This window comes from Sceloporus occidentalis, unplaced genomic scaffold, assembly GCF_023333645.1.
Source record: "Sceloporus occidentalis isolate IW3139 unplaced genomic scaffold, rSceOcc1.0.p SCAF_8, whole genome shotgun sequence".
NCBI classification, from domain to species: domain Eukaryota; kingdom Metazoa; phylum Chordata; class Lepidosauria; order Squamata; family Phrynosomatidae; genus Sceloporus; species Sceloporus occidentalis.
In genome coordinates, this window is record NW_028316988.1 from 23,753,780 (window position 1) to 23,891,241 (window position 137,462).

General features: G+C 48.0%; 9 protein-coding genes across 17 annotated transcripts in view; 5 read left to right on the plus strand and 4 right to left on the minus strand.

Annotated features, from left to right (window-relative positions):
* The first annotated feature begins 7,647 nt into the window (after positions 1-7,647).
* ANGPTL4 (angiopoietin like 4) lies at positions 7,648-17,946 on the plus strand. Its single transcript, XM_089536860.1, has 7 exons — positions 7,648-8,094; positions 9,002-9,112; positions 10,355-10,493; positions 14,207-14,320; positions 14,833-14,931; positions 15,119-15,394; positions 16,080-17,946. Exons 1-7 carry the CDS (start codon positions 7,648-7,650, stop codon positions 16,259-16,261), a joined length of 1,368 nt encoding a protein of 455 aa, XP_089392986.1. The 3' UTR covers positions 16,262-17,946.
* Positions 17,947-20,189: 2,243 nt separating this feature from the next.
* RAB11B (RAB11B, member RAS oncogene family) lies at positions 20,190-29,669 on the plus strand. Its single transcript, XM_089535425.1, has 5 exons — positions 20,190-20,825; positions 25,069-25,264; positions 25,914-26,107; positions 26,654-26,734; positions 27,711-29,669. The coding sequence occupies exons 1-5, from the start codon at positions 20,786-20,788 to the stop codon at positions 27,854-27,856; spliced, it is 657 nt and encodes a 218-aa protein (XP_089391551.1). The 5' UTR covers positions 20,190-20,785; the 3' UTR covers positions 27,857-29,669.
* Positions 29,670-33,634: 3,965 nt separating this feature from the next.
* On the plus strand, positions 33,635-38,347 carry LOC149308273 (E3 ubiquitin-protein ligase MARCHF2-like). 3 transcript variants are annotated; one of them, XM_089535427.1, is made up of 5 exons: positions 33,635-33,740; positions 34,943-35,171; positions 35,866-36,061; positions 36,547-36,756; positions 37,088-38,347. In XM_089535427.1, exons 2-5 carry the CDS (start codon positions 34,996-34,998, stop codon positions 37,247-37,249), a joined length of 744 nt encoding a protein of 247 aa, XP_089391553.1. In that variant the 5' UTR covers positions 33,635-33,740; positions 34,943-34,995; the 3' UTR covers positions 37,250-38,347. The 3 variants fall into 3 exon arrangements, with proteins under 3 accessions (XP_089391553.1, XP_089391554.1, XP_089391552.1); XM_089535428.1 differs by having other exon boundaries at positions 33,635-33,735; XM_089535426.1 differs by having other exon boundaries at positions 33,637-33,955.
* A 2,300-nt stretch (positions 38,348-40,647) lies between these two features.
* Positions 40,648-53,570, plus strand: HNRNPM (heterogeneous nuclear ribonucleoprotein M). 2 transcript variants are annotated; one of them, XM_089535430.1, is made up of 16 exons: positions 40,648-40,840; positions 41,665-41,837; positions 44,743-44,795; positions 45,642-45,649; positions 45,743-45,836; positions 46,550-46,750; positions 46,953-47,106; positions 47,854-47,903; positions 48,037-48,097; positions 48,922-49,023; positions 49,723-49,767; positions 50,023-50,097; positions 50,631-50,729; positions 50,940-51,790; positions 52,121-52,172; positions 52,854-53,570. In XM_089535430.1, the coding sequence occupies exons 1-16, from the start codon at positions 40,689-40,691 to the stop codon at positions 53,015-53,017; spliced, it is 2,334 nt and encodes a 777-aa protein (XP_089391556.1). In that variant the 5' UTR covers positions 40,648-40,688; the 3' UTR covers positions 53,018-53,570. The 2 variants fall into 2 exon arrangements, with proteins under 2 accessions (XP_089391556.1, XP_089391555.1); XM_089535429.1 differs by lacking the exons at positions 40,648-40,840; positions 41,665-41,837; positions 44,743-44,795; positions 49,723-49,767 and having other exon boundaries at positions 44,811-45,649.
* Positions 53,571-54,680: 1,110 nt separating this feature from the next.
* On the plus strand, positions 54,681-63,253 carry TIMM44 (translocase of inner mitochondrial membrane 44). Its single transcript, XM_089537042.1, has 13 exons — positions 54,681-54,980; positions 56,893-56,997; positions 57,412-57,582; positions 57,920-58,000; positions 58,955-59,104; positions 59,664-59,803; positions 60,134-60,219; positions 60,421-60,513; positions 60,679-60,803; positions 60,981-61,031; positions 61,889-61,978; positions 62,120-62,230; positions 62,395-63,253. The coding sequence occupies exons 1-13, from the start codon at positions 54,951-54,953 to the stop codon at positions 62,512-62,514; spliced, it is 1,353 nt and encodes a 450-aa protein (XP_089393168.1). The 5' UTR covers positions 54,681-54,950; the 3' UTR covers positions 62,515-63,253.
* Positions 63,254-66,686: 3,433 nt separating this feature from the next.
* LOC149308276 (occludin-like) lies at positions 66,687-76,380 on the minus strand. Its single transcript, XM_089535438.1, has 8 exons — positions 76,242-76,380; positions 74,402-75,179; positions 72,804-72,962; positions 69,508-69,659; positions 68,974-69,189; positions 68,324-68,495; positions 67,786-67,827; positions 66,687-67,425 (listed from the first exon to the last, which is right to left on the minus strand). The coding sequence occupies exons 2-8, from the start codon at positions 75,095-75,097 to the stop codon at positions 67,324-67,326; spliced, it is 1,539 nt and encodes a 512-aa protein (XP_089391564.1). The 5' UTR covers positions 75,098-75,179; positions 76,242-76,380; the 3' UTR covers positions 66,687-67,323.
* Positions 75,125-84,315, minus strand: LOC149308277 (MARVEL domain-containing protein 2-like). 3 transcript variants are annotated; one of them, XR_016282139.1, is made up of 6 exons: positions 83,308-84,315; positions 82,809-82,996; positions 82,155-82,326; positions 81,184-81,234; positions 78,312-78,441; positions 75,125-75,179 (listed from the first exon to the last, which is right to left on the minus strand). XR_016282139.1 is itself a non-coding variant. In XM_089535437.1 (5 exons), the coding sequence occupies exons 1-5, from the start codon at positions 84,313-84,315 to the stop codon at positions 78,385-78,387; spliced, it is 1,476 nt and encodes a 491-aa protein (XP_089391563.1). In that variant the 3' UTR covers positions 78,252-78,384. The 3 variants fall into 3 exon arrangements, 2 of the variants coding, with proteins under 2 accessions (XP_089391563.1, XP_089391562.1); XM_089535437.1 differs by lacking the exon at positions 75,125-75,179 and having other exon boundaries at positions 78,252-78,441; XM_089535436.1 differs by lacking the exons at positions 75,125-75,179; positions 78,312-78,441 and adding an exon at positions 79,940-81,007.
* A 2,617-nt stretch (positions 84,316-86,932) lies between these two features.
* On the minus strand, positions 86,933-113,448 carry LOC149308278 (small conductance calcium-activated potassium channel protein 2-like). Of its 4 annotated transcripts, none has more exons than XM_089535435.1 (9): positions 113,371-113,448; positions 104,597-105,061; positions 104,250-104,345; positions 102,440-102,858; positions 96,523-96,667; positions 95,650-95,760; positions 94,817-94,944; positions 90,624-90,693; positions 86,933-90,335 (listed from the first exon to the last, which is right to left on the minus strand). In XM_089535435.1, exons 2-9 carry the CDS (start codon positions 104,960-104,962, stop codon positions 90,063-90,065), a joined length of 1,608 nt encoding a protein of 535 aa, XP_089391561.1. In that variant the 5' UTR covers positions 104,963-105,061; positions 113,371-113,448; the 3' UTR covers positions 86,933-90,062. The 4 variants fall into 4 exon arrangements, with proteins under 4 accessions (XP_089391561.1, XP_089391560.1, XP_089391559.1 ...); XM_089535434.1 differs by lacking the exon at positions 113,371-113,448 and adding an exon at positions 109,729-109,971 and having other exon boundaries at positions 96,523-96,664; XM_089535433.1 differs by lacking the exon at positions 113,371-113,448 and adding an exon at positions 109,729-109,971.
* A 19,485-nt stretch (positions 113,449-132,933) lies between these two features.
* LOC149308279 (coiled-coil domain-containing protein 124-like) overlaps positions 132,934-137,462 on the minus strand; it is an 11,747-nt gene continuing 7,218 nt past the window's right edge. The window contains exons 3-5 of the mRNA XM_089535439.1: positions 137,115-137,295; positions 136,164-136,278; positions 132,934-134,893 (exon numbers count right to left, since the gene is read on the minus strand). Of these exons, the coding sequence (XP_089391565.1) occupies positions 134,689-134,893; positions 136,164-136,278; positions 137,115-137,295 (501 nt within the window). The 3' untranslated portion in view covers positions 132,934-134,688. The remainder of the gene's footprint in view (positions 134,894-136,163; positions 136,279-137,114; positions 137,296-137,462) is intronic.

Sequence of the window (137,462 nt, forward strand, 5' to 3'; positions counted from 1 at the left end):
TGTAGGAGGAGGTTTTTGGGTCCGGGGACCAGCTGCGAATCCCTCCTGCAGGCCTTGGTGTCCTCTGCATCCGACTTGTGCGTCTTGTCAGCTGTCGGGGCGGATCAAGGCCATGGCTGTCCTGAGGCCTGTTCCCGTTCGGTTGCATTAATTAATCCCAAGAATTCAAATCATTTGGGCTGACGGAGTGCTCTCATTATGCCAGCGCTGACACTTGGGAGTCGGGTGATTAAAAGATAAATTAATGTGAATGAGTAGATGGAGACAGGTCTTTCTTTCTTTCTTTCTTTCTTTTTCTTTCTTTCTCTCTCTTTCTCTCTCTCTTTCTCCAGAGACTTTCTCAAAGGATGATGGACTCTTGCTGCAGTATGTAAGGTTTCCTGGATTGGGTCCTCCAACTTGCAAAGGCTCTCTAAGGAAAGGATATACACTTGTCCCTCCGTATTCGCTAGGGTTAGGGGCACAAGACCCCCGTGAATATGGGAAAACCATAAATAACAAAAACACCATGGTTTTACCTGAGAGGACGCCTCTCTAGGAATCTCTAGGTCTTTCAGTGCAGTTCTGTCCGACAGACACTGACCATAGAACTGCAATGGAAGAGCTACAAACATCTAGTAGAGTGTTCTCTCTAGGAATCTCTAGGTCCTCCAGGGCAACTTTTAGTTCCAGTTGACCATAGAGTTGCACTGGAGAACCTAGATATTCCTAGGGAGAACATATTAATCAAATCTGTGAATCATCAAAACCGTAAATATCAAAACCGCAAATATGAGTGTATTATTTGCTTCATTTTAATAAATTTTATTAATTAAAAAGACAATATAGAAACATATAAATTGAACATTCCAAAATTCATAGAATCATAGAATTACAGTGCAATGTTTTATCTGAATTCCTTTCTTCTTGATCTTCTCTCTTTTCTGGAATTCTGAAATAGTCCAAATCCAAAATTGTCCGCATGGGCACACCTTTACTTTCCGACAGGTCATTGTACACAAACTTTATTTCGGGCACAGAATTATTACAAACATGGTGTACAAAATTACCTTCCGGCGGTGCATATAAGGTGGATACGCAACATACATGCATTTCATGTTTGGACTAGTTGGTTCCCACTTCCAAGAAATCTCATTTGGTAGAGGGAAGTATTTCAACATCTGGACAACTCAAACCCAAGACACTTCTGGCCCCAGGCATTTTGGGTAAAGGAGATTTAACCTGTAGATGTGAGTTTTAGAATGGCAAGTTGTGAGCAAATGCGGTTGGCACTTAATGGATGTTACTTTGGTTGCATCCACACTGGAGAAATAACCCAGTTTGGCACCGCTTTAACTGGTTGTCTGGCTGTAAGGCTATGGAATTCTGGGAGTTGGAGTATGTTGTGGGGCCCATAGCGGAGCTCCCGCTCCACTCTGGGCCCACAACAAACTCCAACTCCCAGAATTCCATAGCTGTGAGCCAGAAAAGAGTTAAAGCAGTGCCAGGTTATTTCTCCAGTGTGGATACAGACCTAGTTATAATCCTTCCAAGCAATGTTATTTTCACAACCATCTGACAAGGTAAGCTTGACAGAGAATGAGGAAAGACTAGCTAAAGGGGCTGGCATGAGGTTTTAGACCATGTGGGAGTTTTGAACCCAGGCCTCTCCATCATTCCAAACTTATCCTTCTCCCAACTTCTGGATTTCCATCATCCCTGACAGCTTTGCCCTGGTGCTACTGATCTAGAAGAGGATAAGTTGAAGAGGTTGGGGAAGGGGAAGAGTGTGTTTGCACCCAGAGCAGCCTCCATTTGCTCACAGAAAGAGCGGCATGTGTTGAGGATGTTGTGTTTCATCCTATCCATCAGCAGTCAATTTCCCCTGACAGCCCCTAAATGCCTAGTGACCTACTTTTCCCAGTTCGTCCTTCGGTAACTCTTTGCAATCCACTTTGCCATCCATCCTCTTCCCTTGGATGCCTTCTTCGTCTTTGTACTTTTGCATTACTACTATTATTATTAAGGAAGCAAATTAAACCCTAGGTGAAACCTGGGTTAAGAATGGGAACGTTTGGATACATGCATTTATACGGTACATTTTGTTGTTGGAAGAGGTCTGGTTCTTCCATGAAATTTGGAGAACTCATACTTTCTCCCCAAAAGCCAGCATGGTCTCATGGTTTGAGCATTGGACTATGACTCTGGGGATCAGGGTTCGAATCCCCACTCAGCCATGGAAACCCAGGACAGAACCTTGAAGGGACCCCACTAGTTTCTTCTCTCCAAAATGGGCAGCTTAGGTCGGAATCTCATTTCTTGCAATTTGCATCTATTGGTTCATGTTTTAGCAGAAAGAATCCATCGAAGCCTCCCTACAAATCCTGCTTCTAGGTAGTTTCCTTGCACCCCTACTTCATTTTTTTCCAGAAACAAATACGGATGGGGCTGCAGGGGTCTGGTGGCCACAAATGTGAGTCTAGTAGCCCACATGTACCATTCTGAAATGAAGGGACAAAGCCCTTGTGCTGGCACCAAATTAAAACCTGTTTTATTGCTCCAAATATGAAAGGATTGCTGTGAGACTTTGACTTGGGCAGGTGCTGCACTGCAGAACTAATGCAGTTTAGCGCTGCTTTAACTGCCCACAACATACTCCAACTCCCAGAATTCCATAGCCTTCAGCCAGAAAATAATTAAAGCAGTGCCAAACCAGGTTATCTTTCCAGTGTGGGTGCAGCCAAGTGCATCCATTCTGCAGTGCAGATCCAGCCTTTTTGGAAAAATGCTCCTCCTCCTCCTCCCCAACACCTGAGTCAACATGGCTGTAGCTGCTGCTTTCGAAACACCGGATAAACTGTTTTTCCAGGGCCAAGGTGACCCGGTTCCCAAATCCGGTCTCTTCCCTTGAGGGGATCCAAAAGCAGAGGGTTTCTTAGGAAAAGAGGAGTTGGTTTCTCGGAGGCCCTGACTGATTTCCCAGCAGACAGGGTCCTAACCTCCTGTATTCTGGGTTTAGCTCTTCCTATTTGCTTAGAATACAGGATGCTAGGACCCTTGTCTGCTGGAAATGAACATATCACGGGTAAGTACCAACGTTCGTTTTCCCAGCAGACAGGGTCCTAACCTCCTGTATTCTGGGTTTAGCTCTTCCTATTTGCTTAGAATACAGGATGCTAGGACCCTTGTCTGCTGGAAATGAACATATCACGGGTAAGTACCAACGTTCGTTTTCCCAGCAGACAGGGTCCTAACCTCCTGTATTCTGAGCAAATAGGAGGAGCTAAACCCAGACTACAGGATGCTAGGACCCTTGTCTGCTGGAAATGAACGTATCATGAACGTTTGTTTTTCCTGGAGAAGCAGGACTTAGGGGTCAAAAGGAGGAGAAGGATGAAGGCCAGGATATGTCCTCTCCCAGCTGCTGAAGATGGCCTTTTCCAGCTGTGCAAAAGTTAAAGGGGGAGAGTGTCAACTTTGCGTGTGCAAATACAGGTCTTCTCCGGGGGACAAGAGCCTCAAAAGATAAGACTTGGGTCAACCATAGCTTTATTATTGTCATGATGTGCCTTCATGTTGACTCATGGAGAAACCCTCTGCTAGGCTTTTCTGGGCCACATATTTTTTTGGGGGGAGGATGTTATTTGACTAGATTTGACCAAGGTCACTTTGACTGGTCATTTGTCCAGTGTCCCCGCTGAAGAAAGAGCGTGTTGTACTTCTATGGGCAGATCGGATCAAGGTTTTGTCAGTGCCAAGGCAAGAGGTGAAATCGGTGCCAAGCACCACACTTGAGAGATTAAAGAGGAAGCATTGGGTTCCCATTCAAAGTTTAACAAAAACACCATTTGACTTGCAGCCCTAAAAAATCACCCTGCAACCATTCTCCCTGAAAGACCCCCTCCACTGTCAGTTGAAATGCTCGAAAGAAAAAGGGCTGATCCAGAGGAGACCCTGCACCCAAAGCCAAATGTTTGGGGCTCAGTGTTGCAGTTTCTCTCCCTCCTTAACACCTGCGGAGGCTTCAAGGGTAAGGTGAATCCGCTCTGAGTTTTACTCCAGAATTGAAAGCAGTTAACCCTGGTGCTGAACATGGTTAGAGGGCATTTTTAATTGTTGAGTGTCCATCTAGTCTAGTAGGAACACATCACTAAAGCACCCCTGAAAGATGCCCATCTCTGACCTCTGTTGAAAGGCTTCCCAAGATGGAGAATATTCAAGCAGAATATTCTATTGAGTCAAATTTACAGTAAAACAAATTAAATTCTTATGTTTAGGTGAAACCTTCGGTTTGCGTTTTAGTCTCTGGAGGAGCAGAAAACAAGCTGGCATCCCTTCAGGTATTTAAAGATGGCTCCTATTGGGTCCCATCTCCGTCTTCTCTTCTCCAAGGCTGAAGATATCCAGGTCCTTCAGCCCTCCCTCCTGAGCCTTGCTTTCCAGACTTTTCAATCCCCTCGTTTCGTTCTCAGTCCAGGGTCTGGAGCAGAAGCCGAAGCGGACGGCGAGGCGTACGTGGCGGAGCGCAGGCGCGCCCAGGAGGCCCACGCTTGAGCCTTTCCCCTTTGCTCCACTTGGGTCCTAGCCAAAGCCTAGGCAACGGTTCCTGATGGGATGGTGGTGGCAAAGGAGCCAAGGCCAGGCAAGCAGCTGAGGGCTGTGGGTGTGTTTGTGTGTTGTGTGCCTATGTGTGTGTAGTCACGGTGTCCAGGACAATTGCTTCCTTTCAGCCCTCTTGCTCAAGGCCCAAGCCATAACCTTCCTGGCCCTTGCGCACAATGCGCCTGCAATGGCATCAGCGCAGGGCCCTCTCCTCCTGCAGCGCAAGGGGAAGGAAGGCGCATGTGGTTCCAATTGCACACTGAGCTGTATTAATACTTCTCTCCATTTCACAGAGGCTTCTATTCTTAACCCACCGCCTCCCTCCTGCCTTCCTTGCAGGAACGAACAACACACCCGGCCCTCCCTGACGCTTCTGGGAGACCTCAGATTTCCCGGCGGCTGCTGTGACCTTTCGCACAGTAACCTCAGATGGATGGAGGGAAGGAGGGAAGAAAAGATGCAGGCTTCTTGTGCAACATCCACCTCCAGCAAACAAAAGGAGGTCTATTATCAGAGGGAAGGAGGCCTTGTTTCAGCTCTGAATGTGTCCCTCGTCCTCTTCATGCAAAGACTCCTTTGCTTTTTGTTTCCAGGGTATTGCACTGAGTGCTCCATATCCACAGATTTTTAAAATGTATTGAAAATATTTTAAAATTATACCATCTCTACCCGACTATAAGTCGAAGTCATATATGATTCGAGGGCAGGTTTTGGGGCCAAAGTGATGGATTTTGATATGACCTGTGGATACGTCGAGGGTAAGACTTAGGGGCATGTAACAATGGATGCAAAGGATGTTGCAAAGGAAAACGATGCCAAAGAACATAGAAAATTCTGGCAGGCATCACTGTGCTCATCCGAAAGGCTGGATGGATGAGAGAGTAGATAGAGGGGATCCATGCTTCTTTTTGGTGCTCCCAGGATGGACTAAGCTCTCACCTTTTACCACTCTGTTCAGAGGAAGAGGATGGTTCTTTTAAAATATAGATGAGAGTTAAAGTTACTTGCATCAACCTGTGGATAAGTCGACCCAGTTTTTCTGGAATCAGTTATCTGACTAAAAATTCTCTCCTTACACATGAGTATATACAGAATACATGCCAAAAAGCAAAGCTTGATTTTGCCATTTTATATCGGGGACACCATTTTACTCTGCTACTGAATTTAATGGGACTTGAGCATCCACAGATGTTGATATCCATGGGAGGGTCCAGAACCAAACGGAAGAAGCAGGGACTTGGAGGGGATGGAAAAGAAGCACGAAGGTGGGAGGATGGCTGGTGCCTTTAGCCGGGGATTCCCATCCTAGGAGCGGGTTCAACTGGATGACCCCAGGGTCTCTTCCAGCTCTGTCATTCGCTTAAACTGTTTTTGCACTTGGAAAGGCTGCCCTGTTGGGTTTTCTGTGGAGGAACCATTGCCTGGGATGGGTGGGTGAGGTGGATGTCTGCTTGGGATTTACCCAGGACTCTTTCCCCAGCATCTTTGAATGTAAAAAGTAAGTCACGCCGCCAAGGAAGCCAGATGCAGGAGACGGCCACTGAGTCAGCGAAGGCGGAGGAGCTTTGGCACGTGGCATCCTCTGGCAACTGCGGGGGCCTCAGTGCCCAGGGTGGGCCAAGCCCTGTCCTGCCAGCCATGGGGTCTGTGAAAGGCCAGTTTTGATATGTAGATGGAACCAGTCCCTCCTTCTCCTCTTCCATAAGTGGATCCATATTTGCAAGCCGCTTCCTTCCATCTCCACTTGGAGCAGGCCTTTTGCAAAGCTAGTGGCCCTTACTTGCCTGTTGACCCCAAGACATTTTGCATTTAAACTGGTATTTAAGCCGGCCAGGAGACGCGAGCGCCACAAAACCCTTGCTTTCAATGCTTCTAGGGATGGAAATGAATGACTACTGTTCTGTGAATGAGGCATCGCTTATTGTAACCCAGGACACAACTGGGAAGGAGAGGAACAAAAACAGGGGACTTTTCGATCCATCTGGATGCAGCGCCGTTCTCCATTTGGCTTGGAGAGGGTTTGGAGCATCCTTCTGCTGCTGTCGGCTACAATTCAGTGCTCCAAACAACAACAACAACATGATCTGATGAGAATATATAGTTCTTCAGTGTGAAAGGGCCGCTGCTAAGAGTATCTTGGGGAGAAAAAGCATCGCCTTTAGGCTTGGCTCTCCTCCCGCACGACGTCTGCATCTTCTTCTCCTGTTCTGGCTTGCCTTTTTCTTTCTTGGCTTTTTCCGGAGCAATCCATGCGCAAGTTTTGTGTCATGCTGAACTTTTCCACACTTCGGGGTTTCAACCGTGGGAGAAGGAACGCAGCAAAGAGGACTGCCTGGGAAGAACAATGGTCATCACAACAATAGTAGCCATGTCACCATCATCATCATCATCATCATCCTAGCATCAGCTCTCCCTCTTCCTTCCCCCAAAACCAACCATCCCTGGATGATGCCTTTGGGAAGAAGCCCTCTAGTCCAGTCTTCCTTGATGCTGGGTCTCTTCAGGTTCATCTTATATCAACCTGAAGGCAAACCCATCATAGAGGTTTGCCACTGGACTCAGTTGATCTACTCCGGGGAAGTGCTTTGAGCGTTGGACAACTACAACTCTGGAGGCCAGGGTTCGAATCCCGGGAAACCTTTGGTCAGGTCACACTCTCTCAGCCTCAGAGGAAGGCAATGGCCAGCTCCTCCTGAAGAGAGCCTTTGGAGAGCCATGGGTCCCAGCAGCAGCTGCCCATCCAGGAGTTGCCTGCCTTTCTCTCTTTGGGTGCCTTCTGCTTGGAGCCCCGAAAGCAGCCCTGGAGAGGCCTGGAGGAGGAGAGGGAGAAGCCCCTGGTTGCTGGAGGCAAGGCCAGGGTCTGGAGGAGGAGGAAGGGAGGAAAGGAGGGCAAGAGAGAAGGAGGGAAGGAGGAGGAGGAGGAGGAGGAGGAGGGGAAGAGCCGGGCGGCGTCTATAAAAGGGGGGCTCGTTCTCCTGGCCTCAGAGCCGGTCCCTTCTTGGCAGGCTCCCTCAGCTCCCTTGCCTTCCTTCCCCGGAGGAGGAGGAGGAGGAGGAGGAGGGGATCATGGCCGGCCGGGGGCTGCCCTCGCTGCTGCTGCTGCTGCCCCTGGGGCTGCTGCTTCTCTGGAGCCCCGGCGGCGCCCAGTCGGCCAAGGGTGGGGGCGGTGGTCCTCCGTGGGCGCGGGCGGAGGAGGTGTCCTTGCTGGCGCACGGGCTGCTGCAGCTGGGCCACGGCCTGAAGGAGCACGTGGAGCGGAGCCGGGCCCAGCTGCGGGAGACGGCCCTCCGCCTGGCCGCCCACAACGCCTCCCTCGCCCGCCTCCAGCGGGAGCAGCACCAGCAGCGCCGCGCCCTGCGCCTCCTCGACCGACGCCTCCTCCGCCTCCAAGAAGGAGAAGGAGAAGGAGATGGAGATGGAGATGGAGATGGAGGAGAGCCCCCGCACGGAAGCCGCCTCCTCCTCCGACGGCGCCCCGGGACACAGACCCACCCCGCAGCGGCAGCGGAGCAGGTGAAGGAGCAGGAGGGTCAGAGGCACTCTGCACATGCCCAAGAGAACCCAGAGATGGAGCATTGGCAGCCGCAGAGGGTTGAGGGCTCGAAAGCACTCTGCACATGCTCAAGGGTGTCCTTGTCGGACCTTGGGAACCCAGAGGGAGGGTGTTCGCCGCTGGCTGGTCAGAGGCACTCCAGACATGTTCAAGAAGGGTGCCTTTGCTAGAGCTGGGAACCCAGAGGGTTTGCCGCTGGAGGCGGTTGGTGGGTGAAAGGCACTCTGCCCACACTCAGAGGTCCCCTTATCACAGCTTGGGAGGAGTGCCAGAACCATTATATTGGACTGTATTAGACTGGTGCAGATGGAGACGGCTGGAGGGCCAAAAGCACTCTGCATATGCTCGGGGGTGCCTTAGTTAGAAGTTTGGGAACCCAGAGGGGGAGTGTTTGCCACTGGAGGTAGTTGAAGGGTCGAAAGCCCTCTGTCGGTGCTCAGAGGAGGCGTCTTTGACAGCACTTGGGAACCTAGAGAGAGAGTGCTAGGACCATCCTGCTAGAGGTGGTGAGAGGCACTCTGTACGTGGTCAGGGACACCCTCCTCAGAGCTTGGGAGCCCAGAGGGGGAGTGTTTGCAACTGGAGGTGGTTGGAGGGTCAAAAGCACTCTGCACATGCACAGGGGTGGCTTGGCTAGAGCTTGGGAACCCAGAGGGGGAGTGTTTGCCACCGGAGACAGTTGAAGGGTCGAAAGCCCTCTGTCTGTGCTCAGAGCTCTGCTCTGGGCCCACAACAAACTCCAACTGCCAGAATTCCATAGCCTTGAGCCAGGGCAGTTAAAGCGGTATCAAACTGGGTCATTTCCCCAGTGTGGATGCAGCCCCTGAATGCCTTTTTCAAGGGGATAAATCCTTGGGTCCCTTTCAGAACCTGGTGAGCCTCCAGAACTCGAAGATGGAGGAGCTTTTCCAGAAGATCAAGCAGCAGCAGTACCGGATGGATAAGCAGAACCTGCAGATCAAAAGCCTCCAGAGCAAGGTAATGCCGCCCTTCCTTCACTTGGAAAGCACTTTGCGCATGCTCAAAAGCACTCTTCTCTGCTTGGTTAATCACATTTGAAGCAATCCGAAATGGCTCTGGGGAGGGAACCCCTTTCCCTTTGGATGCTGCTGGACTCTGCAAAGTCCTACCCGGTGCAGCAAGGTGGTTGTTGTTGTCTTAAAAGCAAGGATTACTCAGGGGTAAAGGGGGAAAGGACATGTGAACTGGTTCTGAAATGTGTGTTGGCACTGTGCCTCGCTCACTGGCCATGCATGGAAAACATGGCTCCTTGGGTCACCCTTTCTCCAGCCGCCTCTTTGGCCAGGATTATGTTTGCTGGAAGGAGGGGGAATCCTTTACCAACTTGGCTTCTCTACAAGGTATAAAACCTGAGCGGCAAGATTTTTGTCCTGCCGCAGTTGAAAACAACAGCCGTCTTACATAAGCGTCCTGGGTGAACTTGGCCTCCCCAACCCCCCGGTCTAGAATTAAGGAAGTCCAGTTTTGCAGAATCCGCAGCAAAGCCGTTTGGCTGCCGGGAAAGGGCCAAAGTTATTGATTTGTTTTAATGGCATACCTGCCAATATGTCACAGAGGACAGCCAGGATTTGTGTGGCTAAGCAACATCAGTGTGTTCAAGAGGGCCAGAGTTATGAATGAGGGAAACAGACAACCTTGGAGAGCCTATGGGAGTCAAAGTGACTTACAATACCAGTTAAAACCATAACTTATGTTGAGTTACACAGTTATTACATAAGAGTCGATTTAGCAAATTCCTATTTATTCTGGTTGGGATTAGTAATGGGAATTAGAGCATGGTGGGAATTGCGCAGCTCTCCAGTTGTTGTGGGGCTACATTTCCTATCCGTCCCACTAGCCAGGTGAAGAATGCTGGGACTTGTAGTCTAAGAACAGGCTCAGTTCCTGTCTTTGGCCCATTACTTTTTGCCTTACTATTAAACAGAGTGATAGAAATGCCTTGGGTTGGCTGCCCAAAGGGTCTCCCGAACCAGGGCAGCCATCACCAAACAGTCTCTGGGCTTCATGACCCTTCAGATCAAGGGAAGAAGGGCTTGTCTTAAAGATCTGGGGTATGGTTCTGCCCCTGTCCCAATGAGTGTTCCCCAGATGTGCCGAACTACATCTCCCATCATTCAGAGAACAGGTTGTCTTTTCCCAGGTGCTCTGCTTCCACTTTGCAAGGGCCCTTAACATTTTCCATGTCTGCCTCCTCCCCAGGTCAACATGCTCCTTCCACTGCATGTCAAAGGAAACGACATGGAGACCTCCAAGTGGAAAGGCAGCCTCCTCCAGGGCAGTCCCGATCGCCCCGCAAACCGTAGCCAAGGTGCCATGGCTGAAGTCTTGGAAGCATCTGGTGAGTAGCTTTGGGAAGTTGGCTCTGCTTTCCCACTTTTTCAGCTGCTTTTAAAATGTCCCGGTTTCTCTCTCCTCCTCCCACTTTCCCCTTTTGCTTCAGTTGGGTGACGTTTGGATTCAGAAGAGAGGAAGGAGCTAAAGCTTGCACTTCCCAGTGGGCTCAGGCAAAAGCAAACCGCTGCAGCCTCTCCTCGCTTCTCTGTCCTTCACCTTAATAAGTTTTGCCCCCTTGACCATGAACTGGTGTTGCTTGGTCACAGTTTTTATATGTGAAAGATTGGAGGGTAAGATTGCACATTTGCAATAAGTGGCGCTACTTGGAGCAGGCCGCATTATCTGACTGGACCTCACTGAGGCCTAGGATCTTGGCTGGGCGACTGGGAATGGAGAGAAAATAGGAGCCTCCACCAAAAGGATTGGGGCCAGCCAGAATAATTTTTACCGGATTTGTGGGGAAAAAATGATCTGCTCGCCTCTTCCCCGCACAGCCCTTGGTGCACATGGAGTGCACTATCGGCCCTGGCCCTGGGCCAAGTGTGCGAAAGGTGACACGTGCAAAGGAGGGGGGGGTTCCCTTCCCCTCCGGAAAAGGGAGGGCTAAAGGCTCTCCAGCCAAAGGGAAAAGCCGCAGGGGTCCTGGCGCCCCTCCAAGTAGGGGAAAGGCAGCGAAAGGCTGGGCTTCCCAAATGATTTCTCCTGGCTTGGGGTGGAAAGGAAATGCCAGTTCCCCATTCAGCAAGGGAGAGCCAAGCCTTGGGGGGAAAAATCTGTATCTCTGTATTGGACTCTGGAGTGTGTTTGCGTTTTTGAAGATTAAAAATAACACATTATTTCAATTTTACACACACAAAAGATAAAATTTGACACGGGGCCAATGATAACATCAACAAAACGGCAGGGATTACGCGACCAAAAAAGTTAGAAAAGGAAAAACAAAGGGGAAAGAAAAGAATTAAAAAATGGAAACATCAAGCCACCAAGACAACAAAATGTCCAGCCTCACCAAACCTCCCAAACTTAAATGGGGCAAGAGGAGGGCAGAGTGTGGGGGTGGGGGTGTTTTGTGGTTTTTGAGACAGCTGCTTTCCTTGAAATGCAGTGGGTCAGCAGTAAAGAAAGTTGCCTGGTAGGTTTAGCTTCCTTTGCGACGGTGGACCTGGGAGGGAGGAATGTAAGAATGCATGGAAGGGGATCGGGGATAAGCAGAAGGACTGGTTTATTATGGCAGGAATGTGCTTTTTGGAGGGGCTGGGATGGCGGTGTTGAGGGGATGGGAAAGGAGGACCCAGCAGTAAAAGGAGGGCTCAATCTGGGCTTCTAGGTTGTTGTTAGTTGCTGTCAAAAGTCCGCTTTGACTTATGGCGACCTGAGAGTCCTGGGTCAGCGACTGTGCTGCCCAGGTCTTGCAAACTCAGGGCAATGGCTTCCTTGTTGGAGTCCATTCCTCTGTAAAGCAGCCTTTGCCTTTTCCTACTGAGTATTAGCAATTCCTTGCTCAGCCATGAAAGCTGTTGAGTGACTGGGGCAAGTCCCACCCTCTCAGCCTCAAGGAAAGGCAATGCCAAACCCTCCCTGAACAAACCTGACCAAGAAAAACCCAGGATAGGTTCGCCTTAGGGTCCCCATAAGTCAGAAATGACTTGAAGACACACAACAATTGTCATCTTTTGAATGGATCGGGTTGCATCAGGATGTGTCCAAGGTATGATAGCCTCAGTTCAGTCATTTTGGCTTCTAGGGAGAATTTGTTTTGCTCTTGGTACCAGAACCGGTGCCAAGAGAACTTTAGCAGTTGAAGTTTAATGCCACCAAGTTAGCTTTGACAGCAAGAGACCTCCAAGAGCTGGTCTTCAATGCACCTCTTCTGCAGTCTTTCTCTTTTCACCACTTTGCATTATTGTCCTTTCTAGTGAGTGATGTGTCCAAAGCACAACAGCCTCAGTTTTGGGCATTTGGGCTTCTAGGAGGAGGCTTGGTTTGCTTTCAGACCCACTTATTGGCCTTTGTGTCTGTCCTGGGTGTCCGTAGATTTCTCCTCCAGGGCCACGTTTCCAAGAAAAGTACACTGGCTTCAATGAAAGCCTCCCCTGCTTCTCCTCTCCAGTTCTCAGGCTGAGTTGTCCTTTTCTCTGGGCTCTCCCAGATCCAATCTGTGGTCTCAACAGAAAGGAAGAGGATGCATCTTAATGTCAGGATGACCGAGGGTGTTTTCATGCACCCACCCACCCATCCAGGAATGTGCTGTGGTCAGGATTTGGTTAGTCTGGAAGCCAGCTTCCTCCGGATGCAAGAGCAGTGACTCATGGCCCTTGTGACGGCAGGCTTGGGGACGGAATCACCAGTGTGTTGTGCAGACGTGCGCAATTTCACTCTCTCTGTGTGTGTGTAGTGGTCCTGGCCCGCTTGGAAGGGACGTTATCAGGATGCCACTGGCCCTGGAGGTGTTTATTACTGCTGTCTCTGCTCTGGATTCTAGCCCAAAAGTGAAACCCCAGCTGGAAACGGGTTGGGGTTTGGCCTCTTCCCTATGACTCCCATCACTCCTAGCATGACCTTATGCGATTTCCAGTTCTGGGGATAGGGACCCAAAATCCCATTGCTGTCCTTTGAGGCTAAGAGAGTGGGACTTTGCCCAGGTCCAGGCAGGATTTGAACCCTGGTCTCCCAGAGGAGTCTGGCTCCAGTGCTCCAGCCCCAAGAACCAGGTTGGCTCTGACATGCTGGGGTAGGTGATTCGTGAACCAAGGACCATGTGCTTTCCCTGCAAGGGTGTTGAAGGGGAAATTCTTTTGGATCTCCTTGCATGGAAGGGGTCACATCTCCCATCCCCTCCTTCCTCATTGGAGTGATGCAAGATGTCTGGTGCATGGCTTGCGCTTCCACGCTTCCACCGCATGTGTTGATACTCAGAGAGGAATTGGGGGAAAGTTCATGTTTACACTCCTGGGTTCTCCCTCCCTCCCTCCTTCTTTCTCTTCTCTGCAGCAGTGTTTGGAAAATCTGGGCTAAATTTACCCAGATCTGAGCATGATGGGAAGAGAGGGGAGGGGAGGCCCCCTTTCCACTGCCACCAGCTTGGATCCGTTCCCCCACCAAGTCCAAACAGAGCCTCCCTTTGTCTTTGCATGGAGCCCATAGGACACACAGGGGGTGTGTTTGGTCTCTTTTCAGTGGAGTAAAGTCCCTTTCCCTCCTGCCACGTCTCTGCCCTTTCAATCAGGTTTCCAAAGGGACTTTGGAAAGGTCTTGCTGGCAACCTCGGAGCAGAGTCCAGGCCATGGGCAAGTTCTGGGCACGTGAATGGCGTTTGCTCCAAGCCAAGGGGCTTAGCCATGTTGGACTGTCCTTGGATAGCTCTCCTTTGGTTTATTTATTAGCTACACTCAAGGTTGCATGTGTGGCTCTCTTGGTGTTGCCCTTATTCTCATATGGGCCCTGCAAGGCAGACCGGGTCATGAGAGGAAGTGATGGGCTGGTCCAAAGCCCCCCTGGGAGCATTTAATGGCCACTGGGGTAGAAAGCATAGAGTTGGAAGGCCATCCAATCCAACCCCTGCCATGCAGGAATACACTTTGTGACTCTGGGTGAGTCACACTCTCTCAGCCTCAAAGGAAGCCCATGGCAGCAAACCACCTCTGAAGAAATCTTGTCAAGAAAACCCTGTGATAAATATCTTTTCTTTTCTCCCTTCCTCCTTTTTTTCCTCCTCAGAATTCCCAGCCAGCTGTCACCAGATTTTCCTTGATGGGGGGCAAAGCAGTGGGGTCTACCAGATCCAGCCCTCAGACTCCCCACCTTTCGAAGTCTTCTGTGACATGACTCCAGGTATCTATCTGTCTAGAAAGAGAGATTGAAAAGGAGAGAATGTGTTTTATGGATTGGAGTTCTGGGTTTGAATCTGTCCTTAGCAGGGAGATTACAGCTTGGACTTGGCAGGGCATCTAATGCCCTGGACTTTATTTTTTGTTAAATCAGAAGTTTAGTCCCTGTTTTTCTCAGGAGAGGAAAGCAAAACCGTTTAAAGCTTAGTTAGACCCCTGACTTTCTTGCTGTGTTTTTAAACAACTCCATATCAGAGCAGAATTCAAAGACACAATTGTTTTAGTATGAAATATCAGCATGCAAAGGGATCTTTGAGACTAGCTGAGCAGAATAAGTGTTCCTAGACTTGGTCTCCTTCCTCAGAATGTGAGATTATGAAAAGTTTATGCTGCAACTTCTTTGAGTTAGTCTCAAAGGTGTGACTTTGCCTAACAATAATAGCAGTTGGTGTTGGTAGATGGCTGTGGATGGCTTGCAAATTGATCTTCTTCCCTTTTGTTTTTTGGGATTCCCAGGTAACGGAGGCTGGACCGTGATCCAGAGGCGGCTAGATGGCTCTGTCGATTTTGACCAGCTGTGGGAAGCCTACAAGAACGGCTTTGGGAATCTTACTGGTAGGTGGCTTAAGGGGTCTTCCTCACTGGGTTGTCCTCCATATGACATCCACACTTAACTCCAACCTCAGTAGGACTATCATGTCTCTTCCCCAGGCTAAACCTATCCAACTCCCTCAGCTGTTCCTCATAGGGCTTGGTAGTTTCCAGATCTTTCATCATTTTGCTGTTTGTTTGCTCTCTGTAGGAGATTTCTGGCTGGGCTTGGAGAAGATCCACCAGATCACGAAGGACGGTCGGTTCCATCTCTTGATCGAGTTGCACGATTGGGAAGGGAACTCCCAGAAAGTGAAGTTCCTCTTCAGCCTCGGGGGAGAGGAGACGGCGTACACCCTCAGCCTCCTGGGACCCATCCTTGGCGAGCTGGAGAACGCCATGGGCGACTTCCCACAGCTGCCCTTTTCCACGCGAGATCGGGATCATGACCTCAAGGGAGACGCCAACTGCGCCAAGCACCTCACTGGTTAGTGCCTGCGGAAAATAACTTAGCCCCAGGGTATTTGGAGGACCTTATATGATTCTGCCCGTATCTTCAGATTTTCTGGGGCATCCTTCTCTCTGTCCCACCATTTCACAGGCACCTCTGACGGGAACATGGGAGATGGGGCCTTCTTGATGGTTGCCCCTAAACTCTGGAACTCCTTTCCTAGAGAAGTTAGACTAGCACCTTCCATGCTATTCTTTCAGAGAAACCCTATTAAGGGCCTTAAATGTGTTGTTTATGATTACTCTTCTTTCTCATGGTCACGAGTAAAGAAAATAAAGCGACAAATTGTGAAGTCCAGGATTCAGACCTTACCCATTGCTGTGAACTCTTTGGGCCAGCCTTTCCCCAACTTGGTACCCTCTAAGTGTCCCAGACTACATTTCCCAATGAGCTGTGCTGGCTAGGGATGGTGCGCATTGGAGTTCCAGACATTGATCGAAGAGTGACCAGTTTGGAAGAAACTTCTCAGGAGGTTGACTGTAGATGGTGAAAGGCTTTCACCAACAGAAATTGACCATTTTTGTGCCATGAGGGCCCTTTTCAATTTTGTCCCTGATCTTACTAGACTAGTAAAAGGTGTTTAGCAGTATAATTTTGTCTTAAAATTAACATTTCCGTGGAAGTTTCCTCGGTTGACGCCTGTCCCCTCTTCCTTCTTCAGGAGGCTGGTGGTTCAGCACTTGCGGCCATGTCAACCTCAATGGCAAATACTTCCGCTCCATCCCGCGCCAGCGACATGAGAGGAAGCAGGGCATCTTCTGGAAGACATGGAAGGGACGCTACTACCCCCTGCGTGCCACCGCCATAAAGATCCGACCTACGGAGCTGGGGGCAGCATCCTAAAGGCACTGCTGTCCGACCGCTGGAGAAACACGGGGTGGCCCTTGATCCTACAACATGTGGCCACGTCTTGTTGCTTCTTTTGGTGGGGATGGGGGATGAGGAAGGGAGTGCCCCACAGACTCCAAAGAAGCCTTCCTTAAATTGATACCAGGCTGCCATGCTAACCGCTGGCTCCTTGGTTGGGTGCAGAGTGGTGACCTAGGAGGGTTGGGGAGAGCCGTTTAGGGTGGGAGGGAAAGGAAAGGACTTCCATGTTTGTTGGAAGGGGTTAAGTGGTGTTGGGCCTTGAAGCCAGGTGCTCTCCGAAAGGATGTTTTTGCGGTTCGTTTGGATGATCCCTGGTGCTGTTCTGTGAGTGTTCCCCCACAGGTCAGGTTTGTCACATTCCTGCAGGTCAAAGATGTGTCTTGATGCTCTTCTCTTTGTGCGTTGAAATGAGAGAGAGGTGGCCAGTCTTTCAGCCACACTTGGCCTCTCCCCATGCATCATTTTTAACAATCTGTGTGCATGTGTGTGTGTGTATGATCTTTCCCTCCCTTCTTGAACCAAAAATGTTCCTGTGGACTGTTGGGCGATGAGAAAGGGGGCACAGGTTCAGCTTCTCCTAAGAACAGAGGTGTCCCATGGCGGAACCAGTTCTGAAGGATGCCCAAAGAAATCTTACCCGCCTCTGAGGCCATCTCTGGGTACAAAATGCAGGCAAATAAAATGAACCAAGGAACAGAGCTAGCCATGGTAAATTGGGCCACACTTTGGATAGCTCTGGTCCTTGGTTTGTTTTATTTGCCTGCATTTTGTACCCAGAGATGGCCTCAGAGGTGGGTAGGATTTCTTTGGGCATCCTTCAGAATTGGTGCCCACATTTTCCCCCCAGAGTGTTCTGGGGCTTTCCCACAATGCTTTGGGTAATCCAGCTGCCTGGCGCTGTGCAGAGATTTTTTAATGTTTTGGAAGGGATGGAAGAAGCAAAGCTGTGGTCAGCCATGCTGATGTTCAGGGAGATGCCTGGTGTTGCCAGGAATGGAGCAGAACATGGAAATGATGCCTGCACATAGTCTAAATCTCCCTGCAATTGATAAAAAACATCATAATAAAGGACCATTTAGCATCTTGAAAGGAACTGTCTTCCATATGGTACAGCTGTCCACTCTCAGACCAACGTTTCCTTGGACAAATTGCTATTTGTTTTGCCTTGGTTGGCATTAGGCTCCAATGACGGAGCTGCCATGAAGGGCATTTTGGTGGAGCTGGCTGGGAACAGGGCATCCCTTGGCCCCACAAGAGGGACCCAAAGTGGCTGCAAACCAAGCTAGGCTCCCCCCGTTTCCTTCCTCTTCCTCCTCCTCCGTATGTGTGCGTATGTGTGTGTTTTAAGTCATATTGACTCAATTGACTCCCACGATAAGCTGCTTGTTTTTGTACATAATGGTTGTGCTTGTCGGTCTACTGGTTTTTAAGAGTGTTTTATCCTGCCTTTTTAAAAAAACCAGTTGTTCCTGTGGTTGAATATCATTGAATACTGTGGTTGTTGTAACTTATAAAAGGTTGCCTTGGATGGACCCATGTGAGGAGAGCAGGATGTCATTTCTTGCTCCTTGCTTTTCCATGTCGTCTTCTCTTTTTTTACATGCTTGACATACGTCAGTGAATTTTTTTTTAATGAATTAAAAATTAATAAACCAAAACTCGTTTCAGTTGTGATTCTGTGACAAAGTACACTGTGGCTGGTCCTTTTAGAGGTAAGTTGTCTACTCTATGCATAGGGTTGTTGTGCCTTTGTTTTGCTAAGAAGCTGCTTTGCAATTTCAGCAGAAAGGCACTCTGCATATCACTCAGAGGAACCATGTCCAAGAGCAAATGTATTGCCCTCTTTGCAGAATGAGCATGCTTCCAAGACCCCAAAACACAGAAGTAAAAACATATCCCTATCCCAGTTCAGAATCTAAAAATGACCGGACTGTGGCATTAATAAAAGCTGATTGTTTCTATGCGTGCTCAGAGGCACTCTTGTCTTTGAGCTTGCTTTAAAAATAAACCTCTCAGGAGATGTGCTCCGAATCTCTTAGAGAAGAAGGTTAGTTTTGTTTTGCTTTTGGGAGCAAGGAGAGTTAAGTTCTGGGGCCAGGAAGGAGGAAAATGCATTGCATGTCCCATCTCCTTGGGAAATAACCAGTCTCCCATCTCCTTTGGAAATGTAGGAATTGGAAATTCTCGTTAAATAAAAGACGCCACAGCTCCGCTTGGTGGACATCAGGTGCCATTGTCTCTGCCAAGGAGCCTCCATTCTGCAGCATCTTATTGATGCTCAAATGTGCAGCTGTTGGGTTTGTGAGGAAGGAGAAAAGCCCTTAGCCATATTCTCCTTTTCCTCTCCAGTTGTCTTAGCATTAATCCTTTGTGTATGGATTAATGTTCATTAGTTCCATGTATATTTCACCTCTCCTGCCACCAAAATGCCCTGCATGGCTTTCTCCTTTGCCTGCTTTATAGAATCATAACAAGGAAAGGCAAACCCAGGAAATTGAAGAGTTCTAAGTGGGAGAGATATTTCAATGTCTTGCTTTTTGCACTGCTAGAAATTTTGGGACTGAAGGGAAATTTCATTTGGGGGCAGAGTTCTTATGGGGGACTGAGAACGCCTTCGTTTGGCACCTCCTGGAGCTCTGCTGCCCCTGAAATAAATGAATTTATTCTGCATCTTAAGGAAGCTGTTCAGATGGTCAGCAAGGCCAGGGTTTAAAATGGCCTCCCTGACCCTCTCCTGGTGGCCAAAGTGACCGAGGGACATTGCAACTTGCAAAATAAAGAGTATTGCCCCCAAAAATCTCCAAATCTGTTGCATTGCAAAGAGTGAGCTGCTCAAAACTCTTCACAGGGTGAAGGCTTCTCTGAGTTTGCCTTTCTTTGCTCTCTTGGCCTGGGCCTTTTTTTTTAAATGGACGCTTAACTTGTATTTCTCAAAACTCAGCTGAATTAACCGACTGCAAAGATAGAAATTTGAGAAGGAAAATGTCATGGTGTGCGTGTCTGTCCCCAAATTCCTGACTCCATTTTGCCACCCACTGCAGCTGAACTCTCAGACTTGGGCTGCATGCATCTGCATGGCAGAAATAAGTGGTTTGGCACCGCTTTTAACTGCCACAGCTCCTTGCTATGGAATTCTGGGATTTGGAGTTTTGTGAGGTAATTAGTCCTCTCTGTCTGGTGCCTCACAAAACTACAAATCCCAGGATTCTATACCATGGAGCCGTGGCAGTTAAAGCGGTGCCAAACTGCATCAGTTTTGCAATGGGGACGCAGCTTTGGTTAGCAGATATATTGCGGTTGGCAGTAGGAAAACCAGTGTGAGGTGTACAAGGGAGCCATGACACACAGTGACCCAATGAATGTGAAAAATCCTATGGGAAACAGGTCTGTGTGACCCACTTCCAAACAGTCTCTAGTTGACAAAACTCTGGAGATAAACCCCTTCAGAGGGGCGAAGAAGGTTTGGCACCGCTTTAACGTTGTCTGGCTCAAGGCTATGGAATTCTGGGAGTTGGGAGTTTGTTGTGGGCCCAGAGTGGAGCTTTGCTCCGCTCTGGGCCCCACAACAAACTCCAACTCCCAGAATTCCATAGCCATGAGACAGACAACGTTAAAGCGGTGCCAAACCGGGTTATTCCTCTAGTGTGGATGCAGCTTTATAATATCTCTGACAGATAGTTCTATGTCTCACAAAACTCCCAGAATCCCCTAGTCTGGAGCCACGGCAGTTAAAGCGGGGTCAAACTGCGTTGATTCTGTAACTCTGAGGCGGCCATAGAAGTAGAGAGAGTTATATTACCATCGAGAACTGTCTCGTATGTATACAATAATATGTATAATATACCTATATACGCATACATAGGTCTAACATAGGTGATATATGTGTAATATGCGTGTGCGTTTCTGTCACAAACGGGTTTATTGAGCTTTATTATCTCTTTAGTGATCGCCTCAGGAAACAAACAAGAAGAAGACGCTCCTCCTAATAATTCCCTCCTTTTTTTATTTTCTCCTCAGGAAACTCGCCCCGCCCCCTCCTCTGTTTGAAAAAAAAAGCCCCTCAGAGAAGAAAACATCCCAACGGCCGCCAAGGCTCCCGCCTCCTGATTGGCTCTTGCTTTCCCTTTTCCCCGCCCTCTTGGCTATATTATTGGCTGCCGTCCAGGCTCCCGCCTCCTCATTGGCTCTCGCGTTCCCATTTCTCCACCCTCCCATTGGCTGCCGCCGAGAGCGACCGTTGCCCTCCCTCTGTTCCCTGATAAGCCGAGGGCGCTGCCACTCATTCCCCCGCTCGGCCGTTCTGCGCAGGCGCCCTCCTCCCGGCGGGCCCCGCCCTCCGCCTGCCTCGGTGCCTGTCTGTCAGAGAGGATCGGCCTGGCCTAGTCCGGCCTCCTCCGCCCGAACCACCTCCCGCCGCTCTTCGCCCCTTCTTCCCGTCCGCTCGCGGAGACTGAGAGCCAAGGGCCCGCAGAGAGAGATTGAGAGAGAGGCGTCGCCATGGGAACCCGCGACGACGAGTACGACTATCTCTTCAAAGGTAAGGAGGAAATAGGGCCCTGGGGCTGGCCAACGCTTCCCCAGTCTCATTGCCCCCTCCCTATTGGCCCTGCAGCTGTGGGAAAGGGGAGGGGCTTGTACGGGACCCCTAGCTCTATGGGCGGGGCCTCGGAAGTAGGAGGGGCCTAGGGAAGGGAACCTTGATGAGGCGGGGCTTAGTTGGGGACCGCCCTCTTTTCTGAGGGAGAAACTTAGGGATGGTGCTTGGCTGAGGACCGCCCCTTTGGCACTGGGATGGGAGGAGCTTAGGTCTGGAGGGGCTTATTTGAAGACCTTGGCTCAAGGAGGGAGGCGCTTAATGGAGGAGGGGCTTATGTGGAGGTGGGAGGAGCCTAGGAGTGGCGTGGAGGGGCTTATTTGGATACCTCCCCCTTGACTCAAGGGTGTGAAGGAGGAGTTTAGGCATGAGGAAATGGAGGCGGGGTCTATGTGGAGACCTCCTTGGTGGGGAGGTGGGAGGAGCCTACAGGGGGAGGGGCTTATTTTAAGACCTCCTTAGTTCAAGGGAGGGAGGAGCTTATGTGGGGACCTCCTCCTTGGTGGGGAGGTGGGAGGAGCCTAGAGATGATGAGGAGGCAGGGCTTGTTTGGGCACCTCCCCTTGGTACTGGGGGGCTTATTTGGTGGCTGGTTTGAGGGAGGGAGGAACTTATGGAGGAGGGGCTTTGTGGGGGGTGGGAGGAGCCTATAAGTGGGAGAGGCTTCTTTGACACCTCCTTGGTTCAAAGGAAGGAGGAGCTTAGGGTTTGGAGAAGATGAAATGGCAAGGGCATGGCATAAAAAGGGGGAGGAGCCTTGTGAAGTGGTGCACATCATGTGGAAAGGGGGAGGGGCTTGTGGGACTGCCCCTTTCCCTGAGAGAGGGAGGAGCCTTTGAAAGGTGGTTGGAGGGCGAGGGTGGGCTCCAAAGTGCCATGTATAAGTCTAGGCATTTCAGTCCCACAACCGGCCCCCAAAACCTGGGCCGACTTATCAAGGAGTCAATGTCAGTGCCGCCCTTGGACTCTTCTCCCAAAAGGAACCATCCTTGGCTCCTGGGGGCTTTGGGAATCCACCTGAGCTCCCAGAAACGCTCCCCATCTGAACAGGAAGCCTTGGGGAGTTCACTTCCGGTTCTGCAGAGCAACGTGTGGTTGGTGGGATACAGGGCTAAGGTGCATGCATAGGCTACTCAGGCCAGGCTTCTGGTGGGCCATGTCACTGAGGGGAGAAGGGAGCACAGTGTTCCCAGCCCCTTGTTCCCTGTGCTAGGCCAGGGTTCTTGGCCTTGGAATGTCAACATGTTTCCTTTGGGCCCTTTGGGTCCTGCCGAGAGATTGTTTGTCTTTGGAACCACCCAAGTCAACACTGCTCCACCACACTCACATTCTTTGGTTGCGCATCAAAGGCTCTGCTGCTTGTCCAGCCTTTCTGAAACAATGGGCCAGCGACAGGGAGAGGAGGGGGTGAGCGGATGATGGCAGCAGAGAATAGAAGGAGGGCTGGGAGGCTAGAGGGTTGGGCTTCAGAGGTACATTGAGGGGGGGGAGTTCTGCAGTGTCCAAACACCAGCTCAGTTCTAAATGACCTCATATATTAAGCCCCCAGCAACTGAGCCCAGTGACATGGGAAGCAGTTGACTTGAGAGAAATTCAATGGTTCCCATGGAAGAGGTGCATAAGCTGCTGTTTGCAGTGTTTTTAAAAGGCAAAAGGGCAACTGCAAGAAGGAGCTAGGGCTCCTGAGACTGGGAAGGAAAAGGGCTTTTAGAAAACAGCCATAAAATGGCAAGTGCACTAGAGAAAAGGGGGTCTTTTTACCCTGGCCATTTACAGCATGCCTTGTCAAACCTGTGGCAGGCTGCCAGGCTCCTGATAGCCCCAGCTCCTGCCCTTGTAATACCAGGAAGGTCTGTGGAGCCACTGGTGGGCCATTGGCAGGGTATGGATTTGCTTTCAGAGTTGGCATTGGGTCTGGGCATCCTAGGTTTGTAACCCATAATCAGAGATGCTTATCTGGTAAGGAATGGTGAGTAGCTACTAGGGAAAGGGTGTTTTTTGAAGTGACATCTGGCTTCTAGGACCTCTTCACCTGGGGCCTCTGCCATGGTCTTCTCAGTGCCAGGTAAAGACTTCCGTCCTGTTTCCCTCCCACAAGTAGGGTATTCAAGAGAGTTTCGAGAGCATTTTAGCATCCTCATTGCACTTAATTCTGCTTTTTAATGCTTGTACAGTCCATCTTTCTTTTCTTATTTCTTTCTGTGCTGGATACTGTACTGTTTGATTATTGGGATTACTGTTGCCTTTGTAATTTATGGCCAAACCTCCAAGCGGATTTATTGGGCTGCATAGAAATTAGGAAAAGGAATGGGCCTCCTCAGCTTCTTCTCATCCATGAAGTGGTTGCAACAGGGATCACCTGCAAAGTAAACATTGTACAGGGATTCTCATGGAAAAGGTGGTGCATCTTCATGTCTGTGGTGAAACTTCCAACTGAGAAAGAGGGGTGATGATGGCTTCTGGAGAGCTGCTGGGCTGAGGCCATCGGGTTGTGTTTGGGCCTGATTTCCTTTTCCAAGGCATGTTCTTCCAAAGGGGCCTTTATGCAGCAACTCCTGCCACCAAGTCTTTCTTCAAGCTGTTTGTGTAAGGGAGGCCAGGAGATAACAGGTCAAAGTACAGGCAGAGAATGAAACCAGGCTTCTGAGGCTGAGATACCCCAAGCAAGGCATGGTTGTTCCTTTTAGTCAGTTGGAAAATCCCTTCCACATTCCAGGTATAACAGAAGGCTTTTTTTATTCTGCTTGACAGACTGATTTTAAAGGATGGTGACACCTTTTTACATGAGGACAAATGGCTCTCTGCAGGAAGCAGAACTCAAAGCGGCAGTATGACTGCTTACAGTATATCGTTCGCCTCCAATAGCCCTTTAGAGACTCAGGATGGCATTGTTTGTATGATAAAGCACTACTGCTAGGTGCTTAAAGCCAGTCTGAATGTCAAGTTCTTGCATGCTTCTAGTGATTTGACATCCCGTGAAAGGATATTCCAGAGGGGTCTTGCAACTGCAACTGCATGGGAATTGTAGGGCATTGCTGTTACACTGAATTGAGAGGATTTGTGTGCATGTCCATAGAAAGCTAGGAGAATGCCGAATGTGCTGGTGGATATAGGACAAAGCTTTTTAACGAACTGTAGCTTTCCTTTCCCCTCTTCAGAAATCAAGTTTTTTGTTCTCATGATGGAAAAAAATGTGTTTGGAAGCAGGTGAGCAATTCTTAACGAAACCAAAAGCATGAACTGAACAGAATTTGTTGTGTTGGAGATTCAGTGGCCTTTAAAGGGTGCCCCCCCCTCCCCGCATTACTTACAAAACTGGCTGGCGCTATGCAAAACCTGCAGCTGTATGCAAATATAAGACAGCTGCATAATTTGTAAATGCCAGAATTTTAGCTTTTTGTGTATGCAGAATCTGGATTGCCTCGGAGATGAATATTGTTCACCTTTTCACCTAGCTCTGGCCATGGGAAGACAGAGCTTACTAGTGTACTGTAATGCCAGCAACGGGAAGGTTGGACCTCTGGGAGGGTGGAAACTGCCTGGATCAGCTGATGGACCCAAGATTTGTTTGCTTGACCTTTTGGCACAGTTCCTTCTCTCTACGTCTCTTGTTGCTCTTTGCCGCAAATGCTTTCAGTGATGCAGGGGACTTCCTATGAGTGAGGAAAGAGTTCACATCCAGGGAAGGCTTTGGACTCACTTCCTTCAGTTTTAACAAGTGGATTTGTACTTACACATTATCTGGTTTTTCCTGCTTTGGCTGCCTTCATCTGTTTCACACCTGTTGTAAAGTTTTGTTTCATCTGCCTTAACTACCTTCTGTGAATAAGAGTGCCCAGCAGGAGGAGGCAGCCATGGCAACTGCTTAATCTTCAGGAGGAGCTGATGGCAACAAGAGAGTCTCTGGGAAACCGGAGGGAAGGAGGGAGGGAACAGCCATAGCAGCTATCCAGGGGACAAGATACAACAACATCCAAATTCCACAAAAGCGTGATATCTTTGTGGGCCAACCAAAGTGCAGAAAATGCACCATGCCAGCTTTTGAACTTTTGAAATGGATTGTTCATTAGGCAAAAGATAGCTGTGCCTGCTTTCATTGTGCTCCTTGTTTGTCAATCCCAGCCTGATTCAAGAAGAGATGCTGACAGCACTATATTCTCTCTCTTTTTCCTCCCTGCCTTTCCAGTTGTGCTGATCGGAGACTCCGGGGTGGGGAAGAGCAACCTCTTGTCCCGCTTCACAAGGAATGAGTTCAACCTGGAGAGCAAAAGCACCATTGGTGTGGAGTTTGCCACCCGGAGCATCCAGGTGGATGGGAAGACAATAAAGGCCCAGATCTGGGACACTGCTGGCCAGGAGCGGTACCGCGCCATCACCTCTGCGTAAGGCCTCCAAACTGCTTTGCCTTTTTAAATGAGTGTCAGGGCTTACTTGGTACCAATTTCTAGTGTCTGCTGGGATTCTTGCAAAGAATACCCATCTCTGCAGACCTTGACTGTCTTTAGCTCTGAAGGCACTGCTGAAGCAAAGGCCCATTAGCCAGATGTTAAATATCATTCTCACCAAGGACCCAACCTTCAGGTAGTGGTGGTGAGCAGCTTGATGCCTAAACAGTTAGTTCTTAGACTAACTTTCTGTCTAGGTAGATAAAACTGTGTAAGAATTTCACCCAGGGTTTGTGTTTGGTAAAATTTCAACATACACGAAAGCAAAACTTGAACACAATGCCCACCGCTACTTATTTTTTAGGCTCTTTCTCAGAGCCTCTTAAGTGACTGACCTGCTTCACCTTATTTTTTCCCACCTCTGAAAGTAGGATCTTGTTAAATGTGAAGTCGAAGGCTTTCAAGAGAGATATCCATAGTTTTTTGTGGGGTTTTTGGGCTATGAGGCCATGTTCTAGAAGGGTTTCTTCCTGACATTTCTCCAGCAGCTGTGGCTGGCATTTTCAGAGAATTGCTGGCATGGAAGAGAGTGGGGTATATATACTGTTGGTTGAGAGGAAGTGACCTTCTTCTCCGATTCCTCCAGCTATTACCGTGGGGCTGTTGGGGCGCTCCTGGTTTATGACATCGCCAAGCACCTGACCTATGAGAATGTGGAGCGCTGGCTGAAGGAACTCCGGGATCATGCTGATAACAACATTGTCATCATGCTGGTGGGGAACAAGAGTGACTTGCGCCACCTGAGGGCTGTGCCCACAGATGAGGCGCGTGCTTTTGCAGGTATGGCTGTCGTTGAAACTCTAGCCATTCGTTTCTTTTGAGCAGCTGGTCCCAGGGAACAGGGTTGTTTAATCCTCCCTCCAAAGTGCCAGCAACTTTGCAAATTAATCACTGGAAGGAATTTATTTATTTATTTGTTTATTATATTTATTTATATCCCGCCCTTATCCCAAGGCTGGGCCTCAGGGTGGCCTACAACATTAAAATACACCATACAGTTAGAAACATACAAAATAGTATATTAAAATAGAATTAAATAGCTACAATAATTAATAATCAAAACCTGCCACGGAACAGAGTTAGTGCAGTCTGCTGATGTCTTGTTATGGCTTTGGGAAGCACCAGAGGGGTGTTGCGCACAAAGGAATTTCAGTTTAGGTTTAGTGTTCCAGGCAAACCAGGGCTGCTGATTCTCTTCTCTGTGGTCTAATGACCTCATCTAAGTTCTTTGGGGATGGACAGATATCTCCTTAGTATCTGGATAGCTGGGGATGGGAATGACAGCACATTCAATTACTGCATTTGTTTCTCCCCACTCTTCTGCAGAAAAAAACAACCTGTCGTTTATTGAAACTTCAGCACTTGACTCCACAAATGTAGAAGAAGCCTTCAAGAACATCCTTACAGGTAAGAATTTGGTTCATACACCTGTCACAGAGAGGGGAAGGGAATGCAGACTTCCCTAGACTTCAGCTCTGGTCTCTGGTGTGTGTGTGAGATGTGTTACAGATTGTCATTTTCAGCAGCTTTTTGCAACTGTGTTCTTCCTCCAACCTCCCATTTTTCTTGGCAAAAGGTCAGTACAGCAAATATAAGAGTGGCTGCTGAGAGGAGATCCTCCCGTTCTAGCATTCACTACAAGAGCCTGAGCTTAAATCCTTCAGCTAAGAAGGATCTAAGAGTCAGGAAATGGTGCATTGCTTCCAGGTATTCATAGCACCTCATGTATTCTGTCATCTTGTTATCCTTGCAACAACTCTACAAGGTAGTTTCAGCATTTTCATGGTAGGTGCTGCTGGGCAGTTAAGGCTATGTGAGGAGGTAGCTGGCCTAAGGGCGGATGGTGAGTTTATGGCTTCTTCCTCATAGCTCTATCTCTCATGGATAGAAGGGGGAGAAGTGTGGTTATGCAAATATAAAGATTAGTCCATGCTAATCACTACTTCACTAGTTCCCATTTAGATTTTAGGCAGAGGCTGTGCATGTGGGGGTGGGGGTGGGGGTGGGGGTGACTGAGCTTTTCCTGAAACATACGATTTCTGTGGGCAGGACTTTTTGTCTATCCGAGGGAGGGTAGGTCCAAAGAAACAAGGGCAGGGTCCTATGCTATTGAACTGGCCATAAATGTTCTGTCTCACACCTCTTCTGGTGGCTGGCATGGGTGGATTACAACATCCAAATCGAGGAATAAAAATCCTTTAGGATTAACAGCAGGAACTTTAGGACTAATGGTTATAATTTAGCATGGATTCTGGTCCCCTTCCTCAGTGGCTCAGCCTCTTCCTTTGAAGTCTTGCTGGTTTTGCTGGGAATACAGCCTGTTCTTTTACTTGTGGCAGAATGCAGGTCCACCTCTGAGCCCCTTCTGGTCTTCCTCTTGCAGAGATTTACCGCATCGTGTCTCAGAAACAGATTGCAGACCGGTCCGCCCATGACGAGTCTCCTGGCAACAATGTGGTGGACATCAGCGTGCCCCCCACCACCGACGGACAGAAATCCAACAAACTCCAGTGCTGCCAGAACCTGTGACCTTCCCCCGGGGGCCGCGGCCTGCCCTTCCTTCCTCTTTGGCCTGTGCTGCGTCGGTTGGAAACGTGTGCGCACTTCTCTCCTGTCACCTAGTGACTCTCATTTCTCCTTTCCTTTGCCCCCTGCTCCCTATCCCTTCCATCTTAGAGCATTATTACTGTAGGGCTAACATTCCTTTACCTTTTGAATCCTTTTGAATGTGTGGTTATTTTGGGGGTTGAAATATAAGCATTGAGCCAGCAGATATACCCCCTCCCCTATTTTTGGTTTATTTCTGTTTCTTTGTTTCTGCATATGGTGGAAAATCCAGCTGGACACTGCTCACCCTAAGACACACACTAACTTTGGTTTGGCTTTATGTTTGTGTGTCTTGTTTGTGAGAAAGAGAGAGAAGGAAGTGAGTTTCTGTTTTTTATCCTAAACTGAAGCAACGGCTGCACTTGAGGAGTAGGGACGAAATAGCACTCTCATTTTCAAGCAGGTTGTTCTGCAGGCACAAGACTGCACACTTTTAAAACAGAGAAAGTACCCACTTCTGGCTTGTTGGAAACACATTGGTGGTGATACTTAGTTCTTGTAGTCACATGCATGAAATCTGTGGAGAACTGGGTTCTTCCCCCTCCCTGTAACTTATTCTTGGTCCCTCTCCTTTGGCTTCTTTCCTGTCTACAATGCCCAGATGCTCTGGCTGCGTAGTTTCCACTTTCTGTCCCTGGAGAGCTTTACTCTTATTCCTCCTTCCCATCATTTTGGGAACAATGAAGTCTGTCTGTCTGTTTTGTGGCCTCCTCAGCGCCACCTCCTCTTCCGGCAGACCACATGAAGTGGCTTTTTGTGATTTCGTTCTGCCTTTCTGTTAATCGGCCTAATGAAGTGCCCAAAGGCATTTTGTGATCTGTACAAATCACATATTTCAGCTTTGCACCATAGAGTACTCCTCCCTCCTTGGGCATCTTCCAGATTTGGTCTCTGCATGTTGCTTTGTTCCTCTCCCCATCTTTCTCTCTTCTCTCCCCTGCCTTTGCCCACCACAAACAACCACCACCACACCCTGGAGTGAGTGTGAAGCAATATTTTTCATGCTATGTACATAACTTGCACAGGTAAGGTTATTTGAATGAATAATTGTAGAAAACCAGATACTTGACGATGATATAACTCCTCCCTTTTGTAACACTTCAGTGTAACCATAGCTGCTTGGATTTTTGTTTTGTTTTGTTACCGCTTTGCAGTTCTCTTGCTTTTAATTCTGACCTCTTGGAAACGCAGGCTCCTGTATTACCTCCGCACCCCCAAGCCTGCCCCTCCTGTGGTGTTTTCCTTGTCCCTCTCTCTTAGCTTTGTACATCTGTTGGTTTTCTTTGAATGATTGTACTACTTAGGATGATGTACCAGAAATCTGACATCATCAGGGCTCAGAACACCACCAAAACTTAAAAGTTGACTGGAAGCTGTTTGTTGCTCTTCGTGTGTGTCTCTGTATCCCTAAAGCCATCCTCTTGCAGAAGAAGGTCTCAGCAACAGTTATTTTCCTCACCTTCTGCAGATTTTTGGACTCTTGGGTCTTAAAGCCAGGATGAATGCTGAACTGTGGGTTGGAGATGCCTCTGTGGGCATGAGAGGTGGCTGGGAGGGATCTTTCTGATGTCCAGCCACTAGCTCTCTGCAGTTTATTTGTTTCTTGGAAACTCAGTCTTACTTTGATAGATGAGTGTGTGTCTGTAGTGGCCTCTGTGACCGCAGAGTCGAGGCTGCAGCCGCCAAACATGGGCTGTGTTCCTGGTTGCATTAAAGTACTTTAAAAGCTAATCTACCCCTGTATTCCTCTAAACTCTTTGTTGAGATTCTCATGTGGGAAACGGTTTTTCAGCCAGTTGAGGTACTAAAAACATCCAGCTCACTTCCATCTGTCCACCAAAGAGTTGTTTTTTTTAAAACCCAAGAAGCCTTCTTAGGAGCTTCCCTTGGTGATAGTTTGAGGCTAGGTGAGCTCCAAAACTTCCCAGGATTCAGGGTGTGCCTGCTGGGTCATAATGTGGGGGGATGGACAGACAAGCTTTTCCAGGGCATGGCCTTCGCTGCTGCTTCTTCTGGTGGGGGGAAGGCAGGATGGAAGTCGAGACAGAACCATGATTAAATGTGATGGTGAGTGAAGGACATGTTTGTTTTCCTTACAGGAGAGACATCTCAGAGGTGGAGAGGCTGTAACTTCTGAATTTGTCAGACCTTCCTGGTTATCTCTGGCACCCAGTACTGTCTCTTGGGGACATCTCTCTCTTTCTCTCTCTCTCTCTCTCTGGCATTTCGAGCTGGCAAACAAGTCAGCAGTGTTTGCTGTTGCCTCAGCACTTTCTGTGTGCTGTATCCTCAGGCTAAGAGAGATTTCTCTCTCCTCTGAATCTTTGCTGGCCTCATCTTGCCTTTAGCACAAACACAGTCATTCTTGCATAATTAGAAAGCTGCAGCATACCTGGTGGAGGAAACCCACATTCGTTTTTGATACACATGTGCCCACTTGTCGCTTTGAGGTGACCTGGATTGGGATCCTAACCTCTCTCTCTCCAGGAGTTGATTTCCTGCTTTCTGGAGAGTTCAAGAGCCTGTTGAAGGGAGAAAAGGAATTCTGTGTGAAAGAAAGGCTTTTCATGTTAACTTGGGACACTGGAAATCACATTTTGTTGAACTCCGGAGAGTCATCCTGACTTCTCTTTAGATCAGTGGCTGGATTGCTTTTTGTGGTGACGAGAAGATCGTAGTTGACACACCTCAGTCAGTCTGACTGTTGTTCTGCCCACTGGGCTTAGGGGAGCATTACACTGCAGAAGAAGCTTTTCAGCCTTGGAAGAAACCTTGGGCAGCCTCTTAGTGCCCTAAAATGTTGTTGGGTGTTGTAGGGAAGGAAAAGGGAAGAAGGTGGGAGGTGATGGAAGAAATGCTCCCTTAACTCCTGAGCATCCGTTGGAAGTTGGGACAATTGCTTAACACATTGCAAGTTCCTTTTTGAAACAGCAGTTCCATAGCTGTCGTTTTTGTCCTGCTTCATACCGTGAGTCTGAAGCCTTGTGCAGAAAGAAGTGGAAGGCCTTTTCTCCTGGATAGATTTGCATGGAAAGAGCTTTTAGACCTAGGAATGTGGAGGACAAAGCCTCTGTTATCCTCCCCTCTCTCCCCCCACAACAACACTGATGAAAGAGGTCAGGCCTGCTTTGTCGACTCCATATTTCGTTGCTACTCTGGCGTGTTGCAGCTGCTTTGTGAGAGCACAGGGGTGCTAGAACGGTTCTTGGTGTTTGGTAAGGTCTGTTGCTATCCCACACTCCACCCTGTTATCAGTGGAGAACAAAAGGGCTCCCCAGGTGCTTTGAGAGACCCACAGCTGCTTTGAGGGGGGCAGTGCAGTGTCCCTTTCAGCCCTGGGCTCCACTGGATGTTTGCTGCTCAGAATCCACACCCAGTTGCTGGCGGCAGGATACTGGGAAGGGCAGATGGCTCTTTCCATGCTTGTTGTTGAGGATGCTGGCTCCATAAACCTTTTGCAGGTCACTGGATGGCTTTAGGCCACACCATTTTGCTTCTTAGGGAAAGGGGGACGTTTCCCTCCTCACTGCTTATTGTTTCCTGCTGAAGCTTCTGTTAAGTGCAATTCCCCTTGTAAATACTCACTCTGATTTTGTGCATGGTTATTATGTATTGTGGATATATAAATATATACATATATATATATATATAAAGATTGCCAAACCGAAAGGTGCCCCTGTGTTGTATATAATGGTGGCTTACATCTGAAGAGCAGAGCATGGCTCCCTGTGTTTCCACAGAAAAGGAGATAGCTGAGAGCGCTCCAAAGTGATAACAACCTCTCCCCAAATAGTTTGGCAATATGGCCCTGAAGGGTGGTATTTCCTTTAGAGCAAAGGTATACAAAATCCCCGAAGGCTTTAGAGCTTTAGCCGTCACAGTTGGTGATTGGGGACGATGGGAAATGTAATCCGACAGCATCTGGAAGGCCATGGGTCATTGCCAATGGTTCATGAAAAAGAAGGGGGAGTACATTACTCTAGTGGCACCTTGCAAACAAATCAGTCTGAAAGGCGCCATTGGATTCATCCTGCCCTTTTTGTAGTGAGACAGACAGGCCACGGGTATTAATGAAATGATTTATACTGCCGTCCGTTGAAAAATCCCAGGGTTGGGGAACAGCTAGGAACGCAGCTTGAAAAAGTCAAGCAGCCCAAAGGATTTTGCCTAAACCAAAACAAGCTGCCATCCCTGAGCCTCAAACCTTTGGCCTGGGAGCCAGGGCTTGGTGCCAAAAGGAGACCAGGGCCGCTCAGCTTCCAAGGGGAGGGACACCAGCTGGACCCTTGTTCCCAACCAAGGCCTTGGGCACATTTAGAAGAATCGGAGCTGGCCGATGGGTCCTTTTGCTGGGTATCTCCCACCTCAGAACATATTTGGACCTGTCTCCCTCCCTCAGACACAGGAACGGCTGCAGCAGCTTTCCTGGATGTTTGTTTGAAAAGTCCACCAGGAAATGAAAGAAGGCATTATTCTGGTTGTGCAGATGGGCTCCGGAGAAGGATGAGGGGCTGCCGCCTATTGAGCCTGAGTTTCCTCAGGGCTCTGCGAAAGCGTGGAGCATCTTTATGAATACCATTTCCAGCGCAGTCTTCCAGGCTGGAAAGGGAATGGGGATAGCATTCAGCCTCTGCAGTGGACCAAGAGGGTCTGCTGGGGACATCGCAGGGACAGATGGGGATCATATTTGGGAAAGGGGGACCCTTGGTTTGGGCCAGTGCTCAGCGCCTGGTAGAGCTGAGTTCGAATGCATCTCCTTCCACCCGTTTTTTAAGGCCAGGTCTAAACGCAGGCCTCGCAGCCTCCGCGATTCTCTTGCATTCTGTCCTTTCCTCAGAAGTCCCCAGCCACCTTTTGCCATCCGTTCTCTAGAACAGTTCTAGGAAACTGAAAAGACCAAAGAGGTTTCTTCGATTTCTTCTCAAGGACAATAAAAATGCTGCCGTAACCGAGATTGGGAGACATTGTTGTTTTCCTCTCATGGTCGTCTGCTTTGTGGGTTGTTCAAAGCCTGGCCCTGAACGCACTTAAACAAAAGCCAGCCTTAATCTGACGCAGAAGAAAGGTCCTTTTCCTTTTGGTTGGAACTAGCGGCTTGGATTATCCCTTGGAAGGTTAGTCACAACTGATCCCTCCCCTCAGGACTTGCTTGTCAAAGACTGAATTGACTTTTACCTGCAAACATCCGTGTACCTTTTTACTACACACAAAGAAACTTGCCAAGAAAACCTTGTGATAGTGTCACCATAAGTCAAAATAGAGACTTGAGGCACACAAGAACTATATATATTATATACACACACCATATACATATATGTGTGTCCTGCCTTCAATGGGACAGTGTGGAGTTTTATTCTTAACAGGCAAGTAAGCGAAGATCGCTCTCGATTTCAAAAGGTAAATCAGGATTTAAAATTAACTGAAGAAGGGCCCAGTTGCTGCAGAGCAGAAGAGGACCGGAAGTGTGTTCGCTTTCGTTGTCGTTCCTCTTTTCCCTTGCCAGGCAGGAGGGGGCGTGGTCTCCTCCTCAGGGCCACGCCCCATGGCAACTCTTGCCCCTCCCTCCCCGCCGTCTTCGAGTCGGAGCTCCTGATTGGCCGGCAAACCGACGCGCTGACCGTTACGGCCTGGGCTGCCCCGTGCGCATGCGCCAACGCTCTTTGCCAGAAAAAAAGGGGCGGGTGCTTCTTGACCTTCGAAGCGGCCGATTGGCTCTTCCCGGTGCCAGTCCCCGTGTTGTAAGAGCTGAGTGGGCGAGGCGGAGGAAAGGAAAAGTGGGCGGGCCCCCGCCGTCCAGTCAGGTCAGGTGCGCAGTTCCTCCGGCGGAGAATACTGACGGAGGCGGCCGGGGCCGCGGCAGCCTCTCCTTCCTCCTCCTCCTCCTTCCCTGCGCTCTCCTGGGCGGAGAAATGGGGCGGAAGGGGCCCCTGCGGCGCTGAGGGGGAGGAGGAGGAAGAAGGAGAAGAAGGAGCGAGGAACCGGACGGAAGGGCGGGGCCCGAGCGGAAGGGGCGGGGCGCAGGTACGGAGGGGCGGGGCCTGTGCGTTGAGTGGCAGCGGGAGGGGAGGGCCCCCTCCTTTGGGGTCTCAAGGGAAGGGGAGGGAATGAGGAAGGCCCTTGGAGCCCAAGGAGAGGGGATCGGAGGAGGCTGGGAATGGGAGGGGCAGCCAAGGCCCTGAAGCAGTGGCCTCAGACAGCGCCCTTTAAGGGCATTTTGGACTTCAGCTCCCAGAATCCCAGGCTATTGGCCAAAACGGCTGAGGCCTCTGGGAGATGAAGTCCAAAACTCCTTAAAGGGCACAGTTTGGGGACCACTGCCCTAAAGCATACATACATACATACATACATATATGTATCTAGTGAAGAAGTACAGATATGTTCCCGTCTAAAAGTCGATAAGGGGTTCCCAGACTTTGATCCTCCAGATGTTTTGGGGCTGCAGCTCCCAGAATTCCTGGGGCTTCTGGGAGCTGAAGTCGAAGAGTGAGTGTGGGAACCAGTGCCCCGTGAAGCTGGTGGTGACAGGTGACTTGGAGGCCTGTGCGCACACTCAGGCCCCTCTGAGGGCCTTTTTGGCTGAAGACTCAGAAACAGCCTGGGAACAAGAGCGTTTGCCTATTTGGGAGTTGTCCAGACTCTTAAGGAATGTCGGAAGCCCCCCTCCCTTTAGTGATGCCGTGTGGGAGCTAAGGAGGCCTTTCTGGGTCCTGCATCCCTTTTACCCCACAGCAGCCAACAGGTTGTCCCTGAAAAGAAGCCCATCTTCGTGGTGTGAGCGCACCTGCGCCTTCCTGGTCATACTTGCATTGAGACACACACGTTCCCTCCCGCCACAGGGGTGCCACCCTGGCCAGTACCTTTCTGATCCTCCATGATACATGCATGATCCCCTCGCCGCATGATATCCCTGCATAGCAAGTGAGGGTTCCCTTTCAGCTCCGGGGTGCCCTGATCCCTGACTCCCTATTGACTGGTGCCTTTGCTGTTTCTCTCTCTTTTTCCCTTCAGGCGTATGATGATTCTTCCCTCCTGTCGCTGATGCCTGCATCTCCGTGGTCGCCATGACAACGGGCGACTGCTGCCATCTCCCCGGCTCGCTGTGCGACTGCCCCGGTGGCGCCGCCTTGTCCAAGTCGGTGGAAGAGGCTGACCTCGGCCGCCCCCAGTATGTCACCCAAGTGACAGCCAAGGATGGGCGCCTGCTTTCCACGGTCATCAAGGCCTTGGGGACCCAGAGGTGAGGCTGAGGCACACCCAAGTGGGACCAACAAAACACTGTCGGAAACAGGGGAGACCCTCTGTTTGTCTGCCCACTCCCCACGATCTGGCTCAGTCCATGGCAGCTTCCTCATTACTCTGAAGCTGGGGTTGTGGAGTCAATACACCAAACCTTTAATTCTACCTGGTAATAAATCTTGGGCCATAAAATAGTACATGAACAACCAAAGAGTAAAATATTCCTTTAGACAACCAGTGCAGTTAGCAGTCAAGAAAAGCGCTGTCCCACTGAATTGGGTGCACTGGGAACCTTCCCTGATCTTCCAGCTGGGAAGGCCTTCCTCCCCACCATCAAGCACCTCCTGTCACTTCAGGGCAGAAATATTGGGTACTGTCTGTGTGAGGAAATCATGTGGCTTTCCAAAGATTGTTGGACTGTGTTGGCCATCAGTCCTTAGTCTAACGTGGGAAGGAAACAGGAAGTGAGTTAACATTTCTCGTTGTTAAAAAAGTCCCCTTAAACATGGTGAGGATGCCCCCCCCCCCCCAGAAACTTAGAGGGCATTTAGGGACCTTATTTCTGCCAGGGAGGTATGGCTCTCTGAGGTCTCCCGGAGGGCCTCCCACCGTTCCCCACCCCTGCCATAGTCCACCACCCCATCAGCCTCTGGTGGCAGTTTCATCCCTGTGTGATTCCTGGCTCTTTCCCACAGTGATGGGCCCATCTGCCGGATCTGCCACGAGGGGGGCAGTGGTGAGACCCTGCTGTCCCCCTGTGACTGCACTGGCACTTTGGGAGCTGTCCACAAGAGCTGCCTGGAGAAATGGCTCTCCTCCTCCAACACCAGCTACTGCGAGCTCTGCCACACCGAGTTCGTTGTAGAGCGGCGGCCCCGGCCATTGACAGAGGTAGGTGTGTATGCACCATCCAGCCCTGCCGCTGATTTTCTCTATCTCCTTCTGCACTGTACAATGCTTGGGAGTCCATCTCCTGTCGGGCTCATCCTGGAGGGGCTGCAGCCCAATCCAGGGATTCACCATTTAGCCAGCCATGGAGGATTGGGTGGGCCAGCTGGGGACAGTCGATAGAATTATTTGTTTGGGGGCCCAGTTCTGTCATTGGCTGTCAGGAGATACTGGAGCCCATCGGATAGAGGGCTCAGAGGCTTCTCTGCTGCACTATTTAGGAGTGCGTATCAGTATTTGGCACCAAACTGACTCTTTTGGTGTTGTCTTCTTAGGAGAAGGTGGGCAAGGGGAAGCCAGATGGAACTAACGTCCTGCTTGCTGCCATGCCCTACCTTTTGGGTAATTTCTCTCTTGCTCATTCTTCCCCCTTTCATTCTGATCCAACCATCTTTGCCTTGCTTCCTCCCTCTTCTCCATGGCCATAGTGGCTGAAGGACCCAGGGCCGCGCAACGAGAAGCGAACGCTCTTTTGCGACATGGTGTGTTTCCTGTTCATTACGCCGTTGGCCGCCATTTCCGGCTGGCTCTGCCTTCGCGGTGCCCAAGACCACCTGCAATTCAATAGCCGCTTGGAGGCCATCGGCCTGATCGCCCTGACCATAGCACTTTTCACAATCTATGTCCTCTGGACGCTGGTGAGTGTCTGCTCCTGTTTGTCTTGGGCGCTTCCCTTATGCTGTTTTCAAAGTCCTCTCTTTCTTGTCAGTCGCGCAGAGCAGAATGCATTCTCTTCTTGCAAGAATGGCCCTTGTTCAAGACCATAATTCTGTGGGCTGGAGGATTATTTTTAAAATTATTATTGTTGTGCCCCTGCCTCTGATGTGCTTTGCATGGAGAGCCCCAGGCATCTTTCTCCCTCACCTGAGACGTGCATGGACTGGTCCCCACATCTGCTTGTGTTGTTTTAATTCTCTCTTCATTGTTTTCTCCATCCGTATCTCTCACTGCCTCCCATCCTCTGGCCAGGTTTCATTCCGCTACCATTGCCAGCTGTATTCAGAGTGGCGAAGGACCAATCAGAAAGTCCGCCTGATGATCCCAGACTCAAGGCACCCTCCGCACCCCGTCCCGCACTCCCTGCTCTCTGCCAAGCTGCTCAAGAAGAAGGCTGATGAGACGACAGTATGAGCTGGGACGGGGAATCCTCCTCTTACATGGCGGCGTGCGGCAGAAATAGCACTTTCCTCAGCGGCGGCAAAAGCTGTGGCTGCGGCAACCAAGACTGAACAATCAACTTGGCCGGAGGGGAGCTCACCGCCTGCTCCTCCTGCTAGGCCAGATCCCAGAGAGACAACCAAGCTCCGGGCGCGTGCAATGATTGTGGGTGGCAGCCACCCGCCAAAGAGCGTCCGTTGGCCAGGCTCCATCCTCCAGGCGAAACGCGGCGAGGGGAAGGAAAGCCCCTGCCTCTCTCCCCCTATATCCATATATCTATCTTATATTATCATAATTATTGTTGTAATTATAATTTTATTCCTGTTCTCCATTTTCACCCTGGTTAGTTTCTTCCCTTCAATGTCCCTGCCAGGCAGTCTGTGCCAGGGCTGTTGTCCTCTTGGCCACTTTCCACTTGGTGGAGCTGCTGCTGGGAAGTCCCCCCCCCCCCCCCGCAACTCCTGCCTCATGCCATGCGGTGTGGCTTCCAGATCGTGCGCCTTCTCCCTCTTCTCCAGTGATTTCACTGTGGGCACTGGGGAGAGCTGTGGGGCTGTGGCACGGAGTTGGGGCACCCCTGCTAGAAATCCTGTAAAACAGGTGAGGCAAGTTAAAAAAACAACAACAACCACCACAAAATCACTGTGACCTTGTGACATCTGAAAGGAGTTTGCAGATCTGCCTGCTGTCTGTTCTCATTCTGGGAATGAATTGGTGCTCTTACGAAGAATTGGAGGGGGAAGAGTTTGTTCCTCTTTTGCACCCCAGCCCCTCCCACATGTGTCCCTGTGCCCTTTCCGTGTTTTTGCACTACATAGATTTTGGGAATGGGGGGGAGGAGGCTGGGGGGGGTTCTGTTTCCTTCCCCTCCTGTCCCCCCCCCTCTTGTTTTGTCAGTGATGTTGCTTTCCCCGATGTAGAGGATTCTGTGCATTTGAGAATGGATTGACATATAACCGTTGTCCCAGGAGGAGTAAAACAAAGAGACAACAAAGAACTCCCAAATGTTGAACTGGAGGTTTGTTTTCTTAAGAATAAATAAATGCTGTAACCACCTGGTAGTTTCTGAGAGGTCACGGCACCGGGCTGCGTCTTTTCCTCTTTGAATCCAGAGGTAACAGAACCTGGACAGAACTCACAGATGCCCACATCTTTGTTCCTGATCTTCCTTCCTATCCCAGTGTTTCCAGGGCCTGATCCACTCCATTTCCAAGCTGTCTAAGGCTTGAGGGTCTGTCAAAGTGAAGCAGAGTCACAGTTGCACCAGAACAATGGTTTCTTGAATGCATGAAGGTGTGAGGCAGGATGCAGGAATGAAACCCAAGGCAAAGTTAGCTCACAAGTAATTGAAGCAGTCCTTTGTCACTGCTGCTGTACGCTGGGCTCCCCGTGATGGACTAGACACTACCCCAGGTTTTTGGACCGGAGGGGGGCTGATTTTGGAACCCCTCTGGAGGAGACCAAAGAATCTGATTTTTCAATATCCTTTCTTCCTTGTTTTGGAAAGCTCACACTTTTCCAGGCAAATGGGGGGGGAATATCACCCCATCCTAGCAAAGGAAAAGATTCCCATGCATTCTAAGGTGGAAACGTTCTTATCTATCTCCACAGCGTGAGCCGACCTTACACAGCCTGCTAGAGAAAATGCAACAACTGCAAGGCATCTTACCATTAATTTTTTCTTACAGGCCTGTTTTATCGACTAGTAAATGCCCAGTTACTATGTCGTTGTGTGCCTTCAAGTCATTGTGGCTTCATCGTCCCTAAGGTGAACCTGTGATGGGTTTTCTTGGTAAGATTTGTTTGGAGGGGTTTGGCATTGCCTGCCTATGAGGCCAAAGAGTGTTAGTTGCCCAGGGTCACCCAGTGGGTTTCCATGGATGGACATGGATTTGAACCCTTGTCTCCAGAGTCGTGGTCCAGCGTTCAAGCTGCTACACTACTCTGGCTTTAGTTACTGTTATGCGTTCCTAAAGCCTATAAAACATGGACAGGATGAATGTGAGCGTTAATTCATTCTTCAGCACTTTTGCAGAAAGTCCTTACAGTCCCCAACCTTTATCTCAGGAAGTTTGATTTAGGGCAGAGGGAGCAAACGTTGCTCCGATCAGATGAGAGGAATCGGAAATCTCTGCCAGTTTGCTAGAGATCCACCAAGAGACCATCGGCCGATAAAACCAAATCATGTGTTGTCTGTGGCTGTGTCCACACTGGAGACTCCACTGTAACTGCTGTGGCTCCATGCTATGGAATTCTGGGAATGGTGGTTGGTTGTGTGGCACCAGAGCGGAGCAGGGAAATGAAGACATTGCCTCCCCCATGAAATGTCCCTTTGGACTCGGGTCCACCGTGGCTTCCTGCGTTGACATACAGTCAGCCGTTCGTATTCACGGATTCTGCATCCGCGGATTCAACTGTCCATGGCTTGAAAATATTCGCACACAGACCAGAACTAAAAATCCAACCCTTGCTTTTGCCGTATTGTATAAGGGAACCATTTTCCTATGCCATTGTGTAAGACAATGAGACTTGAGCCTCCATGGACTTTGGTCTCCTGGAACCAAAACCCCGATGGATAATATGGGCCCACTGTATTCCCAGTCCCAAATAAAATGCAGATATTGGGGGAATGAAGTAAAAGAAAATCAAGTTCATCTGAAAATTAATTTTCACAGTCCATCTTCTGAAACTGGGCTTTGTGTTGGAGGCTGCATCTACACTGTAGCAATAATACAGCTTGGCTTCACTTTAGCCGCCATGCTCTGTTCTACAGAATCGTGGGATTTGTAGTTTTGTGAGGAGTCTGAAGACCTTGCAAAACTACCAGTCCCAGGATTCCATAGGGATGGAGCCATACAGCTGCACCATTTCTTAAAGGAGCAGGGATGCCATTGATACCTAAATGGGAATAACTTCCTAGTTACTATTTTGGCTTTTATTCTTTCAAGGCAGACAACAGAAGGGATTTTAATCAAGAAACAATGAACTTTGGTTGAAGGCAGGGAGCACTTCCGGTTGGGGCCGGAAGTGGTTTGCTCCATGTCTATGCCTGCCTGCCTGCGGGTGAGGACGAAGAGAGAATATGGAAAAGGGGGCGTGGCTCTCTTGTCTTTCCTTCTCATCGGCTAAGAAGGAGTAAAGCAGTCTCTTCAGCGCATGCGCAAACGTGATGGACCTCAGAGAGTAAGCGTGGCTTGAAAGTAGAATCAGCGCGTGCGCAGCAGAAAGGGTAATGAACCGGCGCATGCGCAGAAAGGAGAAGTTTTAGAGAGAGCGCGGGTATGGCTTGAAAGTAAACATTCTGCGCATGCGCAAAGGCGAGGAATCGTAGGGAGCGAGTGGGCGTGGTTTGAGAGGGAGGCGGTGGCGCATGCGCAGTCTGCTCCGCGCGGGCGAGAAGGAGCGAGAGAAGATGGCGGCGGTTGTGGCGTCGGGCGGCTCTGTGTCAGTTTTGGAGAGCGGAGCCAAAATGGCGGAGCACGGCGGCGGCGGAGGGATGGGGCCGGCGGGAGTGGCGCCGAACGGGGCTGGCAACGGCTTGGGCGACGTCGGGATGCCCAAGAGGTGCGAAGGAGAAGGGAGCCTCTGGTGGGGAGGCCTCCGTCGGACAAAGCGGTCGAGAGAGAGGGCCTGGGCGCCGTCGCTCTTCCATAGCATCATAAGTCTTTTGTTTTGGGGGGGGGGGAGAAAATAATAATGGCACCCGGATATTTCCAACCTTGAAACCTCTGCCAGCCTCGCCGCGGACCCTCGGGTCTAAATGGAAACGCCGCAGATGACAAAAACCACGTTTTTACCCGAGAGAACACCTCTCTAGGAACCTCTAGGTCCTCCAGGGCAGCTCTATGGTCAGCATCCGCTAGAGATTGACCATAGAGTTGCGCTGGAGGAGCTACAGATGCCTTAGGATTCTGTGATTCCTCTCTAGGAATCTCTAGAGCCTTGGTTCAGGTTGACCATAGAGTTGCGCTGGAGGGCCTAGAGATTCCTAGAGAGAACAGATTAATAAGATCCACGGATTTTAAAGCTGCAGATGTGGAGGGATGAGTGTATCTGTGTGTATGGAGTCCAAAATCCACAGCAGAGACCGCTTTGCCTGCCTTGGCTCAGTGCTAGGGAATCCTGGGAATTGTAGTTTATTGTGGCATCAGAGCTCTGACAAAGAAGGTTCTTGTTTTAAAAATGGTCTTATTTCAGAGACCACACAACAGCGTCATCCTATTTTCTTTTCTATTTGGTTGCTTGCAGACTTATTTAATTAACGTTAGAGTTCTTGCTTTTAAGCATCTGCCTCTTAAACTGTGGACAAGGCCAGCCCTTGTGGGGTGAAGGCTGGGGCTTTGGGGTGCCTAAGGTTCTGTGATTGTAGCCCTCTTTCCTGTTTGCAGTGAAGGGGACCGTTCCAACATGAACGAGAAGAGGAAAGAGAGAAATGCCAAACGGGGAGGAGGGAGTCGCTTTGAGCCCTATGCCAGCCCTTCCAGAAGGTACCGGGCCTTCATTACCAACATCCCCTTCGATGTGAAGTGGCAGTACCTCAAAGACCTGGTCAAAGAGAAAGGTAAATGGCTCTGCGGGGGCCTGAGTTGGGTGCCTGTGCTCCTTCCCTGTGACCGATTTCTTTGTCCAGGAGGCAGGCAAGTGCCTGAGGTGATTTTGAGTAGCTGTATTGAGTTTGAGCAGCCAAGGGTTTTTGAGCGTAGGCTCTCTTGGCGTTGCATGCTAGCTGCTGGGCCTTCCTCGCAAGATACATCCTTTGTGTGCGGGTGTTTGGCAGTGGCTAAGAAGGCTTCAGAGCAAAAGAGCCATTTTAGTATCTTGGAAGAGTCAAGCCTTTTATTATTGGGGGCTTGGTGTTAGTTGCATTTAAAAAAAAGAAGAAGCTCTTTTGAAGCCTTTCTGGACAATTTGCCCAGTGACTACTGAGGAGGAGGGCAGCAGTCTCCTTTGTGGTTGATGCAATCTTGCATTCGTTGTGGAATACTCCAGAGCCATTTCAAGAGTTGAATTCAATAGGGAGATGGATGGATTGGCTTCTGTTACTTTTCCCTCTTTCGATTTTGCAGAGGGTATGCATTACAGTTGGCTTACTGTTTTTCCCATGTTTATCCTTTTACCAAAACATCATAGATCCTTCAGGGAAATTTGGCAGGGGATGTGATCCTAAATATGGTCTCAAAAATTGTTTTCACAACTCCTCTTTCCCTCAAAATAGTCAAAGCAGGCAACACATAAATGGAACCCACCTATAATCAGTTGGGAAGATCCAGAAATAAAGGGAAATGAATAAAAATCTCCATCTTCCTGGAGGATATCTCTTGAAATGTTTAAATTGGGAAAGATATTTTTGGGCCGCTCACTTTGAAGCTTAGGGTCCAGTGTGCACCTGTAGCTTCAAGTGGAGTATCATGGCTAATGGGTGTACGAGTCCAAGGAAAGCATTTCAAACACACCGACCTGTGAATGGTGTGTGGGCCATTCATAATTAGATGTGAACACTCACCAGGGTGTGTTTGACGCACCAGAAAATCCCAACAGGGCTCAGCAGTTGCTGGATGATTAGATGGAACTGTCCAGTCCTCCTTCCAGTGATGGTTTTGTTACATTAAACTATGAATGGAACATTGCTTGGGGGGTGGGCATGACAGTTCTTGACCTTACCCTATGTGTGAAACATTGGTGAATAGGAGTGTTTTGTGTGCCTAGATGTGTACTCGCTGCCAGCGGCACATTGAACTCGTGCCAGCTGTTTCCTGGCCTTTTTCTCAAGTTCACCTGGGCGCAGGATTCGGATGCGAGACTCGTTTCCTCTGCTCAACTGATTATCCCTGCAGGCGCTCCCAGGAGGCAACGGGAGAAGCCTCTTTCTATTCTGTGCAGGGGAACTGAGTGTTTTATGTGCAGGCGGAAGTGTTATTGGGCTTTGTGACTTACAGCGCAGATTCTGCGTAAGTGGCATTCCTGAAAGATGCTTCTCCAGCCCTCCCTTCTGCCAAATGTTTGCTTAGGCAATCTGAAACAAATATCTTTTTGAGACAAATCTTCATAGCGCCAAGATGTGGGAAGGTGGCTCTTAAAAATGGTTAGAATTGGTATGTAAGAATTACAGGGCCCTGGCTGCAGGTTTGGGAGGAGCCGATAAATGGAGGCGACAGACTGCTCTTCCATCGCTCAGCAATCGTGGGATTCTTTAACGCCTTTAATCATGGGAGCCTCCCTGACGTGTCTTGGTGCCAGTAAGTATGGTTTAGGAGTGTTGTGGTCTGTTCAGAACTCTCACCTGTTCAATAGTTGCCCCTCTTGGTGAAGTCATTTCAGTTTATCATTTGTTGGTGAAACTTAAGCATTACAGATGTGCAGTATGTTCTCCTTATGACTCTAGCTTTCAGACCAGTGTTCTTGATATTCTTCCAGCTGACCTCATCCAGAATTGAATCCAGTTAAGATTCTTTGGGGTGGTTTTTTTTAATGCATTGATACCAATGTAATTATACCAATAGTGTCATTTGGGACACTTTTCTCTTTTTAAGTGTTACTTTAGTCCAGACTGAAGAGAATTAGAACACATAGCAGGAACCAGAATTCCAAGTTGGCCAGTTCTTAAAATGAGACAGGCATGCGTTCCTGCTTTGCAACCTTCTTATTTTCCATGGCTTTTGTATCCTCAGTTCATTTTTAGGTCCAGGTTGAGGATAGTTTCTGTAGATGTGGAAATGGGATGTAGAAAGAGCTGGGTGTTGTGTTGGCTACAAGTCTGAAGTTGGGTGAGAAGGACCCAAGTTTGGGTTGCTTTCTTGTTCTCCTCTGTCTCAGGGTTGTGGGGATGAAAATGGGAATCTGAATGTATCATCTGTATCACTTTGGAAATAAGTAAATAGGATAATCAGTTAAGTTTGTGATAGACCTATACATGCCAGCTTTTAAATTATTTTAGCAGAGGACACATTGTGTGTGGAAGATCCGAAAAGCTTCATGGCTGCCTTGGGAGCAGAAGGAAGCCAAATCTGAAACTGGATATTCTGCTTCCTGTACTGCTTAAGGCAGTCTTCACCTTTTCAGATTGGAGGCAAGGCGTGCACACACACAGAGCTAGAATGGTAGTTATCAGTGTTGGCACATTGGATTTCAAAGATTTGTCTAAAGAGCGCTTGTGAGCGATCCATACAGGCTTCCTATTTCTTGGTGTTCTGGCAGCTAGCAGGCATTGAAGAGCCCAGGAAGACAGAAGTGGGAATGGAATATGTGTCAGCGAAGATGGAGAAAATCAAGAATCCGTGTTGACTGGTTCACCCAACATACTGCACAACTGTAATGCCAGGTTGTAGTGGATTGACAAACGTGGAGTGTTCTTGGGCTTTCTAATAAGGCAGAGGCTCCATATAAGGTTGTTGACGACTGTTCTAAATCCCCCTTGTTTTCTTGGCTTTCTCCCTTGGTCTATGTACCGTCTGGAATCTCATTTGTAGTTGGTGAGGTAACATACGTGGAGCTCTTAATGGACGCTGAAGGAAAGTCAAGGGTAAGTCTTTGAGAGCATTTCTTCTGTGGATTTTTACTACATGACAAATGTAACTGTTCTGGTGGTGTGGAATCCAATGAACTTGGGCAATGTAGTGTGTGTGTAGTACACCGGTTCTATCGTCGGCGCTGCCCCGGGGCTACAGTGTGGTAGCGGTGGTGGGATGGGGAGGAGGAGACAGAGGAAAGGGGCTTGGTAGGCCCAGCAGCACCCCTCTGCTGCACTCCTTTGGTGTTTGGCTGTATGACTTAAGCATGGGTCCTTGTGCACACTCACTGGTATATGAATGTTAAAAACCTAGCTTAAATGTTTTCTTGTGGTTCTTGTCGCTGACCTTTGTAAACTTGATGTGGAAGAGAGGTTGCATAAATGTCAGAACTCCATGGCAGTCTTGTGTCTAAATGTAAACATGGAAGAAAAGAGTAGCTCTTGTAGGCGCCAGTGCTTGTCAGCTCAGTGGGAGACGGTCTCCAAATCTTCCCTGAAGGCTGATTTCTGGACTAGAGTGGCAACTAGGGGCTTGGTGTCAAGTAGGAGCTTAGAAGAGTGACTGACGTCTCTTGAGTGGAGCTGGAGTCTGTGCTGCCCTTTGCCACTTCTGTGTCTGCTCTCTGGCCACGTAAAGGTAGTTGCTGGAATTCAGGTAACGCGGCAGTTGTGCTGTTGTTTCAGCAGCAAACCTTTGACTGAATGATCCTAAAAAAAACCCTAAACAACTGTTTTAAAATAACTCTTTTTAAGATTGTTCTGCCTTTAGCTCTTTACTGACTTTTGTTTCCCCCTCCCTTTCCCTCCCTCCTTGCTCTCTGCTCTTCTCTGCATGACATGGAATTTCTGCTCCAAAAGGGATGCGCGTAAGTATTCTCCCCCCACCCCACTGATCACTGGGACACAATGTTTTGAGCATTGTTGGGATGGACTGACTTGTCCTTGCATTTTGCCTGCAGTGTTGTTGAGTTCAAGATGGAAGAGAGCATGAAAAAGGCTGTGGAGGTCCTCAACAAGCACAGCCTCAGCGGGAGGCCCCTGAAAGTGAAGGAGGTATGGCTTGGAAGGCCAGCTGTGGCCCTTGCATAGCTCTGTGCATTCTCTTGCATCTTGTTCTGCCCTCATGGCTCACTTTCACCAGGAAATATCGCAGATGAGGTATTTGGACCTTGCTGGTTCTTCTTGAGATGATTGACTTGTGCCTGGTCTGCACTGACACAGTGACAGTGACACAAATGTATTAATGCTGCCAGCCTGCGTCTTAACGCCTTCAGTCAAAGAAAATATCTCCTCATGAAATTCATCCTAAACCTTCATGACCTCTGCTTAGGGAATCAGGTTGCTGCTTGGGTCCTCTGAAAACAAGCTTCTCTTGATAGCATTAAGCCGTCTTCATTTCAGTGGTACGCCAGTATGCAAGAAACACTTGCTCTCATTGTTGCCTCCTTCTCAGTTTTCCTTAGGATGGTAGTACCTGCAAGAGCATGCATCAATGTGGATCATTTGCTGCCTTAAGAGATGCAGCAGAAACAACTTTAGAGTATGAGACCATAGCTTTTATGGGCTTGGCTCAACCTGCTGTGTTCTGTGCGGCCCACAGCCTCTTCAGCTGATGAGCAAGCTTTGAAGAAGGTGCCCCAAGAATGCCATTCAGGTGCAGCCAAGCTCTCTTAAAGGATTTTTCCTGGCTTGACCCTGAGTGTCATTTCTGTCTAGCCATTCCACAGTCAGACGCTTGAACTCAACCATTGCCCTTTGTCTTATAGGATCCTGATGGAGAACATGTCAGGAGAGCTGTCCAGAAAGCCATGTCTGTATCCGGCAGTGGGATGGGGATTGGGCCTGGCCCCGGGGGCCCTGGGATGGTCAACATCCCTCCCAGCATCCTCAACAACCCCAACATTCCCAACGAGATCATCCATGCCCTCCAGGCAGGCAGGCTGGGAAGTACTGTCTTTGTGGCCAATGTAAGTGACCTCTGATCCTGTGCTCATGTCTTTCATGGTCACATATGGGCTGGGGCTGGTGGCAGATAGCTCCTCTACTTGGAACCTATAACACTAGTGCCTTGTTTCCTATTTTAATAGTCCGTAAGCTATTGAATCTTTTATCTTGAAACACCACAGCCTGGTTCTTTACTTTCTTGAGTGACGTATTCTCTTCCCTCAGCTGGATTACAAAGTAGGCTGGAAGAAGCTGAAGGAGGTGTTCAGCATGGCTGGTGTGGTTGTCCGTGCAGACATCCTTGAAGACAAAGAGGGCAAAAGCAGGGGGATTGGCACTGTGACCTTTGAACAGGCCATTGAAGCTGTCCAAGCCATCTGTATCCTTTCTCATGGGTGTGCTTTAAAAACAGACCAGTGGGATCCCTTCATGTGGACACCAGCTTCTGATCTAATAGATCCTTCTTATCTCTCTTTGGTTTTTGAACTTGCTTTTCCATCCTAAAAACAAAATAAAACAAAAAGTAGCAGGTTCTGTCTTTTCGTTTTCTGCCACCAAATAGTCTGACAATTCAGACAAAAGAGAGTGCAGGAAAATACCTGGATGTGAGAAATACATTTGTACTTTTGTGATTATGATGGTTTGTTTTGTTTTAAATCATTAAAGCAACTCCAGCAGGTACTGAGCCCACTTTTATGTCTCAGAACCTTCTGGGGGTTGCATAGACTACTAAAATAAGAAACAAAAACTACAGAGTTGCCAGAGGTCTCATAAATGAATGATTTTTGATATTAGTGCAGACAGGCTTTGCTGCCTATTTAAAAAAGAAATTCATGCTTCTGAGAGCAGCAGTTCACTCCTCTCTCTCTGGCTATAAGAAGGTTGGCCTGATGGGTCTGGGAATCGTGAGGCTGCCAAAACATTTTTTCAAGGGTTACCCACTTTACCCATTGCAAATGTGAAGTGTAGTGTGGAAATTCCTGTGGACTCTGACCTTAGACAGAAACAGGGAAGCATTGAGATGAGGACAGAGGAATGATGGTTGCTGGATGCTCTTACAACTGCCTCTTTCTCTGGGTTTCCCTTGGTCCAATCTGTGCTGTCTTCTCCTTGACCTAAATGCCAGCTATGTTCAATGGGCAGCTTCTGTTCGACAGACCAATGCATGTCAAGATGGTAAGGATAAGTTTTAAAAAATATAGTTTCTTAATTTCTTGAAAAGTTTTCTCTCCTTGCAATGCACTGTACTTCCCCCCTTCTTTTCTTCTGTCTCTGCATTGACATCCTTGTGTTCTGCCTATTTTTTCAGGATGAGCGAGCCTTGCCGAAAGGGGACTTCTTTCCTCCAGAGAGGCCACAGCAACTTCCTCGTGAGTATCACCATCGTGTAAAAGGCATGGCTAAGATAACTGGAAGCTCTTCCTCTGGGAACTCTTGGGGAAGCCAGCTCAAAACAGGTGCCCTCTGCATGTTTTGGACTACAGCTCCCATGATCCCACCCCACTGTTGCTCCTTTCATTGGTGATGAGGGAAGGACATGCAACTCCCATAATTCCTTACCACTGGCTGGGCTGACTGAGGCTTATAGGACTTCCAGTTACCTTTGTAGGCCTACAAGTTGCCCTTGCTGTAAAGCAGGGTGGGCAAAGGTCAGTCCATGAGCTGCATATGATCCAGGGACATTTTTGTTGCTTACAAATTATATGTATGTGTGTGCGTGTGTGTGTGCGTGCGTGCACGTGTGCATGCATGCATCTAAATGTTCATTTCCCACACTTTTTTTCCTGCCCTGAAGAGGCCTTTTAAAAACAAAACAAAGCACGGACTTCCCGTTGTTTAAAAAAAGGCTTCTCCTGGGCTTAAAATTGCCCATGGGGGCCCTAGAAATGTGGCAGAAGTGCTCCCCACAATCCCTAGTGGGCATTTAGGGACAATTTTTTGTGTGCGGTGAGAATGCAGTCCTCCAAGATTTCCCGGGGCCAATGATATACCCCCTCCCAAGCCTCAGTTGCCAACCCCCACTGTACAGAAACCCTGATTGGTTGCCTTTCCCTAAACAAATCCTGGGAGTGGGATAAAGGGGTGTGTTGGGCAGTTCTTTGCAGTCCCTGCCTCCTTGCCACCTGAAACTTGTGCTTTGCCACTGAGGGTTTGCATAGATACTGACCAACGGCTTTTGACCTTCTGCTTCCAGATGGACTTGGGGGCATCGGCATGGGCTTGGGGCCAGGAGGGATACCTATCGACGCGAACCACTTGAACAAAGGGCTGGGGATGGGCAACCTGGGCCCTGGGGGTGAGTGAGGAATTGTGACCAGCCTCCTTATTTAAATACTCCCCTCCTTCCCCACTGCTTCCCTGTGTTTGTTCCCTGCTGCTTTCCCTCATGTGTTTGTCATGCTTCAAAATATCACAACCTCTGTTCTGTTTCTGCTTCAAGAAGCTATTCCTCATGGTTTTGAATGCTTCTGAGAGTTCAGACATGCTTCCATCTTGGCAGATTTGGCTGGTATTTAATTTGGAGAGGGGAAGATTGAGATGTGACGGTAGCCATTTTGAAATATATGAAGGGATGTTGTGTAGAGATGGAGTCAGCTTGTTTTCTACTGCTCCACAGACTAGAACAGTGGATTGAAATTCCAAGAAAAGAGATTCCGCTAAAATATTAGGAAGAACTTCTTGGCTGCAAGAGTCTCTTCTTGGTTGCAAGATTGTTTGATTCTGTGAATGTGCTTTGGCTGCTGGAATAAGAGTTCATATATTTTTAAAGATGGCTGTCATGTCACCTCTCTAGTTTCTAAGTTAAACAGGCACAGCTTCCTAAGTGATTCCTCACAGAACTTGGTCTCCAGACCTTTAACCATCTTGGAGTCCTCCAGAGGTCCCTGTTGAGGAGGGAGGAGGCTCCACTGGAGAGGGCTCTTTGGGCCAGGCCCAAACTGCCCACCTTTGGAGTCTAATTCCTATTCCATTGGTTGTCCTCTTTCTTTTCTAGGCATGGGGATAGAAGGCTTGGGTTTTGGAATGAACAAAATGGGAGGTAAGTGCCAGGGCTTGGCATAAAATGCAAATGGAAAGCTTAGGAGATGATGTCAGAACAACTGCTCAAACAAGTGCTAAAACATCTTTCAAGTGTGTACATTCTTGGCATCTTTAATGCATGACACCTCTTCTCTCTCCTCACCCCAGTCCCATCCTGTGGCCTGTTTCCTCTGGTTTTCTGTACTTATTTTCTCTGTTCAGTTTGTTATTTGCACTATGTGGGCAAAATGTGATATGTTTTTCCTCCTGTCAGGGATGGAAGGCCCTTTCACTGGCATGGAGAACTTGGGCCGTTTTCCTTCTGGGATGAACCTTGGCAGGATGAATGGTAAGAACCTCGTGCGATGTATGGATGGGTTGAAAAAGAAATGTTTAGATGGTCCAGCGCTGCTTAAGCAGAGCTTTGGGGAGTGAGTAGAGTTGGCTCATTGAGCGAAGAGTGCAGAAGGTTTCATAGCTGAAAACCATTAACCTGATTCCTTCCACTGCTGCAGAGGAACAACCCAGCAGAGCTCTTTTCATGTATTTCTTGAAAGCTTAGGCAGAATTTAAAGTGAATGGGAATGTTGGTATCTGCTTGTCTGCTTTATTTTGAGAATGGAACTGAGCAGTGGCAGTCTTAACGCTGTGGCATGTACTGGAGATGATGAGAAACAGGCTGCCAGTCCAAAAGGTGTTTGGTTGCCTGTAGTTTTGCTAGAGGCCACTGACTCCCCCTTGTTGGAAGCAGAATCTAGTGTGTGGGTTTTGCACCTGATTCAGCTGGCGGCTGTTTCTGGGCGAGTTTGTTTGGTGTTTAATGTGTCATGTGTGTGTTCTGGCATAAGACTAATATATGTCCTCCTGTTCATTCCTTTTGAGAAATGGACCGTGCAATTGGGGGTGGCTTTGAGAGAGACTTCCCAAGAAACGAAATGGGAATGCCCCGTAGTTTTGGAGATACTCTGGAAAGGGGAATAGGTAAGCCAACCGCCTTACTCTGTAAGCACAGCTCCCTGTCTAGAGCAAATGTCACCATTTGCAGTTGAAAATTGAGATTGGGGTGGGGACAGATATGGAAAACAAAAGCCATTCCTTGGGGCTATTTGCCAGAAAGCAAAATGGGGCCAGCCAGTGCTTCATTGTGTGTTTTCTCTCTCTTTCTTTGTTCGTTCCTTCTGTCTTTTCCAGGTGGGGGTGGTGGAGCCAGCCTCCCTGCCATTGATCGGATGGCTCCAGGCCTTGATCGCATGGCCACCGGCCTGGAAAGGCTCCCCTCTGGCATGGGGCATGGGATAGAAAGGGTGGGCTCTGAGATGGACCGGATGGGGATGGTGCTGGACCGGATGGGTTCCGGCGTGGATAGGATGGGGTCAGGCCTTGACCGCATGGCCCCCCTGGGGATAGACCACCTTGCCTCTGGCATGGACCGCATGGGGGCAGCAGGCATGGAGCGGATGGGGGCTGCAGGGATGGAGCGGATGGGAGCTGCTGGGATGGGTTTCGGCATGGACCGTATGGGCTCAGCCATCGACCGTGTGGGCACCACCATGGATCGGATGGGGGCTGCTGGTGTAGAGCGGATGGGGGCTGCTGGCATGGACCGCATGGGTCTGGGCATGGACCGCATGGTCCCGGCGGGGATGGGCCCAGTTATGGATCGGATGCCAGCAGGGCTGGAGCGCATCGGGGCTGCTCCTCTTGATCGGATGGGCCTAGATCGCTTGGCAGCCACCAACATGGACAGGATGGGGTTGGAGCGCATGGGAGCAGCCGCTGCAGCAGCCGCCGCAGCTGCCGCCACTGGCATGGAGAGAATGGGGCCTGCCATGGGGCAAGGCCTGGGTGGAGCAGGGCTAGACAGGATGGGGCTGGCCATGGGGAGCACCTTTGAGAGGACCATGGAGATGGACCGGGGAAACTTTGCCGCTGCCGCCGCCGCTGGGAACTTTGCTGGAGGCCTGGGGTCCGGCGGACCTGTTCCTGCCACTGCTGCCACCGTTGGGGTTGCCAGGAAAGCCTGCCAGATCTTTGTGAGAAATGTAAGTTGGGGCAGCACAACACATCACATCAGAGGAGAGGGTTGTGCTCTTTCCAGTCTGGTCCTTCAGAGAAGCCCATGAATGGGGTGGAGGGGTCCTTAACCTGAGCCTTGGGAGAACATGTCAGCCTTCCCCAACAATGTGCCGCTTTCCCTTGGTTGAATTTCATTGTGGTTGCAGGAGTTGGTTTTCAGGTTGGGGAAGACTGGAGTCCACCTGGCCAAACGTAGCAAGCCCTGCATGAATGACATGAAGCATAGTATTTGGAAAAGGAAGCCCCTGGAGGGCAACGGTTTGCTGGATGATCATCTTGGTTTTTGTTTTCCCCAGCTGCCTTTTGACTTCACATGGAAGATGCTAAAGGACAAGTTCAATGAGTGTGGTGAGTAACTGAACTGTAGATAAAGCTTGAATTGTTGCAAGAACAAGGGAATTTCATTTGCTTCTGAGTGGGGAAGAGTGAGGTGTTTCATAAAGCTTTGGTTCTCTGTTTGCAAGCAGTTTTGGGAGATCTGTTGGTCCCTCCATTTTGGCCAGATGGCAGGACATATGTGCCTGTCAGTGTCTCACTGACTATTGCTTCCTCAGCAGCTCCTTCTAAATGCTTCCCCCCCCCCCCCCCTTAAATATTCCTTCCATCTCATTTCTCAGTTTTCAGTGAGGAGTGTAGAAATTATCATGGGTGCCACCCTCAAATGAAAGAAACCAGAGCAATAAACATTTAAGAATTAACATTTGTGAAACCAGGGGCCTACTAAATACCCTCATGGTGGCAGATCATGCCTGATCTTGGTAGCTAAGGATCAGGCAGGATCAGCTAAGGAGGGTCAGCCCTGGTTAATACTTAGATCAGAGATCACCTAAGAAGTTCCTATGGGGTAACAGTAAGTTGACAGGCGACTTCCTCAGCACAGCGTTCCAGGTATCAGTAGTACAGTTTACGGAGTCATGGTAGTGTTGATAGTAATTACTACAAGTTGACAGTAAGCCCTGCATTTTTATTGTTAAAACGTTGACAGCAAAGTTCAGGCAGAGCGGGGGCTAAGGATGAGTTTTCCGGCAGGTCATGTCCTGTATGCAGACATCAAGATGGAGAACGGGAAGTCCAAAGGGTGCGGTGTGGTCCGCTTCGAGTCCCCAGAAGTCGCAGAGCGAGCCTGCCGCATGATGAATGGCATCCAGCTCCGTGGCAGGGAGATCGACGTGAGGATCGATCGCAACGCTTAAAACTGGAAATGTTTAAAAATACGAAGGCGGGGAGGTGGGGAGAGAGGAAAAAGGGTTTGGTTTGTACCTCTTTTCTTGTTGATACTTTTAAAAAAACATTTGCCTGGATGTAAAGGTAGTGAAACTATACTCAGTTGCTTTCTGGAGTAATTTTAATTCCCTTTTTTAAAATAAAATTTTACTGTCTTGGGGTTTTTTGTTTTTGCATTGGAGCTGTAAACATGCACTATCCTGGTTCTTTGTAGCTGTCACGTTTGTTCAGTTTGATGACGTATTCCAGTATGATTTTGAGTAATGAAATTTTGCCCGTAAGCCGTAGCTTTTCTATCTTCCGCTCATCCCCGCCTGACAGGAGAACCTCTGTGGGGCCGAGGGAATCTTTTCAAGGAAGCAAGTAGTGAATCGCCCTACTCTGGAAAGTAGTTTGTTGGGAAATTTCTATGAATTTAAGTGTATTCGGGGGGGGGGGGGGGGGGGAGAGACTGTATGGTTAGGACACAAAGTCAGACCAAAACCACATTTGTATGTCAATAATAAAAGTGTTTTTGTGTGACTTAGTATTGCACTGTGTTGACTTTTGTCCTGTAATTTGAAGAGTCGATGGGTCGGGGGATTCATAGGATAAGAATACAAGATGGAAAGAACTGCAAGGTCTGCTTAGTCCAATCCTTGCCATGGAGGAATCGCCCCTGAAAGAGGATGCCAAAATAGGGGAGTCAGCTGTCATCTGAAGTAGCCTGTTCCACTGTGGAGCTGCTCTTACGTCCAAGAAGTGCTTCCTCACAGTTGGCTGGAATCTCTTCTAATTTGGACCCGTTGGATCCTGCCCTGACACTGAAGTACTACTCTCCTGGGCTGCAGATGGACCTTGAGTAAGGGATCTGGACCTTGGCTGTAGTGCAAACGGCGTATTTTCCTAGCGCAAGTAAAGTTAAGGAAGTATTAAGCCTGTCCCACACAGTCATTTGGATCAAATGCTTCATGTACTCTCCTCCGGAGCAACAGAATAAGTTTTTGTGGACTATGGAGTCTCAACTAGTCTGGCTGTTGGACTGGGCTGGATGGGAGATGAAGGCTGCTGCGTTCATGCTGGAGAAATAACCCAGTTTGGCACTGCTTTTCAGCATCCTGGCTGAAGGCTATGGAATTCTGGGAGTTGGAGTTAGGCCCAGAGTGGGGCAGATTCATATGAGTTCCTATGGCAGGCAGAAGCCATCTTAGGCAGGGTCAACTATTTAGTCACTCCTATTCTAATCATTTCAACCCCTTGCAGTAGTAGGGCTGCATCCACACTGCAGAGTTAGCACCGCTTTAACTGCTGGAGCTCATTGCTGTGGAATTCTGGGATTTGTAGCTTTCTGAGATATTCAGCCTTCCCTATCAAGAGAACCCAAGCATCGCAGCAAACTACAGATCCCAGCATCCAACAGCCCAGCGCCATGGCAGTTAAAGCAGTGTCAAACAGTTCTTTCTCCTGTGGCAGAAGCCCTGGGCTTTACATACTGGTGCCAGTATATCATTTCCTAGTATGGCAGTACTCTAGGTCGCAGGCACAAGGACAAGGTAGCCTCTGAGCATGGGCTGAGAGCCCAGGGTTTGGGAGCCGAAGGGCCTCAGAGCCTCTAAATGGGGCGAGGTGAGATTTGGTTTAGGCCCAAAAGGAAAGACCGACAGCGTTCGTAAAGATTTCTTCTCTCATTCCCATTGCCTTCAGCCTCCTTCAAGGGAGACTACATTTCCCACAACGCTTTGCGAGTATGACGAGGTTAGCCGCAATCCTATTGGCAGAGGGTTACGGTTGCCGGGGTAACCAGAAAGGCGGGAAGCGAGCTGGGTGACGTCACAGAGTCTCCTGGACCCCGTCTCCATGCCGTCGCGGCGCTTGTGACGTCATCGGGAGGCGCCGGCGGGGAGTCCTCATTCCCTGTTAAAAATGGCGGCGGCCGCGCTCTGGGGTTGCCGGGTAAGGATGGGAAGGAGGAGGGGAGGCGCGGAGGGCCCCTGAGCATGTGCAGAGCTCTCCTTTCCGCCGTGGAGGAGAGCCGGCTCTTGAGCGCGTACAGAGTGCTCCCCTCTCTGAGTGCCCCAGAAGCGGAGAGTGCCACTGCGCATGCGCAGAGTGCAGATCCCGAATCAGATGCAGATGTGGATGTGTCTTTGGGAAGTTAGGTCCAGTCCGCACGGCAGAAACAATAACCCAGTTTGAGACCGCTTCAGCTGCCCAGGCTCAAGGCTAGGGAGCACTGGGATTTGTAGTTTGGTGAGCCATTGGGGGCATGATAAACTACAGTTCCCAGGGTTCCCTGGCAGCACTGAGCCAGGGCAGTTAAAGCGGTCTGAAACTGGATTATTATTTCTGCAGTGTGGACTGGGCCTTGGTTTCTGATGATGCCTGGTCTTTGGAAAGAGGGGGCATCCGTCCTTTCTTGTCCTTCCCAGGGCCATGGCCATGTGGAGGTCTTAAACATTTTGAATGTGTTGGTCTGGAAGCTGGTATATAAACAAAGCAAAGAAAGAAGGTAAAGAAAGAAAGAGGAGGACAGTGCCACTGAACATGTGCAGAGTGCCCAATCTCTCTCTGTCTCTCAGTCATTTAACACTGTCCCTTTGACTGGAGGCACAAGGACTCCTTGCCCACTGAGCAACTTGACTGAGGCCTCCACCAAATATGTATAATAGATGTATTTATTTTCAGCATCCTGGCTCAAGGCTATGGAATTCTGGGAGTTGGAGTTTGTTGTGGGCCCAGAGCGGAGCGGAGCTCCGCTCTGGGCCCCACAACATACTCCAACTCCCAGAATTCCATAGCCTTGAGCCAGAAAGAGTTATAGTACAGTAGTGCCAAACCAGGTTATTTCTCCAGTGTAGATGCAGCCGCTGCCTCCCCATTCTCCCTCCCTCCTCCATCGCTTCTCTGCTCTTAAAGCTTAGAACAATGGTTCCCAAACTTTGGCTTGCCAGGTGTTTTGGTTTTCAACTCCCAGAAGCCTCAGCCAGCTTGGCCAACTGAAGTCCAAAACATCTGGAGGACCGAAGTTTGGGAGGACCAGTTTATAGCAAGGGTGGGAATTGCTCGACGCCTACTAGCTTCCTATCCTACGTTGCCAGCAGTATGCAGAATGCTGGGACTTGCAGTCCAACAGCGTCTGGAGCGACGCAGTTCCCACCTTTGGATTAGTTTGCAAACCTTGAGAGCCAGCGCTTTGAACACTGGACTATGACTCCGGAGACCAGGGTCCGATTTCTTGCTTGGCCAAGGGAAACCCACTGGGTGACCTTAGGCGAGTCACATGCTCTCAGCCACAGAAAGTGATAGGGTTGCCATAGGTTGGAAACAACAACAAAGAGGTAGCGACCTGAACTTTTATGCTCTGTAAAGCACTTTTGCAGAAATGCACCATCTAAATCAGTGCTTTCCAAGCTATCTGATGTGGATGACTGGCAGTGCAGTTATTTTCCCGCTCCTGTCCAGGGACTGGCACCACATTTCTGCCCATTGGCTACTATTGTTCTTTCCTTTCCTGCAAACCTGCCATGGACTGAGGACCACTTACTTTGAGTAGCACTGGTTTAAATAACAAGGACATCTTTTCATGACGTTAAGGACGCCTTTTAAAAACAGGCTTTCTATTTGAAAGGGACTTAAAACAAAACAGGAAAGTCAGACCATGCTTTGTTTGTCTCTCTCCAGATTTATCTGCTCGGAGGGAAGGGGACTTAGCTGTCCCTCTTAGCAGTGGCAGGAGCCCACCCTGGCTTCCCTGTTCTCCGCCTCTAGTTCAACTTGCGATTCATCCCTCAGAGGGGTTATGCATGCCAAGCGAAGGGTTTTGTAATCGTTATTAAATGGGAGCTTCTTGTCTTTTGAATCCTAGAAATGCCTTTTAAACATTTGGCTTGCATCCGGACGGTATTCAGGAGCAGCGCGACTTGCCATCCTTCCACACCAATCCAACAGGCCTTCCTTACAGCTGTACCAGGTGCGTTTACGGCAAATCAAAGTAAAGTATTGTGACATTGATCCTGGGGTGGGAAGAGGGTGCTGGAGTAACCCTTTTGGAAGAAGACGCTGCCTGAGGACACACTGGAACTGGAGCAGAGAACAAGAACTGGTAAGAGGATGGGTAAACATCCTGGCAAAGGGCCGGTTCCTTTGACTGGAGAAAGAGCTGCTGTTTCAGTCCCTGTTTCCCTCTTCCATCCCCATTCCTTTTTCCATTTGTGTTCTCTCCAAGGGATTATGAACTTACAGACCAAAGTCTACCTTTATCTTTTGATAGGAAAAGAGAGGACTTAGGATTCATATGAGCCCAGGAGAACCTGGGAGGGAAGTGTATGAATCAGGAATGCTCTCTCTGTTTCCTCACGGGTTTTAATGGCTACCTTTTCTTTAGTCTAGATGCTATTCCTCTGGAGGCCGCAAAGGTTTTATATCAGGCTTTGTGGAGAACATCAAGCAGGAGCTAGCTAAAAACAAAGAGATGAAAGAGAGCATTAAAAAATTCAGAGACGAAGCGAAGAAGCTGGAAGAGTCAGAAGCCCTCCAGGAGGCGAGACGGAAATATGTAAGTCTGCTGGTTTCTTCTGTGGACATAACTTTCAAGTAGATGCTGAAGACATAGGCTGCTGCCACACTGCAAGAATAAAGCAATTTGATACCACTTTAATTCCCATGGCTCAATGGTATGGAATGCTGGGATTTGTAGTTTTGTGAGATATTCAGCCTTCCCTGTCAGAGCTTTGGTGCCCACCAAAGTACAAATCCCAGAATTCCATAGCAACCTACTGCTGTAGCTTGCATAATTATGGCAGTTCATTAGTATTATTATTATACACAAAGTTAAAACTGACGGTGAGAATAACATCTTCCAATTTGTTCTGGAATCCCACCCTTCTGTACAGAAAACCATTGAGTCTGAGACTGTTAAGACTTCTGAAGTCCTGAAGAAGAAGTTTGGAGAAATCACTGGCACAGTTAAGGAGGTACGTTTGCGGCTGTTTAACATATATTTAGTTTGCTTTCCTGACTTATTCTGTGTTTCTGAGTGTCCCTGTCTTGAGGAGATTTGGGGCAAGTAACAAGGAGCTTCAAGTGGGATAGCAAGTCAAGAATGAGGAAAGACATATGGGTGCAAACTTTATAATTACTTTGTAATTTGAACCCACTGGCTCTTGTTCTGATCTCTGGAGCAGCAGAAAACAAGTTCACTCCACATCCCTTCGGACATTTAAAGATGTCTATCATGTCACCTCTTAGTCTTCCGTTCTTCAAGCTGAACATACCCAGCTCCCTCAGTTGTTCCCCATAAGGCTTGATTTTTCTATTCCTCCTCCTCCACACCCCTGTTTTCAGATTCTCCCCTTTCCCATCTGTTGCTCAGCATCCTAGACCACTAATGGTTTCCCGCTCTTGTTGGGCTTTATAGTGGCTCCTTTCCTGAGCATGGAAAAGTGGTTTTTAAAGGACTTTTTGAGGGAGGGTTACCTCGGTAGACCTTGGTGTTTTCCTCCAGGCCTGTGTGACACTGTTTTGGCATCTTCATGTTTGCTCCTCATGTCAAGGACAGCCTCCTCTAGTTGTGCCACTCCAGATCTGTTGGACTACAACTCCAGTAATTACTGAGCCAGCTGGATCATAGGAATTGTAGTGCAGACACACCTGGAGGGGGAAGAGGTTGTTGAAGGCAAGTGTGAGGGAAGGTTAATTGAGGAAGACGGTGACATACTTGTGTGAGCCTCGGTCTCTCCACCTGTCCTTCTGGATGCGACTTGAAGTGTATATATTTTTATTTATTATTCTCTTTCTGAATCCGGGGAAAGAAATGCGCTCTCTCTCTCTCTCTCTCTCTCTCTCTCTCTCTCTCACACACACACACACACACACACACACACACACACACTATAGCCTTGACTGATCCTTCTCCCCTTTGGCCACAGAGCTTTGACGAAGTCAGCAAGAGTGAGTTCGGCCGGAAGATTAAGGAAGGTGTGGAAGAAGCAACCAAAACTGCCAAGCAGTCTGCCGAATCGGTATCCAAAGGGGGAGAGAAATTGGGCCGGACAGCAGCATTCAAGGCCATTTCTCAGGTAGGTCATGCCCTCCCTGCCCATAAGCACATGGACCTTATGCATCACCCTTATTCCCTCCCTCCCCCTTATGCATAGTCCCTCATTTCCTTCCATCACTCAGCATTTGAGGTGAGACATCTTTCCCAGTCATACTTGGAGATGCCTTCTGCATGAAGAGCAGTGGCATTTATTTGCCCCTTAAAACAAATGTTAGATCCCAGTCCTTATGGTTCTGAATTAAGAGGCTGGATGAAACAGGGATGTAGAAAGAGTTAAAAGACCCAAAATGTATCTGAATAAAAAGGTCTTTACCAGTTGGCAGAAGGAGAAAAGAGAGGAGTGCCCACCTTAGTCTCCTGTAGGAGGGAGTTCCACATCTTCCTAGGAGCAGTTGCTGAGAAGGCTGTGCCTCCCTCCTCCTCACCAAAGCTGCCTGTGAGGTGGTGGGTTGGAGAGCAAGCCCTTCCCTGAATATGTCAAAATTCAGGCAGGCTCATTTGCTATCAATGGTGACTTGCTTTCCTCTCCTTCTATTGTGTCAGTTCCAGCATATACTAAGCTTTTCTTTTTCTTGCAGGGAGTCGAGTCGGTCCGGAAGGAGATCGATGAGAGCGTCCTGGGGCAGACAGGGCCTTACAAGCGCCCAGAGAAGCTCCGGAAGCGGACAGAGTTTGCTGGAGAAAGGCTGAAAGAAGAACGGATATTTGAAGCCAATGAGTGAGTTATCAAGGCAGCTGATGTGTGTCCACCCAAAGTGCTCAATGGATGGCCGTTTTATGTTGGAAAAATGGGCTTTTCTCAAAATAAAACAGCTACCCATTGACTATTTGGAGATGTGTCTCCTTCCACCCCAATGGATTCTGTTGGGTGGTCTTTAGTTTTTGCCACTCCCAATAGCTCTAGGGAGACAGTATGTATAGGGTAGAGGCATGCAGGAGACACGTAGGCTGCCCAAAGCCGCCACTGCCCTCCCAGCAAAAGAGGGAAAGAGGTGGGAGAGAGTTGGCTCCGTTGAACAGGATTTCCCAACCCTCCTTTTTCTTGCAGGGAGGCGATGGGTGTGGTACTTCACAAGGACTCCAAGTGGTACCAGCAATGGAAAGAGTTCAAAGACAACAACATCGTCTTCAACCGTAAGTGGTTACCTGGAAGTAGGCGCTTCCTGAGGAGGCTTTTTTGGGCAACATTTCCCCTCCCTGAGTACCCTCTGTTGTGCAAATGCTTTGGGGTTGTTTATTTTGTATCCCAGGTCTAACATGGTTCCCCAGCCTTCCTTCCACAGTTGCCATAAACAGACCAGTGCAGCTCTCGTTTTCTCCCCCTCTCCCTTCCAGGGTTCTTTGAAATGAAAATGAAATACGACGAGAGCGACAACGTTGTCATCCGGGCCTCGCGTGCCGTCACCGACAAAGTGACGGATTTTATAGGTGAGCCTTTGCGCTTTTCGCTTAATCTCAGAGCTGGGAAGGAGAATGGCGTCCTGTCTTTTCCCAGCCAAATCTCCGGAGGGTGTTTTCCTCCTTCCCTTTTGTGCTTCTCTCCCTGAATTCCCTCCTTGCACTGATGCCCCTCTTCTCTTTTCTTCATGGCAGGAGGCCTCTTCTCCAAGACGGAGATGTCCGAGGTGCTGACTGAGATCCTCCGCGTCGACCCAAACTTTGACAAGGACCGGTTTCTCAAGCAGTGCGAGGAAGACATCATCCCCAACATCCTGGAGGCAGGTTCTTTAGGTGGGGGGCAGACATGATGGGGGAGTGTCCTCTCTCTCTTTTGGGCAGGATTGGAGGGGCCCCATGTCTTGGGAGAGAACCCAGAGAGGGAAGGGCTATGGGCATGACTCTTTCTGTGTGCCCTTCTCCCTCACTCTCTCTCTCCTTCCCCTTTCTTTCTTTAGGCTATGATATCAGGGGACTTAGACATTCTCAAGGACTGGTGCTACGAAGCAGTGAGTACCTACCTTGCAGGGCTGGTGTCTGCATTTGCCTTTTTCTCCCCAATTTGATGCTGGAGAGTCCTTGTAGAAAAGAGTTTAGAGCCCTCAGGAGAACCCTCCTGGATGAGGTCTAGAGGCATATCTACGTCCATCACTTGGGAAAAGTTACTTTCCTCCTCCCTTTTTGGACTACCAACTCCCAGGATGCTCCATCCAGCCTCTAGCTGGTCAGGCTGCTTTTCTCAGCTCTAATTCCTTCCCTTCCACAGGGACTCCACTTAGCAGGCCTTCTCCAGCCTAGAACCCTTGAGGCATGTTAGACTGCAAATCCTATCATCCCCAGTGAGAATCAGTGTGATGTCATGGTTGAACATGCTGGACTGGGTTAAATACAGGCTGAGTCTCCCTTATCCAGAATTCTGAAATCTAAAATAACCCAGAATACAAGATTGTTCACATGGGTGGCTAAGATAGTGGCACCTTTGCTTTGCGATGGTTCAGTGTACCCAAACTTTGTTTTATGTACAAAATTATTAAAAATATTATGTATAAAAATACTTCAGGCTTATTTGTATGAAGTGCATACAAAACAAGTGAATTTCATGTTTAGACTTGAGTCACATCTCTAAGATATGTATATATGTATGTATGTATGTATGCAAACATTCCAAAATACTGATGGTCCCAATCATTTTGGGCAAGGAAGACCCAACTTGAAATAAAAACAAAAAGACTCTCAGGTTCTATATTGCCAGTTCTAGATCTTATGTGGGTTGGTAGAGAGATTATGCCAAAGTTGCCTCTTTAAATTTGGGACACCTTCTACAGAGTATTTTGGAAACCCAGGTGGATTTTTTCCCCTCTTTCAGACTTATAGCCAGTTGGCACATCCAATTCAACAAGCCAAAGCCATGGGCCTTCAGTTCCACTCCAGGATTTTGGACATTGATAATGTTGATGTAAGTGACTGTCCTGGTCTGGACTGCCTTTAAAATTACACTGCCCTTGACTCTATATTGATCTGTCTGTCAAAAACAAACAAGCTAGTGCTTATGGACTAATGACTTGATATTTCCTCTCTCCCTTTTGTTGTTTTGCAGCTGGCAATGGGGAAGATGATGGAGCAGGGGCCCGTGCTGATCATTACTTTCCAGGCCCAGCTAGTGATGGTGATTAAAAACCAGAAAGGGGAGGTGGTCGAAGGAGACCCGGTAAGTTCAAGGACCTCTGAGTCGGGCACATTCTTGACACTCTTGTGGTCTTTGCATGTGTGAAAACAGCCATTCCATCATCCCCATATGCATGTCCTCCTAGTCTTGCAGTGGCTGTTTAAAGGGTCCATCCCTAACACTGGTTGTTCCCCTTTTGTTTCCAGGAGAAAGTCCTGCGGATGTTGTATGTCTGGGCTCTCTGCAGGGACCCCGATGAGCTGAACCCTTATGCCGCCTGGAGACTGTTAGACATTTCTGCTTCAAGCACAGAACAAATCTTATGAGTCCGGCCCCTCTGGCCGCCCCATTCCCTCGTCCCTCTGACAGAACGCCTGCCTTGACGTGAGGGTGGCCATTTTGTGTGGCCGTTTGATGCCTTTGTGAGATGCCTGCTTTTTCCTGAGGGCTTGGGAACAGCTGGCTCTGAGGCAGACAGAGCGGAGAGACTGGGACGGGAGTGCTGAAGGATGCCAGTCTTTGGTGCTTCCTGGCCTGCACGCATGGAGTGGCGTTGCTTCTTCCACAGTGCCCTCTGTCCTCGGTTCTTCGACCTGGTTGTGCTACTAAGACTGCGCCTGGGTTTCACTGAAGCAGACCCTTCTGGTTTTCTCTTGCGATTAGGGGCACTTGTGGATCATACCTCCCAGACCCGCAAACCCTCTGCGGGATTGGAGGTTGGTGATGTGGCGGCCGGGATCTCTGTTCATGATGCTCTGGGCAGCAAAGGAGGGTGCAGTTCAGGAACAGAACTGGGGGTGCATTTTGGGGAACGCTTTGGGATTGATGGGAGGATATGTGTGTGAAATGGGGAAGTCAAATGGTCCCTTGGCACCCCCTTCCCAAAGAAGAAGGGAACGGTTTTGGTCAGCTGTCCTTCTGGGGTGCTGGCTGAGCAGAGCTGTCTCGAGGAGAGGAGGAATATCAGGAAGGTCTGGGAGCAAATCTGGTGAGTTTACAGCCAGTGTGAGAGGGCTGGTATCATGGCAAAATCTTGTATTGTCTCTATAAATTAAAATGAGCATAGCCGGTTGTTCTGTCCCTGTGTGTCTGTTCAGGGTTTTTTTTGGGGGGGGTGTTACCCAGTAGTTGATAAAATGGCTTCCAATATTGCCTCTGGATGTTTTTTAATAAAGGAAGAAGGGGAGTTGGGACGGGAGTGGTTCCCAGTGTCACTCAATGTCCAAGGCAGTGGCCCTCCACCAGGATGTGCTGGGGATCATGGGTGTTGTAGTGGCCCTCCAGAAAAGAGCCTATGGCGCGTTATAGATGGGCCTTTAATACGCCCCCGTCACGTGCTAGGGGTTGGCTGAGGACCTACCATCCATACCGGCCTCACCCCTAGCACGTGACGAGGGCGTAAAGATGGCGGTGCCCTATACACACAGGCGCCGCCATCTTTACGTGTCAGACGCATAGCGTTTGCACGTCGCACGCCGCTTATGACATTGCGAGTGCGCCATTGGCACCTCGCAGCGTCATAACCGCCACAGGAAGAAGCTCCATTTTGGAGCTTTTTTGCTCCACGCGGGAGTCGCGCGGTTTGGCTGCTGTGGCTCCCTTGCAGAGCAAACAGCAGCACCGGCAGACCGCCGGTCTGTAACGCACCAATGTAATGTTGACTCTGAGAGAAATAAGCCATGGGTAATAGATTATTATTATTTTGGAGGCCAGTGGGTGTTCCCTGGTATTACAAGGCTGGTGGTTGCATTGATGTTAAGCTCCTCTTCCCTGTTTTTAAAACTATGGAATCATAGAGTTGGAAGAGACCCCAAGAAGGGCCCTGATCCAGTCCAACCCCATTCTGTCATGCAGGAACTCTCAATCAAAGCATCCTCATTGACAGATGGCTATCCAGCCTCTGTTTAAAGTAATAGTAATTATTACTACAGTATTAGTTTAGGAGTGTCTTTCTGGACTAGGATTAAGCTAACCTCCACCCTACCCTCCCTCACCCCATCCTGCTCTGGCCTGGTGTTAAGAGGAGATGTTTGTTTGCTTTAAATGAACATTACATTTGTCAGTGTGGAAAGATCTGCCCTGCTGCCCTGTCTTTCCTTGCCTCTCTGAAAGTTGCCCTTTTGGGAGGGAGGATTAAAATGGTGACCTATGGAGCAAATGCCTCTTTGCCTTATGGAGAAAGAGACTCTCAGCAAGGCTAGACTAAGTGAAGGTTGGACTGCACCTCCCAACATCCCCAACCAGGACACTCAACATTTTGTTTTCCATTCCTGCCTTCAGGGTTTCAAGAGGGAGCTTTAGCCCACCTTTTTAAAATGTCTGCTCCCTTCACCTTTACCCAGTTGAGGGCCCAGTGGTGCAGGATGATGGGGTAAGAAGAGTGGCCTTGGAGAAGCTCCAAGGGTTTTGAGTTCAAGTCACAGCTGGGAAAGATTTTGCCTTAAGGCAGCTGAAGGGCTTCTTCTCCTTCTTCTTAAAGCTCACAGTTTCCGGCCTTAGAAGCCGCAGGCAGTAGTGCTCAGTGGTGGGAGCTGCAGGGGAGACCATTCCTGAATGGAGGAGGAGCGGTGGGGGTGGCGTAGTGGTTAAAGCCATGGCCCCCCACCATTAATAGGAGTGCATCCACCCCTCTCTCCCCAATGGGACTGGAAAGCCCACATAAAAGAGATTGCGCTGCTGGTCTGGAAGATGCCAGGCTGCCAAGGGAATGAAGATGCCAGGGTGTAAAGGGAATGGAGTCAAAGGGGGTTGGAGGGCACTTCCCATCATCCCCAGGCAATGCAGGGGTCGAGGGAGGTCTCCATGCAGCCTGTCTTTGCCCTGGGCCCCTAGGCTCCTTCCTGGAAATCCCCAGCATAATCCCTGAGCCCTGCAGGGCAATGGCTATGAGGCTGGCATGAGTCCCTGCCCCTCTCCGCCACCAGAGGGCGCCCCAGGACAGGTAAGAAGTGCTCACTTTTAGCCATAAGGGGGCGCCCGAGAGAGAGCCAGGAAGTTGCTGGCACATCCTAAATCTCCACTGCAAAAGGGCAATCGATCCCAAAAGGCGAATCGCAAATGCGTCTCCTCGCTATTTCGGTTCCCATTCGTCGACTTTATAGGCTGAGAAAAGCCTCTCCTAAAATGGCGGGAATTGTCTCTTAAGAGCCACTCTTTTGACATGAGAGAAAATCCCCCCAGTTCCAAAATCCTTATTTCTGTAACGCCCCCGCCTCCCAACTAATTATTACTGTTGCACTGAAATTATATATATATATTCCATGATCTATGCAGTTTGCTATAGTGGAGTGATCCCCAAACTTTGCCCTTTAAGAGATTTTGGACTTCATCTCCCAGAAGCCTCAGCCACGTTGGCCAATAGCCTGGGATTCTGGGAGCTGAAGTCCAAAATCCCTTAAGGAGCACAGTTTGGGGACCACTGCCAGTCCATAAACCATCCAATATCTCCTAATAGCCACCCACCGACTAATGAGCTCAGCAAGAGCCTGGCTGCTTTGAAACACTGATATAATAAAAAGGGGGGGGGGGGAACCCTAGGCTTTTGCACTATTTGTTGTTGAAGTGTGCCTTTAAGTCGTTTAGTCTCCCTCCCCTGGCGCCCTTTTAACTCCCTTCGGACAGACAGGAGGAAATGCTCCCTTTCCGCCACAAGAGGGCGCTCCATAGGGACGCCAATGGAAGGACTTAGTTGGAGAGGGGAATATGCCCAAATGCAGCCACAGGAGGGCGCCCGAGAACAAGAAATGAAGCGCTTTGGAGCCTTATGGAGACCGACAGGAGAGAAGGCATTCTTTCAACCGCCAGAGGGCGCTCCATAGGGACGCCAATGGAAGGACTTAGTTGGAGAGGGGAATATGCCCAAATGCAGCCACAGGAGGGCGCCCGAGAACAAGAAATGAAGCGCTTTGGAGCCTTATGGAGACCGACAGGAGAGAAGGCATTCTTTCAACCGCCAGAGGGCGCTCCATAGGGACGCCAATGGAAGGACTTAGTTGGAGAGGGGAATATGCCCAAATGCAGCCACAGGAGGGCGCCCGAGAACAAGAAATGAAGCGCTTTGGAGCCTTATGGAGACCGACAGGAGAGAAGGCATTCTTTCAACCGCCAGAGGGCGCTCCATAGGGACGCTAATGGAAGGACTTAGTTGGAGAGGGGAATATGCCCACATGCAGCCACAGGAGGGCGCCCCACAGCTATCCTCCAGTGCCCTCCTTGCAAACTGGCGAGGATACTAAGGCAGGCGTTGGGGACATGGACAACCATGACAGAGTTGCAATGATTGCAGATGTGTATACCAAAGGCATAATCCTAGCTTGCAACTTCATAACCGCTAGACAGAATGTCAGCCATGACGATTGTATTTTTGGCCAAACCTGGTACACACTTGCCTTGGCGATAGCAAGCAGGGAGCGCCATAAAGAAAATCAAAACGCTATGGCCAAAAATGCGTCTGCCTGGTGCTTTGTACAAAATCCAGCAGTGGCTCTCTTTTAAAGAAATCAACAGTGAAGAGCTCTTTATTCATTCCTTTACAACAGAAAACAGAAATTCTGGCGAGGGTTTTGGAAGCTGCCATTGTAGTATTCCGCGCCAGGAAGGACATGCCACCCATGCCGCCCTGCCATGCGCTGCAAGGCTTCTGAGCAGAGCGGAGAAGGGGGGCATTTCCCTAAACGGCTTCACCTAAATGGGAATACCTTTGCAATAAAACTTTCTGGACAGTTCAGGCTACAAGACCAGCCCCTAAAACAATTGCTTTTAAAAAAGAAGAACTTTACATGACGCAGATGATTGGAAAGATAATGGATACTATCAAGATATCGTTCCAAAAAGGAAGGCTGTCTCTTTTTGGTCTCTAAAAATTAAAGCAACCAGCTCTCTGGGATGAAACTGTGCAGCAGGTTTGTATTTTTTTCCCCCGGGATCCTTTCTTGAAGTCCTTTTTCTTTCATTTTTTGGCACAATTGAGTGTCCTGGTGTTGAAGAAGAATCAACCTGGAGTTAGTCTTCGCTCTGGGAGGTTGGCACTTCGACGGGGCGTCGTGCGTTGATAGAAAGGTGAAAGACTTGCCATCCATCCCATTGATATTGCCTTTGGGCGGCAGGGATCCGGGCATCATCTCTTTGGGCGCCACTTACCCTCTGTGCTTGTCATAGTCGCTCACCATCTTCTTGATGTGGAAAAGCTTGTTCCTCAAGGATTTGGTCTCCATTTTCTTGGTTTGGTAGTCAGGAGTCTGCGGCGTTGGCGAAAGAGAAGGAAAAAGACATCAGGAAAAGAGATCATTCATTGGAGTCCTTTAGCTTTGCAGGGAGGAAAAGATCCCAAGAAAGTTCACCCCTTCCCCAACTCAAATCCTCAGAAAGGATGAAACCCTGGAGAAAACACTGACCTAGAAGAGTCCCAATGTCTTGACAAAAACCAGCTCCTTTTATTGGGAACCATGAGGACTAGCACTTTATTGGGAACCATGAGGACTAACACAGGTACGGTCCCTCCTTTGCACACAGAGGGGCCCTAGCTTTGGAACCCAGGCATGTGCCACTAATGCTGGGACGGATTCCTATAATCTACCCATCTGTTGTAGGATACTCACTCGCTTCAAATCCTTCAGACGGTTGTATTCCTCGGCTACCCCCTGCAAGAGAAAAACACCAGAGTTAGAAGAGGACTAAGACCACGAGAAAGGAAGAGAGAAGCGCTATGATCAAGGGCAGTCTGTCACTGAGTAGGGCCAGCATCAGCATCAGACCCTCCAGCTGTCCCTATCTGGCTCCATCCAGCCTCTGCTGTCCCACTTTTTTGGCTGTCCCAATTTCTCCCTTTTCCTCTCACTTCCCCCCCTTTTTGTCCTCCTCTTACTTCACTTACTGCAAACTGAGTTCATAGTGCAAAAATAGAGTTTTCACTCAATTAATTCAACAAGAGGAGAAAAGGGAAGGGAGGGCTTTTGTCTCGCTGCCTTTTGTCTTTCTTTGGAAATGTGGTCAGGACCCAAGAGAAGGACCTCTCCTGATGATCTCAAAGGCTCATACGAGGAGATACAGTCTGCCAAAAAGCCTAGACCTGATCCATATAGGGCCTGGAAGGTCATTGCCAACACAATCTCCCCTTCCCCAAATCAGGTGGCGAACCTGGTACTGCAGGCTGTCTTCAGCCAAGAGGTCCAGCTGTTTGCTGAGTTGGTTGATCTGGTCGTTGACACTGTCCATTTCGGCACAGAGCTGCTTGTAACGCTTAAGGTCGGTGTCAAACTCCTGTTTATACGTCTGACGGACGCCATCGGATGTGATGGGAGGGTACAAGCTACGGAGGAGAACGGGGGGGGGGGGGGAACCAGGTGAGAACTTGGTAGGGATGGGGAGCATCTTTGGAAACGCTGCACACTCACAGGAAGGAAGAACCAGTACTCTTAGGACATGCTTAGCCATGAAACCCACTTGAAACCCACATTTTCCTTCTGGAATGAATGACAGAAATCCCAAACCTTTGGGATGGAGGAGAGACATTTGAAAAATTCCATCCAGCACCCCCAGAAAAATATTCTTAGAAGATATTACTAATTACTTCAAAAAGTAGCATGGATCCTATTTCTAACATTGCTTTTGACAAGTGACTTCATAGTTCCACTTGTTATCAAAAAAGCAGGGAGACGCAGAGGTAACTGCGTTCTCAACCCAATTGCGACTTCCAACTATAAGAGACTGGTCAAGTGGTAGTGCGACGCTCATACATTTCAATTCCTGTTCAAGATGGCGGCACTTCCCCCGCGAAGGAGACGTACCTGCTCCAGTCGTCCTGGTTGCGCTCGTCGCTGGACTCCACGGCGGTGGTGTAGTCCGTCTCGTACTGGGATTCGTCCAGCTCTGGGTTCCTCCGGCGTCGCCTCCCGCGGCGGATGGGCGGCTTGCTGGCGCTTTCCCGGCTGGGCTTCTCTTCCAAAGTGCTGGTGCTAAAGGTCCGGTCGGGCTTGCCATCTGTGGGTGTCTGGAACGGTGGGCTGGAAATGCCCCAAAAAAGGCCGTGGGGGTTACAATGTGTCCCGGGATGTCAGAGAGGTCTGAACCCTATTAGCAGACCCCTCTTTAACTTTACCATTTTGGCAGGCAGTTCTGATTAAATGTCCCAAGTTCTCTTTCCTTCTCCCACTTTCCCTCTTTATTGCCCTCTGACTTCAACTGCAGCAAACTGAATTCAAAGAGCAAAAGTCCAGGGCGAGGGGAGAAAAACCCCAAGAAAAACATCATCTATCCAGACTTTCGCCTCTCTACCTGCTACTTAAGTGATGGGCAAAAGTCACAGCCCCTTCCTTACCCACCTGCTTGGCTTTTCTGGGGCATAGTAGCCATTTTCAGGGGGCCGGTAGTCATAAGAGCTGGCCAAGGCGTTGGCGGGGCTTGTGGGCTTTTCTGAGTAGGCCAAGGTGGCTGTTTCGTCATGGCTGCTCACTCCACCGTTCACGTTCTTCACCTAGGAAAGGAGCAAGCGTGGTTCCAAAGTGAGCACAGGAAACAGTCTCACCCCACCTTCTCCATGGCTTCCCTTCCAATATTCAAAGATAGCCATCAAGGCAAGCTAAACATGCCCAGGTCCCCCAGTCGTTCCTTGGTTTTGAGAGCTTTGACCATCTTGGTCCACCTTCTCTGGACACCGTCCAGCTTGTCCACATCCTTCTTGGATGATGCAGGCCAGAACTGTTGCTTTAGGCTGGGACTTCAATGAGCTGTTTGAGGACCAGGGAAGGGGATGTTGTCTGTTCTGCCCACTTTTGTCCTTCCCTTCCTGGTCCCTTGGAGGAAGGCGCACTGCCTTTGCACCAGGAGCATCAAAGAGCATCGGATCTCCAGACAAAGGAAGCCTGTGCTCAGAAATTTACCAGGAATTGTGGTTTGCATTTAACTCATGGAAACTGGTGCATTTTGGAACACCAGGAGAATCCTAAACTTGGATCAGACCAACAGTTGTGGCCCCTAGAAATAATTTTTATTACTTTTCTTTCATGTAATACATTTCCATCACTCATGGCAATGTTTGAATTTTCTGCCATTAAGGTAACTTGGTTCCTTGTCTTTACTTTTTGCATTTCCTTGTGGTTGTTTTATTAACGTATACAATGCAACCTCATATCCATGGGACCAGTATCCTCAGTTTTGCTTACCCATGTCCAGAAAAAATGCTCTCTCTAGGCATTTTCTAGTCCAGCGCAATTCTATGGTATGCTTCCAATGAACCTTAACCATAGAGTCACAGTGGAGGACTTAGAAATGCCTAGAGAGGTGCTTTCTATGGGAATCTCTAGGTCCTCCAGCACAACTTGAGCCTCCACTGGAAGTCATTTGTTTCAATAAAGTGTGCTATTATCCGTGGTTTTGCATTTCCACCATAAGACCGGGAAGTATCCCCTATAGATACGGGGGGCATAGTGTACCCCGCTTTCCCCCAAATAATGGGACTCAAGGTGGCTTAGAATTATTAAGAACAATACAGTTTAAAAACTAGACAAAAACATCAATAAAAAGTATAAATATAAAAGTGATTTTTTAAAAATGAACAATTCATAACGTTAAAGCCATTAAAAGACTATGTAGAAACCAATAAAACTGAGCAGCACATCATTAAAAGCTCATCTGAGTCCAGCTTCTAAAAGCCACTGTCTGTTAGGCTTGAACAATGTTAGATGTTTGGACTACACCTCCCAGAACCCCAGGGCCAGCATTTAGGGGTGAAATATAGCATATAGGGAGTATTCAGAAACTTCTAGTTCCAAAAACAAAAGGCGGCAGCTTTCCAAAGCTGTGTGAGAGGGAATGTATCTGCTGTCCCTCCATCCTTGAGCCCAGCAGTTCTTGTCCTTTGACCGTCCCGACCCACAGTCAGAACATTTGCCTCCTTGCTTATCTGCTGTTTTCAAAACATGGCACAGAATGTAATGAGGCTCTTATCTTGTTGAGGGAAGGAGGATTATGGCAACCTTGAACCCGGGTGAGGCTGGAGGGCACATGCTTTACCTGGGCATCTAAGACGAAAATACAAATGAACCAGTCTCCCAACACAAAGGCAAAATTTTTGCAACAAGAGACGATTCGTTTTGGGGTGCGTGCGTCTGTGATAATTTTTGGGGGGAAACTCTGGAGGAAAAGAGGAAGACAGGTGGATGGACCCCATCAAGGAAGTTTGGGAAGGTCTTCTTTCCTTTCCATCCTGCTTAGTTGCGTGCAAGTATTTTTTTGCACTTTTAATAGTTATATTATTATTAGTAGTAATAGTAGTAGTACTAGTAGTATTCCACCCTTCTCCCAGGACTGGGACTGGGACTGGGACTCGGGGCATCTTACAACATTAAAAACAATACAATTAAAAACATACAAAAATAGTACATTAAAACCAAATTAAATTAGTACAATAATTAAAACAGATTCCATGCTAAAATATCAAAAAACTTTAAAAATATTATTATATTTGTATTTATTACACACACACACACACACACACACACACACACACATACACATGCATACAGTGGGCTTTCTGCATATGCTCACACCCCATTAGAAATAATGGGATGCATGTTTGCTGCGCAGTGTAGCGCATGCACCACAGGCATGTGCACCATTTGCCAATTGCCACGTGGCTTCAGCATAAGCTTGAATCCGCGTATGGGGCGCCCGCGTATGGCGCAAGTGTACTGTATTTATTATTATATGTATTTATTTATTTAGTTTGCAGCAATTGAAATAAGCTGAAGACAAAAGGGGACCAGTTTGGAAAGTGGGATGGCAGAGAATTAACTTTGTCTATGCAGATGATATTCAGATAATCATCCACAGCAAGACCAGAGTTCCAATTCCCCAGCCTTTAAATCCAACATTCGGGTTAATGGGTTCCTCCCTTGAGGGTAATAAATTTGCTTTCTTGAGTCTGCTCTCTTTGCACAGGATGCAAGAAATGTCCTCTTGGATAGAATCAAAGTCCGTTTTGCTGTGCGAGGAGGATATTGGCAATGGGTTTCATTGGGATCTAGGTTCGAATTCTTGAGTAATTCACTCCTTGTGAAGGAATTTTGACAGGTGTGCATTAAAAAACAACCTTTTTGGGGATACACCGATGTCTTCCCAGGGCAACTTGTGCCTCTCATGCCCGGAACAATGTGCCGGATCTTTTGGGGATAGTTTTTGTGGTTAATCATTGACGCAACCGAAACTGACACATATCATAAGCAAACAGGCGATATAGAAATCTTTTCTCTTACATACACCACACACACACACATCAGTCCTAATTTTATATATTTATTTTTCCCTCTGCTCTCGCTGATAAAGCCAGCCGTGTCCATGAGTCATTCAGAAGGACATACAATGGAAGTCAGAGAGACACCCCACTTTTTTCAGCCCTGGGTTCCCCATTTGTTTTGCCAGGTGCCCTTCCAAATCTATGATTCTACCCCAAAAGGTAGAGACTGAAGCCTTTTGACTGGAGCTAGAGGGTCATTTCTCAGGGATGTTTTAGCCATGGATTTTCCCAATGGCGGAAAGGGCGTTAGACCAGATGACCCCTGGGATTCCCATCCAACTCTACCAAGGACCAGGTTCTCCCAACTAACCATGGTTAACTCACCCATTCCTCCACGTTGGGGCCCTCCTGAAACGCCGGTGGTCTGTCCCAGTAAATGTTGGGTTCCCCATATCTCCAAATTTTCTGGCGGGTTTTGTGAGCGAAGAAGCAAATGATGCAGAGAAGGATGACCAGGAGGAAACCACAAACAATAGCAATGGCCTGGAAGGAGGAAAGGAGAAAAAGAAGGTGGCAAGGTTTATTTTGATTTTCATCCTGAAAAGCCACCAGGCAGCTCTTCCCAAACTTTGCTCCTCCAGGTGGTTTGGACATCACATCCCAGAATTCCTGGCCAAGATGACTGGGGCTTCTGGGAACTGAAGTCCAAAGCACCTGGAGAATCTAAGTTGGAGAAGCAGCACAAGGAATTCAAAGTGGTGTACCTTTTATATACCAATTAGTTAAACCTTTTGGTCCCCCCAACGATGACCGGATGCTGTAAGCAGCTGGGTCTCAAGGGAAGTTACTTTTCTCTTGTTTATGGAGACAACATTTTATTATCTGTCTTTAATTGACATTTTATGACCTGTCAGTCAAGGGCCAGAAGAAACATCTGGACCACAAATGAATCCAGAGAGCAACACAAGGCAGGTCTTTGGGGCGCCTCTTATCAGCCTTATAGGCCAAATTCTAGGTGTGCGCCACTTTTCCTGCTGACTAACCAGCTCCAATTGTTTTCTGCCCAACCCTAAAATGGTTCCCGTCTCCAGATAAGTTCCCTTTTTCTTGCTTCTGAACAACAACAAAAAAAACCCTTCCTTCATGTTTGCTTTAAAACAGTACGTGAGTTTTTCCTGACGTCAACAAACTTGGCCCACGATCGCAGCAATTGGGGTTGCCACCTTCTGAGTCTCCCACGTTGTCATGGATCATCTCCAGGCAAGAGGCAAGGGACGAGTTGTAAAGTAACTCCAAAAAGTAACTACAACATTCCTCATTCTGCTCATGGAGTAACTCTGGGTGCGTCAGTGGTCTGCAAACTTTGGTCCTCCAGGTGTTTTGGCCTTCATCTCCCAGACTTTCTGACTGTTGGCCAAGCTGACTGGGTTTCTGGGAGATGAAGTCCAAGACAGCAAGAAGATTAAAGTTTGGGAAATCACTGGTCTAGAATGCAAAATTACAGCCCCCTCCTCTGAAGGATAGCACATACTCAGTTGAGATGATGGCAATGATTACAAATGGTGGTGAAGACAGGTTTGTATTCTTGCGCCCAGAAAATTAGGATGTCCTACCCACTGGGGAGAGCACTTCATAGGCAGCAGAGGAGGAACCACTGAAAAGCCCCTGTCCCTTTCAATACCATCTGCTCCAAGCTTTTGTCAGAGGACCAGAGTAGCCAGTGTACCTGTTACTGGAGGAAGGAGTGGTGAATCCACTTTGGGCTTCCTGTCCAATCCTCCTACAGCCATGCAGGTTGTATGGCAGCCATTCCTAACAGGGAGCTGTACCAGCACTGAATGTCTTGCACAGACTAGCATCCCAATGGCAGCCCGGAAGAACTAGAAGAAGACTAGCCATAAACCTGAGCATGAAGCCACTGTCCCAACAGCGATGAATCTACCAGTCAAAAGACAATGGAGGAGACCCTTGGCAGCTCTTACCTCCTGCGGGTCGACGATGCAATAGTGGTAGAGGTACTGGTTGAAGTAGGCCCCGGTGGTGTAGATCTGGTTGCACATGGCCAGCATAGGGTTGGTGTTGTAGTAGTAGCTGCCCGACATCTGGGCCCGGGGGTTGACTCCCATGACATAGACGATGGAGGCGATGAGCATGATGAAGGCCAGGATGGCGCACAGGATGAGGACCACCAGGTAGAACCGGCGGGAGCGCGATCCGCTCGACTTGGTCAGGCTAGTGATGGCAAGGGCCAGGAGGGCGATAAAACACAGCACTGACATGGCGATCATGAACCCATTGGCTGAGCGAGGGTTCATCATGCCCCCGTAGTAGCCTCCGAGGCCACCGCCATAATAACCACTCCCGTAATAACTGTTCCCATAATATCCGCTCCCGTAATAATTGCCCATGTTTCCTCCGTACATCCCACTGTAGCCGTAGCCGTATTCCCAGGCCAAGGTGGAGGCCACACAGGCAAAGATGGCCACGCAGAGGAAGATCCCAATGCCCTCCAAGATCCGTACGATGCCCGGAGGAGAGTTCCATTTGTAGAAATGCTGGGGCACGTCTTCCACATAGTAGGAACCAGGGGCAGGAGAGTGGATGCCGTACCCATAGTCATCTTCGGGGGGGCCGTAACCGGCGGGTGCCCCCTCGTATGGCTTCTTGCTGTTATACATGCTTCAGAGAAGCAGGCGCTCCACACCGTGAATGGACGGATTCATAGACGGAGCGGACGCCACCCACTGTGGGTGCAGATGGCTAGGGATAAAACAAAGATACACGTTAAGGTTCAGGGGATGGGGCTAAGTCCCAGGAGCAACTGTAGAGCATATGGGGGTCCAGGGATTCCCATCTCGCATGACCCATTTTCCCAGTCAGGCCACACCATCCTGTTTCAATGCACTGGGAATGACTGGGTGCCATTTTGTTATTGTTATCATGGCTTCTTTTGGGCAGGGTAGCCAGCATGGTATAACGGTTTGAGCATTGGACTACAACTCTGGAGGCCAGGGTTTGAATACTTGCTTAGCTATGGAAACCCACTGAGTGACTCTGGGCAAGTCACACTCTCTCAACCTCAAAGGATAGCAATGGCAAACCTCCTCCAAATAAATCTGGCCAAGAAGACTGTGATAGCAGCAACAGCAAATATTCAGGAGAAATGCATCACTACCCTTGCAGTTAGTTTTGGAGTGAGTTTGGCAAATGGTTTTAAGAAAAAACTGTTTTAATAATGGGTCTGGGAATTTAATGGCTTCAGGAGCTACATGGGCCTTTAGCACATTCTTTGCCCACCCCTGTGCCAAGTTATGGTGCACGGATATCTCTATTAGACCTTGTTTTTTTGAATAAGTATTTTATTTATCTGATTGCATTTATTAAAATATTTACATGCCATGAGGCCACAGTATTCCAATTGTATTTTATCTTTTCCCATTTAATGTATACCCTGCCTTTCTCTCTGCAGGGGAGCCAAGGTGGCGTGTGACGTTTCAAAAGCACAATGCAGTTTTGAAAAGAAAGTTCTGCGTTAAAACACAATTAAACTCATCTATTTTAAAAACGCAAGTGAAAAACAGCCTTAAAAGATGTTTACAGACATAATAATATAAAAACACTACTGTACACACACACACACACACCCATTAAAAGCTTTACAGAAACTTCTTTTAGAGCTAACAACGCCCAACCCATCTGCACCCCAAAGTCTGTGAACCCGGTCTCGCCACTGTCTCTGAAGCTTGCACTCCACTGAGGTTTGTGGCAACCGGCTCCAAAGAGGTGGCCCATTGCTCTACCTGCTGCCCAGGCCCTCCTTACCCACAGCGCTGTCCGGTTGCCCACTGGCCCTTCCCACAGAGGTCAAGCGTCCAGCCGGTCCACAATCCCTCTCCTCCGGCTAAGAGCTGGACACATCTGCGGCTGTGCAAGACTTCAAGGCTGTTCCTTGAAAACACAAAACAAAGCTTCCAGGAGTGGAAGCCAGCCTGGCATCTCGCCTTTCACCTGATAAATAAATAATTCAGGATGGGGATTTTATTTTTTTTAAAAAACACCCTGCTTTCTCCTCCGCAGCTGCCAAGGAACTGCCTTTGAACTTGACACACAAAGCTTCCTCCCCTCGCCCTGCTGTTGTTGCACACAACATAGGGTCTCTTTGTTCCTGTCCTCCTGTAACACAAACACACACACACACAGAGCTCAAGGCCTGGTCCTCACTCTCCAGGTTCCATGCACAATCTCCCAATGAGAGTTGCGGTTGCTGTCGTGTGCCTTCAAAGTTGTTTCCAACTTATGGTGTCCCTAAGGCAGACCTGTCCTGGGGTTTTCTTGGCAAGTGTCTTCAGAGGGGGTTTGCTATTGCCATCCTCTGAGGCTGAGAAAGTGTAACCTGGCCAAAGCGACCCTTTGGGTTTCCATGGCTGAGCAAGGGCTCAAACTCTGGCCTCGTGGAGGGTCAGATTTCTTCCAAAGAGCCCTTCCTTTGAGGCTGAGAAAGTGTGATTTGCCCAAAGTCGCCCAGCGAGTTTCCAAAGCAGGGTGAGGATTTGAAGCTTGGTCTCCTGGAGTCCAGTGCTCAAACCAGCACAATGCCCCCATTATCTTTGCTGGGTTTCTTCGGAGGAGGTTGGCCTTTGCCTTCCTGTGAGGCTGAGAGAGTGTGACTTGCCCAATATTGTCCAAGCAGCTTCCATGGCAGCGTGGGGATTTGCACCCTGCTCTCCAGGCACACTAGGCCAATGCCCAAAACCCCACCGGCTCCCTTGTGATAACCACACAGTCACGGCCATTATCACAAGGGCTCCCCACCCACTGAGGGTGGAAGTGAAGATAAAAGTCTATTTTTCTTTTCACTGGCCTGGGTGGTTCCTGCCTTATCCTTTCGGCCAAGGCCTTTCGGGTTTCGAAAAAAGGAAAGGCAACAAATATTTATTTTACAAAGCACTCAGGGTGCCTGAGGCTGGGGAGGAGGAGAAGGGAGGGGATGTTTCAGAAACAATGGGTACGTTTCTCACCACCATCACCACCTCCACCACCGAGGCCTCCTCCTGCCAAGTCCCTTCACTGCCTCCCAGCCTCTCGTCTGCCAAATTCCTTCCAAAGGCACACATTCCTCCATGCAGAGGGTGGGAGTCCTGCTTTTCATGTCTTACATTTTGCAAAAAAAAAAAGGTCAACCTGCTGCTTTGAGGGCTCAGGGCACAACTTTGGCCCCCAGGTTTATCCGCCTGAGGTTTGCAATTCAACATCCGCATCCCCTCCAAGATATCCCTCCAGTCCCTTCCAAGATGTGGATGGAAAACAGGACACGTGTGGCCAAGGAACATCAGAGTCCAGCCAAGGTGCAAAAAGTTATCAGTGATGAAGAAGAGATATGTTAGGAAAGGTTACCGTAGTTTTCTTTTGCCCGACACAACTGGGAAGTCATGCGGCTCTGCCTCCTCTTTTCTTCTCCCCCTTTGTTGAGTTAATGGCTCACAAACTATACTGTGTCAACCTCAGTGTCTGTTTCTTTTAAGCTAAACAGTCTCAAACGGTGCAATCGTTCCTCACAGAAGGGTGGTTCCATCCTCTTGGTCATTTTTGGTGACGCTTTTCAGCATTTCTCTCCAAATATCCCCTTTTTGGGATTTGACAACGGAGTCCAATACTCCATGTCTGGTCACAGTGAAATTTGCCTTTTTGGAGTGAGCTTTGTTGGAGGAGCCAAACGTGTCCCACCAAAGATCACCTGCTGCAATAAATGTTTCAAAGGTACCATATGAGGACCTTTGGCCCTGGGTCTCTTTTGTGCACCTTGGCCAAGGAAACCTCTGGAAAGTTCCCCCATATATATATATACCACAAAACCACCTTCACCACCATCCAGATAATTTGGTTTTTTCTTACCTTGACTTGTCCTTGCTTTGGCCTTCCACCCGAAGGGGTTGTCGATCCCCTTCCCACGCAATTCTCCGTTATTTTAAAGGTTGCAATGAGGAGTCATAGCAGGAACCTGTTTTCCTCTCCAGTTTTGGAGCTGTCGATGGATTACACTGTTCGGATCCAAAGGCTTTGGCTCAAGTGGATTTCCCCTCCCTCTCTCCGAAATATACACACCTTTGCGATCTTTGTTTTTCCCCTGCACACCTTTCCCTGTTCCCTTTAAAACGGCCGTTGGAGGATTAATGATTGCTAGCCAAACCTAATCATTAAATCTGGGCATGTGAACACAAAACACACACACACACACAGAGGCCTTCTTCCGCCTCCCTTCCGCTGGAGCCAACTTTCTAGATTGCAGGAGGTTGGTACGGAAAAGCACACTCACAAAGGCCTGGCAAGCAAAAAGGGGATTTAAATCTCTCCCTCTTTTTTCACTACCAGACTCTTTCCCCCTGAATGCCAATTCCATTCCGCAAAAGCAGCCACCTTTTGCTTAAACCCTCGGCGGCCTGACCTCTGCCGTCCCATTCCGCTTTCTTAACCCGGCGGACAAAATCCGAACAGACATTTTGGGAAACCAACCCATTTTTGTTGTTGTTGCTGTTTCCAGAAAAATGCCCTACGGCTTGATGCCAATCGTTTGAGCCGAAAGCACCAGCTGAGATGTACCAAGCCACCACTCCAAACTTAAAAAAATTAAAAACTAGGAGAACTACAAACTAGATCCTAAGCTTTTAATCCCCAAACCTTTGGCTCCTGAGAGGCCTACACAACCACAACAGAGAGAGGGGCAGTGGAGTTGCGTCAAATGGAGGATTAACATGGAGCCACCTGTGGCAATGGCGCAATACTTAGCAGAGTTGCCAGATCTCTGGCCCCGAGTCTCCAGTTTCCATGGGTCACCTACATGCAAATCCACCACCTTTGCTGGGCTCAGCAAGCGGAAAGGGTCAGGTGCAAACCTACACCTCGTCTAGGAAAACACTAGTTTGCTACTGTTTCCAAGGATTAATAGATTTGTTGATACAACTTGCAACTCTGTAGTGGGGTCTATGCATTTGCACTTTCCTCTTCTCTTTCCCAGATGCTGTAGTGCCAGGACTCACCCTCCACTCTGCTTTACATCCACCTTCTGACTAGAAGCAATAAAGTTAGACTAAATTTTCCATGTCCTAAAGTTAGGGGTTAATGGTTGGGAGGAAACAAGAATAATAATGTTTATAACACTCTTTCCTCCAAAGGGCAGGAATGAGGATGAGAGTCAGTGTGAAGTACTGGTTACAATGCAACCTCCCTCCACATACACTATGACAGTCCCAATATGGCAGGGAGAATCCCAATTAATCCTCCACCATCTCACTTTTCAGCTGCTTTTAAAATGTCCGGGTTTCCCTCTCTTCCTCCCGCTTTCTCCCTTTCTCATCAGCTGACTTCCATTGCTGCAAACTGAGATCAAAATGCAAAAGTAGTCTGCACCTGATTAATCTTGCCCTTCTAAAGAGGTTCAGGCAAAAGCAAACTACACCAGCCTTTCTTAGCTTGGTTTTACTTATGAGGGTTTAATTTTTCCTTGTTTCTGATATCTTCAATGTCTTTGGGCCTAGTTCCTCTTCTTATGAGGTGCCTTCAGGTCAACAGCTTATTATGGCAACCCTCTCCCAGGGTTTTCTTGGCAAGACTTCTTCAAAGGAGGTTTGCTCTTGCCTTCCTCTGAGGCTGAGAGAGTGTGGTTTGCTCAAAGTCACTGTGCATGAGATTCACACCCTGGTCTTTGACAGTCCTAATCCAAAACTTAAACCACTAGACCATGCTGTCGCCTACTTTCATGGCGACCCTCTGAGATTTCTTCAAGGCTGAGAGATTGGGACTCGCCCAAGATCAGTCATGGTTGAATGGGGATTCGAACTCCAGTCTCTCAGAGTCCTGGGCCAATAATTAATATCTGAACCATGCTAACTTTTTGAGTCCTTTCCCCCAAATCTCAGGCTCTGGGAAGGATGCCCAGGTTGGATGTTGCCAGATTCGCTCAGCCCTCCATCGCCTTGTGACTCCAGGCCTGGAATGTGAGACGATGCCGTGGAAGTTGCCAAGTGTTTGAAGCCCACCCTGGGGAACATCTTGGCATCTCTTCGTGGGCACCACCTGCTCAACAAACCCTTTGCCAAGGAGAACATGTCTTTGGGTTTCCAAATTACAACTTTCTGAAGTCCTGAAAACATCGGATACCAGTCAGCCTTTGCTCTGGAACTTTCTCGACTCCCTGATACCCCCCCTTCCCAGGAAAGATCACATATATATAATCATGTGTATGGAGTCATCATCAATGTTTAAATATACAATTTATAAGAAAAACTTTAACTAAAACAAGCAGTATTTTAAATGCGGGGAGAGGTGGCCTTTCCTGGGAGACCTGTGCCATTCCTTACAGCCAATGGCGGTGATGTTGGTGGAATGCCAACCAGTTTTTTGTTTGAAGCCACATCCTTTTCTATGTCTAATGCACCCGTCACATGCTGGATCTGTGTTAAGGGCTTAAATCAGAAGTAGATGGACCCCCCCTCGCTGGTCTCTCGGTCGTAGGCTTGAATCTGGGCCTTGAGGTGAGCCAGCTTCCTTGCGAGGTAGGCACAGCGCTCCTGTTTTTCCAGGAAAGCCGGATCCTGGGACCCAGAGACAGAGGGGGAAAGTGGTTTTATAAAAAGAGGAGAAGAATAAATGAAGAAGAGGAAGAAGGGGAAGAGAAGAAGGAGGAAGAGAGGAAGATGAGGAGGGGAAGGAGGAGGAGGAAAGGAAGCAGAGGAGGAGGAAAACAACAACAAGAAGAGCAATCCCTCACCTTCTTCTTGCTCCTGTATTCTCTCCAGACAGCCGAGACCCGGCCTTGATCCTGCAGAGAGAAGAGCCGTTATATGGAGAAACCTTGAAGTACCCACATTTGCAAAGAACCACAATCTCAAGCCTCCTGTTGTGGACAACCGTTCCCACATACAGTATGAGCCGTTCCAGCCTGCAAGAGGCCCTTCTCTCTGCTCCATCGCAGACGGGAGACAAGGCCTTCTCGGTGGTTGCCCCAGACTCTGGGGCTGCATCCACACTGGAGAAATAACCCAGTTTGGCACTGCTTTAAGTCTTTTCTGGCTCAAGGCTATGCAACTCTGGGAGTTAGGAGTATGTTGTGGGGTCCAGAGCGGAGCTCTGCTCCGCTCTGGGCCCACAACAAACTCCAACTCCCAGAATTCCATAGCCTTTAGCCAAGGTAATTAAAGTGGTGCCAAACCAGGTTATTTCCCTAGTGTGGATGCAGCCCAGAACTCCCTTCCTAGGGAGACGAGAATGGCCTCCTCCTCAAGAATCCTCCTGTTGGCTGGCAAAATGTCTTTATGCTACCAGGCTTTTCAGCACTTAAGGTTTAATAAAGGATGGTTTCTAAGGGGTTTATCAGACAAGGGAAATTGGAAGTATAATCCAATGTCAATCCGAACACAATCATGGGGTTTCACGTTATTGCGTGATAGACTACCACATGCAATTTCAGGCAATGGCAAGCTATTTTGGGGCAATGGGAAGTCAGTTCGAACGCAATTCGAATTCACGTAAATTCGCTGAACTAGTTCTGGCCCCACTTTCCTTTCATTCGAAATTAAGAGAAATTCCTCCCGTGTGATAAACTCCTAAGAGGGTGCTCTGTTGTTGTTGTTATTATTATTATTATTATTATTTACTCTGTTGCTCAAGACCATTGTTTGTTCTGCTCCTCAAGATGCTTAAGAAAAACACCAGAGGCACCGATCCTGGTTCAAGAACTACCTCCAAGTCCAGTGAGCGGTGAGGAAGCTTGGACATCATGGCTTGCAGTTCTTTGAATTTCCGTAGCGCAGTTTGGACTTCACCATGAAGCTCCTTGTACTCAGCGTATTGGTCATTGAAGACGGCTTTGTACTTCTCCCGTTCCTCCGCAGTCTTGATGCTGGGATATTTCCTGCCCAGTGACAAAATAGGACAAAGCTGTGGCAGGGGCAAGGAAAGTCATGACCCCAAGCCAAAACTTTACACTTTGCTGGCTTTTAAAACAACTGCCCAAAGTGCTGAACCCATGGAGGTGGTAGGTTCAAAGCAGGGATGCCCAAACTCTGGGCCTCCAGGTGTTCTGGACTTCAGCTCCCAGAATCCCATTGGCCAAGATGGCTGAGGCGTCTGGGAGTCCAAAACACCTGGAGGCCAAGGGTTCAGGCATCATTGGTTTAAAGGATAGACTCCATTAAAGTTTGCACTAAAACTCTGAGAAAATTCACCATTAATATGGAAAAGACTAGCTGCAAATGCCCTCAATCCATAACAACTGAAACAGAAGTCAGTCTTGAAACAATGGCTAAGAAGAATCCAAATCAATATCATGGCTGGACACAACCTCCTTCTCTTACAAATGTGTTGGAATGTTTTAGTAAAGTGTTACAGACTTACAGAAGATAATCGGGGACAATGTGGGGTTTGGGGGTGTGACCTGTTGGGATGGCACAGCTCAGTGTCTCCGGGGCCTCCACCTTTTCGGAGAATTCGACATGCCGAGTTACTTTCCCTGCTGGAGGAGAGTCATGGCAGGATTCGGAGAGATGTGTCTCAGGTGCAACTTGCACGAGGATTGGCTTTTGCTGTGGAAAAAGAGGGCAAGAAGGGTAAAATGGGATATCTTTGCATCTTTCAGAAAAGGGAAAGATGGGTATATTTGCATCCAGAGGAAAAGGATCTCACTCATTATGGAGGTGGAAGTAATATTAATTTCTACTTGTTCCATTGGCAGAAGAATGGGTGTGCTACACATGGGGGGTTATTCTCTCTCACATAATTGGCGTATCCTGTTGGCAATGATGGACGTGGAATTGCATGTACAGCAAAGTGAAGACACCTCACACTATTGTCCCAAAATGTGTGTCCACTTTCTCCCACACATAAGCACACCTACCAATAGCTCCTCATTGTAGGGTCTTGCCACAACCATCTCAGTCCTCCTTGCAGCTTCATGCTTCCACATCTTGAGGCAGACAAGAGACCCAGCCAGGTAGAGCAAAGTGGTAAGGAAGAGGAAGGCAATGGCGGCTATCTGTCCCCCCTCAACCCGGCACAACGCCACAATGAGAGGGTTGTAGGCATAGAAGGAGTAGCACAGTCCGCCCCGACTGACATCGTTGACGTAGGCGATGGAGGCGGCCATGTAAAGCAAGAACATGAGGAGGTTGAGGCCAAATTCAGCCAAAGGCCACCAGTGGGAGTGGAGGAGGATGGTCCTGTAGTACATGGTCACACCAAGGCCGAGCAAGATGACAGTCATGAGCCACGCCAAGCTGGCCACCACCAGCACGAAGGGGGTCATAGGGCCATAGTAATTGTACCCGTACCCCGTGAGCCCGTTGTAAGGCATAAAGGAGTCTCTGTAGACAGCAGACCACTGGTAGTCCTTCTGGATGTAAGCCGCCGTACAGGCAAAGACCATTCCACCCAGTATTAGTTCCAGTCCACCCATGAGCCTCAGGAGGCCTGGCCATGACTTCATGTAGGAATACTTCCGGTCGTAGGCCTCCAGTTTTTCCTCGTAGCTTGGCGGAGCAGTCGATAAACCCCCTTGGCTTGTAGGGGACAGGCCTGTCTTGCCAGACTTTGGAGGGGTGACCGAGGGTGGGAGGGGTTCCTTGACATCTTCCTCGTCCTTATCACTGTTGCCCAAACTCTCCTCTCGGCCAAAGATGGTCCTCTGATGGCACTCCAAAGATGAAGAAGCTGGCGGGGAGCGTGAGATGACTTCTGGGGAGAAGGTTAAAAAAGAATTCTCCCTCCAGGGCTGCTGCTTCCATCTCTGGAAGAACGTTTTCCAAGAAGGGGGTATGAAACGCCTAATGGGCTTTAGGTATGGTACCTCTGGGTCTGGAGATATATTAGCAAAGGCCGACTCCAAGCCATGAGAGGAACTGGCCATGGTGGAACATCAACAACCAGGGGAGGTCTCTGAATTTTTTGTCCAGGCTTCCATTGAAAGTTGCAAGCTTGAGGCGCTCAGAATCTCTGCAACACAAGAAGGACCGTCTTCTGAGCACTTTGCTCAAAATGGCTGCTGGAGCAAATCTTAACTACTTCCCCATCATCCTTCATGTGCCTTTCTTCCCAGGCAGATTGGCTGAGCTTATTGCTTTCACTGCAGCAATTTAGAGGGAAATCAAAACATCTGGGTTAAAATCTGGACTGAATAACAAGGCTAGATTTTAAGTTAGCCTCTTTCACCCACCGACAAAATCTCAAATATATCCTATTTTCTTTTTAATATTGCCTTTCTCCCAGTATGAAATCCAATAGACTTTCAAACAAAATGTTGCTACAACTACAGGCAATACAAAAGTTTCAAAAGCGAATTCAAACATTCATTTAAAATGCGTTCAGCACAGATTAACATTTATTTGTGCCCCTTGACAACAATTCTTTCTTTATGTCCTGGGAACCAGCAGACAACAGCTATGGACTGACAGTGGTCCCTAGATCATCACTTTGAGTAGCATTGACTTACAATGGTTGGCCTTCCCTGGCTGTCTCCTTTCCAAGTACTCACCTGCCAGACCCTGTTTCGGTCCCAAAGTCAGAAGAGATCTGGTGCCTTTGGGATTGTAGGCATCTCCTCCACTCAGTGCCTTCACCTCTTTTTTGATTTTCAACCCCAACAGTGCTTCTGAGACGGAGACGGTGGTGGGAAGCAACCCGACGTTCAACCAGGCAAAGGATATGCTGCGTTTCCTCTTGGTCGGGCTCAGCATGGAGCCGTCTCTTGGATATGAAGGAATCAAAAGCAGGCGACTGCAAAATAAATCCCTCTCCAAAATAATACCGCGTCAGGCTCCAGATTTAGTATGTTATCAGCCCCTAGTCGAGTTAAATATTAACTGTAGGTCATGTCCGGAGGCTGGCTGTGAGACCAGCGTTACACAAAGAATAAACTGAGAACTGATAAAAGCTGTGGGTATTTTACAGAAAAATCAACACAACTATGCCCAAGATTGGAATTTCAAAGTACTTTTGTTTTCAGGCAAGCTTGTTCTCAATTTATCTACACTGGGGTTTGGTTCCTAGACCTGCCCTGGACGAAAATCTATGGATGCTCAAGTCCCATTAAATACAACGGTGTCATGAAAAGGAAAGGAAGGTAAGAAATAGAAAGGCAAAAGGCAAAAAGGTTTTAGGGTGCTTCAGAGCAACACAGGTCTATGGGACAAGGGCACTGGGGCATTGTTTGGCCATTTCTTCTTGCTAACTGCTGTCAGTCTGAATGGAAACCCTATGAATGAGAGACCATTAAGTCTATCATCACCAGACTTCCCTAAGTCTTGCAAAGTCATGGCTGTGGCTTTCTTGGAGGAGTCTATCCAATTGCAATGCAGTCCTCCTCTTTTCCTATGGCATTCCCCTTTGCCAAGAATTGTCCCCTTTTCTAGTGAGACCTGGTGTCTCCTGATATATCCAAAGTACGATTTATTTTTGTTAACTGTCTCCCAGTTGACGTTGACATCTTGCGACCCTAGGAATGAGAGACCTCCAAGACCCCTGGTTACCAACTGTCCTTCTCAGGTCTTGCAGACTCAGGGCAGCCATTGTGGGAGGTTTTTGATGGAGTCCAGCCATCTGGAATGCAATCTTAGTCTTTTCCTACTTGTTAGTTTAAAATGAAAACTTTGAAGTACCTTGAGCTGCTCTTCCTTTTTTGTGTGGTGCAGGAACCTGTCCCTGTTCTTCCCATGTTATGTCTCTGCCTCTTACACCAGATCTATCTGTTGAAGAAATCATGCGCACAAATACGTTTATGTGCTGTTAAAACGCAGAAAGCTTGGGCTGTGTTGGCAGAACATGGCCGATAGAGGGCAAGAAAAGACCAGGGAAGAACCCATTCGGATGCATTGATTGATTACAAATGGATCCAATGTGTTGAATTGAATACAGTTCTTGTATGCCAAACACTCCTTTAAGGGAAAGCAAAAGGCTACAGTCTCTGCTTTTTTAGCTGACCCAGTTCTCCCAGTGCTCCCTGTTTGGTTCTTAATGTTCCTATCCAGTGATGTTATCCAGGTGTTTTGGAATGGACTGGTCATCCCCACAAGCTTCTCTCAAACCTCCATTGGGGAGTGGTTGCAAGGGAAGGGGGAAAAAGAGGCCACAGATCTCCCCAATAATAATTCAGACCCCCAAATTTATAGCATTTGCAGTACCTTAAAGTTGCACTTGAGCACTGAGAAATACATCCTAAGAAATGGAGGAGGCACAATGTTCCTCACTGGCCTGTAAAACCTCTCCAATTGCTATTTAGCCCCCCTGCCCCAGGAATACCAATGTAGCGCCAAAGCTTGCAGATTTCCCCTGACAAAAGTGGGATCTCCTTGTCTTCTGAGCTTTGTCTCTCTATTGCTAGGATGCAGGCATGTCCAGTGAAAGAAACATTCGCTGCTTGCACCCCCATAAAAAAAGATAAACCCCCCATAAAAAATGTAAGCACATACCCCAACAAAGCGTGATGGTTTGCATGCAAAGAAGGTGAGGAGAAGGAGCGAGACCAAACATGGATTCAGAGTATTTTATTACATCAGTCTGTAATTCTGCATACGCTAGCAGTGTACATAAAACACTGTGGAGAAAAAAAAATATTGAATATTCCTAAGAAGAAATACTAAGTCCGTATCCAGAGCTGAGTATACCCTCCATCCCCTCCCCTTCCCCAAACTATCCACCGCCGCTTTCTGGAAAGACAAGAGAAGAAGGAATTAAAAAAAGAAAAGAAAAAAAGATTGATCATTGGAATTAATTAAAAATAAAGAACCGAGGCATAAATTCCCTTTGGGTTCCTACCTCTGTCTCTTTACCGCTACACTAAGAATAGCACAGATTACATGGTCAAAATGTTATTTTATTTTTATTACTGTTATTGTGTTGGGTTTTTTTTGCATACATTAATATTTTTGCATACAGTCATCTCAACAGCCCTGTAAGGTAGATCAGCATTTGTGTTTTTCTTTTATAATCCTCTGCAATTCAGCAGGAAGGAAGGGGTAAGGAGGGAAAAGATTTGCGGAGTCTGTGAGGGCAGAGGCTGCATCTACACTGCAGAAATAATGCAGCTTCACACCAGTTTAACTGCCCTGGCTCCATCCTAAAGATTTATGGGATTTGAAGCTTGGTGAGGCATTAGCACTCTGGCAAAGAAGGCTAAAGACCGTGCAGCACTAGAAATCCCAGGATTCCATAGGATGAAGCCATGGCACTTAAAAGTGCTGTCAAGCTGCATCATTTCTATAGGATAGATGTATGAGAGTTGGGATTTGAATTCAGGACTCACAGTGGACAAAGTGAAATAGAGGGGTGGGAAAGGGGCCTGGTCCCTTCCAGCTGAACATCACCAAGAAGCCTTGGGGGAATCCTCGCTCCTCACCCAAAGGACAGCTGAAATAACCCGCTGTCTAAACTGCGGATGGAGATCAACTGCAATACAGTCTCTCCCACTTGGGGTAACGGTTTGGATGAGTGTTTGGATGAAGAAACTCCACTCTTCTTTGAGGGATCACTTCAGAAATGTAATGCACCAACTCGCCTTTGTGTCTCCCATAGAGCTCTGTGCAAAGGATGACAATAGCCCCCACTTTGCTCTATTTGGGCACAATCAAAATCCAGCATCCTCAGAGCTGAATTGGTGCCCTTGACACCCGACTCCCCTGGGTTTCCCATTTTCTGGCATTTTCCATTTAATGCTTCTTTCGGGATCCTTTTCACATGTCACAATTAAAGGTCCTATAGCTGCTATGGCAATGAATCAGGGGGTCTCACTCTCACACACACACACACAACCGCATGCACCCAACATACCCTTGAAAGCCCATTCTTCATCCCAGATGGAGTAGTGAGTCTGCCGGAGCAGGGCATCCACTCTGGGCTTTCATCCAGATTTTTTGTCAGCTCCCAGGTGCTAAACCTATTTTGTGGGGTACAGTATCATCCAAAACCACAAAGCAGTGACACCTTTATCGGGCCAGCCAAAAAGCTTGCAATGTGTATAATGTGCATTTTGGTTGGCCCAATAAAGCGTGTCATTGTTTTGTGAATTTTGGATGATAATGGACTTTGCTGTATGGCCAACATGGCTACCCTTGGATATGCTATTCTGTGGGAACAGAGCTCAGCTCAGCACCATCTTTCCCTCTTTTAAAAGTTCACACTTAAACCTCACACTCACAAAGGAGACAACCCCTCAGCTGCAACACGGAAGATCCCACACTAACCGGCACAAGTGAAGGAAATAAAAGAGTTAAACAGCACCTATTGCCCAGCGCCTGCTCCATCTAGAGTGCCCCACCATGCACTTCATACCAGACCCACCCAAATTTTAGATATATATAATGTATATATGTGTGTGTGTGTGTGTGTGTGTGTGAATGAAAAACCAACACCATCCTTCATTGGCAGGAGGTTTGTACCTGGCTTTGAAGGCGGCTGCTTTTTAATGGGAAACAGAAACCCCCATGAGGCTTCTTGGGAGAGAACATCAACCTGTTTTTAGGCAGTAATGCATTGCTAAAATCTTTCCTAATCTTTTTAAAAAATGACAAATGTGTGTTTCTTTCGCATCAGACCTGCCCACGGTTTCAAATATCATTCAAATCCCAGAAAATAGAGCTTACTCTTTCATGAACTGGGATGTAACCATGTCAGCTTCCTGCTTCCAACGTATTATTGAGATCTGCTCTTCTCTTTTTTTCCCCTAAAAAGAAAAGAAAAAGATTTCCATTCCTTGCTGGTTCTGCCAAGAGAGTGGGCATTTCCTTAATGCTAGAACCAACTATGGTACGTATTAAAATACTGTTAAAATCTCAGAAGATGCCACATCAGTGGTACTAGAGCACCAACCCTCCGCCACGAACAGCAGCATCTTGTCAAGATCTTGTGGGTTTTTGAAGAAATAATTTCCTTCTTTTTCTTGCTCATTATGGAGAGATGTAGAATGGATTTCCCTTTTTTTTTTAGCAAAAGGGTGGGCAAATGGACTATTAAATGTTCTGAGAACAGCCATTTTGAGAAGGGCCACAGAGAAAAATGGGGGGACTTGGGCTTCCTGTGGGAAGAGGTACAGCCCATGGAAGGATTGGGGGGGATTTGGGTCTTGGCCCTCAAAGAGTTGCCCACCCCTGCCTTAGTACTAGTCCAACATTTAAAGCTGCAGAGCTTAGTCAGGAGAGAATACCATGTTTCAGTTTTCAATCCCATTAAAAACCCATCAAGAACCAGGCTACAACCTTATCCATCCCTCCTGCCCCCTTCCACCACCCTGAACCTCAAATTTCCTTCTCCTTTTCTACAATGGATCTGCATGACATTTTTAAACAGGGGTTCCCCAACCTTCACCCTCCTCCAACAACATCAGGATTTAATTTTTTTAAACAGAAGAAATGGCTTTGTGGGATGTTGCATTGGAACTGGCCCGGAATGTCAGCCCGTCCTGCGCATCCATGGGAGCCTCCATCGCCCCTCTCGCACCTGCGTCCGTCTCAGGGCAAAGCATCCGGGAGGTTGTCGTCCGAACTGTACAGGGCTTTCCAGAAAAAAAGCTCTGAGAGGGGAGGAAAAAACCGGCCACACAATGGCCATAGATATAGATATCTAGATGCGCAAAGGAGCGAACGGGGCCGGGCAGGTGAGGCGCCATCAGCCGCTGTCCGAAGATGTGTGGGGGGCGGTGGAGGGAGATTTCCGCCGCCGGGTGGGAGTCCAGGAGGAGCGTTCGGAGCTGTTGGAGTTGCCGCACGTGCGGGCCAGGGCCCGGTGCTGCTGACGTATGGCTTGGCTAACAAGGCCCGGAAGGGCATGGAGGGTGAGTCCCAATAGGTCAATTTTGCCCTCCAAGACAGTGATCCGCTTCTCCAGGTCCTCATTGCGTTCCTGCAGTTCAGACACCATGTCATACATCACATTCTGCGTCTGTTGGGAAAAGAAAGCAGGGCTGGGTCACAGGCAATGGCTTGGAAGGAATACCGCAAGCTCAAAATGGTTTTGCAGGCATACCTCTGGTTCGTAAATTTATTCATTGAAATATGTATGGTTCAGTTTTCAGTCCCATTACACTCCCACACTGGGAAAAAGGGGGCATATAAACACAACACTAAGCAAACAGACACGGTTCTGGCAACCCTGAATTATCAGCTGCTAATTCCCAGTCAAGGAATGCCTCTCTCCCTTTCCAAAAAACAAACTCAACAACCAGCTGACCTTAGACAAATCCACCAACGTGTTTGCCTGGTCGCTCAGCTTCCGTTGCTCCATTTTCACGCTCCTCAACCTGGAACATAAAATAACAACGTCAAGAATTAAAATGGGGTATTGGAAGAGCAGGCAGCATCCTATCGATGGGATGAAGTAAAAGAGAGAAAGAGAGAGACTCCACCATCACGGAGCAGAAGACGGACATGCATACAATCCTGGATCTGGCGTGGCCAGATCCAAAGGAAGACGTGGACACATGCAGCCAGCCAATGTAGTGGAAAACCATTGGCGTGTGGGACAGGGGAGCTTAAAAGGAACCGGGGGGGCTCCCTAGACCAGGGCAGTCCTCCTTTGCTTGAGGTTGTACCTGACAGTTTTCACCTGGATGAGGAGATGCAAGGAAGATCTGCATATTTTCCTCCTCCTTTATAGAAGAGGACACCTTGTCAAAAAAGGGTGCAACTGATGGGACTCTGTTCTCCTGACATTTTGGGAAACAGCTAACTGCTGTTTCCATACCCTCCCAGGAAAGACCTCTCTTGCAACATATCCAGGGGTAGCCATGTGGGCCTTATAGCCAAGTACAGTACCATCCAAAATCCACAAAACAGAGACATCTTTATTGGACCAATCCAAATGCACATTGTACATGTTGCATGCTTTAAAAGCTCCACTGGCTCTGTCTAATGGGATTTAAAGTTTACTTCCTGGACTGAGTCTCCCAGTATCCACTGGGCCAAAAGGAGGAGGGTGTCACCTGCATGAATACTGTTTTGTACTATCTGCACTGAGGACAACAACCACAACATCTTAATCAAATGCAGGGCTATGACTAACATTGTCCATTTTTCTTCCTCTTTCTTTCTGCAGTATGGTTTTTAACATGAGAAAGCAGGGAGAGTGGGTGGGTTATTTTTCTGAAAGGTGTTTGCATAACAGAGAGTGAGCATGGTTTGGGTGTTGGACTACCACTCGAGGACCAGGATTCGAATCCCTGCTCAGCCATGCAAGACCTTGGGCGAGTCACATACTCTCAACCTCAGAGGAAGAAGGCAAAGGCAACCTCCTCAAAAAAATCTCCAGAAACCCCCTTAGAGTTGTCATACATTGGAAATGGCTTAAAGGCACACAACAGCAACAAGGTTGTCTCAATGCCCACTTGCGTGCGTGCGTGCTTGATGATGAAGAGGAACGGGAAGCCCATTTAAAAATGGACACATTCTCCAAAAACAATAACATTAAAAAAATTAAAACAGATGCTACATTGCCCAGCCTCTTTTATACAACCAGATCAACTCTGTTGTATGACACAGGCAAAAAGAAGTGGGAGAATGACTGGGAAAATGGGGACAAAACAGCATTTGTTTTGCAACTGCAATGCGGCTCGCATGCTACAAATCCATACTTCTCTCTCTCTTTTTTTTTTTTTTAAAACATAAGAATAGTCATAATCTCACAGCCAAGTTTCACACAGGACAAAATTTGGGAGAGCTGACCAGATGTGACAAGTGCAAGATGCAAATATGGGTGACCGGGAGGTGGGTGAGAAGCCTGCCAGGTGGGAAAAGAGGGTGTCCCGTGGGCTGATGAAGCCACGCTCTGTTTCTGCCCAATCTGCTGGAGGGACCAGGCTCGACCCTTTACAGTCTGGAACAAAACACAGAGCGGATTCCCTTTAAAAGGGCCATCTAAGATGCTGTCCTTATTTGGGAGAGGCTTCAGCACTTTCGAGATTGATATCCTAAAAGCAGGCAATAAAACTCAGTGCCCACAGGGTGCTCCCCAAGGCATTGAACCTATTGGGCTGGATCAGATTTCAGCACCTTAGAGATCCCACTTCTTAGTGGTTTTAATGAAGCTCTCCAAGGTCCTAAGTCCCCTTGGAGGGAAAGAGTTCAGCACCTTGGGGAGCGAATTCTTGGGTGGTCAATGGAGCCCTCCAAGGTGTTGAACCAACCTGGGCAATAGAGTCCAGCAGCTTGGTTAGCAAATTCTTGGCTGTTGTTGAACCATCTAATTAAAAAGACTGTATGTACAGCACTGTGTAAATTTATAGCACTATATAAATAAAGCGTAATAATAATAATTCCCCAAGGTGTCAAGCCTACATGGGGAATAGAGTCCATGGGGAATAGTGTCTTTGACGGAGCTCTCCAAAATTCTGGATCTACCTGGGCAATAGAGTCCAGCACTTCAGGCAGTAGCTCTTCAGGTGATGCTGACAAAAGTCTCCAAAGTTCGGATAGCAGAATCCTGACTAATTTTAATGGAACTCTCCAAGGTGCTGGCCTATTTATTTGTTTATTTTATATCCTGCCTTTCTCCCAATGCAGAATTCAGTACAACAAGGTACAGCTAACAAGTGTCATAAAAAACAATTAAACAATTAAACAAAAACAAGCTAAAGACACATTTTAAAACATAATAGATACAGACACACTAGAGCCACTATAAAACCTTCATCTGTTTTAACAAGTTAAAAACAAAGGCCTGACTAAATAAATATTTCTTTACAGGCTGATGGAAAGACAACAGGGAAGGAGACAACCAAATTTCCTGGAGACTTTCCACAACTTGGAAGGGGCCACCAAGAAGACCTTGTTTCCTGCGTTCCCATTAAATGTGCCTCTGGTGGTGGTGGGACCATGGGAAAGTATTCCACCAAAGTGCGAAAAATATAAATGGGTGGAGGAATAAAATTCAGCATCTTGGATAGCTGTTTCTTAGCTGAGTTTAATAGAGCTCTCCAAAGTGCTGAACCTATTGAGTAAGGTCAGTATTCAGCCCTTTGGATAGCCATCTCTTGGATCAGTTTAATGGCTCTGTCCAAGATAGTGAAGCTGTTTTAGGCCCAGCATTCAGCACCTTTGACAGCAGGTTCAAGGAATAAAACCCAGCATCAACCCACTGTCCCCCTGACATGGAAGCTACTGGGCATGCACTGGCCAGTGTGTGCGCACGCACATGTGTGCCTTTTCTGATAGCTTTCTAGAGTGTGGGAACCAAATGGACAAACCATGCAAAGAAAGAAAGAGAGAGGAGAGAGAGAGAGAGAGAGTGTTGACATTCGAGGAAAAAAAGGCAGCTCTGAGACACAAAAATCAACTTACTTCTGGGCTCTGCAAGTATGGGGTTGGAGGGAGGGGCAAAATAGAGACAAAAAAACAACAACAGAGGTTTAAATAACACAAGAGAAAGAGGGGGCAGAGGGCAGACATGTAGGCAGACAGACACAAAAGCAGCCTCCACCACCAACACCCCCCCTTCATCCACAGACCCCAAACCCTGCCCCTAAATGCCAGGAAAAAGTCCGACACCCCACTTTCCCTCACTGATCCCCAGCAGAGGGGGAGAAGCAGAAAGCTCCACATAGACATAGCACACAATGTGCAGGGCATGAGACTGGAGGGGGCAGGGAGTGGGGTGGAGAGAGAAGGATGCTTACTCCTCTGAGTCATAGAATCGTCAATTTGGAAGGGTACCCTGATGGTAATCTAATCCAACCCTTCCTCCTGTGCACAGAATCCAGAGCTAGATCCTCCCCAGTAGATACACACCCAAAATGATCCCTTCAGAGCATATCCAGAGAGAAAGATTTAGGAACTAAGGAGGGTACCCTTAAAAACTCTATGCTAGGTAAGGTTGTTGTAATTCATAGCCAGGGTGTTATAGTGGTGAGAGCACAATGAGGGTAACGGGTAGCCTTCCAGCTGTTATTGGACTACAAGCCCCATTGGACTACTGAGGGATGATGTGAGTTGCAGTCTGACAACAGCTGAAGGGCCACAGGTTGCTTGGCATTGCACTTTGCTCATGTCTTTGATTGTGGTTCCATGGGTGTTTGCGAAAAGTTACAATTTTGGACCTCAACTCCCAGCATCCCTCTACCAGCATGCTGGCCATGGGATGTATAGTTCTGTGTTTAAGCAATCTGTGCAGCTCCTGGAAGTTCTTTTCTGGCCAACTCCATTTTTGTTCTATATCTAATGTGGCCTCTTGCAGGGGTCCCTAGAGACCACTTCTCTGCTTCTTCCAGTGGGAATGGTGACTACTTAGTAACTCATTCCTGTTTTTCCAGCTAACATCCCAAAGCTCTGATCAGTAGAGAGGGGAGGAAGAGGGTGGGTTTATGGGAGACAAATAGCAAGCCCTGGGGTGGGATTGGGTAGGATTGAAGCAGGTAAACATGTTTGACTTACTGATGAATGGCTTGGAGGAACTTACGCTGGTGTTTCCGCACTTTGGCATGGTCGACTTTCTTCACCAGCTTTGTGTGCTTATAGATGAGCCATGTTTCCCTGAGTACGTTGGCGGCCGAGTTTTTCACCTGAGGAAGGAGATGGGGGAGATGGGGGAAGGGGAGGATCAGGGATTTTTGAAAAGAAGGAAAGAGGGAAGGGGGTCAGAAGGGGGACAGGCATCAATTGGGGGAAAGAAAATAAGTTACACACATTTCCAAATATATCAGTTTCAACAAGGATGCTTGATAAGCTGGAGTGTGTCCTGAGCTCAACCAGCTTTATCAAAGGTCTGCAACCCACGAAACCCTACAAGGAGTAGCTTAGGGGGAGGCAGGTATGTTTAGCCTGGAGAAGGGAAGACTGAGAGGGGTGAGAAGAGAGCCATTTAAAAATATTTGATGGTATTTCCCGTAGACAATGGAGCACATTTGTTTTCTGCTGCTCCAGAGCATGGATTCAAATGACAAGGAAAGAGATTCCACCTCAACATCAGGAAGAACTTCTTGGACTACAAGAGCTGTTTGAGAGTGGAAAAGACTGCCTCAAAGGGCAATGGACTCTCCTTCAGAGGTCTATAAGTAAAAGTCAGATGGGCATCTTTCAGGGGTGCTTTAGCTGTGTATTTCTGCTCCAGCTATGCCTCAAAATTCCCTTTTCTCTGCTATGTCTCCTTATTCCCCCCCCCCCCCCCTTGTTGAAGACAGCCACCTTATAATGCCGTCCAGCCCTCCACCCCTGCTGGAATCTGTCGGTGCTAAGGAGGGAGACCAAAAAAAGACTTGTTCTCTTACCCGCTTGGTTAGTTGCGTATCCATCATGAAATTGTGGACGTGTTTCTCGGCTTTGGTGAGTTCGAGTTTCCGAGCAACGACAGCAACCACAAGGGCCGTGCACCCAGCCCCCTGAAAATAGAGAAGAGAATTTGCAGAGATCATGGGTGGCACATGCCCTGGTGGTGCAGTGGTTAAATGCCTGCACTGCAGCTACTCACCCACAAACCATAAGGTTGCGAGTTCAATACCAGCAAAAGGGCTTAAGCTCGACTCAGGCTTGCATCTTTCCATAGGTGGCTAAAATCAGTCCCCAGATTGTTGGAGGCAATTAGCTTACACTTTGTAAACTGCTTAGGGAGTGCTTATGTGCACTGATAAGCAGTAGAGACATGTACTTGCTATTGATATTGCTTGGGGGGGGGGCTCTGTTTCCCTCAGATTCTGTTTCACTCAGCAGCAATTGGTGAGTCCCATTGTATTTTATAAAGTGCACCCTGTTTTGCGTATCATTTATGCCTCTGAAATGCTCCCTGAACCTTGCAAATGTGTCCATTATCAAAGCAAATTGTATTGCTCCTCTTTTGTTGTGTGCCTTCAAGTCAATCCCAACTCACTGTGATCCTAAGACTAGCCTATCAGAGGACTTTCTTTGCAAGATTTGTGTGTGTGTGTGTGTGTGTGTGTGTGTGGTGTCTCTGAGGCTGAGAGAGTGCGACTTGCCCAAGATCACCCAGGTGGGTTTGCATGGGATCCAACCCTGATCTCCAAAATCCTAGTCCAACTGCTACACCTTGCTGGATCTCTCAAACAGTCCTGGGACATGTGAAAAAGGAGGAGGAGGAAGAAGAAATATAGGAATAGAGAGAAATCAGATATTGTGTGGTCCCTTACCATGATTCCGGTGAGCAGACAGACCCCTTTGCCACAGTAGGTGTGTGGGACCATGTCCCCGTAGCCAATGGACAGGAAGGTGATGGAAATGAGCCACATGGCACCCAGGAAGTTGCTGGTCACATCCTGTTTGTCGTGGTACCTGCTCCGAAAGGGTCAGGGGGAAGAAGGAAAGTCTCCATCAAAACCTACTTTGCTTCTCCTCCACTCACAGGGCAAATGCTGAGATAGGGCCATGTCATCCCTCACAAGCACAATCCAATCTTTACCCCTTGCAAGTTGCCACTTGGAAAGGAAGCGGGAGGAGCCTTTTGCGATAGACAAATATCAATATCAATAATGCTTGGAGCCAAGGTAATGAATTTGAACCGGCTAGCGGTCCATTTCTGGGAATGATAGAAAGTGTTGGTTATGACCTTTGATGGCCTACGTGGCTTTGATCCAGACTCTCCAAAGAACCATTTATCTCTCTTTGAGCCTGCCTGGGACACGGGAGACAGGGCTTTCTTAGTGGCTGCTCCTAAGTTGTAAACCCATGGGAGACTCTCTTGGCCTCTCTTTGCTCCCTTTTTGCTATCAGGCAAAGACCTTTCTATTCAGTCAGGCCTTTGAATCTTAACATACTGTGGCAGATGGGTCTTTTAATGGGTTGCGTTTCTCATGGACTTCTTCTGAGGCTGAGAGAGTGTGACTTGCCCAGGTCACCCAAGACATTTCCATGACTGGACAGGGATTTGAACCCAGGTATCTTGGAATCCAATGCTCAAACCACTACACCATGTTGGCTCTCACCAGGGTAAACATGTTGTGTTGCTGTTGTTTTGTCTTAAATTATGGTGATGCTCTCCTAGGAGTTTATTGGTCAGATTTGTTCAGTGTGGGTTTGGCATTGCCTTCCTCTGAGGATGCATCCACACTGCAGAAATAATCCAGTTTGACACCATGTTAACTGCTATGGCTCCATGCTATGGAATCCTGGGATTTGCAGTTTTGTAAGCCATTTAGCCTTCTCTGTCAGGGAACTCTGGTGCCACAACAAACTACAATTCCCATGATTCCACAAAATGGAGCCAAGGCAGTTAAAGCAGTGTCAAACTGGATTATTTATGCAGTGCAGATGCAGCCTGAGGGAGTGAGACTCGTTCACGGTCAAGGAGAGGGGATTTGAACCCTGATCTTCCACAGTCCTAGTCCAACATAACAAACCACCATACTACCCTGGCACTCTGCCCCAGGCACACACAGACACGCAGACACACACAGACACAGACACAGACACACACACAGCCATTAAAAGACCCTTCTGCATAATAAGTTAATCACCAAATGTTGGTTAAAATTTAAAAAAATGTTTTATCTGGATTCTTTTGTTTCTTAAGGCATTGTCTTTCCATTAGGGATAAGGAAGGCTCTCAGCACATGTCTAGCAGTTGCAGAGCTTCCCTTTGAAAAGGGAATGCCCCTTCTCACCATTTACAAAAATATATCAATTTATAGACCATCCCATCCCATTTACATGTCAGTTCCAGCAAAGGCTCCTGTCTTCCGCCCCATCCTTGTGGCAACCTGACATTCCCCATGGTTTTCCAAGCTAGCCTCCCTTCCACAGCTTGCTCTCTTCAGAAATTCAGACAAACCTCATTCCACTAGTTTTCTAGAACTATTTCAAAGCAATGAAACTGAAGGGTTTTGCTCTTTTTAAAAATAAAAACCAAGAAGCTTCTTTGGTCCAACTGCATGTGCTTTTGAAACCAAAATACTGCCCCCCCCCCCCCAAGCAGTGGCTGGTGCCTTCCATGTCATTGGGGCAAAGAATCCATTCCAGGACTTTGTCTCAACCTCAAAGAGTTGGTTCAGGAAAGCTGCCATTAATGGCCACAATGAAACCTGGACTGGAATCTCTGCACAACTAACATGGAAGCCCCAAACCACTGTGGTTTCCTTTGCTTCAGAATGCTGTGAGACTCAAAGCTTCTGGATGGATTATTTGGAAGGAAGTCCTACTGCGTCAATGATGCTTACTCCCAAGTATGCAAGCAAAAAAATGGCCAGCCCTTTTTTTATCCACTACCTAATAAAAATGGCCTCATCCAGTACAAATCATATTGTGGGTTAATACTTGATTCAGGGACTCTTTTGCAGGGTGGCACCCCATCTCTAGAATGTTCTCTCAAGAGAGACTCACCAGGTATCTACAATGTTCTGTAGAACTTCAGAAATTATTTCTTAATGCTTTTTAGATTTTACTAACTAACCTACTGGCTCAGTTTAGTGGCAAGTGATGTGTTAGGTTTTCATGGACTTTAACGCATGAATAAAATAAGTTTTAAAAGGCCTCAAAATCAGAGGGCTCCCAAAAAAGGCAATGCATTCCTTAATAGAAGTTTGAATCATGTAGGAAATGACACACACATTTCCCCTTGCCAGATCAACGATACAAAGAAGGAATCTGGTCCATACAGTTGTCTCGTTGTGGTGGCCATGTCACTGTGAATCCGCACCTGGTCCTAGTCTAAACTGTATGGGAACTATCCAGGGTCCAGGATCTATCCAAGGGGATGTGAAGAATTAGCAGCTTGCATCGATTTTTAAAGGAAGTGTCCAAGCGAAGCTCAAAAGCAATGATCAAAAGAATCCTCCACAATGCTGAACATATTTTAGAGTCCGTGTTTCAACACCAGGGTCAACAAGCCTTGTAAAGTCCAGAAGAATACAGTACAACCCCCCTGCCCATATCCCCAGGGGCTCTGAAACGACGGATCATAGCAAAGCCTATTGAAAATGATTGATTTCTGGCAGAGGGTGACCACAGAATTGTGCATCTCTCTAGGCCTTTCTGGTTTATGTCACATCTATGCCAGCCTTCTCCAAGCCCAGATGTGTCGGACTAGAAGCCAGTGTGGGCCAACGTATTTGAAAGGCACTGGGTGTGAGAGCCATGTGGTCTTAACAGGGTCTCAAATGCTGCGTCCCTGTTCCTCCCAAAACCCTTCAGCAAAACCCTTCAGTGCAAATTTTGGCAGCCAAAAATGTGAACATAAAAAAGGGAACAATGCTAGGTGGGAAGGAAGCCGGATGAGTGAGAGAGAAAGCGAGACTGAAAATGATCTTGAACATGGAAAGAGCCAACACAGAACACGGAAAGCTTGGGAAGATGCAACCAGTGGTGCTGTGGCAAATCCTGAAAAGCAGCCTCTCACCAAGACAGTCCCTCCAGCAACACCCTCCAGGAAACTCCAAACATGCAAGAAGACATTTAATTTATATTTTTGGGGAAAATAAGCTCTTGTGGTTTTCAGGTCTTTTGTAAAGCCAATGCATCTTGCTAACTGAAGACCAAGCCGTCCCCAAAATATTGTGGATTGCAACAGAGACAAAGTTTATACCAATCTACTGTTGATGGGAAAAACCAATTTGCCTCCCTAGGAGGTTTGACATTAACTCAGAGGAGCCTGAGAGGTGGCAGATGGATGTCATAGTCCCAGCATTTTGGCCCTGGCTCCACTACACCACTGGATGCACCTCAAGAATTGTGGGAAAGGAAAACATGCAAAAGGAAGGAGGAAGAAGACTGGGGAATTTAGGCCACCCTAGGGAAGAAATAACCAAAGCCAAAGAGGAACAGAGAGGCCCAGGCAAGTCAGATGATGCCAAGCAAGGCAAGAGGAGGAATTTAGGATTGCTGCTCCCCCCCCCCCCCCACTTTGCCCCAGACGCTGCTCCAAAGACCCAGCTAGAACCCAGAGCTCTTCTCCCTCACCATGTCTCCTCTTTGCATCCCAACTCTGGTCTCCCATCACCAAGATTTTGGTCTTTTTTGCCCAAAACCAGAGAAGGGGTGCATCCCTGCACACCGCCTAAAGCTTTGCTTGGAACCTCAGATCACAATGCACCAAGGGTAGAGATGTAATGGAGGAAGCATTGTGAGAAACTTCGGGAAATGATAGGGCCAGTTAGGATCAGTGGGGAAGAGATAAGATCTGAATAGGGTTTGGGGATCTGAGGTCAGTGAGAAGTATTCTTTATTTGAAACTGGGGTGCTCCCATGTTCTCTGTGTGGAACCAGCATCACCCTAAATGTATACAGAGCTGTCACTAGGGGTTGCGGGGGGCTTGGATGCACCAGGTGGCACCTTAAGGGGGGTGACAAATAAATACTGGCCTTGGAGAAGATTTCCCATACAAATGGAATTTGTATCCCAATGCTAGCAGGGAGGGGTTCTCCAGAAACCAAAGCGGAAAAAGATGAAATCAAAATGAAAAATATGAACGGATGGATGGATGGATGGATGAGGAGGATGTTCCTTCCAAAAGCCAGAGCCTTTGGGATTCCTTCAAGATTCACCAGACCCTCACATTGGGATGATTACCCCCCTTGCTCCCCCCCCCCGAAAGCTGGACCCTCTTTTTGACCACCCCCTCCAAAAATGGCAGCTAATCTTAAATTCTAAGCAAATTTCAGCTTCCGTGCATGGAGCGTGTTTGCTCAGCAGCTACGACACAGAACTCACAGTTTGTCCCTACGAGAAGCACAGCAGTTAGAGAGAAGGAAAAACAGAAATAAACAACAGCATGGTTACTGAGCAAGTTTAAGGCTGGAGGAAGACAAACAACACAACACAGACACGCTCACGCACGACACACACGCACACAGCAAGGAAAAGAAAGCAGATCCACACACAGCACCAAGAGTCAGAGTTGGTCAACGACACCCTTGATCTGGGGCAGGTGAGGGAAAAACCTAGATCCTTTCCCCTTGCAGATTTTTTCAAGTGCCATTTCTGACCTTTGAAATAAGTAGACGTATATGCTGGAACTGTTTCAATGCCCTTGATTAATGTTGAGCCCATTAAAGAGAATGGTGGTGTTGATGCCACTTTTCTAGAGAGGATGAGAAGGCCTCCTGGTTCCCCTTCGTGGGAACTGATTGGTGTTGTTTCTTTTTTTATGCTCTTCTAGGGAATAATTTGCATAAGATGGGGATAGCAAACTCCCACTTGAATGCAGGGAATGGCTAGCATTGCATGGACCTTCTCAGTGGTCTAGCAACAATTTGGGAGGTCTGCCAACACTACCACCATGGTTGCCCCAGACCCTTCAGCGGTCACAACACCAGTTTCCAAATTCCACTTTCATTAAAAGTAACATAAATCAAGACTGAGATTCTATGTTTTATAACTTTACAAATCTGTGCCTCCGCTGTAGAAACACAATTAAGCCCAATGAGGGAATGGCAAGAATGCTGTAATGCACAACAGGTACTTCTGATGGATATTTCCTAGCATTTTACATCAGGGCCACAACTGGGAGGGTGCTGGGTGTTGATGTGTCTTGGTGCCCATTTTACATCAGGGCCATGGCACATAGGTCACTCTACTGGCTACTCTATGGTCAACCCGATGGAAATATAGATATCTCGAAACTATTCAATTCCAGATACACTGCCTGAGTTAAAAACAGCACAAAACAGCAATCTCTATCGGCAGATCTACCCGGAATTGTTTTAAATGATGAGTTTTAAACTACAAATTTACTGCTTTAAATGTTTTTACTGTTGCTGTGTACCTTCAAGTTGTTTCCAACTTAGGGTGACCCTCCCACAGGGTTTTCTTGTGGATGTGGCTGAGGTTTAGGAAAGACCCACTAAAAGCAAAGGAACATTCCCAAACTCAGATGGTGAGGCTTATAAAAGGAGGCAGGGATAAAATAAGGTTTTGTGTGTTGATGGGGTGGTTCTCCTTCCCTCTCTCATTCCATTAGGAGCCAAATCAAGAAACATGGCTGGTTTCTGGTCCGAAAGAGCTGGGTTTCTCTTCCACTGCCCCAGGGGGGTGCCAGCGGGGACACCTCTGGTCCCACCCCTCCCTCCTTCCCACCCTTCGCCCTTCCAGAGACAGAGCCCCTCAGAGGCCCTTACCTTTCGCAGACACGGACGGTCCAGGCAGCGATGATCCAGGAAGAGATGCTAAAGACCAGGAGGACAGTCCCAGGGCAGATGGTCATGAGGGTCTTCATGACAAAGCGGGTGTTGAAGTTGATCTTGTTGAGGGCCCCGATGCTGCGGGAGGAGGCATCGGTAAAGAGTTTGCTGTGGAGGAGCATGACCCGCCCAATCAAGTAGAGCCGAAGGAACATGGGGATGGAGAGGATGATGTCCACATCAGTGTGAGCCTCTGAAGTGGTGTAGGTGAAGGCCAAGCGGGTGGTCCAGGTGAAGAAGTATTGTCCAGGGATGGGGTGGATGGCGCAGACAATCAGCTCCAAGCTGATGAAGAAGATCCGCTCATACGTCATGGCAATACGCCAGTCATCTGCGCCGTTGTCCACCATGAAGAGCTGAGTGGGGAGCAGGGAAGGGTGTCTAGTATTATTACAGGATGGAATCTTCTATTTTGGAAATAACTCATTCCAGGTTGAAGTGATCACCAGAATAAACATGGTTCAACTAGATAGCTCTTTGGTATTTATTGTTATTGTTGCTGTTGTGTACCTTCAAGTCATTTCCCACTTACAGTGACGGTAAGGCGATCCTATCATGGGGTTTTCTTGGCAAGTTTTGTTCAGAGGTTTGCCATTGCCTTCCCCTGAGGCTGAGAGAGTGTAATTTCCCAATGCTTTTCCATGGCAGACCAGGGATTCAAACCCTGATCTCCAGAATTGTAGTCCAATTCTCAAACAACTATGCCATGCTGGCTATTTAGCGATATGCATATTGCTCTGAGCAAATCATGCCAAGAAAACTCCTGACAGGTTTGCCTTAAGGTTGCTGTAAATCAGAAACAATGTGAAGGCACACAACAAAAACAGTAACAACCCAATGTTTCTCCTACTTTTGTAGCTAAACCCCTGTCCTCATCCTCCTTTCTTTTTTAAAAAAAGAGATGGAAACTGAGCATAACTCTGAGGATCAGGATGCCAGGAATCACTCTAGGGAAAATGTGAATTCACAGACAGTGGATGAACCAAACAGTGTGGGATCACTCTGGTCTCCGGGGAGTCTTTCTTCCCTCAGCTGGTGAAGGGCAAAGCAAGGTGAAGAACAGTCTGTCAAAGCAAGATTTATGTAGCCTGAAATTCAGGGCACACCTGTCTCTTCCCTCCACCACCATCCCCTTGGCACAAAGGCCCCTTCCTCTGCCTCGCTGTGGGCACCTCTGCATTCAGCCATGAGCCCTAATGACCATCTTAATGGGAAATCTCTCCTTGCTGTTTAACCTCCTGCCAAGTTGGTACCAGACGCCTGCCGTGCGTCATCATGTCTGCACACACGCTGGGCACCTCAGCCAGGAACGGTGGCAAAAACCCGCTCCTGCACAGCTGGGTGTGTGTGTGTTTGTGTGTGTGTATACTCCGTCGAGTAATGGCTTCGGGCTCCAGCGGGCTGCGAGGAGTCATGACTGGCCATCTGCTACTCTCTGCCTGCTCTTCACAAACACTGGGAAGCAGTACAACCTATACACACACAAAGAAACTATACTCGTATCTGGAGTACATGCCCTCCAACTGTCCTGATTTGACAGGGGCAGTCTCAGTTATTCTTCTGCCTTCCCACGTTTACAGCTACTCTTAAACTATCCCAGTTTCTCTCTCCTCCTCTCACTTTCCCCCTTTGTCCCTGGCTGACTTAGAATCGTAGAGTTGGATGTCCCAAGATAACATCCAGTCCCATCACTGCATTAATCCTGCAGTGTAGATGCAGCCTCAGACAATGCGTCTGTCCCTCTTACCTGGATCTCTCGCGCATGGTACATGATGATGAGGCCCAGGAGAATCATGGTAGACAAACTGATAAGGCATTTCAAGGCGAATGAATATGAAGACTCCTAGCAAGGTGAGAGAAAAGGAGGAAAGGAGGATCAGGCAGGAGATCAGTTTAAGCCACACGGCTGAGTTTACATTTGTAGAAAGAAAACCATGTATCATAAATCAGCCTGTTTTGTTCAGAGGTACAGGAACTTTCCGAGTGCTGTTTGGCTTCCCGCTAAAATTTCCCAAGGGAAGTCCAAATTTGACCCTAGTTGAGAAGCTGACCAATTTCTTTTTCCTCTTGATCCCAGATTTCCCCCATTCTTACCTTCGTGTAGACCCCCCAGGACAGCTCCGTCTCCGTCACCATCACCACGATGCCAAACATGCCAAAAATCAGGGCGTAGTCACTCAGCCGCTTCCGCTTCTCAAAGAGGGCCCGCCGGTGACCCAACCGGTAGCCAATGTTTTGGTTCTTCTTGTGACCAGGGGGCCGGGCCTCGGCGTCTTCTTCTGGGCACCCGTCCGAGGCCTTGCCGTGCTCGCCCTTGGAGACCACCACCTCCAGGCCTGAGTCGTGGAAGGTCTGGAGCGGCTGCGTTTCAGCATCTAACTCGTGGACGTTGCGGTGGGAGGAGGCGCTGAGGCTGCTGAGGGGACGGATGACGCCTCCGTTGTACCTGCAGCTGTTCATGGCTATCTCTGCAAAAGGGCTGGGCTGGGCAGGGGCGGCGGCAGCGGCGGCGGCACACTTGAATCCGGCATGGCTCAGGGTTCGAGGGTCAGCATGGACCTGGAAAGAAGGAAATGCAAAGACTTTAATTCCAGGATCGAAAGAAAGGAAGCATCTCGTCTCCTTTGGATGTCTGTCTGAAAAGAAGGGCTTCCTTTGGTCTGCTCAGGTTTCCTATATCAGTGGGGTTTGTAATTTGGGGGTATTACCCCTTATGGGTTTACTATGACTTTGGGAAAATCACAGTCTCTCAGCCTCAGGAGAAGACAATGGCAAACCCCCTCTAAACAAATCTTGCCAAGAACACCCTGTGATAGGGTGGCCTTATTGTTGTTGAGTGCCTTCAAATCGTTTCTAACTTATGGCAACCCTAAGGCATGGACTTTTCTAGGCAAGATTTGTTCAGAAGAGGTTTGCCTTTCCCTCAGGTTGAGAGAGTGTGACTTGCCCAAGGTCACCCCATAGGTTTTATGGCCAAGCAGGGAATTGAACCCTGGTCAGCTTATGGCAACCCCATTAATTCTTTAGGCGACGAATCCTCAGAGGTGGCTGTGCCATTTCCTTCCTCTGAAACCGAGATTCATTTGGATCCATTGGCGCTCTCTCATCCAAGTACTAACCAAGGCTGATCCTGCTTAGCTTCCAAGATCAGAGGGGATCTGGTGCCTTGAGGGTATTTAGGCCTTACATGACTCTCTAGAAAAGACAATAATGCTTGGTAAGGCAGTAGGAAAAGACAGAGACTGGATTACGGATGGACAGACTCCATCCAAGAAACCATGGCCATCCTGAGCCTGCAAGACCCGAGCAGAGCTGTGGATGATGGGGGACTTGGAGGTCTCTGCTTCATAGGGTCACCATAAGCTGAAGTTAGCCATGAACAGCAACAGCCAAGCTGTGCCAGAGGGGAAGGGAAGCAGAGGAGGAGGGAGAGAAAGTGACAGGCAGGCAGACTTATTGCCTTCATATCCATATAAATTGACTTTGCAATATCTCCTTGCAGAGCGGCATTTTAGTCTTCTGGAAAGTCAGGGACTGCAAAGAGAGCCTCCAGCCATATTCGGGGATGTTTTGAACTGATTAGGAACTGGACTTTGAATGGCAAGCAAGAAGAAGGGGGGCAAAAATACCACCGCTAAGTGTTTTTAAATGGAGATTGGTGTTACTGCTGCACAAGTCTAGGATTTATTTATCCCATGGATATGTTTGATTTATTTAAAACATTTCTGTATCGCCTCCCAGCCCACAAAGGCTCCCGGGTTGATGGACAAATAGAAACCAATTAAAACAACACAAAGAGAAAAATATTTTTAAAACATATTAAAATCCTCTTTTAAATCTCCCGAAAGCCATCTAAAAAACAATCCTAGAGTGCATGTTTCAAACACTAAATGACATGCAGAACAGCACTGTTTTGGAAAACTAAAAAGAGACAGTGGCAGCCTAACTTCCTTGGGCAGGGAGTTTCACAGTTGAGGCGCTGCTACAGCAAAAGCCTTGTTACATGCACCCACCAACCTAGTTTCTATAAAATAATAATAATGGTCCATGATTGAAGCAGAGCTGGAAGAGGGCCCTACGGATACCGGGGAGTGCTAAAAAGGCAAATGAATGGGTCTGAGAGCAAACCAGACCCATCTCAAAGCAAAGGTGACCAACCTGAAGCTGTTGTAAGACAGCAAGATTACTAGAAAAGGCAATAATGCTTGGTAAGAGAGAAGGCAGTAGGCAATGAGGAAGAAGACCGCACTGCAGGCAAAGAGACTCACAGTCAAGAAGGAGGCCCAGGAGCAGAGTTTGCAAGCCCTCAGCAGGGCTGCTGGAAACAGTTTGACTTGGAAGAGGAGGAGAAGGAAGAAAAGATAGAAAGAGGAGAAAGAGAAGGAAGGAGGAGGAGGAAGGAGGGGGAAGAGGAAGAAGGAGAGGAAGAGGAAGAGAGAACAAAAAAAGGAGGAGGAGGACAAAGAGGAGAAGGAATGAGGAGGAAGAGAAGGAAAGGAGGAGGAGGAAAAGAGGGGAAAGAAGGGAAGGAGAAGAAGGAGGGAGGAGGAAAAGAGAGCAAAGAAGAGGAAAAGAAAGCAGGAAAAGGAGAAGAGAAAGAGGAAAAGAAAGCAGAACAAGGAGGAGGAGGAAGGAGAGGAAAAGAGGAGAAAGAAGGAAGACGAGGAGGAAGAAGAAGAGGAGGAGGAGGAGCAGGAGGGAGTGGAAAGAAGAAAGAGGAGGAGGAAGAAGAAGAAGAAGGAGAGGAAGATGAAGATGAGAAGGAAGGAGAAGAAGAAGAGGAGGAGGAAAAAGAGGATGATTTTTTCTCCCAAAAAAGTTTAAACTCATTACATGCCTCTGCCATATCTCATATATGTCTCACCTCCAATTAAGGCAAACCAACACTGAAGTGTAATGAGTCTGATGACGACAGCGATGATGATGATGATGATGATGATGATGATGATGATGGGAAAGAAAGGCACTTATATTCTGAACAGACCCGTCTGCTCCAACTCGAACCCATCTCAAAAGAGGAGCAAGAAGGGAATCTCAGTTAGAAAGGAAGGAAGAACCTTTCCAAACCTCATGGAGAACCAAAGCTCTGTCTAGGGAATGGCCTTTGCCAAACGTGGATCTAGAGAGCTTTGGGTCATTTTCTAACAAATGAAACTTTGCGGCCTCTCAGGCCATTGGTGTGCACACAAACATATACGCACACACGATGGCTGCTGGCATGGTATCATTACGGATGAGACCCACAAACTGCAGTTTTCAAATAGCCAAGAAATCTAAAACATGTGAGGGGTGGGAGGAAGCTAAAGCACTTGAAAATCTTTCACTGTTTCGCTTGTTTTCGCCTCGGTTTTCGTGGGTTGCTATAAGCAGCCTCTGCAGATGCACAGCAGCTCTCTCTTCCAAAAAGAAAAATCCTGAATGGAGGGAGGAAGAACATGTGAAGGAAGGGGCCAATGCAAATGCACCACAAATCTCTTCTCCATCCCTTTCAGAAAGATAGAAAGGAAAGGAAATGGCACATTAAGGCTGCATGCACACTGGAGACATAACCCAGTTTGGCACCGCTTTAACTGTCCTGGCTCAAGGCTATGGAATTCTGGGAGATGGAGTATGTTGTGGGGCCCAGAGCCAGGATGCTGAAAAGCAGTGCTAAACTAGGTTATGTCTCCAGTGTGCATGCAGCCAGAGATCCCCAGGTACCAAAGACCTGTGGAAAATGTGGGGATGAAGGCATGGAAAAGGCCCAGTAGTGCCCATAGATGGAGGAGGGCAGTGGGTCCCTTCAGTGCATTAGATTTATTCTGCCATAGCTCCTTTTGCAATTTCCCCCCAAAGGGCAACCGGGACCCAGTCCACTCCTACCTGGCGCATCATGGTTCTCATAAGGAAACATGGCTCTTCAGAGGAATAACAAATTTCCCTTTTTAAAAGCACGAAGGACCTGGCGAAACAGAGGCGTTTAGATCTGCAGAGACGGTGGCAGCAAGTGTTTCCCTGATGCATCTGCAGATACAGATCTCTCTCGCACACCAAGAGAGAGACACATATATAACTGTGTACAGAGACACTGAGACGCATATACATTGCGCACAGACACACACATATGACACTCCTATATACACACAGAGACACACATGTGGCAGGGACAGAGGCAAACACTGCTCTATATGACTGTGTCCAGACACACGGAGAGGCTTACACATTGCGCACAGACACACACATGTGGCAGAGACAGCCACACACACACTAATCTATTGCCTTGTATACCAACACAAAGAGATGCATGTAGAGGGAGTACAAGAACGCACATGTGATGGGGATAGAGACACACTCACATGTACAGAATTGTGTCCACACACATAATACAGGTGCATATGTACACACATGCGGCAGAGACAGAGGCACAAATTCATAGAATCCCTGAGCTGGCAGAGACCCTAAGGGTCATCCAGCCTGGCCCTCTTCTGCCATGCAGGAACTTCCTATCAAAGCACACACACACACACACACACACACACACCAGGACAGACAGACAACGCACACACGCACACACACACACACACACACATATATATATATGCAACTGATCATATTGACATGTGGCAGAGATAGACAACCACTGACAAACACACACATATCTGTATAGGCACAAGAGGGAAACCTATGGAGAGATAGGTGGATAGATAGATAAGCTGATAGACAGACAGACAGATAAGTAGAGAGAGAGAGAGAAGTAGATGGATGATAGATGGATAAGCAGATAAATAGAAAGATAAATAGGCAGACAGACAAGTAGAAAGAGGGAGAGATAAGTAGATGGATGACAGATAGATGATAGATAGATAGATAGATAGATAGATAGATAGATAGATAGAGGAATAGTCAGAGAAGTAGGTAGTAAAGAGATAGAGAGATCAGTAGATAGACAGATAAGTAGATAGGTAGGTAGAGTAGATAGCTACAACCCATAGTTATGAAAGAGTTGAAGAAGGGAGCCACTCCGCAGCCCTGTTTTGGGGCACAGCTTGGATCCCAGAATGATCCCATGGAAGGCAACCAGATTTCATCAATGACTGAATGCCGGCATTACTAGCAATCTCTCTCTCTCTCTCTCTATATATATATATCTATAGGCTCTTCCTCCAAAGAAGAAGGCGGGGGAGGGGAGGGGTGTGTGGGGCAGACCCCCCAAAGCCCCTGGCCCCCTCCCCGTCTGGGGCCCTCACCGCCTGCTTGCTGCTGGCCTGGGCGCCTAGTGGTGGGAGCAGTTGTGCCGAGGAGGAGGGCTGGTGGAGGAGGGAGAAGCCGGTGCGGACCAAGGCGGGTCGGGGCTGGCAGCAGGGGCAGCCCGGCCTGGAGCGGACCCTGATCTTGGGGGGCCAGTCGGCGCCGCAGTCCGGGAGGCTCCGCGGAGGAGGGTGCCAAGGAGGAGGATGCTGCTGCTGCGGAGGAAGAAGAGGAGGAGGAGGAGGAGGGTGCTGCTGGTGCTGCGGGCGCCGCCGAGGCCAAGGCCCGGGAGGAGCGAGAGGATGCTGCTGGTGCTGGTGCTGGTGCTGGTGCTGCTGCCAAGATCCGGCGCAGAGGGCTTGCAGGGAGAGGAAGACCAGCTGCCCCGGGGAGCGCCGTCCGGGGAGGAAGGAGGAGGCAGGAGCAGCAGCGGGGCCTCGGGGACCGGACCCCACCAGCACCCCCGCCGGCATCCCCCTCGCCACGGCAGGGAGAGCGGCGGCACCAACACCGCCAGCAGAAGCAGCAGCAGCGGCAGCAGCAGGAGGAGGAGGAGGAGGAGGAGGAGGAAGGCCCGGCCCCCATTGGACGCCCAGGGCCACGGCGCCGTCACGCCGCACAGACAGCAGACCCCCCTCGCGCCCCAGGAGGAAGGCAGCAGGACGCCACGCGGAAGGGAACGCAGACACGCACCTGCCTGCCTTCCTCTTTCGTTCTTTCTTTCTCGCTCTCTCTTTCCTTTTCTCTTTATTTCCCCCTTCCTCTCTTCCTTCCCTCCTTCCCTTCTTTTTATCCTCCTTCTCTCTACCTTTTTTCCTTCCTTCCTCTTTCTTTCTTTCTTTCTTTCTTTCTTTCTTCCCTCCTTCCTCTTTCTTTTTTCCTTCCTTCCTTCCTGCTTTTTTCATTCCTTCCTTCCTTCCCTTCTTATTCCTTCCTTAGTGCCTTCCTCCCTCCCTTCCTTCCTTCCTTCCTTCCTTTCTTTCTTTTCTTGCTTGCTGCCTCACCTTCCCTCCCTCCCTTCTTTTTTTCTTCCTTCCTTCCTTCCTTCCTTCCTTCCTTCCTGGAAGCCTGAGAGGAGGCAAGGAAAGAAAGATGGAGAGAGAGAGAGAGAGAGAGAACACGGTTCTCATGTTCCCAATTCACAGGATTTGCCCGTGGAAATCCAGGGCTTCAGGAGGCACAAAAGGTTTCTGACATGACTGGGAAAAAGGAGGAAAACAGAGGTGTCAAGGAGTGCCAAGGGATCTCATGGCACCTTCCTTCCTTCCTAGTCTAAAACAGAGCTGGGCAACCTGAGGGCCTCCAGATGTTGTCCCTGCATGGCCAAGGATGATGAGAGCTGCAGTCCATAAACACTAGTAGGCCCACACAGCATTGCCTGGGCCCAGTTTAGGAGGACCAACATGTCTTGGTGCACAGTGGCTTCTTGCTGTCTCAAAGCCAGATCCCTATTCTGCCACCACAAGGACTTGGCACAGATTTAGGAAATCCATCTTCAGAACCATGAGGGCTAGGAACATATTTCCCACCTTCTTCTTCCCAACAAAGGCACTCAAGGCTGCACCACTTGGACAGTCCTGGCATTGCTACCATCCCTCACCCTCTTTCTCTGCATTTGGACCACGCTCCTGGACTGGAGGAGAAGGTCCCTGGGCGCCTCTCCAAAAGACTTGGCAGATTTCGTGGCACAGTTTTGATCAAACCCGCCAAGTGGGCAGCCAACATCCGCCTGGGGTTTGGCTCCGACTCCCTCCTTGCTCTCCTCGATGCCACTCTAGGAAAGCTCACCCGCTCAGCCATTGAATTGGCATCCCAGCCTTGGCCAATCTAGCCCAGTGTTGCCAACTCAGACTGGCAGCCGTGACTTTCCAAGGTTTTAGGCAAAATGTGCCCTATCTGAGACCCCTTCTTTGGGACACTGCTTCCTCTGGAGCCCCACCTGGGACCTTTGCCACGTTGTTTTAAAGTGTTTTAAACCCTTTTGCCTTTTAAAACTGTTTTTTAAAATTCTTTTAATATCCAGTTTTAATATTGTAATAATTCAATTCTGTTTTAATGTACCATTCTTGTATGCTTTTCATTGTAGTGCTTTTTTAATATGGTAAGCTGCCCTGGGTCACAGTTTTGGGAAAAGGGCATGATATAAATAAATATCATCATCATCATCATCATCATCATCATCATCATCATCACCACCACCTGAGGACTTATCTGGGACCTTCTGGCATTCCCTGATGGTGCATCTACACTATAGATTTGTAGTTCTACAAGGTCTTTCGTTCCCTCTGCCAAAGCATCTACAAATACCAGGATTCTCTAAGATGGAGCCATGGCAGTTAAAGCGGTGTCAAACTGCCTTATTTCCGCAGTGTAGATGCACTCTGGATGTCTCCCGTCCGACGAAGAAGCTTCCTTATAGATGGAGTGGCACCCTTGGCCTTCTGGCCCAACTCTGACTGGCAGCAGCCACTGCTCTCAAGTTCCAGGGTAATAATTCAGCAAAGAAAGAAAGAAAGAAAGAAAGAATCTGCCCTTTAAAAATAATTTGTTACGCAAACTCATTGCAAAGATCAAAAAAGTAACTCCTCACCCTCAATATGTCTAAATGCCTCTTTCATTACATTCCTTGTTCAGAAAGGAGGAAGGTGGAAATCTAGAGAGAAAGCTCAGGAAACGACCGATACTCTTAAATGCACCCAAATTTTCAGGGAACACCTTTCCAAAAATTGATGCAAAATATCTACAGTGCCTTTGTTACACTTTTTTAAAAACACACACACAGAAAGTCACAATTCAGTCAGTAGTTATTAGGGAGGCTGGCTTAGCACCATCTCAAACCCTGAGGTTGGTGGACCAAAACTTGGGGACGTGGGCCCTACAGGTGGCATTAAGCATTGCGCATTAAGTACACAGCCTCAGAGGAAGGCAAAGGCAAACCTCTTCTGAACAAATCTTTCTAAGAAAACCCCGTTATAGGTTCTGTCTTAGGGTCGCCGTAAGTCTGAAAATGACTTGAAAGCAACAACAACAAAGTACTAACCCTAGCTGCTCATGGCTTGTCATCCAAATGCACACACAGAGAAGATAACCCTCTCTAAAAGGCTTGCTAAGACTAGGATAGGTTTGGTTTAGAGGCACCATAAGTCGGAAATGACTTGAAGGCGCACAACAAACAACACCATTTGCCATTGTATTTCATGGGATTTGAGTGCCCACAGATTTTGGTACAGAACCAGACCCCTGTGGATACCAGAAGGCTTCACTGCGTAGACCTTTAAATTCTGCTCTCATAAACACAGCCGAAATGAATTTGCATGCATATAGTTTCAAGTGGTTAAAGTGCAAAGATGTGGTGTTTTTAAAGAAAACTTTAAAAGAAAAAAAATTAAAATTTTAGTCCAACCCTTTTAAATCTTTACTGTTTTGAAGGGACGGAGGCAGGTTTTTGGGGAGCAATGGTTTCACCCCCACTTTGGGTGTTACTCGGTGTGGTCTGCACTCCCTGCACCCCTTTTGTGATGCCTCTGCAGACATGGAAGCCATTGAAACTGAGTCCCTCTTACGGCTGGGCCACCCCTTTCATGAAATCCCACTGCAAAGGTGGGCTTATCCATGGGGAAGCCAGGTGATGTGGGGCTTACCTGCTCCACTCCAGTCCTGCATGGTTCGGAAATCCCTTTGTTATTCAGCGGTTCTTCAGGCAAGTGGAAGAAGAAAAGAAAGAGGCTGGGCTACCCGATTTATCCCAGAAGCCATGAGGTTTTGCTAGACACCTATTTAAAGGTAAGAAAAAGAAGGGAAGGAAAAGGTTGAATCAATGAAAAGTGTTATGGATTGATTGATCAACTGCTTGATCGATTTTCAATTACAGTCAGCCCTCCATATTCACAGATTCTTCATCCACAGGTTCAGCCATCGATCACTTGCAAATATTAAATATAATTCCAAAAAACCAAAACCTTGATTTTGCCATTTGATATCCGGGGACAACATTTTACACCACCGTTGTATTTAATGGGCCTTGAGCATCTGTGAGGTCCCACTGTATTTGTGCAGCACAGAGATCACAAACATTTCAAAGCGGTCCACGTCTCTAATTGCTACAGAGTTCTGGGAATTGGAGTTTTGTGAGACATTAAGCCTTCTCTGTCAGAGAGTTCTGGTGCCACTGCAAACTACAAATCCCTGCATTCTATAGCATGAAGCCATGGCAGTTAAAGCGGTGTCAAAATGGCGTCAATGCTGCAGTGTAGATGCAGCCTCTGTCATTTGTAAAGTCCCAGGCCCCTTTCATAGGCAGAAAACACTGAATTTCTCAAGATATCTCTGTGCTGGTACATTGGAAAGGTGGGAAAAAAACCCATTAGATGCCAATTTTAGTCTAAATTTAAAAAGTTTTGCCTTCGTTGCCGAACAAAGGCCAGACTCAGTATTCCAAGCTTTGAAAGCAAAGTCCGTCTGGCCAAACCGGGATGGTCTAAGCCTTGAAATTATGTTTTTTTTCCTGCCTAAACTCTGGAGGCCGAAATATTTCCAAGCCCTCCAAAAATGCGCAAGAGCCGAGGCCCTGGCTTGGAGCACTTCCTAATTGAGACAATTAAGGGTTTTAAATTAAGCACATCAGAGGCCCTTTGCCAAAGCCAAGCCTTGGGAGAAAGGCGAGAAGAGCCAAATTGGCTAAATTTGGAAGATACTGAAGGTGCAAATGCAGGAGGGGAGGAGATAAGAAATCTCATGGTTTGCCCTCCAAAATGCATGCTCCCAAATATTATCACAAGGTACAGGAATCGCCAGGGAATCAGGCATTCGATGCCAAAGCCAAAATATCCCGCAGCACGGAAGGATTTGGCATGTGCAGAAATGCACAGCTAGAAATCAGCATCCGACTCGTACATTGGCTGAGTTGGAAGGGAAATCCAAGGGTCATCTAAACCAACCCACTGCTCAATGCAGGAATACTCCACTGAACTGAAGCCTTCCTGAGAGATGACCCTCCAACCTCTGTTTAAGGGAAATGAGTTCACTTCCCTTCAAGGTAGTTCCTTTTTGTGAAAAAAGGAATTAAAGCAAAAGTATGCTTTTGTGTTTATGTGACTTCTGGTCGCCTTATGGCGACCCCCTGAATTTCATAGGAAATAATTTCTTGGCATTTGGGGGGAAATGCACTATGGTAAGAGAACGACATAAACTGAAGAAAGGAAAACACCAGTCAGCACTTATCTAAAAATACCCTTTAAAAATAACTTGTTAAAGTTTAGATAGAGAACTATACCCTTGGGTCTTAATTCTGTCGGTCAAATGTATGTGATATATATAAATATGTGCCTTCAAGTTGCCTGTTCAGAATTTTTTACATGGTTTTCTTAAGCAAGGTATCCCCAGAGGTGGTTTGGCCAGTTCCTTCCTGTGAAACAGAGCCTCCAGCACATGATGTTCCTTGGCGGTCTCCCATCCAAGTACTAACCACAGCTAACCCTGTTTAACTTCCAAAATTAGATGAGATCTGGTACCTAGAATAGATTCACTGCATCAACTGTGGAATGGTGAATCAACCCCATTGATTCAGTGGGTCCAGTGAGAGAAGGTGCCTTGCTGAAGGTCTCCCATGGCTGAGTGGGGATTCGAACCCTGATCTCCCAGAGTCCAAGTTCAACTTTCTCAACCACTGCAACACGCTGGCATTTCCATGCTATTTATGAACCGGCTTCCATCCTTGGTCTCTCCATCCTTCACCTTCGACACACTCTTTTTTTCCATTCACGTTTTAAACAGAGGCAATCATCTGCATTTTGGGGTGGTCACTATTCCAGTTCAGTTAATCCTGAGCTAAGATGCCTGTACCCCAAAATCCCACCTCCCTTTGTGCGTCTCTCCCCTCTGCCTCACTTTTGCTTCTCTTTTTTTGCTGTTATGATGATGGTTAATTACTTTTCCTTAATTTATTTTCACGAGGGCAGAAGCTTGAATATTTCATGGGGCTGTTTGTCCCTCTTCCTTCTGCTGTAACACCGGATAAATTACTTTCTTATTAGCCTGATTAATCTGCTCATCTCTGGGGAGGATAAAACGGGTTGAGCAGGCTGAGACGATGCTTATCGTCCTTCTTCCCTTGCATAAAGGAACCCAATTGTTCTTTGAGCAGAATCCACAAGCTTTTGGGGTTCAGACGCAAGGGACACCCTTGTAGGCAATGCAATGGATTGCCATTTATTCTATTTATATTCCCACTAGCCAGGATTATCTAAAAGAAACAACAGGGTTTGGGGGGTCTTTAAAGACTGCTGCCTTTTATTTGGCATTCAAATAATTGAAACCGGCATCGCATCACCGGCCGAGGGAAAAATCATTCTTTGACTCTGCACAGGCCTTGCACAAAATTGAGAAATGTGCTCCCTTAGGAATAAATCAACCCGTATAATTTGCAACGGAGGCAAAGGATCTCATAGCAAGAACAGAAGGGAGCAAATCTCAGATACATAGGGTTGTTGTTTTTTACATGCAACAGACCTTAACGTAAAGGGAACCCCAAAAACCTCTCTGGATTCTTCTCCCAGACTGCAAAATATAGCCAACATGGTGTAGTGGTTGGAGCATTTCGTACAGGGCTAGGGAAAGGGAAGGAAATTTCACTTTTCGGGGGCAGAATGGAGGCATAAAGCCCTCTTCCTCTCCTCCACAGCTACACCTCCAAGTTCATCCCCAAATTCAGTTTTTCCTCCCTTTCTCTGTGGTGGCAAAGTCAGAGTAAATATTTCACCAGGCAGTCCTTGAGCACTTGTCTCCCTAATAGGTTATATTGATGTCAACACAAAAGGAAGGGCTTTAAATCTCTTGCTTGACCCAGAATGCCAATAAAACAGATCCTTCTAGGGGGAGGATTTATGTGCCACCCACATCCCAGGGACAACTAGCCGTTTGAACAACGTTGGACTCTGGAGACCACTGTTTGAATCTTGAAACCCACTTGGTCAAGCAAGCCACACTCTCTCAGCCTCAGAGGAAGGCAAGGGCAACCCCACTCTGAACAAAGCTTGCCAAGGAAACCCAGTTATAGGTTTGCCTTCATTTTGCCCTTCCATAGAGAAACTTTGGTGCAACCTTGCAAGGTAGGCCAGTCTACGAGATACAACAAACTGGACAAAATAGTATGAGGCTGTAGTAGCCACTGTACAGCACTCTCCCTTTGATTTTTCCAAGCAGGTTTCATAAGCGGCTCCTACATCCCTCTTCAAAATGAAATCTGAACTACCCCATTCCTTTAACACCTCACAAAGAGAAACCAAAACATGTGTGGCCAAGCAACACCAGCAACAAGATGGCACACATTCAAAGATAGGTAGAGAGATCTTGTGGCACCTTTGAGGCTCAATGAAAAAAAGAAGTTGCTAGCAGGAGCTTTCAAATACTTCAGTCTATTTCCTCAGATGCATTTGGTGGAGTGGAAAGCCAGGGACTGACATATATATACCATTGGTATGTGAGGATGTCAAAAAGTTATGAATGTGGACAAACAGATAAGCCAGAAGAAGCTGCAGCAGTTTGCTTTTGCCTGATCTGACTGGGAAAGTCCTCTTTTCCCCCACTGCCAGCTTATTTGAATCCAAACAATTTCAAAGTTTGCAGCAACTGAAGTAAGTTGAGAACAAAAAGGGAGGAAAAGAGAGAAACTGGGACGTTTTAGCAGCAGCTGAAAAAATGGGATTGTAGAGGATTAATCGGGAGCATCCCAGCCAAATTGGGGCAGTTGGAGGGTATGGTACCCAACCCCTGACTCCCAAAATCCAACTAGAGCAGAAGCTGGTTTTGGAAAATCTTTCTCCGTTCTCTCTAATGCACTCAGACAGAGAGAGAAGGGCACCAAAGGTTGAAGTGTCTCCAGCCGGCCACGCTCTGAAGGCAACCACCAGACCCCTCCGGGGTCAGCTCAGAAAAGGTCAGATCATGCTTTAAATAGGAACTCGACTCAAAAGGCTCTCACTCGGGTTTGGCTGACTAAGAGAGAATTAATTCCACACAGATTGTGTTGTGTGTGTGTCTGTGCCTTCCGCACTCGCCCCCAGTATCATGAAAGAGAGAAACCCAACAGAAGGTAAGAAAGAAACAGAATAAAAAGAGATTGTGGGGCACAAGGCAATCTGACAAGTCCTGGATGCTACTTAGGCTTTCTGGATCTCAGGGCACAGCCATTTTTTCATCCTCCTCCTCATCTTCATCATGGCAAGAGACAGGGGTGCAAATTATCCAGTTTTCCTGGACTCAGCTCCAGGCCAGAGGAATATCTTGATGCAAACCTCCAGCTCAGCTGGGAGAGCTGCCTAAAGTTTGCAAGGATTAACTGATTTGTTGCTATAACTTCCAAAGACTCTCCAGGTACTTTATGTATTGACTTAGTTAGCTTGTCCCTTCCCTCTTAGTTGTTGTGATACCAGGGCTCACCCTCCACTCTGCTCTGTATCCACCTAATGGCTAGATGCAAGTCAGCTACATTGAATGGTCCTTATCCCATCCTCCCAGGTAGATGAGGAGGTGATCAAAGGCCTTAAAAGGAATGACTTTAAGGAGCTAGGTATGGTTATCTTGGAGAAAAGAAGCTGGAGAGGGGAGATATGATACTGCCATTTTAACTCTCTTAAAGGATGTCATGGAAATGATGGAGCAAGCTTGCTCCATAGACTAGAACAGGAACAAATGAGTTCAAATAACAAGAAAAGAGATTCCCACCTAAACATTAGGAAGAACTTCTTGACGATAAGCCCTGTTTAACAGTGGACTGGACTGCCTCGAATGCCTTCTTTGGAGGACTTTAAACAGAGGTTTGGATGAGCATCTCTTTTAATTGCTTTAATTGTGGCTTCCTGAAGGGCAAGGGCTTGTATAGATGGTCCTTGGGGTCCCTTCCGCCCCTAAGATTCTATAGATACTGTGAAAGTTTAGATTGAAAGATTAATCTTTCCCACAACTTGGAAAAACAAAAACCAATAATCACATTCAAATCTTGAAATGGAAGCTGCCATACCACTGCCATAGAAAGACTTACAGAGATTAGTCAGGCGGGCAAAGCACCCAGTTCCCTCCACACCTTGGTTGCAATGCTGCACCCTCTCTGCATCGCACACACAGACACAGAGTTTGCTACAATCCCCAGAGGAGCAAACAAGACCTCGGTGCCATTCACCCATCTGCAAAAAGCTGACATTTTGGCATACATTTCTCCTCTTTAGTCAAGGAAGAGAGGAGCGCATACCTGTGCCAACACCTCCTCTTTCTCTTGTTCCTTCCCTCATTCACACTGCAGTCCCTGCGCCCCCCACTGACTCAAAGCAAGGCTGCCAAAATGTGTAGCTCACAGGGAGTTTGGCTGCAAGAAATAAAGAATAAAACAAATTGCATTGAGGTCTCACCTTCCTCCTTTCCCACTCTGGCTTTGCTGCACCAAAACTGGGGACCTGATCCCCTCTCTCTTTGGTGGCTGCACCAAAAGGATGTGGAAACATCACACCCACCAAACCAGGGAAGTAAGATGGCATTTACAAAGAGAGAGAGAGAGAGGTTGAAACACAAGAGTGGAGCCTCAGAAATGGTATCTTTTCGAGGGTTTATTTTATTTATTTATTTATGGCTCCATCTTCTTTCAGTTTTGGAAGGATTCAGGTTGCCAGATCTCATGGACCTTCCTGAGCCTTCAGTTTTCACAGGCAGGAGACGATGCTCCAGTTTTGGGAGGGATCCATTTTGGCACCTCCCGGGAAGGGCATGGTTTCACCCCATTCTCTCCTCTCCACATTGCTGAGTTGAGTGCAAAATGGCCTTTGCACTTTGAACACAGTTTGCAGCAATTGGAGTAAGTTGAGGACGAAGGGGGAAGGTGGGAAGAGGAGAAGGAAACCGGGACATTTCTAAAGCAGATGAAAAAGCAGGAAGGTGGAGGATTAACTGGGACTCTCCTTGCCAAATTGGGACAGTTGGAAGGTATGCAGCTAAACAAAGCTGAGGACAAAGGAGGAATGTGGGAGGAAGAGAGAGAGAAACAGTAATGTCCAAAGCTTGGAAAAAGTACTTTGGGGGGATGATAACTCCTGGAATCAGCAACCAGCTCCGATGTTTCTAAATCTGGGTTGTTGCTTTGTTTTTCTGTTTGGGTCAGACCTATCCTAATGGCACCAGTTCTTTCCTTTCAGAGGAACCAGATCGGTTTAAACAGATTGCATTTCCCCCTTGCTTTTTCCATTATTTGTTTTCCAAAACAGGCTTGATAAGGCTAGGGAACACCGGGTATATTTTGGGCACCACATTCGTGTTTCCCAGAGGAAGGCATTCAGGCGGGATTAATGACACCCCTGGAGAGGGAAGGATGGTTATTAATAGCAGGGCCCTTTGTTTTGGGGATGAATGGCTGGCAGGTGGTTCGGAGCAGAGGCCGCCTCCACCCGCTCTCCTCTTGGGAGCTGAGGAGAAGGCAAACGCCCAGCCGGGTCCCATGCCAGCTTTGCAGGGTGCATGTGCGTGTCTGTGTGTGTATGTATAATTCTCCAGGGGCTTATTCAAGCTAGGCTGGGTGGCCAGTTCTAGCCCCAGTTTCAATTCCCCGTTGCAACTGAGCTAGAGGCAAGCTGAGAGCCAGAGTGGCGCAGTTCTGGTGTTCAGGCCCAGCATCCCTTCCCATTCTACTTCGGCTTCATCATCTGTTTTTGTGTCTTGGCATGTGTGTATGCAACTTCAAGCCTCCTGTCAACTTATTACAACCCCATGAATTTCAGAGGGTCTTCTTAGGCAAGGCATCCTCAGAGGTGGCTTTGCCAGTTCCTTCCTCTGAAATAGAGCCTACAGCTCATGGTCTCCATCAGTGGTCTATATTTGTCTTCTGTGTCTATGCACCGTCAGGTCTCCTGTCAACTTATTACAACACCACGAATTTCACAGTGTTTTCTGGGGCAAGGAAACCTCAGAGGTGGTTTGGCCAGGTCTTTCCTCCAAAATAGAGCCGTCAGCACCGGGAATTCCTTGGTGATCTCCCATCTAAATTCTAACCAGGGTTGACCTTGCTTAGCTTTCAAGATAAACTGGGATCTGGCATCTTAAGGGTCTTTAGATATTGCCCCCTGTATCAGCCAGCCCAAATTTAAGATATTCGGATGATACTCTATTACTTTCAGAAAACTGCAAAGACTTGGAATAAAGGTATTGTAGATGTGGATATTATCGTACTTTGCTATATGGCCAACATGACCACCCCTGAATATGTTCACAGAGGAAAGCTTAGGAAGAATGTGCAAAAGCAGAGTAACAGCTGAATATCTTGAAGATTAAAATAATGACCATGGCTGATGCATGCAACTTTAAAGTGGGCAACGAAGACATGGAGAAAGTTGGAAGAGTTGTACACCTTGGTTCAGATACAGATCAAAATGGTGATTATTAAAGAATCAGAAGAAGACTCTAATTTGGAAGGGCAGTGAAGAAGGAACAAGGTAAGAGTCATCCTGTAACCATAAACCCTGCTCAGGTCTTGCAAGACTCAGGGAAACCATGGCTTCCTTGACTGAAACAACCCATCTGTAATGCAGTCTTCCTCTCTTCCTCCTGCCTCCCACTTTTCCAGAATTATTGTCTTTTCTAATGCGCCATGCTCTCTCATGATACGGCCAAAGTATAAAAGCCTCAGTTTTGTCCTCTTGGCTTCTAGGGAGAGTTCAGGATTAATTTCATCTTGGACCCATTTATTTGTCTTTTGGGCATCTACAGCATCCACCGAAGTCTCCCCTGGTCCAACATTCAAATGAAAGGATGTAGCTAGACAGAGAGAAGACAAAGGTTGACCCACTAAATAAAAATTGTGAGAGTCCCCTTCAGTCTGCATATTTCTAGCATCACAGTGAATGGGAGAGCAGAAACCAACTACAGCTTGACCTCTTCTATTTGCCGTGTTCTTGTTCCCTTGCTTGATTCCTTGCTCCTTTTCTTTGGATGCCTAAATTGGATTTCTCCAATTTAGTCTTAAGCATTGTGATGCTAGAAATTTGGGGGACGGAGAGACATTTCACGGGAGGTGTCAGAATTCTAATTTGAAGGAAGGCAGTGTTCTCATTTTAACACAATCCCCAGCTATACAGGTCAATGTTCTCACTCAGGCTAAGGCAGTCTCTGATTTAAGCCACCTTTTGTGTTCAGAACAATGAGGACTAGAATCTTGCTGGAGGACAAAGGGAAGTACCATAGCTCTGCAGCAGAGCATGTGTTTTCATCAGAACTATATCATAGATCAACCAATATCAATTATATCATAATTGACATTTTACCTCATCTGCAGTTTAACCAGTATAATTAATCACACTTTCATTGCATTACCTGTGCTAGTCATGTTGCAAAACACCTTGCAAATCAGCTCAGGGAGAAAGACGGGATCAGGCAAATGAATCAATTTTTTAAAAATTGTTATTACTATTATTATTATTTTGCATGACAGAGCTCTCAGGTCCACTTGTCAGCACCTGCAGGAAGGGTCTAAGTCCCTTGTCAGAAACCTTGGAAAAACCAGCATCTGCTGGTATAAATGCACCACTGAGCTAAATGGACCAAGCGGAGCCTGAGTCAATATAAGAAAATGGGTAAGATGTGGCCCATTGAGGGCAACCCCTCCAGAAAGCCCAAAATTGTCTTTTGCTGGCCGAAACAGGAGGTCAGATTCTTCTTGAAAAGGACCAGCAATTCGTCTTGCAAATAGGTTGCAGCCAACCTCCCCATAGTCACTCTTTTCACGCAACCCACAAAACCCCCCACAATTTTTCAAAACCAGAGGTGGACATCAAGCTCCTTCCAGGTTCCTATTTCCACCCAGGGTGGGCTATATTCTGAAAGGTGGGCCCTGGACCCTTTGCAGCTGCCCACCCCCATGTCAGAGATCTCCCCATGACCTCCAGCCAGAAACTGGGTGCTCCTCAAAAAGTCAAATCAGGGGTCAACCCAGCCCTCACCCAGAGTTCAAGGAGAGATGACAACTTACGTGTGGCCAAAAGGAGTGCTGATCCCATCGCTCTCTCTTTTATTCCTTGCTTCTTTTTGGAATTGGAAAACAAGAAAGGCGGACGAGGACTCCCTTGGTCTGGTTCTTCTCTTCCAGATGTCTGTGCCCTGGCCAAAGGTCTAGAAATGCCCAGACAATCTAGTCCAGGGCAGGCTTTGCTGGCTGGCCATGCCACCGCCCGGCTGCCTTTCCTTTGGCGCTCCCTGCAAGTGAAGGACAAAAGCAAACCCTCTGTAAATGTGTGCACGTCTTTCTTTCTTTCTCTCCCTCCCTCCCTTTCTCTCGCTCTCACGATGGTGGTGAGTTCCCTGGCAGAGGGGTTTCCCTGGCTGAGATGGAAGAGGCAGGGAATCTACCCAGGGAGGGAGAGGGGCGTTCCTGGTGCGTAGGAAGGAGGGGGATCAGGCAGGGCTTCCCCCCCTTCTGCTTGCCTTCTTATTTGTTCCCCCACCTCTTTGTCTTCCTTTTTGATAACCTTTTTCCAAGAGAGATAGTCTGCACATGGATGATTATTTTTATTTTAGGAAGGGCAACAATTGGCATTTGGGCACCAGCCTTAAAATGAAGAGGGAAGGGGTGCAGGTGGCAGGTTTTCCAATGATGGGGATGATGACTACAAGGTTATCAATGTACGTAAAAATAAATTGTTTTCACATTTGTCCCTTTGTACTAATGTGTGTATTAGCGATAGCAAGCAAGTACATTTCTATAACACTTATCAGTGCACTTAAGCATTCCCTAAGCAGTTTACAAGCTGGGTACTCATTCTACTGACCCACAAAAAGATGGAAGGCTGGGTGGACCCTGGAGCCCTGCCTGGGATTGAACTCACACCCTTGTGGCAATATTTGTGGCTTGCAGTATTCCCTTTACACTAATATTTATATCAGTCCCTTTGCTTTCCTGTATTGCTTTTTCTTTTTAAAGTTAAGGTTACAGTCACAGAATCCTAGAGCTCCCAGGGATCTCAGGGTCAGCTAGTCCAAACCACTTCTGCCATGCAGGAATGCTCAATTAAAGCATTCTTTAAAGAGGCCTATCCAACCTCTGTTTTAAAGACTTCCAAAGAAGGAGAGTTTGCAACCCTCCAAGGCAGTCTAGAGAGTGGAGGGTGAGCCCTGGAGCCACAAGAAATGAGAGGGAAGGATGAAGCTGAGTAAATGCACAGACCCAATACCAGAGAGTCTTTGCAAATTGCTGCAACAAACGAATTGAGCCTTGCAAATTTGTAATACACTACTGCTGTTCCAGGTGAGCTGGAGATTCCTATGCAGCCCTTCCCTTTTGCCCACAGATGTGCACACCAAAGCTGGAGGATTTACACCTTTGTCCCCTGCCTGGAAATGACCCACCAAAACTGGAGAGTCAAGACCAGGCCTGGAGATTTGACAACTGTGAGGGCAGGAAGGAAGAATCTCAGGGCACCACCGCTGTCTTGAAAGGTATGTGAATATATACTTTCCTCATGAGTTAGAGATGGTGGCGGTGGGGGTTTGAATGGCATTCTCCATACAACTGTGGTTAAGGTTAAGGTATCCTGCTTAACAGTATGAACCAGGACCCATTTTCTGTGGCAGCACAAAAGGGGTGATAGTCCTGATCTGGAGGGGCTGAATGCCCAACACAACTTTTCGCTTGACCCTTAAGAAAATAAGCTGGGCAATGTCAGAGGGCATGCACCTCTCCCCAGTTGACCTTTCCCGCATAATAATTATTATTCTTGTTTATTTAGATAGCGCCATCCATATACATGGCACTTTCTCTCCCTCCCTTCCTTTCCTCCAATTGTTGCCAGGTCTTGGCTCGGTTTTGCATCCCAAGCGTGCCCGATGTGTGTTTGTGTCAAAAGGTGCCATGCCAACCATTTTCTCCACCCAGAGAATGGAGGGAAGTGGTGGCGGCGAGTTATTTTCTCACAAGGGCCCTTTTCCGTGCGTTGACAGCCCCATCCTTTGAAGTCTGGGACATGTTCTCCTTGCAAATCAGAACAAATGCCCCTCCACAAATAGACACACACACAAACACAAATGCCTCCTAACCCGCCCTGTGAAGCACCCCTTGGAGAGTTTTCATGACCTTTCGGCCTATGGGAAATTGCTCCTTATTTTCAGTACTGCATCTCCCAGATGTTCCCCTTCCTGAAGCCTGAGGTTAGAGGGATTCCAGGGGATTTGTTGTTAGACGACCTCGAAATCTCCCAAGCTCTAGACAAACTGCGGCTTTCCCCCTCCGCCAAGCTTTTGAGGTGGATGCGGGTTTTGTCCTTCCATTATGGCTGCTCTGTCTTTGACACAAGCTATTGGAAATACCTGTAGCGTGACCAGAGCAGCTGCCAAAGTGGGGGATTGAGGAGGGGAAGGGGAGGCGAGAAGGAAGGAAGGAAGGAAGGGAGAAAGAAAAACCCACTGCCTTCTATGCAAGGACCGCTCCCAAATCCATGGTCATCTGAGGTGATTCCTAACACCACTATTTTTCCCCAAACACAGTGCAGTTTTGGACTGCTAAATGGGGCTGAGCTTGGCTAGTCCATGGATGGAAGACCCACCCAACCTAGAAAGATGACCAGGGAGCTTTGCAAGGACATAACTCCTTCCCGAAGCCCTGGAGATGTGCAGGTGCTGGTCACAACTGGGAAAACTGGTTTGCATCAAGCAAGGGGTCCACCTCAGTCTGAGGCAGCTCTCCACATTCCTATCCCATGGGAACCCACCACCAGCGAATGTTGGAGATAGCAATTTCCCCTAAAACAGGGGAAGCCAGGAATCTCCAGGGAGGGATGGGGAGGAATCTGACCCTAGAGAGCAATGGCTGCCGGTCAGAGCTGGTTATGCTGAGCTGGACGGACCTCTAAGGGCCGGCTGGGATGAGACCAGCTTTCTACATTCCTCTGCAGAAGTTGTTAGGCTCAGTCTGCAATGGGGCATTTTCAGGCTGGGAAAGAAACCCTGCCTGGAACAGAGAGAAGGGGCTGCCAGTCAGAGTTGGCCATACTGAGCTAGACACACCTGACTAAACTAAGGGCAGGTTTGAATGTCCTTATGTCCTGATTTCAGAAACTAAGCAGAGCCAGGCCTGGAGAATCTGGGGATAGGAGACCTTCGGGAGGGAAAACCAGGTGAATCCCCTCCTGAAGCTCTGGAGAGATCCATGGCTGTTGCCACTCCGAGATGGCAAGACTATGTTCTATGGCAGTTTCCTAGGTTCACATTTTCCCAATCTTATCTGATTCCAGAAGCTAAGCAGGGCCTGGTTAGTCCTTGGATGGGAGACTGGACCCCAGGAGAGAAGAGCTGGGGAAAAGAGCTGGGAAAGAACTTGGAACTGAGAGAGCGGTGGCTACTGCCAGTCAGAGTTGGGTTGGAAGGCCAAGGGTCCAACTCAGTATACAACAAAGCGTCTTTGTTGAATGGAAGGCTTTTGGGAAATAGTAGCAGTTTCTAGATAAGGCAAAGGGGCCGAGGGGAATCTTGCCTGAAACCTTGGAAAGTCACAGCTGCCAGTCAGAGTTGGCAGCACTGAGCCAGACTGGCCAAAATGCGGATGCAAATTAAATCCGAAAGTGGATGGGTTTTCCTGGAATAGCTGGGCACGGCATCAAGGAGAGCATGCAATGTGTAAAAGACAAACCCCAGACGACGTTTGCTGCCCACTTGGCGAGCTTGATCAAAACCTTGCCAAAGAACATTCAAGAAGCCAACTTGAGATCTGCCAAGTCTTTTGGAGAGGAGCCTGGAGAGGCAGAGTCCAGAGAAAGAGGGGCAGAGGGGGTGGCATAGCCCTCTCTCTTTGGGGTGGGCAACTGTAGGGGGGCCTGGGGGGCAGCATTGGGAGCCTCCTGGGGTTTCATGGGCTGCTCAAAATTTCCTCCCTACAAAAAGGGAGAGGAATACCCAAACATCCATCCATTCCTCTTTTGAGGAAAGAGGGCTTTTGATCTTGGGAGGGGGTCAGGCTACAGCCTATTTAGGGGCTTTTGAAAGTTTTCAAATCATGAGTCCCTTTTTGAGAGGGAGGAAAAAAAGAGGCCAGGGAGGCTGGAGGGGTCAAAGGCTACAGAAAAATCTGGGTGAAGATCCCATGGAAGAGGAAGGAAATCCAGAAAGAGAGGGAAAGAGGTGGTAAGATAGCTCTGGGTCTTGAAAAGAAGAAGGAAGGAAGGAGAGAGAGAGTGTGAAGGAATGGGGGAGGATGGCACAGCTGGCCCTTCACATTTGCAGCTTTGACTTTTGTGGATTTGATTATTTATGGATTTGAATAATAGTGTCTCTGTAGGAATTTCTGGGTCCTCCAGAGCAACTCTGCCAGATATTGACCATAGAGTTGTGCTGGTGAACCTAGAAGTTCCTAGAGCAAACACTCTCTAGGCATTTGTAGGTCCTCCAGCATGATTCTGTGATCAATTTCAGGCCATAAAGTTGCGCTGGAGGATCTGGAGATTCCTAGAGAGGTGTTGCCTCAGGTAAAAAGAATAATTTTTTTTATATGCGGTTTTCCCACATTCTCCAGTCCTTCACCCTGAACCCCAATGAATGTAGAGAGAGCATTGTACTAGATAGATAGATAGATAGATAGATAGATAGATAGATGAGAGAGAGTGATATGAGAGGAGGAGTGACATGGAGAAAGAAAAAAATCCAAGGAGGAATAAAGTGCTGGGAATACATATGATCTTTCTCTTCAAAGGAAGGAGAAAAAAAAAGAAAAGGAAGGGAAGAGAAAGACAGGACATGAAAGGAAAGAAAGCTATTTTGTTGGACAGATAGACTGAAGCAGGAGATGAGGTTGTAGAGAAGAAAGAGATGGAGAGGGTGGGGCAGAGGAGGTGGAAATACATCTCTCTCATCTGAAAAGAAGAGAGGAAAGGAAAGGAACAAAGGTAGGTAGGTAGGTAGGTAGATAGATAGATAGATAGATAGATAGATAGATAGACAGACAGAGACGGGCGGATAGATGGATGGATGTACATATATACTAGAGAGAAAGAAACAGAACAAAGGATAAATGGATATATAGAGAGAGAGAAAGAGAGAGAGAGAAACAGGATGGATAGATGGGTGGATTTCTCTCTGAGAAACAGGACAAAGGATGGATGGATATATTAGAGAGAGAGAAACAGAACAAAGGATAAATGTATATATATATATATATATATATAGAGAGAGAGAGAGAGAGAGAGAGAGAGAAAATCAGGACAAAGGATGGATGGATGGATGGATATAAATATTAGAGAGAGAGAAACAGAACAAAGGATGGATAGATGGGTGGATGTATATATGTCTGTGTGTGTATATATATATATATATATATATATAGAGAGAGAGAGAGAGAGAGAGAGAGAGAGAGAGAGAGGACAAAAGATGGATGGATGGATGGATGGAGGGATGGATGGATGGACGAAGGGGGGTCACAGAGAGAGAGGACGGCATGGAGTAGGAAGAAAATGTAGAGAAAGGAGGGAAGAGGTGAATAATTCTTTTCTTTCTGGAAGGAGGGCTCCAAGGGGAGCTGGCCAAGTCCCTTTGTCTGCCTCGAGAGAGAGAGAGAAAGAGAGGCTTCCCTTCCTGGCGACTGCTGCTGCTGCTGCCTTTCAGGAAGGCATCGCTCGCCCAGCCTCCCCCGTCTGGTTCCGGGGAAGCCCCTGCTCCCTCCGCAGGCAGGGAGGATCCCTCGCCTCCTCCTCCTCCCTTCCTCCCTTCTTCTTCCTCCCCTTCTGCGTGACTCGACTCCCAAAGACGGATTCCCCCCCTTCCCTTCCCTTCCCTTCCCCTCCTTCCTCCTCTTTTGCCCACGCATCGCAGAGCATCCCTCCTGGGCGCCAGAGATGCCCCGTTGCCATGGCGATGCGCCTGCTCCTGGACCACTTCCCCCCCTCCTTGCAACTCTGCTTCCAAAGATAATTTCCCCTCCATATATATATATAAAATCGTCGGCAGCCAGATGCCAGGAATCAATAATTCATGGGTGAGGTTGCAGGCTTTCCCCTTCGCCTCGCCCCCCTCAACCTCCATCAAGGAAGGAAGGAAGGAGGGAATCCCTCTTTCCCAAAATAAGCTCCATTTATGGGATGGATGGATGGGGAGGAAGGGTCCACGTGACTCTCTCTCACAGACATCCAAGACATTATTGTGGGCACAGCATCGCCAGGATCTGTTCCCTTCCTTAACCCTTTTCTTCTTATTATTTTTCGATCAGCATTGTGTCCTTCATGCTTTCCACTTTATATATTTAACCATGGTTTTATTTTGAACCATTACCTATTTTTAACTATGACAGTCAGCGGCAGTGACAATGATTTCCAGTTGTTGTTTTGTTGTTCTTTTTATTGTTGTTGCTGTTGTTATCGTTCTGATCATGATGATGATGATGATGATGATGACCTACAAATAGGGATCCTGGGATTCTGCAAAAAGAAAATGGTGCTCCCAGTGGCAGGAGAGATGGGATGTGGGAGCAATTCCAAAGACGCTGACGAAGCCTCTGAAAGATGTTGCCATAATAGGACCACAAGCGCACAACTCAAGAAGTGACAGTGCTTGGAATGAGCCACATTATCTGACAAGACCTCACTGAGGACTAGCTGCTTGGATGTAATCTGAATCACTGCTGGCCTACAATGCCAGTTGATAATATCTGGGAGACTGGAAAACTGATATACTGCTACAACTACTATTACTATTACTACTACTAATAATAATAGAAGTCATAATTACTGTACAGAGCCAGTGTGGCATAGTGGTTTGAGCATTGGGTTACAACTCTGGAGAGCAGGGTTGAATTTCCATTTGCCCATGAAACCCACTGGGCAGCTTGGAGCAAGTCACTCTCTCTCAGCCTCAGGGGAAGGCAACGGCAAACCTCTGATGCACAAATCTTGCCAAGAAAACCCCAGGATAGGTTCACTTTAGGGTCACCATAAATCAGAAATGACTTGAAGCCACACAACAACAACAAAATTACTGTGTGAGATTGTTGTCGGTAGGGTCACCGCAGCCCCATTACAAACAGTGGCACTCCTTGGAAAGGGGCACATTGTCTGTCCTAGAGGCCTAGATTCTTGGACAGAATTGTATCTTTCATGCTCAAAATCTTCAGCCCATAACAACTGGGTGGCTGTGAAACTGATTGTTATTATCACGGCCTGAGATTCTACGTCATTCTGTAACTTTATGAATCAGTAGTAACTACATTGCAGAAAGCCATGCTAGTGCATTGGCATATCTGGGAACCAGCCAGTGTTTGGAGACGCAGTGGGCACTTCCAATGTGTATTGGGCACTCCTGATCAGCCACAGGCACTTCTGGGGCACAATGGGCACTTCTACTGTGCTCTGGCAGTTTCTAGATTCGCATTGTGAGTGCTCCAATGTGCATTAGTATCCATTGCGTATCGGGAGGTGATGCATCAGTCACAGCCCTGGCTGCCATTGCACAAAGGGGGACCCAGGTATTGTGATGCCACAGCAGCCCCTGGGTGATGTTATGAAGCTACTCAGTTCCACGTACAAAGATGTGAATCCCATGCTGCACTCCAGAAACTACCAACATTATCACTGATGATGATTCCAACACGCTGCTTGCAAACACCACAGCGCATCTGGCAGCACACCTCAGGAGGTGTGGTGCTGCACAAGGGGTGTGGTGTGCACGCATGTGTGAATTTTTAAAAAAGGGTTTCCCGTCCTTGCCTGCCTGCCCACGCAGAGCCGATCACGGTTGACTGCAAGTTGCCAGGGGAAGGGAGAGAAGAGAGAAAAAGCAGAGGCGGCAGCAGCAGTGGCTCTGAGCTGCGCTATGTATAGAAGTGTGCACGTGCGGAGACTCCGCAATCGGGTGTCCCCCGCGGCATCCCAAGGGGATCCATACAGCAGAGCTCAGGAAAGGAGGGCAGCCCAGTGCCAGACACAGGGAAGAAAGGCAGCCAAGGAGAGAGGAGGAAATAGACACTGACTTGGTTCAAGACCCATAGCCAACTAGGCTGGCAGGGCTGACATATTGCCCCACGTTGATCAGACAAAAGGGGACCACCAAGAGTCTCATGTAGTTGAGGAATTTTCCAATGGTGGTCATTTTGCAACTGCTTCCACGGACCTTCTGCATGGGGAAACCAGGGCTAGGCTAGTATTTGCAGCAGCAAAGAAGCATTTGCATGCAATAGAGGTTATTTACAGAGTTGGAAGAGAACTCAAGGGTAATTTATTCCGACCCTCTGCCATGCACCAATATACAACTAAAGCAGTCCTGAAAGATGCCTGTCCGACTTCTGTTTAAAAAAACCCCAAAGATGGGCCATCCTCTATGACAGACCTACAAAGTCAGATCCTAGTTCTCATGGTTTGGAACAAAAGGGATTGGTTTAAACAGGGATATAGAAAGCAGCCTACTATGTCAAAGCCCCCTCCAGTCCATCTAGTTCAGTATTGTTTCCACTGGCTGGCAGCAGCCCTCTAAGGTTTCCGCCCCACCTAGAGATGCTGCCAGAGGCTCAAATCTCAGCCTTTCTCCCTGCAAGGAAGGCAGGGGTGCTCACATTTTGCTTTTCCTTCAAATGCTTTGGACTGTCTTCCAGAAGCTTTGGCCAGTGATGAGGGATTCCCAGAATTTGGGTGAGATCAATTGCAAGACACCCCAAAGGTCATCAGGTCTGACCTCTTGCAAGAATTTGCAGCAGAAGTGCATCCCTGTGAGGCAGGCTGCCCAACTTCCATTTAAAACAGTCCCCAAAACAGGAGCACTTTTCCAAGTGAGCTGTACTACCTTTTAATAATTGTAGTAGTGGAAGTTATTACTCCAACCCTTTGCAAAAAATCCACAGGAAAGTACCCTGTGAGGGATTCTGGGAGGCCAAATCCAAAACATCTGGAGACCCAAAACTTGAGAGCCACCACTTTAGGGCTTTCTCCTTCAAACATCTAAGCAACTATGATTAGAAACATGATGTGAGATTGCTTCTGAACATGGATGTTTCAGAGGGCAACTCTGAGAGTTGGTGGGTTGGGTGGCAGTGGATCTACTCTGGGGTTTCTCTCCATGGTGCTGAACCTAATTCAGGAAAGGGATAATAAGGCTTTGGCACCTGAGCTTGGCCCAAATGGGCAAACTGGACTCTTCGGAGGGCCTTCTGGCTCTGTCACAGCGACCTTTTCTGTAATAAAAAACCTATAACAGCATGACCTTGGAACATAAGGCTCCCTCCTCATCAGACGCTTTCCCCCTTATCTCAACCCTTGCAAAATGGAGAGCATGAGAGCACGAAAAACTGGTGCTATCTCCCCAGAGCAAGCCCTGGCATCTTTACAGGAAAGGAGAGATAACACAAGGGGAGACGCTGCGTTCAGACAAAGGAAGAATCAATACCGGAGAGAATTGGAGGATGGGGAGGCAGAGAAGAGGCAGGAGAGGAGAACAGAGGACAACACAACCGGGTGCGATAGGGCCAAGGTCACAGAGACCCTGGGAGAAGGAAGCGCTGTTTCTCAAACCATGAAAAAATACATTTATCACCATACATTACATATCAACAGGAGTGTAATGTCTAGAAGGAGGGAAGGGATAGTGACACTCTCTTCTGCTTTGACAAGACCTCACCTGGAATAGTGCATCCAGTTCTGGTCACCACAATTCAAGGAGGGCGACCCAAATAATTAAAGATCTGGAAATAACTAAGCCCTAAGAGGACCACTTTAGGGAGCCAGGTATATAATTTTAGACTGGGGAAAAGGATGATAAGAGTGACACGATATCCATGTTTAAATATTTGAAGAGCTGTCATATTGATGATGGGACAAGCATGTTTTCTGTTGCTCCAGATTGGGACACAGAGCATTAAAAGCATGCTTTTAAAATTGCTGAGTTTTGGAACTATTTTTAAAGACAAATTTGAACTGTTTTTAATGGGCTTCATGTTGTTTAATATTTTTAAAGTTTTCAAAATCAATTATGCATCAGCTCATGGGCCCTGGTGGGTCAACAAAGTAATAAATAAATGCCATAAATGAACAAACAAATCAAGTGGGTTCATGACCACACAAGCGCCAGCCAACCAGTGCTGCACACCTTCTGAATTCCGCTAGCCCTGGAGAGAAAAATCTGTCTGCTTTTCAAATGAAAACGCACCAAAGGAGAGAGTTTATCCAACATGCCTGATGAAATCCCCTTTGCAGAAGAAACCACAGTGAAACCAGAAGAAGGATGGCACCACTCTGGTGCATGTTTTATTCCCTCGGGAAAGGTGTTTCCAAGTCAGATCAAGGGGTGTGCATCTAGTTTTTAAAAAATGCTGACCATGCCCAGCACCAACAAGAACAGGGCAGGGGGTGCTTTTTCCCAGTGGTTAGTGAGAAAGCTGTTTGGTTTCCTTAAAGTCTGGATCTCTCTGAGCGTGGAGCAGCAGAAAAGGAGGCAAAAGAGGTTTCCCAGCAGTGTCGATCTAAGGTGGGAAGGAGGAAGCAAAATGGTGAATTGGAGGTCTGGCTGCTAGGCACAAAATGGCTGGCTTTCTGAGACCATCTCAGTTTCAAGCCTGCGGACCATCCAAAGCACAACCTGCAACCCTCTTTTCTATACAGAAAAGAGGGGAAAATCCTCCTGTAAGACTCTTCATCTCAGGCTCCTGCCAGCTGCAAACTTTGCCAATATCAGTGTGGCACAACACAGCATGTGTGTGTTTGTGTACATAAGAAAGTGTGTGTGTTAGGAGTGGGATTCTGTACACATCACCAGCAGAGAATGGGCAAAACTGTTTAAGGCAGGAGAGCGGACAGAGAAAACAAGAGTGTCCCTTTGGGACCAATCCGCTGAGACAGGAAGGCATAAGTGACATTATAGCTAGGAGAGATAAAGGATGGCTCTGGACAAAAACCATTGAGAAGTGCAGGGTTTGAAGGATGAAGGTCATCACGCCATGAGGGAGAGAGGAGAAAGCACATGCTTTGGGGTTCAAAGGGTCAGGAAAAATGACAGCAGGAGTGATGAGGGGATTCTGCACAGCTCATAGCCACGGACAATTTGATGAAGCATGGCGCCAGTCCACACCTTCCTCTCCTGTTCACTGCTCACGCTGGCTGACAAATTCAACACACACACTGGAAGGCCTCTGCCGGTGCCACAAAGCCCCCACTGCATTGTTGTTGCCATGATTTTTGGAAGATTTTCACATGAAAATCCCCAGAAAGCATGAAAGCACCCACACAGGCAGTCCCCAAAGCTGTCTGGTTTCCATAGGTTACCTCTCAAAATGGCAACATCATGACACCACCAGTGCCCATTTTTGAGAGGGACACTGAAAAAAACCAACACTTTAAGGGGTTTTTGGCATGCTGGATGGGGAGGGCTATGGGCCTGGTTGGAGGGGAAGCCTCTGGATGCCATGCAGTTGCCCAGCTCTGTTTTAAGATCCGACAAAGGCAATATCCTTCCTAGAAGTGATGCCAGACAGCTCACTAGGGTGAGCTGGGGAAAAACTTTGACTTATCAGACGTTCTTTGCTACAAGTCCCACAATTCATTCCTACCAACCACACTGGTAAGGGGCTGATGGAAACTGCAGTCCAAATGAGCCAGAGACCCAAAGGTCTCTCGCCTCCTTCCCCCTCTCTCTGGCATCCAAAATCAGGGGGCCGTGATCCTGCCAGCTTGCAGGGCAACCCTGGGTCATCTCTGACTTGACATGAGACTGGCTTAAGGTGGGCAAAGCCTCAAATCCCAAAAAGCTGGTAAGTGGGGAAAACAAAACAAAGGGTGGGAGGAAGGGGAAACAGAAATATCTGCAACCTTTTTATCCTTAAAAGCAGCACAGTATGGTCACCGCACAGGCCTCACAGAAAGTGTTTTGGTGGGACCGGTTATGGGTGGTGGGAGGAAGAAGGGAGGTGGGATGGATGGTGTTGATGCTGTTTTGCCCTCCACACATCTCTTTTCATGTTCCCCTCCCCACAAAAAGTCTCATTTCTGGCTGTTGTAGGCCAGGTGCCGCTGGTTCATGGGATTCTCTGGAGACTTCATCCACTCCTTCTTGAGGAGCTGCTTGAGCTGAGAGAGACGCATGTTGGGGTTCTCCTGCTTCAGGCGGGGCAGGTTGACCTCCTCAAAGGCTGTGAAGGCTGCCTTCATCCGGCGTTCTGGGTGGCGGTCCAGATCATCAGCCACGCTGCAAGAAGGGAGGGGTGGAAATAAAACAGAGCAAGGGGGAAATCGAGAAGGATGGTGACAAGCCAGAAGGCATTTTGTGTACGCATGTGTCTTCCTTTCATCTGTCAACTTAGGGAGAACCCATAAATTTCACTGAACAAAGAATAATCTGAGCTGGTTTGCCATTGCCTTCCTCTGAAATTCAGGCAGACCTTAAAGCAGGCTTATGAAGAATGGTGGGACATGCTTAGCTTGGAAAAGAGAAGACTGAGAAGACACGATAGCCATCTTTAAATATTTGAAGGGATGTCGCGTAGAAGGTGGATCAAACTTGTTTTGTGCTACGCCAGAGACTAGAACTTGAATCAATGGATTCAGATTTAGAAGAAATGAGATTCTACCTAAACACGAGGAAGAACTTCTTGACTGTAAGAGCTGTCTGACAGTGAGAGACTCACATGGAGGGTGGCGGACTCTCTTTCTTTGGCGGTCTTTAGACAGGGGTTGGACAGACACTTTAGTTGTGTCTTCCGCATGTCAGGGGGTTGGACTAGGTGGTCCCTTCCAAATTTAAGAGTCTGTGATTCTATGACTTAACAAGTAAAAGCAATGATGACTGCAGTAGAAATTTCATTTACATTTTGAAGAACCTCAATCAAGGCTCGAAGGCTTTCCAAAAAGCTATGTTTTAAGCTGGGCAGCAGAGCAAGAAAACAGGAGCAGATTGCTTTTTTAAAAAATGTAACTTTCTCAGCTCTGCTGACACATCAGGCTCCAAGGCCTAGTCCCTTACACTAGATTATTTTTTATCTTTATCCTGCCTTTTCCCCATTTCTGGACTCAATGCAGCTTACAACAAACTGAACAACATTTAGTTCAAAATCCACAAAATACAACAGTTAAAACAAGATCAAATAATTAAAAAACAGAGTTAAATGGGAAAGTTAATTTTTTGGACCCAAATGCAATGTGAAGCTGTGAGGTTTGGGGAGGGGGAAGCAATCTCACTTGGTATTTATCTTTCTTTCTTTTTTAAGAGAAGGCCTGAACCAGCAGTGTGGTATGGCGTCTGCTCCTTTCTGGTGCTACCTTCTGATGTAGGGCAAACACAGCAGTGACAGAGGGCTCTCATACCTCCAGGGAAACCCTGCTGCTAAACAAATGCAGAAAAGCTATCTCTTTCTTGGTTCTCAGAATGTGTCTGAGTCCACAGGTTTTCAAAGCCTTCTGATAACTAACACACATAGACACATACATAGTGGTAAGAATGGGACCTTTTCCATGCACACCTGAGCACTGCGATGGCGTCTTCGATGGTCCGTGCCTCCACTGCACCTTCCTCCAGGACTTGGCGATTGATGTTTTCCTCCAAGGGCATTTCAAGGTGACTTTTCTGCTTTTCAGCTGCAAAGGAAGAGATAAGACAGTGTGACTCACAGTTGAGCCATTACACAAGAAGAGAATGGGTGGTGAGGGGGGAGCCCTGCCAAACTGGAATGAATGCTTCTCGTGTGTTGTTGTTGTGTGCCTTGCAGTGACCCTAAAGAGATCCTATCACAGGGGATTATTGGCAATATTTGTTCAGGGGGGCTTTGCCTTTTCCTTCCCCTGAGGCTGACAGAGTGTGACCTGCCTATGTCCACCCAGTTGGTTTCCATGGATGAGGAGGGATTCGAATCCTGGTCTCCAGAGTCCTAGTCCAACTCTCAAATCACCAGGACACATTGGTTCTCTCATATGGGATGACCCAGTCCTTACAATAGCCCAGACTCAAGCATTCTCATCTTCCAGAGATTAATCCAACCCAGATTCTTCCCAACCTAATGTCTTCCAGACATACTAGACAAAAAATCCCCAACATAGCCATGTCGCCACTTGGGGGTTATAGGAGTTGTAGTCTTATACATCCAGAAGGCACCAGAATTTGGGGGAAACTGGTCTAAACACTATCTCAAATAGTGGAGGGATAGGTTATCTAACTATATTTAACTTTAGGGAGGAGGACGTCAAACTAAGCAGGGCCATAATCCTGCAGCTCAGGCCCCAACTATCCCCTTTGCTAATCAGGCCACTCCACTTTGATTGTCATCATCTTCGGCCAATGGCAGATGGAAGGAAGCCACCCTCTTTATTGGGAACAATGTTTCAGGGAACCCCAACTTGCTCAAAGGCTGCCCATGGGACAGGACCAGCATTGGAATGACAGGATGATGATGGTGCGTGTCTCCCCAGTCTCGTACCGGCATCCCCATTCTCCTTCTGCTCTTTCCGAAGCGTCTCGTCGATCTGGGCACGAGTGACTTTGCCTGGGGTCAATGGCTTGAGTGACTTCCCCTTCAGCTTGGCATCTTCCTCTTCTAAGAGACGTTGAAGTTCTTTCTTCCGTTCCAACTGCTCTAGGCGACGCTTCTCACGCTCTTCCTAAAGCAAAGAGACAAGGAGAGAAAGACAATAAGCTCTTGGTGCTCTGATCTAGGCCTGGGAGTAGCTCCAGGCCTCCTCACAAGTTCTTTTGATTCCAAACACGGGCACACATTACTGCTGTAAGATTTATCAGTGGCAAAGGATACAGCTGCAGAAAAGAATGA

Excerpts from the sequence above, each read along its gene's own strand:
- ANGPTL4 (XM_089536860.1), top strand. The coding sequence starts at position 7,648 with ATGGCCGGCCGGGGGCTGCCCTCGCTGCTGCTGCTGCTGCCCCTGGGG. Across the intron at positions 9,113-10,354 it reads TCAAAAGCCTCCAGAGCAAG|GTCAACATGCTCCTTCCACT; the intron begins GTAATGCCGCCC and ends CCTCCTCCCCAG. Across the intron at positions 10,494-14,206 it reads TGAAGTCTTGGAAGCATCTG|AATTCCCAGCCAGCTGTCAC; the intron begins GTGAGTAGCTTT and ends TTTCCTCCTCAG.
- HNRNPM (XM_089535430.1), top strand. The coding sequence starts at position 40,689 with ATGGCGGCGGTTGTGGCGTCGGGCGGCTCTGTGTCAGTTTTGGAGAGC. Across the intron at positions 47,904-48,036 it reads GACCAATGCATGTCAAGATG|GATGAGCGAGCCTTGCCGAA; the intron begins GTAAGGATAAGT and ends CTATTTTTTCAG. Across the intron at positions 51,791-52,120 it reads GCCAGATCTTTGTGAGAAAT|CTGCCTTTTGACTTCACATG; the intron begins GTAAGTTGGGGC and ends TGTTTTCCCCAG.
- LOC149308273 (XM_089535427.1), top strand. The coding sequence starts at position 34,996 with ATGACAACGGGCGACTGCTGCCATCTCCCCGGCTCGCTGTGCGACTGC. Across the intron at positions 36,062-36,546 it reads GGCCCCGGCCATTGACAGAG|TGGCTGAAGGACCCAGGGCC; the intron begins GTAGGTGTGTAT and ends CCATGGCCATAG. Across the intron at positions 36,757-37,087 it reads TCTATGTCCTCTGGACGCTG|GTTTCATTCCGCTACCATTG; the intron begins GTGAGTGTCTGC and ends TCCTCTGGCCAG.
- LOC149308278 (XM_089535435.1), bottom strand. The coding sequence starts at position 104,962 with ATGAACAGCTGCAGGTACAACGGAGGCGTCATCCGTCCCCTCAGCAGC. Across the intron at positions 102,859-104,249 it reads ACCATGCGCGAGAGATCCAG|CTCTTCATGGTGGACAACGG; the intron begins GTAAGAGGGACA and ends CTCCCCACTCAG. Across the intron at positions 94,945-95,649 it reads ATACGCAACTAACCAAGCGG|GTGAAAAACTCGGCCGCCAA; the intron begins GTAAGAGAACAA and ends CTCCTTCCTCAG.
- LOC149308276 (XM_089535438.1), bottom strand. The coding sequence starts at position 75,097 with ATGTATAACAGCAAGAAGCCATACGAGGGGGCACCCGCCGGTTACGGC. Across the intron at positions 69,660-72,803 it reads GCCCCAACGTGGAGGAATGG|GTGAAGAACGTGAACGGTGG; the intron begins GTGAGTTAACCA and ends CTCCTTTCCTAG. Across the intron at positions 69,190-69,507 it reads GCCCCAGAAAAGCCAAGCAG|CCCACCGTTCCAGACACCCA; the intron begins GTGGGTAAGGAA and ends GGGCATTTCCAG.
- LOC149308277 (XM_089535436.1), bottom strand. The coding sequence starts at position 84,315 with ATGGCCAGTTCCTCTCATGGCTTGGAGTCGGCCTTTGCTAATATATCT. Across the intron at positions 82,997-83,307 it reads CCTACAATGAGGAGCTATTG|CAAAAGCCAATCCTCGTGCA; the intron begins GTAGGTGTGCTT and ends CTTTTTCCACAG. Across the intron at positions 81,008-81,183 it reads AATACAGGAGCAAGAAGAAG|GATCCGGCTTTCCTGGAAAA; the intron begins GTGAGGGATTGC and ends TCTGGGTCCCAG.
- RAB11B (XM_089535425.1), top strand. The coding sequence starts at position 20,786 with ATGGGAACCCGCGACGACGAGTACGACTATCTCTTCAAAG. Across the intron at positions 26,108-26,653 it reads TGAGGCGCGTGCTTTTGCAG|AAAAAAACAACCTGTCGTTT; the intron begins GTATGGCTGTCG and ends ACTCTTCTGCAG. Across the intron at positions 26,735-27,710 it reads CTTCAAGAACATCCTTACAG|AGATTTACCGCATCGTGTCT; the intron begins GTAAGAATTTGG and ends TTCCTCTTGCAG.
- TIMM44 (XM_089537042.1), top strand. The coding sequence starts at position 54,951 with ATGGCGGCGGCCGCGCTCTGGGGTTGCCGG. Across the intron at positions 60,220-60,420 it reads CAACAACATCGTCTTCAACC|GGTTCTTTGAAATGAAAATG; the intron begins GTAAGTGGTTAC and ends TCTCCCTTCCAG. Across the intron at positions 61,032-61,888 it reads AGGACTGGTGCTACGAAGCA|ACTTATAGCCAGTTGGCACA; the intron begins GTGAGTACCTAC and ends CCCCTCTTTCAG.